The sequence below is a fragment of the Nuphar pumila genome, chromosome 5 (genome assembly GCF_984573655.1).
Source record: "Nuphar pumila chromosome 5, dmNupPumi1.hap1.1, whole genome shotgun sequence".
Classification (NCBI taxonomy): domain Eukaryota; kingdom Viridiplantae; phylum Streptophyta; class Magnoliopsida; order Nymphaeales; family Nymphaeaceae; genus Nuphar; species Nuphar pumila.
This window is the reverse complement of record NC_143253.1, coordinates 11,194,840-11,315,971: the sequence shown is the minus strand read 5'-3', so window position 1 is coordinate 11,315,971 and position 121,132 is coordinate 11,194,840. Positions and strand designations below refer to the sequence as shown.

The 121,132-nt window shown below is 41.3% G+C and overlaps 2 protein-coding genes, 2 long non-coding RNA genes and 1 other non-coding gene across 5 annotated transcripts; 3 read left to right on the top strand and 2 right to left on the bottom strand.

Annotated features, from left to right (window-relative positions):
* The first annotated feature begins 10,430 nt into the window (after positions 1-10,430).
* Positions 10,431-44,995, top strand: LOC149836779 (nudix hydrolase 11-like). The gene is made up of 4 exons (XM_090007117.1): positions 10,431-10,980; positions 11,063-11,205; positions 43,720-43,839; positions 44,719-44,995. The coding sequence occupies exons 1-4, from the start codon at positions 10,455-10,457 to the stop codon at positions 44,887-44,889; spliced, it is 960 nt and encodes a 319-aa protein (XP_089863243.1). The 5' UTR covers positions 10,431-10,454; the 3' UTR covers positions 44,890-44,995.
* A 4,030-nt stretch (positions 44,996-49,025) lies between these two features.
* On the bottom strand, positions 49,026-50,239 carry LOC149836778 (uncharacterized). Its single transcript, XR_016432058.1, has 2 exons — positions 50,083-50,239; positions 49,026-49,260 (listed from the first exon to the last, which is right to left on the bottom strand). It is a non-coding gene; the product is annotated as an uncharacterized LOC149836778 (long non-coding RNA).
* Positions 50,240-64,999: 14,760 nt separating this feature from the next.
* On the bottom strand, positions 65,000-65,073 carry TRNAI-UAU (transfer RNA isoleucine (anticodon UAU)). Its single transcript has one exon. It is a non-coding gene; the product is annotated as a tRNA-Ile (tRNA).
* A 14,592-nt stretch (positions 65,074-79,665) lies between these two features.
* On the top strand, positions 79,666-80,944 carry LOC149836776 (uncharacterized). The gene is made up of 2 exons (XR_016432057.1): positions 79,666-79,872; positions 80,699-80,944. It is a non-coding gene; the product is annotated as an uncharacterized LOC149836776 (long non-coding RNA).
* An 18,154-nt stretch (positions 80,945-99,098) lies between these two features.
* Positions 99,099-101,532, top strand: LOC149836775 (protein TIFY 5A-like). The gene is made up of 3 exons (XM_090007115.1): positions 99,099-99,467; positions 99,876-99,960; positions 100,312-101,532. The coding sequence occupies exons 1-3, from the start codon at positions 99,394-99,396 to the stop codon at positions 100,498-100,500; spliced, it is 348 nt and encodes a 115-aa protein (XP_089863241.1). The 5' UTR covers positions 99,099-99,393; the 3' UTR covers positions 100,501-101,532.
* Positions 101,533-121,132: the final 19,600 nt, after the last annotated feature.

Sequence of the window (121,132 nt, the reverse complement as noted above, 5' to 3'; positions counted from 1 at the left end):
CAAGATATCTGGGAATATAATCTATACTGTGAGGTATTTTCTTTACAATAATTCTATCCAATTTATACAAAAAGGCCCTAATAGATGGGGGAATTGCTGACTCTTGAAATTCCCCACTCAAAAATTTATGAATTTTTAGAGATGAGATCTAATCTGCCAGATTTTAGGATTACCTTTGTTCCACCCTCAATGTGTCTTGATGCTTCATCCCACCCACACTACTCTTTTGCTTCCAGATTGTTCTCCACTGAATAGCAGCCGGCTGCTAGGAGCTTGCCAGAGTTGTCTCTTAGACTAAATCCCATATGCCACACTGGGTGAAAAATAACCTGTATACTGATCTGCTTCCAGGCTGGCTCCGGCGGGGACCAGTAGCATAACCTCCTCCAAGCATTTGCTTCTTTTGATTCCGAGTTCCTCCGTACAAGGAGACTTTGCTCCCTCACTGCCATCATGTTTACTCGTTGATATAGCTCAATAGATTTCCTGCTTTGCCCAAAAAATCTGTCATTTCTAGTTTTCCAGATTCTCCAAATAACAATATGGGAGGCTCTTTCCCAGCCCCATCTTACCAAATTTTCTGGAAATTTTGTGTTAAACCATTCATCATCGTCTGCAATCAGATTGCCTTTCGACTTCCAGTTTATGCCAAACAGTTGCGATGTTCTTCTCCACAGCCACCCAACTGCCTTACACCAAGAGAAGAGGTGATTGTGATCTTCAGCAGCAGCTTCACACAACTCACATCTGCTGGGGAGTTGGTGACCCGATCTGTGTAGCCGTTCTTGAGTCATGAGACGCCCCTTGAGTGCCTATCGGAAGGTTAACGCTGCTCGTGGGAAGGCTTTTTTTGACCCACACATAATCAAAGATCTTATTTTTCTGCCTAGGCACTTTGATCTTCTCCCAAGCTGACTTCATAGTGAACTCACCTTTAGACAACCAGGTAAGTCGGTCCAGCGTAGGAGGGCTCCATCTTTGTCTCTCCACTGTAATTTTGATAGATTCTGGTAGCTGAAGGATTGATTCCATGTAGCGGCATTGGGGAGAGGTTCTTGAGTCGAGCTGTGATCCCACCGTCAGGTGTCTTGGCGAATGATAGAGTACCTGTTTCGTGTTTTCAAGAAGAAGGTTTACAGGTGAACCCTGTTGACACCACAGGTTGAACCAAAACTCCACCCTGTCCCCGCTTCCAATTTCCCATTTTACATGTTCTAAGATAGCAACTGCTCCTTTCTTAACGCTCTTCCAACCGTAGGATTCTTTTCTGAGTTTTAAGGGAACCCACAGCGGCTCAGTTCTGATATATTTCGCTATGATCAAACTAGTCCAAGTAGAGTGAGCTTCATTTGCAGCTCTCCAGGCTAACTTGGCGAGGCAAGCCAAGTTGGTTTCTCTCACGGATCTAATGTCAAGACCCCCCTCAGCCTTCGGTTTTGCATAGTCTCCCAGCTGACCAGATGTGTCCGCTTTGAATCATTGGCCTGGTGTGTGTGTTGCGGAACACAACACACGATATTAACGTGATTAGGTGAGCAATCGCCTACGTTCACGATACTCAACACGAGTTTTCCACTATTTAAGAATATTACACAGCTATCAACTTTGCTTAGTGGATTCTCTAGATTCTTCTTTGTTACGTTTGATAATATTACTATCTCGATCTTCCTCACTTCTAACCATATTAGCTCTTCCTTTTGTATTATCGATAATCTTGGTCTTCTTCATATTAGCTTTACATTTGTGATTGTCAATAATCTTGGTCTTCATCATATTGGCCTCACATTTGGCCTTATCATAACCGCTAACCGTATTAGCTCCTCCTTTTGTATTATTGAGATTATTGCTAATCTTGATATTATCGATAATCTTGGTCTCCATCATATTAGCTCCATATTTGTGATTGTTGATAATCTTGGTCTCACATGTGGCCTTATCATAACCGCCTGTTAGAGTCCCATTGTCGACATTACCGTGATCTCCATGATCTCTATTATTAATAGTCCCCCTCAAATTGGTCGCGGGCGGAGCAGAGAGACCCAGTTTGACTCGGAGATCAAGGAAGTGAGTGTGTGATAATGACTTAGTAAAAATGTCGACAAATTGTTTGGATGATGGCACATAATGAGTGATGAGAGTTTCCATGGCAACTTTTTTATGAACAAAATGATAGTCGATTTCAACATGCTTCATGCGAGAATGAAATGTGGGCTTGATGGTAGTCTGAAGTGCTGAAATATTGTCACAAAAGAGGATAGGGGGTTGATGAACGAAGACTCCCAAATCGCGTAGAAGAAACATGAGCCATATAAGTTCAACAGTGGTTGATGTCATCGAGTGGTATTCTGCTTCTGAATTGGATCGGGTAACAGTAGGTTGTTTTTTGGCACTCTAGAAAATGCAATTGTTCTTAATAAATATGCAAAAGTCGGAGGTAAAATGCCGAGTAATGGGACATCCAACCCAATCGGCATATGAGAAATCATATAATGACAAGGATGTATTGGAGATCAACCAGATCTCGTGATCAATAGTGCCGTGAACAAAATGAAGAATGCGCTTAACCATCTGAAAATGAGCATTGGTCGAGTTCTGAATGAACTGACTGACAAAGTTAACACTGAAAGATAGATCATGATGAGTCATAGTGAGGTATTGGAGGCTGCTAACCAGACTTCAGTAAAAAGTAGCATCCCGAAAAGGCAAGTCACCATCCATAGTGCTAGGAGGATGGGTCACCATGGGCGTAGAGATAGGCTTGACGCCAACCATTTTAGCCTTGTTAAGAATCTCATAGGTATAGCGCTTTTGATTCAAGAATAAGCCCTCGAAGGACCTATTGACTTCAATGTCCAAAAAACAGTGCAAAAATTTGAGATTTTTCATTGCAAACACTTGAGTGACAGTGTGGATGAACTGACTAAGAAACCGATGATCATTACAAGTTAGAATAATATCATCAACGTAGAGTAGAACAATAATTATCATGGATCTATTTTTGCAAGTAAATAAGGATGGGTCAACAATACTGGAGAAGAAACTAAGAGAGAGAATAAATGTGTCGAACCGATTGTACCACGTTCGAGGAGCCTGCTTGAGCCCATACAGGGCTTTCTTCAGTTTACAAAAAAGGTCCAGTCGACGAGGGTTTTGAAATCCTGAAGTTTGTTCAAGGAACACAGTTTAATTCAAACAATCATGTAAAAAGGCATTCTTGACATCCAATTGGTGAATATCTCAGTTATAAGCCAAGGCAAGGGTGAGAACAATACGTATGGTGGCAAGCTTGATCACTGGAGAGAAGGTTTTCAGGAAGTCAATACCCAGGATTTGATCAAATCTCTTAACAACAAGATGAGCTTTTAGCCATTCGCCGAAGTCGTCACTTTTGAGTTTGGTTTTATAAACCCATTTACACTGAATGATATGCATGTCAAGATCCTTGGACACAAGATCCTAAGTGTCATTGATATGAAAATCATACATTTCCTCATGCATAGCATTATGCCACCCTTTATGAGCAAGAGAAACCTTGAGACTCTTTGGTTCTAGAGGCACATAGAGAGCAATAAAGTATTTGGAATTGGGCTTTAGTATGTCGTCCTGTATACGAGTGACCATATAATGGATTCGAGAATAAAGAATGACAGAGGTGCCTTCAACACTGTCCCTAATGGCAATCGATTGTCTAACGCCAACAGAAAAAGGTTCACAAGACTGAGAACTTTCAGAAGCAACACTGACCAAGTCGTTTTGAGTAGGTTCACATTGTACGACCGTTTTATTATGTGTTGACTCACACATAACGTTTCTTGGATCCCATGGGTCATTAGACTCAACCAAGTTGGAGTTAGTATGAGCAGACCATTCTTTTAGACTTATGAGCTCACTTCTGTGTTGGTTTGCAGAGAAGAGGAGTCCTAATTTTTGGCATGGGAAGATATTTTCATAAAAAAACATGTCTTGATGTATAAACACACTCAGTGGGAGGGAAAAGGCAACGATAGCCTTTGTGATGATAACTATAACCAGAAAAACACATGGTAATGTTTTCAAATCAAATTTGTTGGTAGTATAGTCTCAGAGATATGGAAAACATCGACATCTAAAAATTCTCAAGTTTATATAGTCTGATTTTTTTCTAAACACCTTCTCATAAGGAGTCTTCATAGATAAGGTGGACGTAGGTAATCATTTGATGATTCATGTTGTCGTTAAGAAATCTTTCACCCATAATCGAGTTAGAATTTGAGCATGAAAAAGCATGGTCAACCCCAGTTTGATGATAGACCAATGCTTTTGTTCAGCCATACCGTTTTGTTCTGAAGTTTTTGGACAACTTTTATAGTGGACAATCCTATTCATCTTTAAGTAAGTCCCGAGTTCAATACTCCTGAACTCGTCCCCTTTATCGGTTTGAAAAATCATTATTTATTTTTCAAACTAAATTTGAAGATATTTATAAAATTCAATAAATTTGTAGCATAATTCATATTTATGTCTTAAAAGAAATATCTAAGAAAATGAGAATATTCATCAATAAAGACGACATAAAATCTGAAACTTTGATTAGAAATAACAGGAGTAGGTCCCCATAAGTTACAATGAACCTTTTTCAAATAACTTCGTGAAATGGTCATCAACAGAAAGAAAAGAAAGTCTACTTATTTACCCATTTGGCAGTTTGCACATATAGCACTTTTAACAGACTTTGATGTTATTGAAATAGATTTATTTTTTTCAAGAAAGTCAACAACCTGTGCATGCACATGCCAAGTCGTTGATGCCAAACTTTTAAATTGGAGTTTCTAAATCGTGAAGAAAAGAAAACTTGTTTTTTGTCATCAACCTTGTACCTTGGGTTATCGAATCTATACAGGTCTCCTACTTTACTCCTTGTCGTCACTTGCCTGCCGGTCCTCTTGTCCTTAATCACAAAACTATCATATGAAAATTCAAATAAATAGGGCATATAAGTTAGCTTAGAGACACCATATTCTTTTTAATATATCATGAATAACCAAGACGTTGTTCAGGTGAAGAGAATGGTCACCATTTTCAATTTTCGTGGACTCAACATGTGTAATATTTAATCTGACACCATTTTTTACCTTAATTTTTTCTGAGCCATAATACTTTGAAAGTTTCAAAATTGCTTGGATTGACAATAATGTACGAGGTGGCTTCCATGTCAGGGAACCAATCTTGATTTTGGCTATCAGTAAGTTTCATTGTCACAAGAGCTTACAGAACGTCTTCAACTTGATGGACATGATTAAAACGATGTCAATAGTTGATGGCACTATGATTCATCTTGCCACATATTTGACATAAGACCTCTTTTTCTTTTCCTTGATTGCTTTTGACATTTGGTTGATTAAAACCAAATTTGATTTTATTTTGATTGAATTGACTGCTGCCCTATCCAGCTTGGATAAAGTTATGTCTCTTTAAGTTAAGTGTTGCTTTGTGTTAACTCAATTTTTCTGATTGATAATTTTTTGCCCAAAAAAGACAAAGTGCTCATTTACACCTTCTTCATGTACGGTGCACATGGTTTCACACCCTTGAATCAAGCCAACTACATCATTGTACGATGGAATGGGCGGCTTTAGCATAGTTGTAATGAATGCATCGTGTTCATGACCAAGCCCATTGAGGAGCAAAAATACCATAGTTTCATCTTTCACAGGCTTGCCAATGGTTGCGAGTTTATCACTGATTTTTTTGAACCCATTGACATATTCATTTATCGAGAGACTTCTTTTCCGATATGGCTGCAATTTTTGAGTCAATAGAAATTCATGTTTCTTGGAGACGTGAACAAAAGCCTTGATAAGAGTATTTCATACCTCACTAGGTGTTTGGAAGTCAACGACGAGGCCCAACACTTCCTTGAATAGATTGCTTGTGATCCATCCTCGCAGTAGCCTATTAGATTTTTTTCAAGCAATAAACTCTAGATTTGAGACACCATCTATGGTTTGAGCTGAGATAGGAGTTTCGTGATCTACACAACCAATCATGTATTGGCTTTCAATAAGACCAAGCAACTGTGTTTTTCACAACAGAAAATTGAATTTAATTGTGACGAAATTCATCACATTCAGGTTAAAGGGGTATGAGAATTTGATGGAGCATTCGATGAATGTTGACGCCATTGAGAAGGACACTACAATCACTCAGGATGCAGTAGGCTCTGATACCATAAAAAAATACAACACACGATATTAACGTGGTTCGGTGAGCAATCAGCTATGACCACGATACTCCACTCAACAACACATATATGGAGTTTTCCACTATTTAAGAATATTACACTGCTATTGACATTGCTTAGTCGATTATCTAGATTCTTCTTTGTTACATTTGATAAGATTACTATCTTGATCTCCCTCACTTCTAACCATATCAGCTCTTCCTTTTGTATTATCGATAATTTTGATACTATCGATAATCTTGGTCTCCATCATATTAGCTTCACATTTGTGTTTGTTGATAATCTTGGTCTCTGCCATATTAGCCTCACATTTGGCCTTATTATAACCGTTAAGCGTATTAGCTTCTCCTTTTGTATTATTGAGATCATCGATAATCTTGGTCTCCATCCTATTTGCTCCACCTTTGTGATTGTTGATAATCTTGGTCTCACATTTGGCCTTATCATAACCGGCTGTTAGAGTCCTATTATTGTGCCCAATATTATAGTGTTCTCCATGGTCATCGTAACCTTTTGTTAGACTCCCATTGTTGACATTATCATGCCCGTCGACATTATCGTGCCCATCATGATCTCTAACATCCTCTGCCTCATGCTTTCTATTGTTTGGGAGCAATGGTTTTGCTAAAACAGTATACTTTGGCCAACCCAACACCGCATTTCAACACCGTTCACCAGATGATCTTTTTGGCAACTTCATCTTTAATGCCATATTTGGTAACACATGAAAATCAGGCATATAGAGATTTTAGTTATGCAGTCTGAAATAAGAAACGTCAAAGTTATGGTCAATCATGCTGCGTAGTGACAATATGAGTTACAAGGCAGTTTTAGCATCTTCATACTAGAAGCCAAAGAAAACACAGGGCACAAAATTCTTCATGGCATAGGGGTGCAAATGGATTGCATTGGGTTGAACCTCAATCTGAATCTGACATAATATTGTAGGTTTTGGATCTTAAGGTAAGATCCGAATTTAAATCCAAATCAAGTTGGGACTTTTTTTTTTTATATTTACACGGAGAAACTGCTCTCAGTATCAGAGACCTAGCCACTCTTGTTCTACATCTCATACTTACAATCATTGTCCTGGCAGCGTAAAACTTTGTGGACTTACCTATTGCCCCCAGGGAGTTGCCACGCTTCCGCTTGCACAATGGGTGATGCTTGGGACTTGCATGATTGTATTTTTCTGATTGAGATTTGGATCCATATCAATCTTCCCGATCTGACTAGTTTGGACCCACAGTCTATGCATGCACGGGGCACTGAAATAAGGATTTACATGTCAGGCAAGTGTCAATGGGTCGGATATGGCTGAAACCCAGGTAGGTCTAAACCTGGATCTGACTTTGAGCTGGCGGTGCGGAGTCTGATCAGGCTTGCCATACAAAAAACATACCCGCGTCCTATAAGATTAATTACATGAATCAAAGCTGGTTCATACCCGGTAAAATATTATTTTTTATCTTTTTTACATTAAAATCATGGGTCTTAACTAGAACTCAGGTCAGACTTGGGTCTGACATGAAATTTTATAAACTATACCTAGCTCCATATACCATTCAGACCCTTTGGGTCAGATACCTCCTTCTATATCACCAAACCCTATATATGTTCACTTCCCAGTCAAACCTGACCCATTGACACCCTCAATAAGCAATTTATGAAAACAAGCTTTGAAAAGAGAAATTTCTATGTTCCCACATCTACAAGAAGCTTGGTTGGCTTTCTCGAAACTCAGTATCGGATCTCCCGTTTGCAACCCGTCTCAATCATGGGCGTAGAAATTGGTTTGCAATCACTCATATGAGCACGTTCTAGAAGATCGTTAGCATACTTTGTCTGACACAAAAACAAACCGTCAGGGGGTATGATCAACTTCGATGCCCAAAAAATAATGAAGACGATCCATGTCTTTAATAGCAAAAGTTTGAGCAAGCTGCTTTGTGAACTCAGTTAAGAGTATAGGATTACTCCCCATGAGGACCATGCCATCTACATAAACAAGAAGGATAATGGTGCTTTCTGGAGCATGATAGACGGACATTGATGAATCAGCAGTACTACAAAAAAAACATAATTTAATAGAAAAATACTAAGTTTGTCGAACCACGCACGTGAGGCTTGCTTGAGGCCGTAAAGAGCTCGATTAAGCTTGCAGACATGTTGAGGAAATTTGACATCCTCATACCAAATATGGTTGATCGAAAACAATCGAATCATGAGAAGACTAGCTTAGACCTCCATGTGTGTGGCAAGCGTCATTTGTAGTAATAGTGGCACCTTGTATTTCTTTTTCATAAGGTGAGTCAAAAAAAGCTTCAAGATCTGAAAAAGTACTAAATTCCCCGAGAGATTAGATTCATGTTTGTAAAGGCATGCGGGCTCTTGATAAGGTAGGTTTCCTTCATCAAAAACCACGTGTCTAGACATATACATACGGCTAGTAGGAGGATATAAGCACCTATATCCCTTATATTGAATGTTGTAGCCCAAAAATACACATGTGGTAGTGACATGGGATCAAATTTAGTACTTCCATATGGGCATAAGTAAGGAAAACACCTGCTGCCAAAAACTCTGAATGAAGATTAATAATCAGGATGCTTGCTAAAGAGTTTAAAAAAGGGGGATTCTATATCAAGAGAGGATGAGGCCAATCGATTTATCAAAAAAATGGCTGTGGTGAAAGCTTCTACCCAAAAATGTTTGGGAATTTTGGAATAGAAAAGCATTTTGAGACCTAATTCCATCACATTTCGATGTTTTCTCTTTGCAGTCCCATTTTGCTTAGGTGCTTTTGGATACAAGGTTTGCCGTTTTATGCCAAAATCATTAAGGTAATTAATAAATTTTTTGCTGCTATATTCTTCTCCACCGTTCAATTGGAAAATCTTAATTTTCTTGTCAAATTGTCGTTACACATGCCGATGAAAGTGAACAAAAACATTAAAGAAATCAGATTTTTTAACGGATATATCCAAGTAAACTTGGTACAATCATCTATAAACAAAACATAAAATCTGAATCCTCCTTTGGAATAAATTGGAGCCGGCCCCCACAAATCTGAGTGAATCTTCGTAAAAGGTTCATTACAACTTTCACTTTCATTCAAAAAAGGCATTCTAGACGACTTTCCCATTTGGCAGCTAGAGCAAATAGGATTCTTATTTGGCAAAGAACTAACTTGAATTAAATTCTTTTTATTCAAGAAACAAACCACATCATACTGAGCATATCCAAGACGGTGGTGCCATCTCTCTAGATCAACTTGCCAAAATCTGTTGGAAAAATATGCAGCATGTTTTCCCCAAGAATGTATAAACCACCGTGCTTAGCTTCGGTCGCCACTACCTGTCCCGTTTGCTTGTCCTTAATAACACAGTCAGAGGATGATAATTGCATGGTACATGGAAAGTCCGAAATCAGTTGGCTAACTGAAACAAGGTTTTTTTTATTTTAGGGACGCATAAAACATTTTTTAGAAGAATTGGTAGAATCTTTAGTTTGCAAGAAAATATCTCCAATGTGAGAAATGGATAATTTTTCACCATTTCCAATGGGGATTTTATCACAACCTGAGTAGGGCCACAAGTTAGATAACTTACCTGAATCTGAAGTCATATGTGTGGAAGCCCCAGTGTCGACAAACCTTCCCTTATGAACATCAGTGTGACAAATATCGCGAGATTTACGAAAATCTCACAAGAAATTTCCTGAAAGTTTAAAACGGCAATTTCTCGTGAGATTTTCAAAATATCGCAAGATTTATGAAAAAAACATAAATACCATGATTTAAATGCAATATTTACATTTTAAACGGCTATTTATTGCAAAAAAAATCATGTATTTTTATTTTAAATAATTTGTATTAATATTTTCTTATAAAAAATCATTTTTATAAATTTTAATTTATTTTTTTATTGTCAAGATTTTGCCCGAAAAAAACATGAGATTTATGGAATTTTTTCAATTTCTCACGAGTTTTTGAAAAACGAGAAATTGCCGATAAAAACGTTTGTCACTATGATGAACATAGACAACATAAAAAAACCGGCTTGATCTTCGGATCACAAAGCTCAAGGAGAACGACTCATTAGGTGGCAACTTGGGTGATCGCAAACACGTGTCCCGCTCCATTTCCACAAGGGGAGTCCCCTCGCATGTTTCAATTGTCAAAGTAGTATTTTCCTAGGAGATGGCTTACCAATCAGCAATCCACTATCCCTTGATGTTGAAGAAGAAGAAAGGAAAGTTTTCCCTGCCCCTTCTTGTCCCTATAACGAAGGTTTCTGAATTCCTCCCACCGTCTTCTTCATGCTGTTGCATCACTTGGCCTATGAGATCATCATCATCACTTTCAATCATGAAGGCTTTCACGGCCGCTGCCTATACCGCTTACCTCACAGATCTGTACCTGAGCAAAAATGGGCTAAGACAACTGGTTCAGCGGCTATGCCTCTGCAGATCAATAACGATACCCACCCCATTAAATGAAAATAAAGGTCAAACGGCAGGTGGAAGAGAAAGAGGAGGAGGAGGTGGGGAGGGAATCTCAGTCAGGCCATTGAATTCACTGTTGCAATTGAGAGGAAGCTTTGCTGAATCTTCCTCCAAGAATAACACAAACAACAATATCTCTCTTCTCAAGAAGAGGGAAGACAGAGCAGCCGTTTTAGTGATTGTGTTTGAGGACGAACGCGGAGATCTTCGTGTCATCCTCACCAAGAGATCCTCTAACTTATCGTCCCATTCTGGTTAACATCTCTCTCTCTCTCTCTCATTACATTCGTGATGGTGAACCATAATACATAAGTTCTCTCTCTCTCTAAAACGCAGGGGAAGTGTCACTGCCAGGTGGTAAAGCAGAGGAGGAGGATGCGGATGATGCAGAAACGGCTCTGAGAGAAGCAAAGGAAGAGATTGGGTTGGACCCATCCTTGGTGAAGGTCGTTGCTGTCCTCGAACCATTTCTATCCAAGGTTTCTTTCTAGCTAACTTTTCTTGCTTGGATTTTTACTATTACTCTCCTTTGTATAATTTTTAACAGGGAATTTGTCAGGTCCCCCCCCCTGCATTTTTCAAACTTTTAGAATTTCTCTTTTTTGAAAAGCAGGATGCTAATATGAATGGGAACAAAGCTCATTTTTATGGTTTGTATCATTATCATAATGAATCTTTTCCATTTTTCCTGATTTTCTCCTATAGTTTAGAAAATGGTATTTATTCACCACTATTCATAATTAATTCATGAAACCTGCATTCTTGAATTTAGCTTACTTTGCTGGCTTTTTTTTAATGTCTTGGGATTAGGGATGACAGTGGACTTGGGCGGTGGCAGGAGACAAGCTAGGTCTCCACCCCTGCTTCCTCTTAAAATCATGCCTTCGAGCTCCTCTTTCATCCTCGCACGGGTTTTGATTTTAACATTCATCCCGCCTCTATCCCTATTTCATGTCCTCCATTCCGGATCCAAATGGAGAGATGTGGGGCTGGGCCCTGTTTTCCCTTGATCCATTGTCATCCCTAAAGTAGGATTGGGGATGGAGCGGGTTGGGAATTGTGATGGGGCTGGGCAGGGAAAGCGCAAGTCCATCCCTGCTTCCATCCCCGCACAGGTTTTGATTTTAACCTCCCTCCCTATTTCATATCCTCCATCCCCAGTCCAAACGGATTGGGTTGGACCCATCCTTGGTGAAGGTCGTTGCTGTCCTCGAACCATTTCTATCCAAGGTTTCTTTCTAGCTAACTTTTCTTGCTTGGATTTTTACTATTACTCTCCTTTGTATAATTTTTAACAGGGAATTTGTCAGGTCCCCCCCCTGCATTTTTCAAACTTTTAGAATTTCTCTTTTTTGAAAAGCAGGATGCTAATATGAATGGGAACAAAGCTCATTTTTATGGTTTGTATCATTATCATAATGAATCTTTTCCATTTTTCCTGATTTTCTCCTATAGTTTAGAAAATGGTATTTATTCACCACTATTCATAATTAATTCATGAAACCTGCATTCTTGAATTTAGCTTACTTTGCTGGCTTTTTTTTAATGTCTTGGGATTAGGGATGACAGTGGACTTGGGCGGTGGCAGGAGACAAGCTAGGTCTCCACCCCTGCTTCCTCTTAAAATCCTGCCTTCGAGCTCCTCTTTCATCCTCGCACGGGTTTTGATTTTAACATTCATCCCGCCTCTATCCCTATTTCATGTCCTCCATTCCGGATCCAAATGGAGAGATGTGGGGCTGGGCCTTGTTTTCCCTTGATCCATTGTCATCCCTAAAGTAGGATTGGGGATGGAGCGGGTTGGGAATTGTGATGGGGCTGGGCAGGGAAAGCGCAAGTCCATCCCTGCTTCCATCCCCGCACAGGTTTTGATTTTAACCTCCCTCCCTATTTCATATCCTCCATCCCCAGTCCAAACGGATTGGGTTGGACCCATCCTTGGTGAAGGTCGTTGCTGTCCTCGAACCATTTCTATCCAAGGTTTCTTTCTAGCTAACTTTTCTTGCTTGGATTTTTACTATTACTCTCCTTTGTATAATTTTTAACAGGGAATTTGTCAGGTCCCCCCCCCCCCTGCATTTTTCAAACTTTTAGAATTTCTCTTTTTTGAAAAGCAGGATGCTAATATGAATGGGAACAAAGCTCATTTTTATGGTTTGTATCATTATCATAATGAATCTTTTCCATTTTTCCTGATTTTCTCCTATAGTTTAGAAAATGGTATTTATTCACCACTATTCATAATTAATTCATGAAACCTGCATTCTTGAATTTAGCTTACTTTGCTGGCTTTTTTTTAATGTCTTGGGATTAGGGATGACAGTGGACTTGGGCGGTGGCAGGAGACAAGCTAGGTCTCCACCCCTGCTTCCTCTTAAAATCATGCCTTCGAGCTCCTCTTTCATCCTCGCACGGGTTTTGATTTTAACATTCATCCCGCCTCTATCCCTATTTCATGTCCTCCATTCCGGATCCAAATGGAGAGATGTGGGGCTGGGCCCTGTTTTCCCTTGATCCATTGTCATCCCTAAAGTAGGATTGGGGATGGAGCGGGTTGGGAATTGTGATGGGGCTGGGCAGGGAAAGCGCAAGTCCATCCCTGCTTCCATCCCCGCACAGGTTTTGATTTTAACCTCCCTCCCTATTTCATATCCTCCATCCCCAGTCCAAACGGATTGGGTTGGACCCATCCTTGCTGAAGGTCGTTGCTGTCCTCGAACCATTTCTATCCAAGGTTTCTTTCTAGCTAACTTTTCTTGCTTGGATTTTTACTATTACTCTCCTTTGTATAATTTTTAACAGGGAATTTGTCAGGTCCCCCCCCTGCATTTTTCAAACTTTTAGAATTTCTCTTTTTTGAAAAGCAGGATGCTAATATGAATGGGAACAAAGCTCATTTTTATGGTTTGTATCATTATCATAATGAATCTTTTCCATTTTTCCTGATTTTCTCCTATAGTTTAGAAAATGGTATTTATTCACCACTATTCATAATTAATTCATGAAACCTGCATTCTTGAATTTAGCTTACTTTGCTGGCTTTTTTTTAATGTCTTGGGATTAGGGATGACAGTGGACTTGGGCGGTGGCAGGAGACAAGCTAGGTCTCCACCCCTGCTTCCTCTTAAAATCCTGCCTTCGAGCTCCTCTTTCATCCTCGCACGGGTTTTGATTTTAACATTCATCCCGCCTCTATCCCTATTTCATGTCCTCCATTCCGGATCCAAATGGAGAGATGTGGGGCTGGGCCTTGTTTTCCCTTGATCCATTGTCATCCCTAAAGTAGGATTGGGGATGGAGCGGGTTGGGAATTGTGATGGGGCTGGGCAGGGAAAGCGCAAGTCCATCCTTGCTTCCATCCCCGCACAGGTTTTGATTTTAACCTCCCTCCCTATTTCATATCCTCCATCCCCAGTCCAAACGGATTGGGTTGGACCCATCCTTGGTGAAGGTCGTTGCTGTCCTCGAACCATTTCTATCCAAGGTTTCTTTCTAGCTAACTTTTCTTGCTTGGATTTTTACTATTACTCTCCTTTGTATAATTTTTAACAGGGAATTTGTCAGGTCCCCCCCCCCCCTGCATTTTTCAAACTTTTAGAATTTCTCTTTTTTGAAAAGCAGGATGCTAATATGAATGGGAACAAAGCTCATTTTTATGGTTTGTATCATTATCATAATGAATCTTTTCCATTTTTCCTGATTTTCTCCTATAGTTTAGAAAATGGTATTTATTCACCACTATTCATAATTAATTCATGAAACCTGCATTCTTGAATTTAGCTTACTTTGCTGGCTTTTTTTTAATGTCTTGGGATTAGGGATGACAGTGGACTTGGGCGGTGGCAGGAGACAAGCTAGGTCTCCACCCCTGCTTCCTCTTAAAATCCTGCCTTCGAGCTCCTCTTTCATCCTCGCACGGGTTTTGATTTTAACATTCATCCCGCCTCTATCCCTATTTCATGTCCTCCATTCCGGATCCAAATGGAGAGATGTGGGGCTGGGCCCTGTTTTCCCTTGATCCATTGTCATCCCTAAAGTAGGATTGGGGATGGAGCGGGTTGGGAATTGTGATGGGGCTGGGCAGGGAAAGCGCAAGTCCATCCCTGCTTCCATCCCCGCACAGGTTTTGATTTTAACCTCCCTCCCTATTTCATATCCTCCATCCCCAGTCCAAACGGATTGGGTTGGACCCATCCTTGGTGAAGGTCGTTGCTGTCCTCGAACCATTTCTATCCAAGGTTTCTTTCTAGCTAACTTTTCTTGCTTGGATTTTTACTATTACTCTCCTTTGTATAATTTTTAACAGGGAATTTGTCAGGTCCCCCCCCTGCATTTTTCAAACTTTTAGAATTTCTCTTTTTTGAAAAGCAGGATGCTAATATGAATGGGAACAAAGCTCATTTTTATGGTTTGTATCATTATCATAATGAATCTTTTCCATTTTTCCTGATTTTCTCCTATAGTTTAGAAAATGGTATTTATTCACCACTATTCATAATTAATTCATGAAACCTGCATTCTTGAATTTAGCTTACTTTGCTGGCTTTTTTTTAATGTCTTGGGATTAGGGATGACAGTGGACTTGGGCGGTGGCAGGAGACAAGCTAGGTCTCCACCCCTGCTTCCTCTTAAAATCCTGCCTTCGAGCTCCTCTTTCATCCTCGCACGGGTTTTGATTTTAACATTCATCCCGCCTCTATCCCTATTTCATGTCCTCCATTCCGGATCCAAATGGAGAGATGTGGGGCTGGGCCTTGTTTTCCCTTGATCCATTGTCATCCCTAAAGTAGGATTGGGGATGGAGCGGGTTGGGAATTGTGATGGGGCTGGGCAGGGAAAGCGCAAGTCCATCCCTGCTTCCATCCCCGCACAGGTTTTGATTTTAACCTCCCTCCCTATTTCATATCCTCCATCCCCAGTCCAAACGGATTGGGTTGGACCCATCCTTGGTGAAGGTCGTTGCTGTCCTCGAACCATTTCTATCCAAGGTTTCTTCTAGCTAACTTTTCTTGCTTGGATTTTTACTATTACTCTCCTTTGTATAATTTTTAACAGGGAATTTGTCAGGTCCCCCCCCCCCTGCATTTTTCAAACTTTTAGAATTTCTCTTTTTTGAAAAGCAGGATGCTAATATGAATGGGAACAAAGCTCATTTTTATGGTTTGTATCATTATCATAATGAATCTTTTCCATTTTTCCTGATTTTCTCCTATAGTTTAGAAAATGGTATTTATTCACCACTATTCATAATTAATTCATGAAACCTGCATTCTTGAATTTAGCTTACTTTGCTGGCTTTTTTTTAATGTCTTGGGATTAGGGATGACAGTGGACTTGGGCGGTGGCAGGAGACAAGCTAGGTCTCCACCCCTGCTTCCTCTTAAAATCCTGCCTTCGAGCTCCTCTTTCATCCTCGCACGGGTTTTGATTTTAACATTCATCCCGCCTCTATCCCTATTTCATGTCCTCCATTCCGGATCCAAATGGAGAGATGTGGGGCTGGGCCCTGTTTTCCCTTGATCCATTGTCATCCCTAAAGTAGGATTGGGGATGGAGCGGGTTGGGAATTGTGATGGGGCTGGGCAGGGAAAGCGCAAGTCCATCCCTGCTTCCATCCCCGCACAGGTTTTGATTTTAACCTCCCTCCCTATTTCATATCCTCCATCCCCAGTCCAAACGGATTGGGTTGGACCCATCCTTGGTGAAGGTCGTTGCTGTCCTCGAACCATTTCTATCCAAGGTTTCTTTCTAGCTAACTTTTCTTGCTTGGATTTTTACTATTACTCTCCTTTGTATAATTTTTAACAGGGAATTTGTCAGGTCCCCCCCCTGCATTTTTCAAACTTTTAGAATTTCTCTTTTTTGAAAAGCAGGATGCTAATATGAATGGGAACAAAGCTCATTTTTATGGTTTGTATCATTATCATAATGAATCTTTTCCATTTTTCCTGATTTTCTCCTATAGTTTAGAAAATGGTATTTATTCACCACTATTCATAATTAATTCATGAAACCTGCATTCTTGAATTTAGCTTACTTTGCTGGCTTTTTTTTAATGTCTTGGGATTAGGGATGACAGTGGACTTGGGCGGTGGCAGGAGACAAGCTAGGTCTCCACCCCTGCTTCCTCTTAAAATCCTGCCTTCGAGCTCCTCTTTCATCCTCGCACGGGTTTTGATTTTAACATTCATCCCGCCTCTATCCCTATTTCATGTCCTCCATTCCGGATCCAAATGGAGAGATGTGGGGCTGGGCCTTGTTTTCCCTTGATCCATTGTCATCCCTAAAGTAGGATTGGGGATGGAGCGGGTTGGGAATTGTGATGGGGCTGGGCAGGGAAAGCGCAAGTCCATCCCTGCTTCCATCCCCGCACAGGTTTTGATTTTAACCTCCCTCCCTATTTCATATCCTCCATCCCCAGTCCAAACGGATTGGGTTGGACCCATCCTTGGTGAAGGTCGTTGCTGTCCTCGAACCATTTCTATCCAAGGTTTCTTTCTAGCTAACTTTTCTTGCTTGGATTTTTACTATTACTCTCCTTTGTATAATTTTTAACAGGGAATTTGTCAGGTCCCCCCCCCCTGCATTTTTCAAACTTTTAGAATTTCTCTTTTTTGAAAAGCAGGATGCTAATATGAATGGGAACAAAGCTCATTTTTATGGTTTGTATCATTATCATAATGAATCTTTTCCATTTTTCCTGATTTTCTCCTATAGTTTAGAAAATGGTATTTATTCACCACTATTCATAATTAATTCATGAAACCTGCATTCTTGAATTTAGCTTACTTTGCTGGCTTTTTTTTAATGTCTTGGGATTAGGGATGACAGTGGACTTGGGCGGTGGCAGGAGACAAGCTAGGTCTCCACCCCTGCTTCCTCTTAAAATCCTGCCTTCGAGCTCCTCTTTCATCCTCGCACGGGTTTTGATTTTAACATTCATCCCGCCTCTATCCCTATTTCATGTCCTCCATTCCGGATCCAAATGGAGAGATGTGGGGCTGGGCCCTGTTTTCCCTTGATCCATTGTCATCCCTAAAGTAGGATTGGGGATGGAGCGGGTTGGGAATTGTGATGGGGCTGGGCAGGGAAAGCGCAAGTCCATCCCTGCTTCCATCCCCGCACAGGTTTTGATTTTAACCTCCCTCCCTATTTCATATCCTCCATCCCCAGTCCAAACGGATTGGGTTGGACCCATCCTTGGTGAAGGTCGTTGCTGTCCTCGAACCATTTCTATCCAAGGTTTCTTTCTAGCTAACTTTTCTTGCTTGGATTTTTACTATTACTCTCCTTTGTATAATTTTTAACGGGGAATTTGTCAGGTCCCCCCCCCCCCCCTGCATTTTTCAAACTTTTAGAATTTCTCTTTTTTGAAAAGCAGGATGCTAATATGAATGGGAACAAAGCTCATTTTTATGGTTTGTATCATTATCATAATGAATCTTTTCCATTTTTCCTGATTTTCTCCTATAGTTTAGAAAATGGTATTTATTCACCACTATTCATAATTAATTCATGAAACCTGCATTCTTGAATTTAGCTTACTTTGCTGGCTTTTTTTTAATGTCTTGGGATTAGGGATGACAGTGGACTTGGGCGGTGGCAGGAGACAAGCTAGGTCTCCACCCCTGCTTCCTCTTAAAATCATGCCTTCGAGCTCCTCTTTCATCCTCGCACGGGTTTTGATTTTAACATTCATCCCGCCTCTATCCCTATTTCATGTCCTCCATTCCGGATCCAAATGGAGAGATGTGGGGCTGGGCCCTGTTTTCCCTTGATCCATTGTCATCCCTAAAGTAGGATTGGGGATGGAGCGGGTTGGGAATTGTGATGGGGCTGGGCAGGGAAAGCGCAAGTCCATCCCTGCTTCCATCCCCGCACAGGTTTTGATTTTAACCTCCCTCCCTATTTCATATCCTCCATCCCCAGTCCAAACGGATTGGGTTGGACCCATCCTTGGTGAAGGTCGTTGCTGTCCTCGAACCATTTCTATCCAAGGTTTCTTTCTAGCTAACTTTTCTTGCTTGGATTTTTACTATTACTCTCCTTTGTATAATTTTTAACAGGGAATTTGTCAGGTCCCCCCCCTGCATTTTTCAAACTTTTAGAATTTCTCTTTTTTGAAAAGCAGGATGCTAATATGAATGGGAACAAAGCTCATTTTTATGGTTTGTATCATTATCATAATGAATCTTTTCCATTTTTCCTGATTTTCTCCTATAGTTTAGAAAATGGTATTTATTCACCACTATTCATAATTAATTCATGAAACCTGCATTCTTGAATTTAGCTTACTTTGCTGGCTTTTTTTTAATGTCTTGGGATTAGGGATGACAGTGGACTTGGGCGGTGGCAGGAGACAAGCTAGGTCTCCACCCCTGCTTCCTCTTAAAATCCTGCCTTCGAGCTCCTCTTTCATCCTCGCACGGGTTTTGATTTTAACATTCATCCCGCCTCTATCCCTATTTCATGTCCTCCATTCCGGATCCAAATGGAGAGATGTGGGGCTGGGCCTTGTTTTCCCTTGATCCATTGTCATCCCTAAAGTAGGATTGGGGATGGAGCGGGTTGGGAATTGTGATGGGGCTGGGCAGGGAAAGCGCAAGTCCATCCCTGCTTCCATCCCCGCACAGGTTTTGATTTTAACCTCCCTCCCTATTTCATATCCTCCATCCCCAGTCCAAACGGATTGGGTTGGACCCATCCTTGGTGAAGGTCGTTGCTGTCCTCGAACCATTTCTATCCAAGGTTTCTTTCTAGCTAACTTTTCTTGCTTGGATTTTTACTATTACTCTCCTTTGTATAATTTTTAACAGGGAATTTGTCAGGTCCCCCCCCCCCCTGCATTTTTCAAACTTTTAGAATTTCTCTTTTTTGAAAAGCAGGATGCTAATATGAATGGGAACAAAGCTCATTTTTATGGTTTGTATCATTATCATAATGAATCTTTTCCATTTTTCCTGATTTTCTCCTATAGTTTAGAAAATGGTATTTATTCACCACTATTCATAATTAATTCATGAAACCTGCATTCTTGAATTTAGCTTACTTTGCTGGCTTTTTTTTAATGTCTTGGGATTAGGGATGACAGTGGACTTGGGCGGTGGCAGGAGACAAGCAAGGTCTCCACCCCTGCTTCCTCTTAAAATCATGCCTTCGAGCTCCTCTTTCATCCTCGCACGGGTTTTGATTTTAACATTCATCCCGCCTCTATCCCTATTTCATTTCCTCCATTCCGGATCCAAATGGAGAGATGTGGGGCTGGGCCCTGTTTTCCCTTGATCCATTGTCATCCCTAAAGTAGGATTGGGGATGGAGCGGGTTGGGAATTGTGATGGGGCTGGGCAGGGAAAGCGCAAGTCCATCCCTGCTTCCATCCCCGCACAGGTTTTGATTTTAACCTCCCTCCCTATTTCATATCCTCCATCCCCAGTCCAAACGGATTGGGTTGGACCCATCCTTGGTGAAGGTCGTTGTTGTCCTCGAACCATTTCTATCCAAGGTTTCTTTCTAGCTAACTTTTCTTGCTTGGATTTTTACTATTACTCTCCTTTGTATAATTTTTAACAGGGAATTTGTCAGGTCCCCCCCCTGCATTTTTCAAACTTTTAGAATTTCTCTTTTTTGAAAAGCAGGATGCTAATATGAATGGGAACAAAGCTCATTTTTATGGTTTGTATCATTATCATAATGAATCTTTTCCATTTTTCCTGATTTTCTCCTATAGTTTAGAAAATGATATTTATTCACCACTATTCATAATTAATTCATGAAACCTGCATTCTTGAATTTAGCTTACTTTGCTGGCTTTTTTTTAATGTCTTGGGATTAGGGATGACAGTGGACTTGGGCGGTGGCAGGAGACAAGCTAGGTCTCCACCCCTGCTTCCTCTTAAAATCCTGCCTTCGAGCTCTTCTTTCATCCTCGCACGGGTTTTGATTTTAACATTCATCCCGCCTCTATCCCTATTTCATGTCCTCCATTCCGGATCCAAATGGAGAGATGTGGGGCTGGGCCTTGTTTTCCCTTGATCCATTGTCATCCCTAAAGTAGGATTGGGGATGGAGCGGGTTGGGAATTGTGATGGGGCTGGGCAGGGAAAGCGCAAGTCCATCCCTGCTTCCATCCCCGCACAGGTTTTGATTTTAACCTCCCTCCCTATTTCATATCCTCCATCCCCAGTCCAAACGGATTGGGTTGGACCCATCCTTGGTGAAGGTCGTTGCTGTCCTCGAACCATTTCTATCCAAGGTTTCTTTCTAGCTAACTTTTCTTGCTTGGATTTTTACTATTACTCTCCTTTGTATAATTTTTAACAGGGAATTTGTCAGGTCCCCCCCCCCCCTGCATTTTTCAAACTTTTAGAATTTCTCTTTTTTGAAAAGCAGGATGCTAATATGAATGGGAACAAAGCTCATTTTTATGGTTTGTATCATTATCATAATGAATCTTTTCCATTTTTCCTGATTTTCTCCTATAGTTTAGAAAATGGTATTTATTCACCACTATTCATAATTAATTCATGAAACCTGCATTCTTGAATTTAGCTTACTTTGCTGGCTTTTTTTTAATGTCTTGGGATTAGGGATGACAGTGGACTTGGGCGGTGGCAGGAGACAAGCTAGGTCTCCACCCCTGCTTCCTCTTAAAATCCTGCCTTCGAGCTCCTCTTTCATCCTCGCACGGGTTTTGATTTTAACATTCATCCCGCCTCTATCCCTATTTCATGTCCTCCATTCCGGATCCAAATGGAGAGATGTGGGGCTGGGCCCTGTTTTCCCTTGATCCATTGTCATCCCTAAAGTAGGATTGGGGATGGAGCGGGTTGGGAATTGTGATGGGGCTGGGCAGGGAAAGCGCAAGTCCATCCCTGCTTCCATCCCCGCACAGGTTTTGATTTTAACCTCCCTCCCTATTTCATATCCTCCATCCCCAGTCCAAACGGATTGGGTTGGACCCATCCTTGGTGAAGGTCGTTGCTGTCCTCGAACCATTTCTATCCAAGGTTTCTTTCTAGCTAACTTTTCTTGCTTGGATTTTTACTATTACTCTCCTTTGTATAATTTTTAACAGGGAATTTGTCAGGTCCCCCCCCCCCCCTGCATTTTTCAAACTTTTAGAATTTCTCTTTTTTGAAAAGCAGGATGCTAATATGAATGGGAACAAAGCTCATTTTTATGGTTTGTATCATTATCATAATGAATCTTTTCCATTTTTCCTGATTTTCTCCTATAGTTTAGAAAATGGTATTTATTCACCACTATTCATAATTAATTCATGAAACCTGCATTCTTGAATTTAGCTTACTTTGCTGGTTTTTTTTTAATGTCTTGGGATTAGGGATGACAGTGGACTTGGGCGGTGGCAGGAGACAAGCTAGGTCTCCACCCCTGCTTCCTCTTAAAATCATGCCTTCGAGCTCCTCTTTCATCCTCGCACGGGTTTTGATTTTAACATTCATCCCGCCTCTATCCCTATTTCATGTCCTCCATTCCGGATCCAAATGGAGAGATGTGGGGCTGGGCCCTGTTTTCCCTTGATCCATTGTCATCCCTAAAGTAGGATTGGGGATGGAGCGGGTTGGGAATTGTGATGGGGCTGGGCAGGGAAAGCGCAAGTCCATCCCTGCTTTCATCCCCGCACAGGTTTTGATTTTAACCTCCCTCCCTATTTCATATCCTCCATCCCCAGTCCAAACGGATTGGGTTGGACCCATCCTTGGTGAAGGTCGTTGCTGTCCTCGAACCATTTCTATCCAAGGTTTCTTTCTAGCTAACTTTTCTTGCTTGGATTTTTACTATTACTCTCCTTTGTATAATTTTTAACAGGGAATTTGTCAGGTCCCCCCCCTGCATTTTTCAAACTTTTAGAATTTCTCTTTTTTGAAAAGCAGGATGCTAATATGAATGGGAACAAAGCTCATTTTTATGGTTTGTATCATTATCATAATGAATCTTTTCCATTTTTCCTGATTTTCTCCTATAGTTTAGAAAATGGTATTTATTCACCACTATTCATAATTAATTCATGAAACCTGCATTCTTGAATTTAGCTTACTTTGCTGGCTTTTTTTTAATGTCTTGGGATTAGGGATGACAGTGGACTTGGGCGGTGGCAGGAGACAAGCTAGGTCTCCACCCCTGCTTCCTCTTAAAATCATGCCTTCGAGCTCCTCTTTCATCCTCGCACGGGTTTTGATTTTAACATTCATCCCGCCTCTATCCCTATTTCATGTCCTCCATTCCGGATCCAAATGGAGAGATGTGGGGCTGGGCCCTGTTTTCCCTTGATCCATTGTCATCCCTAAAGTAGGATTGGGGATGGAGCGGGTTAGGAATTGTGATGGGGCTGGGCAGGGAAAGCGCAAGTCCATCCCTGCTTCCATCCCCGCACAGGTTTTGATTTTAACCTCCCTCCCTATTTCATATCCTCCATCCCCAGTCCAAACGGATTGGGTTGGACCCATCCTTGGTGAAGGTCGTTGCTGTCCTCGAACCATTTCTATCCAAGGTTTCTTTCTAGCTAACTTTTCTTGCTTGGATTTTTACTATTACTCTCCTTTGTATAATTTTTAACAGGGAATTTGTCAGGTCCCCCCCCCCCCTGCATTTTTCAAACTTTTAGAATTTCTCTTTTTTGAAAAGCAGGATGCTAATATGAATGGGAACAAAGCTCATTTTTATGGTTTGTATCATTATCATAATGAATCTTTTCCATTTTTCCTGATTTTCTCCTATAGTTTAGAAAATGGTATTTATTCACCACTATTCATAATTAATTCATGAAACCTGCATTCTTGAATTTAGCTTACTTTGCTGGCTTTTTTTTAATGTCTTGGGATTAGGGATGACAGTGGACTTGGGCGGTGGCAGGAGACAAGCTAGGTCTCCACCCCTGCTTCCTCTTAAAATCCTGCCTTCGAGCTCCTCTTTCATCCTCGCACGGGTTTTGATTTTAACATTCATCCCGCCTCTATCCCTATTTCATGTCCTCCATTCCGGATCCAAATGGAGAGATGTGGGGCTGGGCCTTGTTTTCCCTTGATCCATTGTCATCCCTAAAGTAGGATTGGGGATGGAGCGGGTTGGGAATTGTGATGGGGCTGGGCAGGGAAAGCGCAAGTCCATCCCTGCTTCCATCCCCGCACAGGTTTTGATTTTAACCTCCCTCCCTATTTCATATCCTCCATCCCCAGTCCAAACGGATTGGGTTGGACCCATCCTTGGTGAAGGTCGTTGCTGTCCTCGAACCATTTCTATCCAAGGTTTCTTTCTAGCTAACTTTTCTTGCTTGGATTTTTACTATTACTCTCCTTTGTATAATTTTTAACAGGGAATTTGTCAGGTCCCCCCCCCCCCCCTGCATTTTTCAAACTTTTAGAATTTCTCTTTTTTGAAAAGCAGGATGCTAATATGAATGGGAACAAAGCTCATTTTTATGGTTTGTATCATTATCATAATGAATCTTTTCCATTTTTCCTGATTTTCTCCTATAGTTTAGAAAATGGTATTTATTCACCACTATTCATAATTAATTCATGAAACCTGCATTCTTGAATTTAGCTTACTTTGCTGGCTTTTTTTTAATGTCTTGGGATTAGGGATGACAGTGGACTTGGGCGGTGGCAGGAGACAAGCTAGGTCTCCACCCCTGCTTCCTCTTAAAATCCTGCCTTCGAGCTCCTCTTTCATCCTCGCACGGGTTTTGATTTTAACATTCATCCCGCCTCTATCCCTATTTCATGTCCTCCATTCCGGATCCAAATGGAGAGATGTGGGGCTGGGCCCTGTTTTCCCTTGATCCATTGTCATCCCTAAAGTAGGATTGGGGATGGAGCGGGTTGGGAATTGTGATGGGGCTGGGCAGGGAAAGCGCAAGTCCATCCCTGCTTCCATCCCCGCACAGGTTTTGATTTTAACCTCCCTCCCTATTTCATATCCTCCATCCCCAGTCCAAACGGATTGGGTTGGACCCATCCTTGGTGAAGGTCGTTGCTGTCCTCGAACCATTTCTATCCAAGGTTTCTTTCTAGCTAACTTTTCTTGCTTGGATTTTTACTATTACTCTCCTTTGTATAATTTTTAACAGGGAATTTGTCAGGTCCCCCCCCTGCATTTTTCAAACTTTTAGAATTTCTCTTTTTTGAAAAGCAGGATGCTAATATGAATGGGAACAAAGCTCATTTTTATGGTTTGTATCATTATCATAATGAATCTTTTCCATTTTTCCTGATTTTCTCCTATAGTTTAGAAAATGGTATTTATTCACCACTATTCATAATTAATTCATGAAACCTGCATTCTTGAATTTAGCTTACTTTGCTGGCTTTTTTTTAATGTCTTGGGATTAGGGATGACAGTGGACTTGGGCGGTGGCAGGAGACAAGCTAGGTCTCCACCCCTGCTTCCTCTTAAAATCCTGCCTTCGAGCTCCTCTTTCATCCTCGCACGGGTTTTGATTTTAACATTCATCCCGCCTCTATCCCTATTTCATGTCCTCCATTCCGGATCCAAATGGAGAGATGTGGGGCTGGGCCTTGTTTTCCCTTGATCCATTGTCATCCCTAAAGTAGGATTGGGGATGGAGCGGGTTGGGAATTGTGATGGGGCTGGGCAGGGAAAGCGCAAGTCCATCCCTGCTTCCATCCCCGCACAGGTTTTGATTTTAACCTCCCTCCCTATTTCATATCCTCCATCCCCAGTCCAAACGGATTGGGTTGGACCCATCCTTGGTGAAGGTCGTTGCTGTCCTCGAACCATTTCTATCCAAGGTTTCTTTCTAGCTAACTTTTCTTGCTTGGATTTTTACTATTACTCTCCTTTGTATAATTTTTAACAGGGAATTTGTCAGGTCCCCCCCCCCTGCATTTTTCAAACTTTTAGAATTTCTCTTTTTTGAAAAGCAGGATGCTAATATGAATGGGAACAAAGCTCATTTTTATGGTTTGTATCATTATCATAATGAATCTTTTCCATTTTTCCTGATTTTCTCCTATAGTTTAGAAAATGGTATTTATTCACCACTATTCATAATTAATTCATGAAACCTGCATTCTTGAATTTAGCTTACTTTGCTGGCTTTTTTTTAATGTCTTGGGATTAGGGATGACAGTGGACTTGGGCGGTGGCAGGAGACAAGCTAGGTCTCCACCCCTGCTTCCTCTTAAAATCCTGCCTTCGAGCTCCTCTTTCATCCTCGCACGGGTTTTGATTTTAACATTCATCCCGCCTCTATCCTTATTTCATGTCCTCCATTCCGGATCCAAATGGAGAGATGTGGGGCTGGGCCTTGTTTTCCCTTGATCCATTGTCATCCCTAAAGTAGGATTGGGGATGGAGCGGGTTGGGAATTGTGATGGGGCTGGGCAGGGAAAGCGCAAGTCCATCCCTGCTTCCATCCCCGCACAGGTTTTGATTTTAACCTCCCTCCCTATTTCATATCCTCCATCCCCAGTCCAAACGGATTGGGTTGGACCCATCCTTGGTGAAGGTCGTTGCTGTCCTCGAACCATTTCTATCCAAGGTTTCTTTCTAGCTAACTTTTCTTGCTTGGATTTTTACTATTACTCTCCTTTGTATAATTTTTAACAGGGAATTTGTCAGGTCCCCCCCCCCCCTGCATTTTTCAAACTTTTAGAATTTCTCTTTTTTGAAAAGCAGGATGCTAATATGAATGGGAACAAAGCTCATTTTTATGGTTTGTATCATTATCATAATGAATCTTTTCCATTTTTCCTGATTTTCTCCTATAGTTTAGAAAATGGTATTTATTCACCACTATTCATAATTAATTCATGAAACCTGCATTCTTGAATTTAGCTTACTTTGCTGGCTTTTTTTTAATGTCTTGGGATTAGGGATGACAGTGGACTTGGGCGGTGGCAGGAGACAAGCTAGGTCTCCACCCCTGCTTCCTCTTAAAATCCTGCCTTCGAGCTCCTCTTTCATCCTCGCACGGGTTTTGATTTTAACATTCATCCCGCCTCTATCCCTATTTCATGTCCTCCATTCCGGATCCAAATGGAGAGATGTGGGGCTGGGCCCTGTTTTCCCTTGATCCATTGTCATCCCTAAAGTAGGATTGGGGATGGAGCGGGTTGGGAATTGTGATGGGGCTGGGCAGGGAAAGCGCAAGTCCATCCCTGCTTCCATCCCCGCACAGGTTTTGATTTTAACCTCCCTCCCTATTTCATATCCTCCATCCCCAGTCCAAACGGATTGAGGTGGAACCGTTTCCCCGGGTCCACAGCCATCCCTACTTGGGATAAACTGGTGGCTTGGTCCCGGGTGCTAGACCAGCCGGCTTAAGCATGTCGACTTATATCATGATGCAAGTCGGGCTCGGAACTGTTGGATCATATTTCGGATCACACAGTTTCACAATCGTCATCATGATATAAAACACGAAATAAATCAAGAAATAGATCAGTGTAATTAACATGATTAACAAGCGACCGAAACAGTAACAGGGAGCAAGCATGGCATTTACCGCATCAGACCAAAATCCAGACGGCAGCATAACAAACATATGCACAGAACATAAAGCAAACAACAGGAACATGTTTAGTTTATGTATCAGGCTAAGGCGTACGAAAGTACTCCCCTTAGAGAAGATTCGCCCCCACATACTGTGCATATCAGGGTTCGGCGTCCTTCCCCCAGGATACAATAGCCACGACGAACCGAACGGTGCACTCCGACGGATCGTCCTTCGAAAACAGCCTCTTCGAACCACAGTTGCAGAACAACCCCTTTCGGGATAACTCACAGGAAAAAGAGAGAGAGAGAAGGGAAATCGCAGAATGCTTCTTCAGAAATCGTCTGTCTCAGTCCTCCCGTAACCCCACCCCTGACCATGCTTTTATAACCCACGAACGGTTATGAAACGTGGAAGGAGCCCGTTACGGAATCCGAGGGGACGTGATCCGTTAACGGTCTTCGAAAGATCGAGACCCGTTACGGAATCCGAAGCGTCATAACGGGCACGGAATACGAGGAGTCGTGACCCGTTATCCATTCCCATAACCCGTTACAGAATCCAAATCCAAAGAAACTTTGGGTAAAAAGATACTTGTCTTGATTGGATATGGCCCTAAAGGGCCAATTACCCGAACCCGAACCCGAATCCGAGCCCGAGCCCGAGCCCGGCCTGGCTCGGCTCGGCACGGCACGGCACGGCACGGCACGGAACGGCACGGCGAGCGGGCGCGCGCGCGCGCGCGTGTGTGTGTGTGTGGTGGTCATCCCACTCCCTTGTTCTCAGGAACAAGTGTATGAGTTCTCAAGTGGCTTATAAAGCCCTCAGAAATCTCAAGCACAAGCAATGTGGGACTATTCCACCTCATCAAGACCACCTCTTTCAAAACAGCCCAGTTTCTCCTTTGAATTCTCTCTACCGTCCTTCTTACACCTAACATTCCCCCACAAATTCAAAAAATGAAATGGGAGGAAACCAAGATGCAAGATGTGACAATCTGCAACAGGACATATCATGCTTTCAGCAATGGTACCTTCCGGTTTGAACCACTACCTTAGTTGACTAACTTTACCCCCACAGGAACGAAGTGAACTGAAGTCTTGAACTTGAACCTTTGGTGTAGGAGTGTCCATTAGCAACAACATGATAAAGGTTCTGGTTGTAATCTTTAGGGGCGGCGCGTTAATGGCCATGCGCCTGAATCCTGTTTCATGAGTGACTTCAGGAATAACCCAATTCCTTGAACTGCGGCCACACAGTCACACTCACATAGGTGGGCTTCTCCAAAGATGCACTGCTAACATCTCGCCTAGAAGGCTTTGAACCCATTCAGAGTTTTAACTCTTCCTTAACTTGCAGCTACAGCACCTTTCCAGAGTAAACAGGGGAACAAACACAGTTACAAAGTATCATATTTAATAAGGTGCTATCCAGTTCACCCTACAGCTTGTTATTACCACATTGAACCTACTTTGTGGGATCTCCACTCAGATAGGTTGGGTTGCTACTGTAGATGAACTACTGATGGGTTTCAGTCCCATCCCCTCTCTGGATTTTAGGACTAAAGACTTATCTAGTCCTTTCGTTAATGGATCAGCTGTGTTCTCTCTGGATCCAACATAGTCCACAACAACCACTAACTGAGACACCAGTTCCCTTACAGATTTTATTCTGACTTGGATGTGTCTCCTCTGCTTTTGGTTATATTTTGTGCTTTTAATCTTTGCAATTGTGGCCATATTGTCACAATGCACAGATATCGCAGGAATTGGCTTGCACATTAAAGGAAGTTCTTCAAGAAGTCCCTTTAACCATTCAGCTTCCAATCCAGTGACATCTAAAGCACAGAGTTCAGCCTCAAAAGTAGACCGAGACAAGATGGTCTGCTTTACTGATCTCCAGGCGACTGCGCCGCCACCCAAGGTAAATACATACCCTGTCACGCCATAACTGCCAGAGTTCATGGCTATCCAGCTTGCATCACTATATCCCTCAAGAACTGCAGGGAATCTCTTGTAATGCAAACTCAAGGAAATAGTTCCTTTCAGGTATCTAAGTACCCTGTCCAATGCCTTCCAATGAGTGCGATTTGGACAACTTGTGTATCTACTTAATTTTGTCACGGAGAACGAAATATCCGGTCTCGTGCAATTTGCAAGATACATCAAACTTCCAATAATCTGGGAATACCTCAATTGAGACCCAGGAACACCAGTCGTATTCTTATGAAGAGGAATAAAAGGGTCATATGGAGTTGCTACAGATCTCCCTTGGTTATATCCAAATTTCACAAGTACTTTCTCGACAAAGTGAGATTGTGAAATGGTTAACCCTTCAGCTGAACGAGTCAGCTTTAAGCCTAAGATCACGCTTGCAACACCCATATCCTTCATATCAAACTTACTACTAAGAAACGACTTTGTCTCATTAACAATTCCCATATTGGAACCAAACAGTAGAATATCATCTACATACAGGCATAAAATAATACAACCATCACTTTTAACTTTACAATAAACACACTTATCAGATTCATTGACAACAAAGCCAAATGATAATATAATATTATCAAACTTCTCATGCCATTGTTTAGGGGCTTGTTTTAGTCCATATAATGACTTAACAAGTCTACAAACTTTATCTTCATTACCAGGAGCCACATAACCCTCAGGTTGATCCATATAGATCTCTTCTTCAAGATCGCCATGCAAGAAAGCGGTCTTCACGTCCATTTGATGGACCGAGAGATCATAAATGGAAGCCAGTGCTATAAGCACTCTAATAGTGGTCATCCGGGTAACCGGAGAATAGGTATCGAAATAGTCTATTCCCTCCTTTTGTTTGAACCCCTTGGCAACCAGTCTCGCCTTGTACTTGTCAATGGATCCATCTGGTTTTAACTTCTTCTTAAAGATCCATTTGCACCCAATTGTGGAACTACCACGAGGGAGGTCAACCAGTTCCCAAGTACCATTAGAGATAATGAAATCCATTTCACTCTTGATGGCATCTTTCCAATGCTTTGCTTCAGGTGAAGCCATTGCATCTCGGAAAGTGGGAGGATCATCTTCGATAAGTAAGTGATAAAGTCACTTCCCAAATCCTTGGTAATCCTTGGTCTCTTGCTCCTTCTAGGTTCAACCACTTCCTCAGACTCATCGGGTCTAGGATGGGAACAAGATGGTTCTACCCCCACATCTGTCATCCTTTCCACATGTTCGGGAATGGAACCAGAAGTTGAAGGTATATCTACAGAAGATAGATTCTGAGGTACACCAACTTTCATGGGAAATACATCCTCAAAGAATGTAGCTTCTCGAAGCTCTACAATAGAGTTAACATTTATGCCAGATATCTCAGACTTAATTACTAAGAACTTGTAGGCATAGCTGTTCTCTACATAACCCAAAAAGACAGCATCTACTGTTTTAGGACCCAGCTTCTTCCTATTGTGCTCTGGGACAAGTACCTTTACAAGACACCCCCACACTTTAAGGTATTTTAAGCTACCTTTCCTATTTCTCCAGAGTTCGAAAGGGCTACTATCCTTATGCTTCTGAGGTACTCTATTCAGAATATGGCAAGCCGTATTCAGAGCATCCCCCCACATATAGGTAGGTAATCCAGAACTCCCAAGTAGAGTATTTATCATGTCAGTTAGGGTTCTATTCTTTCTTTCTGCAATCCCATTGGATTGAGGAGAATATGGAGCAGTAAACTCATGAACTATTCCAACAGATTTGCAATTTTCATCGAGTTTATTAGAGATATATTCTCCTCCTCTATCAGACCTCAATCTTTTAAGTTTTCTACCAGTTTGTGTTTCTGCTTCATTCTTAAAGTTAAGAAACTTATCAAAAGCTTCATCTTTTGATTTTAGCAGATACACGTAACAGTATTTAGTGCAATCATCTATAAAAGTGATAAAATACTTTTTATGATTTCTAGTTAACACTCCATTAAACTCACAGATATCTGTATGCACCAGATCCAATATTTCAGAATCTCTAACAATCGTATGGAATGGTTTCCTACATTGTTTTGCTTGCACACAAATTTCACATTTTTTAGTTTTATCAATGGAATGCTCAGGAATCATTTTCAAGTTCATCATGCGTTTCACAGAATTGAAATTCACATGACCTAATCTGTTATGCCATAAGTCAGATGATTTTATGTTATAAGCAACATTAGACAATGAATCAAAAGAAACATCATTTTCTAATTTATCACTGCCAACATGTTCAACACGAAGTTTGAATAAACCATCATCTAAATACCCCTTGCCAATAAAAGTTCCAGAATGTAAAATAACAACTTTATTACATTTAAAGTTAAATTCATAACCCTCTCTAACAAGACATGAACCACTTAGAATGTTCCTTCTAACTACAGGCACATGATGCACTTTGTGTAAAGATAGAACTCGTCCTGAAGGAAACTTCAGATCCACGCGTCCAATCCCTAACACCTTTGCAGCCGTTGAATTGCCCATAGTCACGGATCTGCCTGCAGCAGCCTGGTATGAGACAAAGACAGACTTATCAGCACAGACGTGCACATTAGCCCCAGTGTCAACCAGCCACTCAGTTGGCTCATAAACGTGATAGATTTGTGGGTTAACAGAAACATACCCAGTACTGGTCCCAACGACCTCAGTCACCATGTTGACTTGAGGCGTTCCTTCTGTGGTCCCATGAGCTTTGGCTTTCTTGGAAGGACATTTCTTAGCCCAGTGCCCAACCTGCCCACAGTTCCAGCAAGGTTTGTTCTTTGCCTTTTTCTGGATTTTGGCCTTAGGTTTAAACTGGTTTTTCATTGCAGATTTCGATTTTTGTCCTTTGCCCTTAAAAGCTCCCGTCATCATGTTCACCTTAGGCGGTTCAGTTGGCATTACGATCTGTTTCTGGCTCCTATGCTCCTCTTCAATGGCAATGGCTACCATAAGATCATCTAGAGAAATTTTTCCTCTACGGTGCTTGAGAGACATACCGAAGTCTACCCAAGACTTAGGAAATTTCTCTACGATGGTCATAACCTGAAACTTCTCAGGAAGTTTCATTTCAGCCTCAGCCAAACTATGGAGCAGTAGCAGAAACTCGTGTGCCTGCTCAGTGACCGACTTGCCTTCTACCATTTGATATTTCAGAAACTTGGCAACGGAGTACTTTTCAAGACCTTGGTCTTCGGTATTGTACTTCTTGTCAAGTTGATCCCACAAACCCTTAGCGGTGGTAGACGAAGAACAGTACACATCAAACAATGTGTTGGACAGAGCCAACAGTATGCAACCACGGCATATACTGTCCTTTTCTTTCCACTCTACAGCCGCAGTGACTGCAGCAGGGTCAGGGTTCGTATCAGACACCGAAGGGCAGTCGATTTCCAGAACATTCAACAGCCCTATCGTAGTGAACCAGATCTTCATGCGTTGCTGCCAACGCTTGAAGTTCTGCCCGACAAACTTTTCCGGCATACCGGACATGTCCACTTTTGGTACAAAAGCGGAAGAAGTCGACATGCTTAGAATCTTCTCTAAGACTGTTGGATCATATTTCGGATCACACAGTTTCACAATCGTCATCATGATATAAAACACGAAATAAATCAAGAAATAGATCAGTGTAATTAACATGATTAACAGGCGACCGAAACAGTAACAGGGAGCAAGCATGGCATTTACCGCATCAGACCAAAATCCAGACGGCAGCATAACAAACATATGCACAGAACATAAAGCAAACAACAGGAACATGTTTAGTTGATGTATCAGGCTAAGGCGTACGAAAGTACACCCCTTAGAGAAGATTCGCCCCCACATACTGTGCAGATCAGGGTCCGGCGTCCATCCCCCAGGATACAATAGCCACGACGAACCGAATGGTGCACTCCGACGGATCGTCCTTCGAAAACAGCCTCTTCGAACCACAGTTGCAGAACAACCCCTTTCGGGATAACTCACAGGAAAAAGAGAGAGAGAAGGGAAATCGCAGAATGCTTCTTCAGAAATCGGCTGTCTCAGTCCTCCCGTAACCCCACCCCTGACCACGCTTTTATAACCCACGAACGGTTATGAAACGTGGAAGGAGCCCGTTACGGAATCTGAGGGGACGTGATCCGTTAACAGTCTTCGAAAGATCGAGACCCGTTACGGAATCCGAAGCGTCATAACGGGCACGGAATACGAGGAGTCGTGACCCGTTATCCATTCCCATAACCCGTTACCGAATCCAAATCCAAAGAAACTTTGGGTAAAAAGATACTTGTCTTGATTGGATATGGCCCTAAAGGGCCAATTACCCGAACCCGAATCCGAGCCAGAGCCCGGCCCGGCACGGCACGGCGGGCGGGCGCGCGCGCGCGCACGCGTGTGTGTGTGTGGTGGTCATCCCACTCCCTTGTTCTCAGGAACAAGTGTATGAGTTCTCAAGTGGCTTATAAAGCCCTCAGAAATCTCAAGCACAAGCAATGTGGGACTATTCCACCTCATCAAGACCACCTCTTTCAAAACAGCCCAGTTTCTCCTTTGAATTCTCTCTACCGTCCTTACTGTTGGATCATATTTTGGATCACACAGTTTCACAATCGTCATCATGATATAAAACACGAAATAAATCAAGAAATAGATCAGTGTAATTAACATGATTAACAGGCGACCGAAACAGTAACAGGGAGCAAGCATGGCATTTACCGCATCAGACCAAAATCCAGACGGCAGCATAACAAACATATGCACAGAACATAAAGCAAACAACAGGAACATGTTTAGTTTATGTATCAGGCTAAGGCGTACGAAAGTACTCCCCTTAGAGAAGATTCGCCCCCACATACTGTGCAGATCAGGGTCCGGCGTCCTTCCCCAAGGATACAATAGCCACGACGAACCGAACGGTGCACTCCGACGGATCGTCCTTCGAAAACAGCCTCTTTGAACCACAGTTGCAGAACAACCCCTTTCGGGATAACTCACAGGAAAAAGAGAGAGAGAATGGAAATCGCAGAATGCTTCTTCAGAAATCGTCTATCTCAGTCCTCCCGTAACCCCACCCCTGACCACGCTTTTATAACCCACGAACGGTTATGAAACGTGGAAGGAGCCCGTTACGGAATCCGAGGGGACGTGATCCGTGGGGACGTGATCCGTTAACGGTCTTCGAAAGATCGAGACCCGTTACGGAATCCGAAGTGTCATAACGGGCACGGAATACGAGGAGTCGTGACCCGTTATCCATTCCCATAACCCGTTACCGAATCCAAATCCAAAGAAACTTTGGGTAAAAAGATACTTGTCTTGATTGGATATGGCCCTAAAGGGCCAATTACCCGAACCCGAATCCGAGCCCGCCCCGGCTCGGCTCGGCACGGCACGGCACGGCACGGCGGGCGGGCGCGCGCGCGCGCGTGTGTGTGTGTGTGTGGTGGTCATCCCACTCCCTTGTTCTCAGGAACAAGTGTATGAGTTCTCAAGTGGCTTATAAAGCCCTCAGAAATCTCAAGCACAAGCAATGTGGGACTATTCCACCTCATCAAGACCACCTCTTTCAAAACAGCCCAGTTTCTCCTTTGAATTCTCTCTACCGTCCTTCTTACACCTAACATTCTCCCACAAATTCAAAAAATGAAATGGGAGGAAACCAAGATGCAAGATGTGACAATCTGCAACAGGACATATCATGCTTTCAGCAATGGTACCTTCCGGTTTGAACCACTACCTTAGTTGACTAACTTTACCCCCACAGGAACGAAGTGAACTGAAGTCTTGAACTTGAACCTTTGGTGTAGGAGTGTCCATTAGCAACAACATGATAAAGGTTCTGGTTGTAATCTTTAGGGGCGGCGCGTTAATGGCCATGCGCCCGAATCCTGTTTCATGAGTGACTTCAGGAATAACCCAATTCCTTGAACTGCGGCCACACAGTCACACTCACATAGGTGGGCTTCTCCAAAGATGCACTGCTAACATCTCGCCTAGAAGGCTTTGAACCCATTCAGAGTTTTAACTCTTCCTTAACTTGCAGCTACAGCACCTTTCCAGAGTAAACAGGGGAACAAACACAGATACAAAGTATCATATTTAATAAGGTGCTATCCAGTTCACCCTACAGCTTGTTATTACCACATTGAACCTACTTTGTGGGATCTCCACTCAGATAGGTTGGGTTGCTACTGTAGATGAACTACTGATGGGTTTCAGTCCCATCCCCTCTCTGGATTTTAGGACTAAAGACTTATCTAGTCCTTTCGTTAATGGATCAGCTGTGTTCTCTCTGGATCCAACATAGTCCACAGCAACCACTAACTGAGACACCAGTTCCCTTACAGATTTTATTCTGACTTGGATGTGTCTCCTCTGCTTTTGGTTATATTTTGTGCTTTTAATCTTTGCAATTGTGGCCATATTGTCACAATGCACAGATATCGCAGGAATTGGCTTGCACATTAAAGGAAGTTCTTCAAGAAGTCCCTTTAACCATTCAGCTTCCAATCCAGTGACATCTAAAGCACAGAGTTCAGCCTCAAAAGTAGACCGAGACAAAATGGTCTGCTTTACTGATCTCCAGGCGACTGCGCCGCCACCCAAGGTAAATACATACCCTGTCACGCCATAACTGCCAGAGTTCATGGCTATCCAGCTTGCATCACTATATCCCTCAAGAACTGCAGGGAATCTCTTGTAATGCAAACTCAAGGAAATAGTTCCTTTCAGGTATCTAAGTACCCTGTCCAATGCCTTCCAATGAGTGCGATTTGGACAACTTGTGTATCTACTTAATTTTGTCACGGAGAACGAAATATCCGGTCTCGTGCAATTTGCAAGATACATCAAACTTCCAATAATCTGGGAATACCTCAATTGAGACCCAGGAACACCAGTCGTATTCTTATGAAGAGGAATAGAAGGGTCATATGGAGTTGCTACAGATCTCCCTTGGTTATATCCAAATTTCACAAGTACTTTCTCGACAAAGTGAGATTGTGAAATGGTTAACCCTTCAGCTGAACGAGTCAGCTTTAAGCCTAAGATCACGCTTGCAACACCCATATCCTTCATATCAAACTTACTACTAAGAAACGACTTTGTCTCATTAACAATTCCCATATTGGAACCAAACAGTAGAATATCATCTACATACAGGCATAAAATAATACAACCATCACTTTTAACTTTACAATAAACACACTTATCAGATTCATTGACAACAAAGCCAAATGATAATATAATATTATCAAACTTCTCATGCCATTGTTTAGGGGCTTGTTTTAGTCCATATAATGACTTAACAAGTCTACAAACTTTATCTTCATTACCAGGAGCCACATAACCCTCAGGTTGATCCATATAGATCTCTTCTTCAAGATCGCCATGCAAGAAAGCGGTCTTCACGTCCATTTGATGGACCGAGAGATCATAAATGGAAGCCAGTGCTATAAGCACTTTAATAGTGGTCATCCGGGTAACCGGAGAATAGGTATCAAAATAGTCTATTCCCTCCTTTTGTTTGAACCCCTTGGCAACCAGTCTCGCCTTGTACTTGTCAATGGATCCATCTGGTTTTAACTTCTTCTTAAAGATCCATTTGCACCCAATTGTGGAACTACCACGAGGGAGGTCAACCAGTTCCCAAGTACCATTAGAGATAATGGAATCCATTTCACTCTTGATGGCATCTTTCCAATGCTTTGCTTCAGGTGAAGCCATTGCATCTCGGAAAGTGGGAGGATCATCTTCGATAAGGTAAGTGATAAAGTCACTTCCCAAATCCTTGGTAATCCTTGGTCTTTTGCTCCTTCTAGGTTCAACCACTTCCTCAGACTCATCGGGTCTAGGATGGGAACAAGATGGTTCTACCCCCACATCTGTCATCCTTTCCACATGTTCGGGAATGGAACCAGAAGTTGAAGGTATATCTACAGAAGATAGATTCTGAGGTACACCAACTTTCATGGGAAATACATCCTCAAAGAATGTAGCTTCTCGAAGCTCTACAATAGAGTTAACATTTATGCCAGATATCTCAGACTTAATTACTAAGAACTTGTAGGCATAGCTGTTCTCTACATAACCCAAAAAGACAGCATCTACTGTTTTAGGACCCAGCTTCTTCCTATTGTGCTCTGGGACAAGTACCTTTACAAGACACCCCCACACTTTAAGGTATTTTAAGCTACCTTTCCTATTTCTCCAGAGTTCGAAAGGGCTACTATCCTTATGCTTCTGAGGTACTCTATTCAGAATATGGCAAGCCGTATTCAGAGCATCCCCCCACATATAGGTAGGTAATCCAGAACTCCCAAGTAGAGTATTTATCATGTCAGTTAGGGTTCTATTCTTTCTTTCTGCAATCCCATTGGATTGAGGAGAATATGGAGCAGTAAACTCATGAACTATTCCAACAGATTTGCAATTTTCATCGAGTTTATTAGAGATATATTCTCCTCCTCTATCAGACCTCAATCTTTTAAGTTTTCTACCAGTTTGTGTTTCTGCTTCATTCTTAAAGTTAAGAAACCTATCAAAAGCTTCATCTTTTGATTTTAGCAGATACACGTAACAGTATTTAGTGCAATCATCTATAAAAGTGATAAAATACTTTTTATGATTTCTAGTTAACACTCCATTAAACTCACAGATATCTGTATGCACCAGATCCAATATTTCAGAATCTCTAACAATCGTATGGAATGGTTTCCTACATTGTTTTGCTTGCACACAAATTTCACATTTTTTAGTTTTATCAATGGAATGCTCAGGAATCATTTTCAAGTTCATCATGTGTTTCACAGAATTGAAATTCACATGACCTAATATGTTATGCCATAAGTCAGATGATTCTATGTTATAAGCAACATTAGACAATGAATCAAAAGAAACATCATTTTCTAATTTATCACTGCCAACATGTTCAACACGAAGTTTGAATAAACCATCATCTAAATACCCCTTGCCAATAAAAGTTCCAGAATGTAAAATAACAACTTTATTACATTTAAAGTTAAATTCATAACCCTCTCTAACAAGACATGAACCACTTAGAATGTTCCTTCTAACTACAGGCACATGATGCACTTTGTGTAAAGATAGAACTCGTCCTGAAAGAAACTTCAGATCCACGCGTCCAATCCCTAACACCTTTGCAGCCGTTGAATTGCCCATAGTCACGGATCTGCCTGCAGCAGCCTGGTATGAGACAAAGACAGACTTATCAGCACAGACGTGCACATTAGCCCCAGTGTCAACCAGCCACTCAGTTGGCTCATAAACGTGATAGATTTGTGGGTTAACAGAAACATACCCAGTACTGGTCCCAACGACCTCAGTCACCATGTTGACTTGAGGCGTTCCTTCTGTGGTCCCATGAACTTTGGCTTTCTTGGAAGGACATTCCTTAGCCCAGTGCCCAACCTGCCCACAGTTCCAGCAAGGTTTGTTCTTTGCCTTTTTCTGGATTTTGGCCTTAGGTTTAAACTGTTTTTTCATTGCAGATTTCGATTTTTGTCCTTTGCCCTTAAAAGCTCCCGTCATCATGTTCACCTTAGGCGGTTCAGTTGGCATTACGATCTGTTTCTGGCTCCTATGCTCCTCTTCAATGGCAATGGCTACCATAAGATCATCTAGAAAAATTTTTCCTCTACGGTGCTTGAGAGACATACCGAAGTCTACCCAAGACTTAGGAAATTTCTCTACGATGGTCATAACCTAAAACTTCTCAGGAAGTTTCATTTCAGCCTCAGCCAAACTATGGAGCAGTAGCAGAAACTCGTGTGCCTGCTCAGTGACCGACTTGTCTTCTACCATCTGATATTTCAGAAACTTGGCAACGGAGTACTTTTCAAGACCTTGGTCTTCGGTATTGTACTTCTTGTCAAGTTGATCCCACAAACCCTTAGCGGTGGTAGACGAAGAACAGTACACATCAAACAATGTGTTGGACAAAGCCAACAGTATGCAACCACGGCATATACTGTCCTTTTCTTTCCACTCTACAGCCGCAGTGACTGCAGCAGGGTCAGGGTTCGTATCAGACACCGAAGGGCAGTCGATTTCCAGAACATTCAACAGCCCTATCGTAGTGAACCAGATCTTCATGCGTTGCTGCCAACGCTTGAAGTTCTGCCCGACAAACTTTTCCGGCATACCGGACATGTCCACTTTTGGTACAAAAGCGGAAGAAGTCGACATGCTTAGAATCTTCTCTAAGACTGTTGGATCATATTTCGGATCACACAGTTTCACAATCGTCATCATGATATAAAACACGAAATAAATCAAGAAATAGATCAGTGTAATTAACATGATTAACAGGCGACCGAAACAGTAACAGGGAGCAAGCATGGCATTTACCGCATCAGACCAAAATCCAGACGGCAGCATAACAAACATATGCACAGAACATAAAGCAAACAACAGGAACATGTTTAGTTGATGTATCAGGCTAAGGCGTACAAAAGTACACCCCTTAGAGAAGATTCGCCCCCACATACTGTGCAGATCAGGGTCCGGCGTCCATCCCCCAGGATACAATAGCCACGACGAACCGAACGGTGCACTCCGACGGATCGTCCTTCGAAAACAGCCTCTTCGAACCACAGTTGCAGAACAACCCCTTTCAGGATAACTCACAGGAAAAAGAGAGAGAGAAGGGAAATCGCAGAATGCTTCTTCAGAAATCGTCTGTCTCAGTCCTCCCGTAACCCCACCCCTGACCACGCTTTTATAACCCATGAACGGTTATGAAACGTGGAAGGAGCCCGTTACGGAATCCGAGGGGACGTGATCCGTTAACGGTCTTCGAAAGATCGAGACCCGTTACGGAATCCGAAGCGTCATAACGGGCACAGAATACGAGGAGTCGTGACCCGTTATCCATTCCCATAACCCGTTACCGAATCCAAATCCAAAGAAACTTTGGGTAAAAAGATACTTGTCTTGATTGGATATGGCCCTAAAGGGCCAATTACCCGAACCCGAATCCGAGCCCGGCCCGGCTCGGCACGGCACGGCACGGCACGGCGGGCGGGCACGCGCGCGTGTGTGTGTGTGTGTGTGGTGGTCATCCCACTCCCTTGTTCTCAGGAACAAGTGTATGAGTTCTCAAGTGGCTTATAAAGCCCTCAGAAATCTCAAGCACAAGCAATGTGGGACTATTCCACCTCATCAAGACCACCTCTTTCAAAACAGCCCAGTTTCTCCTTTGAATTCTCTCTACCGTCCTTACTGTTGGATCATATTTTGGATCACACAGTTTCACAATCGTCATCATGATATAAAACACGAAATAAATCAAGAAATAGATCAGTGTAATTAACATGATTAACAGGCGACCGAAACAGTAACAGGGAGCAAGCATGGCATTTACCGCATCAGACCAAAATCCAGACGGCAGTATAACAAACATATGCACAGAACATAAAGCAAACAACAGGAACCTGTTTAGTTTATGTATCAGGCTAAGGCGTACGAAAGTACTCCCCTTAGAGAAGATTCGCCCCCACATACTCTGCAGATCAGGGTCCGGCGTCCTTCCCCCAGGATACAATAGCCACGACGAACCGAACGGTGCACTCCGACGGATCATCCTTCGAAAACAGCCTCTTCGAACCACAGTTGCAGAACAACCCCTTTCGGGATAACTCACAGGAAAAAGAGAGAGAGAAGGGAAATCGCAGAATGCTTCTTCAGAAATCGTCTGTCTCAGTCCTCCCGTAACCCCACCCCTGACCACGCTTTTATAACCCACGAACGGTTATGAAACGTGGAAGGAGCCCGTTATGGAATCCGAGGGGACGTGATCCGTTAGCGGTCTTCGAAAGATCGAGACCCGTTACGGAATCCGAAGCGTCATAACGGGCACGGAATACGAGGAGTCGTGACCCGTTATCCATTCCCATAACCCGTTACCGAATCCAAATCCAAAGAAACTTTGGGTAAAAAGATACTTGTCTTGATTGGATATGGCCCTAAAGGGCCAATTACCCGAACCCGAATCCGAGCCCGGCCCGGCTCGGCTCGGCACGGCACGGCACGGCGGGCGGGCGTGCGCGCGCGCGCGTGTGTGTGTGTGGTGGTCATCCCACTCCCTTGTTCTCAGGAACAAGTGTATGAGTTCTCAAGTGGCTTATAAAGCCCTCAGAAATCTCAAGCACAAGCAATGTGGGACTATTCCACCTCATCAAGACCACCTCTTTCAAAACAGCCCAGTTTCTCCTTTGAATTCTCTCTACCGTCCTTACTGTTGGATCATATTTTGGATCACACAGTTTCACAATCGTCATCATGATATAAAACACGAAATAAATCAAGAAATAGATCAGTGTAATTAACATGATTAACAGGCGACCGAAACAGTAACAGGGAGCAAGCATGGCATTTACCGCATCAGACCAAAATCCAGACGGCAGCATAACAAACATATGCACAGAACATAAAGCAAACAACAGGAACATGTTTAGTTTATGTATCAGGCTAAGGCGTACGAAAGTACTCCCCTTAGAGAAGATTCACCCCCACATACTGTGCAGATCAGGGTCCGGCGTCCTTCCCCCAGGATACAATAGCCACGACGAACCGAACAGTGCACTCCGACGGATCGTCCTTCGAAAACAGACTCTTTGAACCACAGTTGCAGAACAACCCCTTTCGGGATAACTCACAGGAAAAAGAGAGAGAGAAGGGAAATCGCAGAATGCTTCTTCAGAAATCGTCTGTCTCAGTCCTCCCGTAACCCCACCCCTGACCACGCTTTTATAACCCACGAACGGTTATGAAACGTGGAAGGAGCCCGTTACGGAATCCGAGGGGACGTGATCCGTTAACAGTCTTCGAAAGATCGAGACCCGTTACGGAATCCGAAGCGTCATAACGGGCACGGAATACGAGGAGTCGTGACCCGTTATCCATTCCCATAACCCATAACTGAATCCAAATCCAAAGAAACTTTGGGTAAAAAGATACTTGTCTTGATTGGATATGGCCCTAAAGGGCCAATTACCCGAACCCGAACCCGAATCCGAGCCCGGCCCGGCCCGGCTCGGCACGGCGGGCGGGCGCGCGCGCGCGCGTGTGTGTGTGTGGTGGTCATCCCACTCCCTTGTTCTCAGGAACAAGTGTAAGAGTTCTCAAGTGGCTTATAAAGCCCTCAGAAATCTCAAGCACAAGCAATGTGGGACTATTCCACCTCATCAAGACCACCTCTTTCAAAACAGCCCAGTTTCTCCTTTGAATTCTCTCTACCGTCCTTCTTACACCTAACAGCTTGGTCCCGGGTGCTAGACCAGCCGGCTTAAGCATTGAAGAGTGAAGCCTTGATCTCAAAGTGGTGGTGGGCTATTGGGCACAAAGGACACCTGGCACTGTACTTTCACATGAAGTATGCGCTGCATTGCTCACTGGCCGAATGGTCCTCAAGCTGGGGGTGCCGGCCACTTTCTAGTTTGTGGCATCGAGTATGGCCCAGGTTCGTGGCTGGGCTGGTACCATTGACCACCGAAGGGCCTGGGTGCATGTGGTCTCACACTATTAGTGGGATAATGCTGACAAACATGGGGATACGAGACGCACATGCTTACATACGTGGTGCTCTTTGGAACCCCCCGAACATGAGATGTAGCTAACTGCCCTGTTGGGGGGGGGCATATAACCTGCTTCGGGAATTCACGGTGGCTTCAATTTGTTTGACGGGTAGGAGTGAACCCTCTTCTGGGCGAGTGCATCTGGTGTATGCTGCCTTTGTGATGCGGATGCAGAAACGTCCCTTCACCTGCTTTGGTTTTGTAGCTACTTTCTGCAGGCACTTTTCTCAGCAACATGGCATGAGCAGCTGAGATTAACAGTGCTTAGAGAATCATTTGCTAGGGACCTGCTGATTAACAGAGACTTTCCTCCTACGGCGAGCAGGTGGTACTTCGTCTAGAGGTGTTGGTTGATGACTGCTTGGTGTGTAGTGTGGCGCGAGCCTAATGCTGAGCCGAGTCTCCACACTGGGCACTATTGTTTTGACTGATGTTTTTTAGTTGGTTACCTTGAAATGGTCCTGATCTGATCTGCTTTCAGGGAACGCGGTGTAGCTGTCGGTGATTGGGGCCTAGTACCTTTTGCAAGATACTCTGCCAATCTCTGAATCTGCTCATAGACTCCGCCATTACATTGCATTTTTTTTTATGATGATGAGAAACCTCGCCGAGAACCGGGTCACTTAATTAATTGGCCTGACTCCTGTGAGGTAAACCCCAAGTGGGGTCGCGGACACCCAACTTCTGCTAAGCCCACCAGTTAAAGGCACCCGCTCATCCTGTGGGAGTCGATTATGGGAAGAAGGGGTCTACATTGCATTTGTATTATGTGTAATTCTTCATTTAATTTTTGGACGATTATGGTGACATCCCGTGGTTAGGATGTGGTAAAAATAAAAATCATCGAAAAAAGGCACATTTTTTAATTAAAAAATAGAAAGAAGTGAATTGAAAATGATAATGTGAAGCTTACCTTGATATGATTGCTCATTCGGTTGACATGCAGCATATGCTTACTGTGGTTCCAGTGATTGGTGTGCTCTCTAGTGTGGATTCCTTCAAACTCTCTGCAAACAAAACAGAAGTGGATGCCATATTCGATGTGCCCCTTGAAATGTTTCTCAAGGTCCTTTATATCCTTCTCTCCATTTTTTTTATGTATTTACACGGAGAAACCACCCTTAGGACTAGGGATGGCAGTGGACCGGGGGAAAGCGGAGACCCACCCCGCCTCGCCCCCTTTTGGACCGGGGATGAAGGGCGTGAAACGGAGATGAAGGTTAAAATCTATCCTCGTGCGAGGATGGAGGCAGGGATGGACTTATGCTTTCCCCCGCCCCACCCCATCCCATCCCATCCCCGTCTCAATCCCCGCCTTGCCCCATCCCCAATCCTTCTAAGGGATGACACTAGACCGAGGGGAAATGGGGCCCCGCCCCACCTCGCCCCCGTTTGGACTGGGGATGGAGAACATGAAATGGGGATGGAGGCAGGGGTGGAGGTTAAAATCCATCCCCGTGCGGAGATGGAGGTTCGGATTTTGAGACGGCACAAGGGTGGAGACCTTGTCCTCCACCCGGTCCATTGCCATCCCTACTTAGGACCTAGTCACACTGGCTCCGTCTGCCGTACTTGCGGTTATTGTTCAGCAGCATAAAACTTTGTGGGCTTACCCCCTTCTCCGAGAAGTCGCCACACTTCGGCTTGGCGCAAGGGGTGATACCCATGAGATTTGAACCTAGATTGCCTGCCTAGCGGTCTTCTTTTCAATAATGGAAAAAACTACAGGCTAGAGGTGCCACGTTGACTGTGGTCCTGTTTTGGTGTTCGTGGTGTCAAACTCCTTGCCATCATTTGTTTTTGTAGTATTTGTATGAAATGTATAGAAACATCACGTTGGAATGTTATAAATCAAATAAATAGTAACAAGAATGCTTCTTTTCAAAATAAAGAGATTGTTTCGTTTGATATGTTATCATGACCGATAGATTTTCTGTTTGTGTAGGATGAAAAGAGGAGGTGGGAGGAGAAGGAATGGATGGGAACAAAGATTATGGTTCATTATTTTGATTTTCAAAGTGAGCAGGGTGAGTTCATGGTATGGGGATTAACGGCTAGGATCTTAATTCAAGTTGCATCATTTGTTTTCAAACGGCAGCCCAACTTTAAGCAATAGATATCTGACTGTCAAAGAAAATAGCTTGGCCTGAGTCACTAGAAGATCAACTCATTTAAGTATGGAAATGGTTGTTTTATCAATACATACAAGTTTATGTTGTTCACTTTTAGTTTGTTTCATTCCATGTAAAGGAAAGGCTTTTAGAATAGTCACTGATTTTTAGAAAATACTCTCAGCTCGGCCCTCTCCTGAGGAAGTTTTTCTGGGGAAGTATGAAAGGATTTATACATAAAAAGTGATAAGTGGTAAAAAAATTGGAGTCAACTTGTACCAGCATGACACTTTCCCACCATAATGATTTGCTGTTTGTTTTATTCATGGTGAGAAGGATTACATCAAGATTGTCAGCATTTTCCCATGAAAGTTGCATGAAACAAACAAAGTGCACGTGCACACATACACACACAAACAAAGTTGCATGAAAGAGAGAGAGAAGAGAAAGAGAGAGAGACGAAAAGCGATCAACATTACTTAAAAGTGAAACTCAACCAAGCATTGAGTCCCACAAGCACAAATACAACAACACTACATGAAAACACCATTTACACAAACAGAAAAACCCAAACACAAAACAGAAAACTCATCAAGGACCACAGACATCTAGATGAGGATCAGTTGGAGGCAAAGGTAGGTCTTTGAGATATATGCGTAAGATAGCATACACATCAGCCAAGACCCTATGAGTCAAACAATTAAGGTTGAACGGGACATCCCGAAAAGTAGCATTGTTTATGGCCATCCATATGAACCACCATATTGTAAATAACTAGACTCTCCAAATAGTCCTCCACTTTAATTATAGTAGGGCCGAGGATAAGATCTAACTCAAAGCAACCCTCCCGCACAACAATTGATGGATCCCTCCAAGTTTTAGAAAACAATTCCCGAAACACTTTACATGACCAAAAAAGATGTGTGGTTTCTTCAGCCTGTCGACAAAGCACACACCAACTGGGAAACTGAAACCTTATCATCTTGATATTGTTATGGGTTTGTATCCGGTCATGAAGAATCAACCAAGCCAATACCTTGGTCCTCGGAGGTGGTCCCTTCGCCCATAAAGCATGTTTGGGGATCCAACTCGGACTTGTAGGTAAAAGAGAACGGTAGACCTTGTGGACTTGGAAAACTCCCGCAATTGAGACTGCCCATTGAAGCCAAGATCCGTCTACCCCCACGTCCAAATCTTTGTCAAGAAACAAACGCAATGCCCTAAACCACATTTTCCTCAAATGCGATGTGTGTGGTCCACGAGCCCCCCGACGAACAGCAAGTGAATCGATTAGACCATATTTCAGTCGAAGGAAGTTTGCACATGCATCCTATGAATTATGAGCCAACCAACACTGCTTCACAGCCAATGCTACACTCTTTTTACGCAAAGTAAAAATTCCTAAGTCAGCCATAGTCTTTGGCATAATGATGGAGTCCCATCCCACCAAGTGCTTTTTATAAGGTCCATTTACACCTTGCCACAAAAAAATTGACAGGACGCGCTTAAGTTGTTGCTCAACGTTGACTGGCATGACACAAACCGACATAAAGAATTTCGAAATCACTGACAAAACTTGCCTAATCAAAGTAATTTTGCTTGCAAGAGACAAATATCTGGCACGCCAAGATTGAAGCTTAAGACCCACCTCGTCAACAACCGATGCCCATGATGTTTTAGAGGTTGCCTTGACTTGTAGGGGTAGCCCCAAGTACTTAATCTGTGTTTTGTTCTGGAATCTAGCTACTGCCATTGATTGAAATTCTGGAATCTTGATAAAAAATTGGTTGGTTTTATTTGGAAATTGGATTAAACCAGATTCTACAATCTGTGTTTTGTTCAAAATCCAGATTTGTAAGAACTTGCTCCTGACGTTGGCCCTTTTCCTAATCAACCATTGTAAGAAATCAATCGGACGATATCGTCCATTGTAGACAGCATTGTCATGACCATTTCCTGACCAGTGGGTATTTCAAGAATGACCCGATCTATTTTTAATTTTCATTAACTTTTCTACTCATTTTCAGGATATTCATATCCCAAAAAGTGGTTGAAAATAAAAGTTAAAATGGGTTTTGTCCTCCACGTGCCCAAAAAATTAAATTTCTGTAAACTTGGTTGACCAAAAACTTGATTTTAGTTAAAACATAATCTTCTAAAGACATGTTTTGCTATATATGCCATCCAAACGAGGCCTATGAAGTTGAATCAACTACTGGTGTTCGCATTGAAGGGGAATCGATACCCTTCCTTTTATCTATATTTGGTAGATACCCTAGGTTTTGGAGAAGTGAATGCTTTAAAAGTTGAAAGAAAAATAATATTGCCAGTCTTATATTGGTGGCACGCGCATGCATTATATGCATACAAAATAGTGTGATGCCATGGCCATTGTTTACAAAATTGGAAAACCTGACTTGTTTATTACAATGACCTGTAATAGTGGATGGACTGAGATATCTAATAAACTGCTTGGTTGTCAACGATCGTATGAGCAATCAGATTTATGTGCATGGATTTTTTATTTTAAGTTTAAAAAGTGGATGGAACTTGTGATAAAGCAAAAGTTGTTTGAAACTGTCATTGCATACGCATTGGTTGTGGAGTTTCAAAAGAGAGGATTGCCTCATATTCACGGTGGTGAGGATAAACCTCAATCAAATTAAGATTTTAACAAGATTGTATGTGCAAAGATACCTGACATTTCAAAACAACTGTATTTGTATAAATATGTTATACTGTACATGATTCATGGTCCGTGTGGTGCCTTAAATCCCCAATGTCCTTGCATGGATCATGTGCTTGGAAAGCAGTTGTGTAAATATGGATATCCCAAAGTCTTTTCTGAGTGGACTTCACAAGCGTGCGATAGGTACCCTATCTATAGGTGCAGAGATGATGGTAAGCATGTATTGGTGTCCTGCATTGTTTTGGACAATAGGTGGGTCGTACCTTGCAATCCGTAGTTGCTGCAGTCTAATTGTCATATGAATATTGAGATTTGTAACACATTAAATGATGTTAAATATTTATACAAGTACATATATATACAACGACCATGATCAGGCTGACATTGAGATATCATCTAAAAGAGAGAAGGCGTGTATGAATGAAGAAAAAAACTTTCAAGATGCACACTGGATCTCACCTCCAGAAGCCTGCGGTAGTATACCAGCCCCTAATTTACCTGCCTAACCAGCAAAGAATCACATATATGAGTCATTTAGGTTAAGGTGGGTTGTAGAAGATGAGTCAAACCAGACATTTTTTTTATGTGAATAAAGAAAACCCTAGTGTCGTTCGTTGTTTATATCGAGACTTCTCACCACATTACATATGGGTGAAGACTGCAAAGTTGTGGCAGAAGCAAAAGCAAAATTTTGTCATCGGTCGAATTTACACTGTTTTCCTACAAGCGAGTGAACTTTTTCACTTGAAGATTTTGTTGAATGAAGTTATCACATTCCCTAGTCATGAGGATTTGCTGACTGTTAATGGGCATGTCTGTAGAAACTTCAAGGAAAGTTGCTTAAAAAAGAGGGTTCTTGGAGGAAGATGAAAGTATTAAGCATTTCTTTATAGAAGCAATGTATAGTTTTCCTTTTGGATTAAGAGAACTCTTTTGTATTGTCACGGGCCTATTTCCTTCAATGGGCCAGCGCCGCGCAACGGTCCTTCACACCGCTGCAAGCCTACTTGTCAGCTCGCTTGCCGATCGCGGAAGCTTGTAATCACACTACAACAAAGCAGTAGATTAGCGACGACCACCTTCCGTCGCTAATCCGTCGCTAACCATGTTAGCGACGGATTAGCGACAACGCGGCGACAGTATGCTTACGTCGCGAATATTTCGACGCTAACTGGCGACGGAATAATTCCGTCGCCAAGTCCGTCGCTAATTGCGACGGAATAACGAGCGCTATATTCCGTCGCCAATCCACCGGTACTAAACGGCGACCACGGCGTGGCGACGGATTTAATTCCGTCGCTAAGTCGTCGCTAGATTAATATGAATAGCGACGGAATCATCCGTCGCTAATCCGTCGCAAAAACGAAAAAAAATCAAAAAAAATTTATTTAAAAATTAATTACGGAGAACTGTACAATTTATATTTCCTGTACAATTTATATTTCCTGTAAATAAAAAACAAACCACACAAAAAAATTCATATAACAAGTATCTATAATAATTAATCGTTCCACCTTAAAACTAAGAAGTTTAATTATTTACAATTCAACAATTACAATTAGGAAAAATAAAAAAAATAGAACTTCTTCAACACAGTCCTCTAATCATCGCCAAGATTTTGTGCGTCTTCTTGTTCATTGTCTTTATCTGTCCCTTCAGCTCCACTACCCTGATTATCGCTAGCAGCCTACACAAGAAAAGAACAGTCAGTATTGATAAACAAAATATAATGAAATAAATTACACACTATATGTGATTCTATCATGTGCTCATGTGTGATCTAAGGCAATAAAAAAACTCTATATGTGATTCTATCATGCTCATATGTGTGCTAAGGCAGTCAAAAAATTGAATATGTGATTATAGCATGTTCATATGTGTTCTAAGGCATATAAAAAAACTCTATATGTGATTCTACCATGCTCAGATGTGCTTTAAGGCAGGCAAAAAACTATATATGTGATTCGATCATGCTCGTATGTGTGCTAAGGCAGTAAAAAAATTGAATATGTGAATATAGCATGCTCATATGTGCTCTAAGGCAGGCAAAGCCAAAAATTTTATATGTGATTCTATCATAAATGATATATAACATGTTCATATGTGTTCTAAGGCAGTTAAAAAACTCTATATGTTATTATAGCATGTTCATATGTGTGCTAAGGCAGTCAAAAAACATAATATGTGATTATAATATGCTCATATGTGTTCTTAGGCAGTAAAAAAACTGAATATGTGATTATAGCATGCTTATGTGTTCTAATGCAATCAAAAAAACTTTATATGTGATTCTATCATGCTCATATGTGCTTTAAGACAGACAAAAAATTAAATATATATATATGTGATTCTATCATGCTCATATGTGTGCTAAGGCAGTAAAAAAATTGAATATGTGACTATAGCATGTTCATATGTGTTCTAAGGCATCTAGAAAAACTCTATATGTGATTCTACCATGCTCAAATGTGCTTTAAGATAGTCAAAAAAACTATATATGTGATTATACCTGAGAGGGACCTGGAATCGAAGATCCCCTATCCTGAACAGCGGCCTTGATCTCATTTCGGAGAAAGGGGGCGACGGTGTATTGGAAGTAGTTATTCAGTGATTCATTAATGATCTCGCGTATATCATCACCGGAAAGAATAGTCGGCTGCTTGGAGCTTATGTCGGCGCAAGAAGTTGGTGAGCCGTAACTGGAAGAACCAATAACTGGTGAAGTGTTCATATTACTCCCAAACCCGAACACGCGACCTTTTTTGGGTTCACCTGCTGCAGTCACCCATGCTGTAGGATCAAATGATGGATGCTGAGTAGCGTCTTCACCATATCGCTCTACCATTTGTTGCTCATATGCCTCCTACAAAATAATGTTTAAAGTATTCATTAATAATTAATGATAACATTATGATGACTTGCATATATATTGCAATGATTATTAATAGAATTAATACATACCGTTGTCGTTCTCGCCTTCTCTGATACGAAGACTCCCGTGGTCTTCCGTTTATGTGTTTCTACAAACACATCCTTATATGGTACACTGCCTCCTTTTTCTGCTTCCTGCGAAGTTAAATGACAAAAGATTTAGTACACAAATTTGCAACTATACTTATAAAATTAATATTATATATTGATGAGTTACCATTTTCTTTAGGTGGCTCCCAAATGTCTTAGATCCACCTGTGTGTAGATGGGCTTCGGGCATCTTCGATCGATTTTGTGAAGCCTTCGCAGAGCGATTTTTAAATGCATCTCCCGCCCACATATCGCACATTTCATCCCAGTAATCTCTCCTGATAGTAATAGGACCATGGCCCTTCCACAGTAATGGATCATCTACTACGCCAGATGCTTTTTTTGCTGCAGTCTTCATAGTGTGCAGCATGTCTGCAAATCGATTGGCAGCCACCTTCTGCCACACCTTCCTTGCATCATTTTCTTCCACCGTAGTTGCAAAGCGATTCGAAGCCTACAAATATTTTCAGAAAGTTAGTAGACATTGCTTAAATAAATTAAATATGAAACACATTAACTATGAGGAACAACTGTATACCATAAATAAGGACCACAATCTGTCTAATACCTCCTTTGGATACTCTTTCCATTGAGCAACTGGTCCTGGTAGATGTTGAAGAAGTGAATTCCTAATCTCCCGTACTACTTCTTGTGGCTCAAACCTCGTGCTGCACATGAATTGTTACACAGTAAATATCAATATAAAATATTTAAAAGATATACAATAATTGAAAACAAAATACTTACGGTCGATTATCGATATACACTATTCGAATGAGTCTTCTTGTGCCAGCCTGTGAAGACCCTGTTTCCTGTGTTGGCTGTTGACTTGTGCGATCAACTGGTGTAGGTGGGTCGTGTACAGACGCAACATCATCTGTAAAAAAATACACACCAAGTTCTCAGAATGTGCATTTGAACTAATCAAGCATCTAATTAGTTATATGATATACCTATCACAGGAGCCCGTGAAGATGAAGGTTGAGCCTGGCTACTACTGGATGAGCGACCACTATAACCTCCACGAACCATATTCTAACAAATAACATATGTCATACAATACATTCAAATAATTCACATCAAGTATTACAATGCATTCAAGTCATTCACATCAAGCATTGCAATGCATTCAAATAATTCAAATCATTGACATCAAGTATTGCACTAATTCAAATCATTCGTTAATTGCATAAATTATAATACATTCAGATAATTGAAATCATTCACATCAAGTATTACAATGCATTCGAATCATTCGTATCAAGTATTACAATACATTGAAATAAAATTTTTAATCATTCACACCAAGTATTGCAATACAACTCACGTCAAGTATTACAATGCATTTAAATAGAGGTTTGTAGTATAAGATTTTGCTCACTAGCTTGAGAATTCTTCCTCGTCACTAGTTTGACTTTCTTCTTCTTCTTCTTCTTCTTCTTCTTCTTCTTCATCATTGTTTGCCCATCCACTTGGTACATCATTTGGATCACATTCCTCTATGAATGTTTCATCAGTCAATGGAGATATGACATGCATATCATGCGCAACATCGTGACCATAAGCGAAGTCACAGACATCATCTGATTGATAGTAATCACTGTCTTCAGCTAACTCATCTTCTTATAACTGATCATACTCGGGGTATAGTTTGGATTTCACCTTGCAAACTGCCCACCATTCATTTCTATCTGACTTTTTTATACTCGGATATGAAGTATAATAAACTTGTTGAGCTTGCGAGGCTAATATGAATGGTTCATATGTTCCAAACCTGGATTTATGATTCACCTCCACAATGCCTGAAGCTTTGTCGAGTCTTGTTGCAGTTGGATCAAACCAATGACACTTGAATACCGTAACCCTGTTATTCATGCCTAAGTAAGTCAACTCCATTATTTCCTCTATAACACCGTAGTAATCATGTTCATTTTCACCGTAGCTGCTACCCTTGACACACACGCCACTATTTATCATTGATTTGTTTATACCGTAGTCTTTTGTATGGAATTGATAACCATTTACGATATACCCGTTGTAGCATTGCACAACTTTGGTCGGACCATTTTCTAAATCACATATTCCTTGATCTTTAACATCACCATGGCGAACCTACGCACAGACATAAACAATTATTGTGATCACGATCAATTAAGTAACTTAGTGTTGTTTATAAGTACAAAATTTATGTTAGCTTCTTTACCAACTGTTTCAACCACTCCACAAACTTAGTTTCACGTTCTTTTTGTACTTCTGCATTAGTGAGATGTGAAACTTTGCTTTGCAACTCCAGATCAAATCGTCTGCAAACCACAAATACTTATATTACCGAGCCATGTATCCACATATAGAACATAAAAGGATTTATAATTGAGTTGCATATACATATACTTACTCGATGTATGGGTCGATCGCTGAACAATTAAAAAGAATATAGATGTGTGCTGCATCTTGCTCTCGATCTGTCAATAGCCTTGATCGGCAACTACCAAATGCATGCCCAAGTCGTTGAAATATCGACAGCTTGTCAGCTACAGTTACTTGTTCTCCATCATCGTTACGGGGCGGGCATGTGTAACGTGTTGAAATATGAGGTTCGAAGTACATAGATGAGAAATTTGAAATCTCTTCTAAAGTGTACGCCTCACAAATAGAGCCTTCTACTCTTGCTTTATTACGAACCTTTTTTTTTAGGTCGAACATGCATCTGACAAGAATATACATTTCAAATTTTAAATATCTGTCATTAAAGAGACAAATATAAAAAAACATATACCTTTCAAATGGGTACATCCATCGATATTGCACAGGGCCACCAACCCTTAGTTCATATGGCAAATGTATGATCAAATGTTCCATAACATCGAAAAATGCTGGCGTAAATATCTTTTCTAACAGACAAACAGTGGTGATGACAGAGTCCTCGAGATTCTTTACATCTGATACAATGACCTCCGATGCGCACAATGTTCTGAAAAATCCGCTCAACTCAGACAATACCCCCCATATAGGTTTGTCTAACATATCATGGAATGCTAGGGGTATCAATCGTTGCATAAAGATATGACAATCATGGCTCTTCAACCCATATAACTGTCCATCGTCAATCTTCACAGCCCGAGCAATGTTAGAGACATATCCATCTGGAAATCTCAGTTGTCTCAACCATTGACATACATGTTTTATTTGATCAGGTCCGAGCACGTACTTCGCCTTTGGTTTCAGTACTTTGCCATTATACTCTTTGAGTTCCAATTCTGGTCTTTTACATATTAATTTTAAATCCATACGGGCCTTCGGATTATCCTTCGTTTTTCTTTTAATATTCATTACTGTATTGAACACATTATCAAACACATTTTTCTCTACATGCATCACATCCAAATTATGTCGTATCAATAGGGTCGGCCAATACGGTAGTTCCCAAAAAATAGATTTTTTCGTCCAATTGTGTTCCTTCCCAAATCCACGGAAGGGTGTAGAACTGCGGGCATCTGTTAATACATCTGGAAAGTATTGCAATCTTCTTAAAATCTCTATGCCAGACAATCTTGAGGATGGACCTTCCATTTCAGTTGTGTCTGCTGTAAATGCATTCTTTTGACGTCGGAACGGATGATCGCTGGGTAGAAATCGACGATGGCAATCAAACCAGCAAGGCTTCCTTCCATGCCTCAATCTAAAAGCTTTGGAATCCTCCATGCAGTACGGACAAGCCAACCTCCCATGTGTGCTCCAACCAGATAACATACCATATGCAGGGAAGTCTCTGATTGTCCATAGAACAGCGGCCTTCATGTTGAAATTTTGTTTTTTGTGGGCATCATACGTGGTAACACCGTCATCCCACAGTACTTTTAATTCATCAATCAATGGCCTTAGATATACATCAAGATTTTGGCCAGGTGAGGTCGGACCAGGGATCAACAGAGACAAGAAAAGATTTGGACGTTTCATACACAAGCTTGGTGGAAGGTTGTATGGAGTTACAAATACTGGCCAGCATGAGTATGAAGTTGATCTACCCCCAAATGGATTAAATCCATCTGTACATAGACCGAGTCTAACATTTCGCACTTCCATTGCGAAGTTCTGATGAGTACGATCAAAGTGCTTCCAAGCTTCAGCGTCAACAGGATGCGTGATCTTGTTTTCATCGTGTCGAACTTTATTTGCATGCCATCTCATGTGTTTAGCTGTCTTTGAAGACATATACAATCGCTGCAATCTAGGAGTGATAGGAAAGTAGCGGAGCGACTTGTATGAAACTTCCTTTGATCTCGTGCTACCATTGCCTCTTGTCTTTGGCTTGAACCGAGGATGCCCACATGACGGGCATGATATGTCGTTTTCCTGCTCCTTGAAATACAACATGCAGTGATTTGGACAAGCATCAATCTTTTTGTAACCCATACCTAGAGCGTTGACCATAACTTTCGCACGATAGAAATTTTGTGGCAATTTCTCATCTTTAGGCAACATACTCTTCACAATCATGCATAAACGGTCAAAACATGATTGACTCAAATTATACTCGGACTTCAAATTCATTAGTTGAAGAACTGCAGACAAGATAGTGTGACTCTCACAACCGTTCCAAAGTGGCTCATCAGCATCTTTAAGTAAATCATAAAATCTACTAGCTGCATCGTTTGGTGATTCTTCATCTACGACAGTTCTTACATCACTAGAACTCATAGCAGAACCCAGTTCTGTTCCTGCAGCATCAAATATCAAATTCGTATATGGATTATCGTGCACCACATTCACCCGTGCATCAAAATCGTTTCTAAATTCTTCTCCATGAAATGCCCAGTTCTGATAATCACTCACAAAACCCTTCCTGTATAGGTGATGTCTAACGCCATGAGGTTCTACAAATCGATTATTCTTACAAATCTTGCAGGGACACCTAATCCGACCTGTGGGATCTACCGTACTGACACTCGCCGTTGCAAATTCAATAAAACTATCGACACCATCCATATATTCATGCGATAACTCATTGTCCACTATCCTACGGTACATCCATTCACGGTTTGCAGTCATTCTGTCGTATGATGTTACGAATAGTATCCTAACGAATTAAGAAAAAAACAATCAGAATGCGACGATGAAGAAAATATCAAATTTATCATGCAATATACTATGTCAAACAATAACAAGAATTTTGATGCATGCATTGATAACTTAATATTTTCATGTGCAAACTATTAATGACATGATACAATCATTTGAAGCATGCTTTTATTATAAAATTTCACATGGAAGTCAAAATCAAATTGAAAGTAACTACATGCAAGCATGGATACAATTACATCAAACATTGCAATATATCATAATCATTCATATCAAATAAATGGCAAACATGTACCTGCAGCAAACACACTTCAATATCTCACTAACTACTACCATGCTTAGCATGGACTCCGTACTCCAAAAATAAGAACACTTCCATATTTCTACATTAAAATCATGCTCAGCATGATCTCCGAACTCCAACAAAGCAGTCCTAGATATCAACAACTAAGTGAGTGTGTGAACAATAAAGTGCTGCATTCAATAAATTAAATAACATGTGATACGTTTGCATCACTTACTCACCACGGGTATTTACCCGATTTGCATTGTTTTTGTCATTTACTTACCACAGGTGGCCGAGCACGAGTTGGTTCCGTTGAAAAATCTGCACAAAAACAAAACAAATTAAGTAACAAACTAACTAATCATGAAACAAGATGAAACACTAACTAAAAAAATTAAAACAAATTAAAACAACTCTAACTAATTGAAAGAAGAGAAAAGAAAAATAGTATATATGTTAAGCCAAATCTAACTAGAAGATGCTAATTTAACAAACCAGCTATAACATGTTGAACCAGTCGACTAACATAAAGTCATAGACAATTTCTAATCTGAACTACTTAGCAAAGGAATAGTAAATCAATCAATTAGTTTACTAGAAAAGATGTGAACTCCGTTTAACCACCACTATCATAAAGAATTCAAATAGCCCTAATCTAACTAACTGATTGTGAGAACATTAAATACCAATCTATCTAAGAAAAATATAATTATAAAAGACTAATAGATTGAAATACTCTAACTAACCCGATTTCAAGAAAACAAATTGAAGTAAAACTAACTACCAGTAGACATTAACAAACTAACAAATTGAACAACATGGACAACTTGTATATATACATTACAAAAAAATTTCAACTTAAAATCCATATGGACAACATATATGCAAACTACACTTAAAACCATATGGACATCTTATATACACATATTACAATTTTTTTTTCAAGCTAATCACATGGACAACATAGGGATCACATAATAACTTTTTTTTTTTTTAAAAGAGATCACATGGGCAGCATAGGTATCCATAACAAAAATTCTTTTCAAAACAGATCACATAGGCAACGTAGGTATCTCATAACAAATTTTTTTTCTAAAAACAAACACATAGGCAACATAGTATTCCTACTAAAGATTTTTTTTTCAAACTGATTTACATAGGCAGCATATGCATTAAAAAACAGATTTTTTTGAAACCAATTCACATAGACAGCATAATATATCTCATAACAGATTGTTTTTTTCAAAAGCAATACACATCGGCAGCATGTTATTCCTACTACAGATTTTATTTTTCAAACGATTCATATAGGCAGCATAGGCATTCAAAAACAGAATTTTTTTTTGACAAGTCACTTAGGCAGCATAACGCAGGGGGTCGACCCCCCCTGCCGGAAAGCACGGCAGGGGGTTAAACCCCCTGCCTTTCCGGCAGAGAAGGGGGTTAAACCCCCTGCCGGAAAGGCAGTTCCGGCATGGGGGGTTGACCCCCTGCTGTGCCTTTACGGCAGGGGGGTCGACCCCCCATGCGTTTTCGGCAGGGGGTCGACCCCCCATGCCTTTTCGGCAGGGGGTCGACCCCCCATGCCTTTCCGGCAGGGGGTCGACCCCCCCTGCCGGAAAGCACGGCAGGGGGTTAAACCCCCTGCGTTTCCGGCAGGGAAGGGGCGTACCCCCTGCGTTTAGAAGAAGAAGAAGAAGAAGAAGAAGAAGAAGAAGAAGAAGAAGAAGAAGAAGAAGAAGAAGAATATTACCTGCGCTTTGCCGGACGGTGGCGGGAGGTTGACGGGGAGCGGCAGCTGGCGAGCGCCGGCTGGCGAGCGGTGGACGGGGAGCGGCGGCTGGCGAGCGGCGGTGGCCGGACGGTGGCGAGAGCCGACGGGCGGCGGGAGGGAGCAATACAGCGAAACAGGGAAAAGAGAAAGAGGGATGGGATTAGGGATTTACGCGACATTTAGCGACGGCTTAGCGACGGAAAAATTCCGTCGCTAAGCCGTCGCGAAACCCAAATACCAAAAAAGCGACGGAATATATTCTGTCGCTACTCCGTCGCTAATTAGCGACGGATTAGCGACGACAGAGTTCCCTCTCTAAATCCGTCGCTAAAATGGTGTTCTTGTAATTAAAAGTAGCGACAAAAACATGCAGTCGCTAATCCGTCGCTAAGTAGCGACAGATTAGCGATAAAAGTCGTTTCCTCGCTAATCCGTCGCAAATTAGCGACAGATTCTATCTCTAGCTAATCTGTCGCTAAGTAGCGACGGGAAAAATCCGTCGCTAATTTCCGTCGCTAATTAACAATTTTCTTGTAGTGTCAGAGTGCAAGAGAGAATAAAGGGAGAGGAATTGCAATCACAAGAAACAATCACAACGAGGGTGAACAAAAGAAAGCTCAACGCATTTACTTCATTCACAATTTTGCCCGCAAGCGATTACAGTTCAAGTATACGAGCTGTCCCTTCGAGGTATTGATTCACCTGAACCGGACAACTTACATCAGACTCAACAAAAGAAAAACAGACTCTAAGCGCAACTGTACACTGTAAGTCGCAAGGGAATATGCTCCCCCCATCAAATCATGTGCCATCCTCGGCGCCATCTATTTTGTAGTAAGCCCTAACTTCAGTCGGGTAGCGGCTGTTCATTCGAAATGCAGGCTCCCACGTTGGTTCCACTATTTCCTCCCACTGTACCAAGTATTTCTTTGCTTGCCCCAAGTAGTTGACCTTGTGGCGAAGGATCTGACTGAGGTGCTTCTCGACCCGTTATGCTGCCGGGGCCCTTTGCATGATGGGAGCACGTTGTGACACACTGTGTTCCGGGTCTCTATCATCTGGATGGAACTGCTTGAGGTTGCACACGTGGAACACCGGGTGCACCTTGAAGTCTGGGGGCAATTCCAGCTTGTATGCCAGCTTGCCCACCTTCTTTGTGATGGTGAAGGGTCTCTCATACTTTCTCAGTAGTCTGCGGTGCCGCCCGCGGAAGATGCCTGTGCGATCAGGATATAATTTCACCAACACTTGGTCCCCAACTTGGAACCCTACGGGTCGACAGTGTTTGTCCGCCCACTTCTTCATTCTCTTTGCCGCTTTGTGTAAGAATGTCTTCGCTAACTCATTTTGCTCGTGTCAGTCGCGAACAAACTGATTGGTGACAGATGACCTTCTCTTTTCTTGTGCAGCAAGAGTGTGCGGGGTCAGTGGCTGCTGCCCCATGACTATCTCAAACAGACTGTGGCCGAAAGACTCGCTCTTCTGCAGATTATAACAAAACTGTGTCACATCAAGGAGCTTCACCCAATTTTTTTGATTGGCACTAACAAAGTGCCTAAGGTACTGCTCCAGTATCCCGTTGATGCTCTCTGTCTGCCCATTTATTTGCGGATGGAAGCTTGTTGAAAATAGCAAATCAGAGCTAAGTAGCTGAAATACTTCACGTCAGAACTTACCCGTGAAGCGAGCATCGCGATCACTCACAATGCTCTTTGGTATGCCCCAGTGCTTCACCACATGCTTTACGAACAACTCTACAGTCTTCTCTGCAGGGCACTCCTTGGAAGCTGGGATGAAGGTGGCATACTTTGAGAAACGATCCACCACGACCAAAATAGAACTGATGCCCTCTACCTTTGGCAGAGTAACAATAAAGTCCATAGAGATGCTATCCCAAGGACGTTCTGGAATTGGTAGAGGCTCAAGGAGACCGGCAACCTTTTGGTTTGTCCCATTATCTTGCTGGCAGATGAGACATGTTTGCATATACCCCTCAACATCGTTCCTCATCTGCGGCCAATAGTAGCCGCGCTCAAGGAGTGCTAAGGTCTGCTCCTAACCAGGATGGCTGGCCCATAGTGTATCATGGCACTTCTTCAGCAATTCTCGGCGGAGGCTTACCCACCGCGGCACAAAGATGCGTCCCCCTTTGGTGATGAGGAGTCCATCTTGTAGCCAAAATCGCCGAGTCTTCTCTGTATGCGCTAAGGAAACAAGGTGTTGTACTATCAGGTACTACTGCGTACCTTCGGGGATGCGGCTCAGCAATGCGCCCTCCAAATGCACTTCGGAAGGCCCCACACGCACAACTGCCAATTCAGCATTGCGGCTCTGGGCGTCCGCCACAACATTGGTCTTTCCAACCTTATACTCCAAGGCAAAGTCCAACTCAGTCAAAAACATCTGCCATCGAGCTTGCTTAGGCGTCAACTTCTTCTGCGTTTGAAAATAGCTCGTGGCCACATTGTTCATCTTGATGACGAACTCAGCACCCAAAAGGTAGTGTCGCCAGGTCCTGAGGCAATACACAATGACGATCATCTCACGTTCATGCACTGTGTAACGCCTTTCTGCATCTTTCAGCTTACGACTCTCATATGCGATCAGATGGCCATCTTGCATAATAACTCTGCCAATGGCAAAGTCTGAGGCATCTGTGTGGACTTCAAATGGTCTCGAATGATCAGGCAGTCGCAGCACTGGTTTCCTCACTAAAGCTTTTTTCAAGCCATCAAAGGCATCTTGGCACGCTCCTGTCCAGAGTTATACCCGATTCTTCTTTAACAAATATGTGAGGGGCGCAACAATGAGAGAATAACCTTCGATGAAACGTCGATAATAGTTTGCCAACCCGAGGAATGACCACAATTCTGGCACTTTGCTTGGCGGAACCCATTCCTGGATGATCCTTATCTTCTGCCCATCCATACGCAGCACGCCACGCCCCACAACATGGCCAAGGAAGCTAATCTCCTCCTGCCCGAAGAAGCACTTATCTCATTTGACACAGAGGTCATTCTTCTTCAGCACCTGAAACACTATTTGCAAGTGTCCGACATGTTCCTCCATGTTGTTGCTGTAAATCATGATATCATCCAAGTAGACTACCACAATCTTGTCTAAGTAAGGGTAGAAGATTTGGTTCATTAAAGTCGTAAACGTGGCTGGAGCATTTGTCAGCCCGAATGACATTATTAGAAATTCGTAAGCACCATAGCGGGTGACACAAGTTGTTTTCGGCTCATCACTTTCAGCAATCCTCACTTGCTAGTAACCCGATCGCAGATCTAGCTTGAAAAAGATATGGGCACTACCTAGCTGATCGAACAAGTCTGCTATCAATGACAATGGATACTTGTTCTTCACCGTGACCTTGTTCAAAGCACGGTAATCCACACATAACCGTTTAGAGCCATCATGTTTCATCTGAAAAAGGACTGGGCACCAAATGAATCTTTTAATGGACGAACAATGCCTGCGTCCAACATCTCGTCTAGCTGTCTGCGCAACTCCTTCAGCTCAGCTGGCCCCATACAGTATGGAACCATTGCGAGAGGCTTCGCTCCCGGGGTTAACTCAATCTTGTGGTCGACCTCACATCTTGGTGGAAGACGCTTTGGCAATTTCGGAGGCATCAACCCCCGAAACTCCTCCAATAGTGGGGCTAGAGTCGGCGGCACTGCTGCTTTTACCTTCCCTTCTTCTGCGCGCACTGCCACTAAGAATGTCTGCTCCTCATGCTTGACACCCTTCTTCAGTTGCATTATTGATAACACTGAAGACTTGCCTTTCTGCGTAAGACACTACACTGTGTGGGACAGGTCTGACCCCATGATCGTCAACATGTTAAACTTTGGCAGCATCATAACATTCTGGCTTCGCAGAAACTCCATACCCAGAATCACCTTGAAATCGTCTAGGAGAACCACAGAAAAGTTGGCTTTGCCGACCCAACTCCCCACTTGAGTAGCCACATTTCTTGCTTCATCAAGGATGGACTTGGCCTCAGAGTTTACTGTTTTGATAGTCCTCTACTTTGGCCTAGTTTTCAAGCCCAACCACTTTGCCTCTTCCCGCAAGACAAAGTTGTGTGTGGCCCCGGAGTCTATCATTGCTGAAGTAGACTTTCCATTCATAATGACTTCTACGTACATAAGTTTCTTACTGACCTGCATGTTCTTAGCTGCGCAACTTCTAGCCGCGTTAATCGATCGCATGGCCCCCATCCTTAGTTGCATGGTCTCAGTGTCACTGCATTCAGTATCGTTGCATTCTTTCTGTGCAGCATTGGCTTGCCCGTCGTCCTTTACAAAGCGCTTTGGGCACTGTCTGGCGATATGTCTATCGCCACAGAACCAACATGTCACAATCACACCCTTGTTGTTGTTGTTATGCTTTGTGAAGTTCAGTTTCTTTTCGAATTGATGGCGTGTCGATGCCTCACCTTTATCGTTGCGCTGCTCATCCTTCTTGCCTCTGTGGTCAGACTTCTTCCCAACTTTGGTTGATGGGGTGAAAGGCTTGCGCTGAGTGTCAACTAAGCGCTCGGCCGCCACATATGCATCTTCCAAAATACGGGGGTTGCTCCTTTCCACTTCAGACTGTGCCCAGGGTTGAAGTCCCACAATGAACCAGTTGAGCATGTCGTCTTCTGACATGTTAGGTATCTCCAACATAAGTTTCTGAAACGTTCTGACATAGTCTTGCAACGAACCAGTGTGTTTGAGCTCACGAACCATTCGGTATGCCTGTCTCTGCGCATTTCTTGTCATGAAGTAGTTGCACAACTCTATTTTGAAGTCATCAAAGGTGTCTATCACACATTGACCCCTCTTCATGTCATTGCGCTTCCGCCTCCACCAAGCGATAACATCTTCATCAACTAAGGCCACTGCACCCTTAATCCTCAGATCTTCAAGGGTCACATTTTTTATATCCAAGTAGTCTTCTACTTGGAACAAGAAGTTCTCAATGGCCTTGCTGTCACGAGAACCATTGAATTTTGCGGGTCTTGGCACATCAATCCTTTATGGCCTCTCACCATTTTCGCCATTTAGAGTCACCGTCCGCTGCAACGTATGGTTCTTCAACTGAAGCTCCCCTACTTCAGTCTGCAAGTCGGTCATTGTAGTCGTCAACGAAGTGACCTGCCCCATTAGTAAGTTTACCTGCTCTTGCAGGCTCGCCACCACATCATTCAATCCATTGAATGATTCACATGCGCGTGAAATTGCTTCCTCATGCGAAGTCACCTCTTCCACCAGCTTGTTAACAGTTGCAGCCAACTCTTCATGGCCCCGAAGTGAACCCATCTCATCAGCTTTGGCAACTGCCTTGCCTTTGATGTTGCGCAAGTTTTGATAAGGCGCCACGATGTCTTGCTCACAAATCGCAATCTGTCGGCGTGTCTGTCGACACCGACTCCAGAGTCCCTTCTCCAGCACGAGAACGAGCTCTGGTACCACTTGTCACAGGCCTATTTCCTTCAATGGGCCAGCGCGGCGCGACGGTCCTTCCCACCGCCGCAAGCCTACTTGTTAGCTCGCTTGCCGATCACGGAAGCTTGTAATCAGAGTTCAAGAGAGCAAGAGAGAATAGAGGGAGATAAATTACAATCACAAGAAGCAATCACAACGAGGGTGAACAAAAGAAAGTTCAACGCATTCACTTCATTCATAATTTTGCCCGCAAGCGATTACAGTTCAAGTATACGAGCTGCCCCTTCGGGGTATTGATTCACCTGAACCAGGCAGCTTACATCAGACTCAACAAAAGCAAAACAGACTCTAAGCGCAATTGTACACTGTAAGTCGCAAGGGAACATGTATAATACTACTTTTTAATGAGCTAGGAGATCCCAATGTTTTGTTTGTTAAGTTCTGCCCAGCCATGTTAGACTGCAAATACAAGAAAGTTGGTAACGAAGCGTGTCTTTGTGACTTTGTTTTGCTAGCTATAAAAGATAGGTTGCATTCAAAGAATAAAATGTTGCATGACTATGGTTTGCCTGAGTCATGGAACATAAACATAAATGAAATGTTCAGTAATAAACTGCTGCAAGAACTTAACGTAGTTACACCAGAGGAGGACTTAGAATATCAAAAAATTGAATGAAGACCAATATCGTGCGTTCAGCAAAATAATCAGCGGTGGTGCGCAGGGAGGCAAAGATCTTCTTTGTTGATGGACTCGGAGGAACGGGGAAGACGTTCTTATATAAAGCATTATTGGCATATGTTCGGTGAGTGCTCAACAGTGTTTCATTAGCTACTGCATAGTCGGGCATAGCAGCCACGTTATTACCAAGCGATCGCATTGTGCATTCACGATTTAAGATTTCTTGGAACTCTCCAACACTTGGCTTTGTAATATAACAAAACAGAGCCATCTTGCAGGATTGATAAACGACTTTGATTATATGGGATGAAGCTCCAATGACTGACAGGCTCGCATTCGAGACTGTTGATCATATTCTAAAAGATTTGACTTCAATTGATGAAAGCTTAAGTGGAAAAGGTAGTTGTATTTGGGGGTGCCTTTAGCCAAATACTACCATTGATCCCCAAAGGGGTCAACAGCTTCTATAGTAGCTTCCTGTTTAATCATGTCAAAGTTATGGAAAATCATGATTTTGTTGAGTGAAAGTAAATATGTGTGCGTTCAAGGATGTATCCTACAATGATTTTGTGCTCAAAATTGGAGATGGTATACAACCGCGTACGTACAATGAAGATTGGATTGAGGTCCCGAAAAGCTTATGAGTTGCTACTACTACTGAACTTGTCAGAATAAGAATTATTATTGCCCCCTGCTACAATTGCTACATCACTTGAAGATTGTGATATACCTTCATCAGCCGAATACAAATTACACTGAAAAGAAGAGAGCATTCTACTTGGACCCACGTGAAAAACATATACATCATTATCTGGAGCATTTTAGTTCATTGAAAGTTACTAATCAAACTGGGGGTGGGTCATTTCTAGATATTCACTAAACCAGCTGTTTAATTTTAGATGTACTAGGCAAGACATTCTGAAGCAACCCAGAGGATAAAAAAACTGATTTTTTTCCGTGTTTTTTCAATAATCTGTACTAGACCAGACGCACTAATCCCATTGGAACCAAGAAAGAAACACCCAATGATCACCAACATGCCAACAAGATTTACAAAAATGTAGAAACGAGTAGATCACTAAAAAGGAACAACCAAGACCAAAAAAACGCAAACCTCCGAATGAAAATATTTAAAAGTTTAAGAGTGAATGGTCCCGGCGGGGCTCGAACCCGCGACCTTCGGCTCATAAGACCAACGCTCTAACCAACTGAGCTACGGGACCTGTGACGAAAATGAAATGCTGAACAGCATAAATATGAGATTTATTTTCTTTTCAAATCTAGCTTGGATCTAGTGCGGGTCTAGCTGGATCTTGATGGGATTTGGATCTGGGTCTGCATATTCAATTCAGAGCTGGGTCATAAATGCACTTTTTACCTCCTCCTACTTATATCTACGATTGAGCTATCTTTTTAGTAGATCTAGCATCACCATGTTCAGAATATAACCCAGCATGTAACGTTTCTTAATTAGTATCGAGTTGGTAATGGTATGGATCTGAACGCAAGCTATTTTAGTGTACGTGGATATGGCTGCAGAAAACAAAACATTGTCCATGGCCCATGTCTAGGGCTGCAAAAGAATTTGATATACGATCCAGATCCAACACGGTATTTCTGGATCCAGGTCGCTACATGAAGATCCGAACATGGATTCAGATGAGATTCGGATTTTTCTAAATCAATTTTATTTTGGGTTGTATTCAGCTCAATATTTCAAGTCAGGTCTAATTTATATATATCTTGATTAAATCCAAAGCGAATTTCATTTTTTACATGTAAAAAGCATATTTTTTGTTTTTTTCTGCATCCAGTACTATGACATGGATTCCGGATCCAGAATCACCCTTACCATATTGGATTTGATCTGGATCTAGATTCAACGTTACCATATTGGATCTGATATGGATTCAGATCCATATTTTTAACTACAATGCACATTTTGGATTCAGATCTAACAAGATCTGGCCGGTATCTGATTCATTTGTGGCCTTGCACATGTATGACATGTAGGGATGCAAATGGGCTGGATCCAGGATGGAGGTTTTGCAAACTTTTGGCTGTTCTTGGTATGTGCAAAATCTGACTCTCCCGTATATTTAGCTGTTCCGGATCCAAACCGTTTGCATCCCTACCGATATGTTCCTGTCCATGCAGATTTGACCAGCCAAATAGTGACCAATAAGGATCTTCATATAAGGATGGAGTGACCCAAACCAATCCCAACAGAGATCCAGTTCTGGCTATGTTGCCAAACAGAGGACAACATCGGAGAGAACGTCCTAGGTCGGCCTTGAGCATATGCTTTGGATTTTAATATCTGAAGTTGTCAAATTTAAATATACTGCAACCAAGTTTCATTTTCAAAAGCATTAAAAATGGTGGCACCTAAAACTAGGGGTGTTCGGTATGACCCGATCCTGACCCGTACCGGATCCTATTCGGGTCGGATCCATGAGGTCTGATTATTAAATGGGTCAGGCATGGTTTATGAAATTTTATACCAATACCCATGTCCGACTCGAGTTCCGATTAAGATCCGCAAATTTTCAACGTAAAATATTACAACTTTTTTTACAAAATGGCGTTATACATCGCTATTTTGTCATTATCACTGTTTCCTAAAATCTCGTTTGCATTGATAAGTACATAACCTGACTAAATGGTGATCAATTATCCACTGACGATATCTTTTTAACTTAATTAAGTATAATACGATTTATTAGACATAATCGCAAAATGATGTGTTTTTTCAGTTTATTCATACATCAAATATTACTAGGGCAAGACCACCGAGGTGGTATCCCATGCTGTAATAAGCGGGGTCCTGTGTCAAGCTGAAGGCCCAGGATCGAATCCCTCTGCCACATGGGGCGGTTGTCGTTCGGGTAGGATAACTTTTTTAAATGAAAAGTCTTCGTCTGTTTGTGTTGTATGAAAAAAAAAACGGAGTGAAAAAATATGAGAAAAATGATAGAGATAGGGTCAATCAGCCCCCTCTTATAGTTTTCTCATGAACTTGATCATGATCGATTCGTATAATTGGCGAGCCGAGCCAGAACACAAGGTGTTTGGTTCGGCTCTGCTCAGGTGAGATCGTACAGTTAAAAATACATTTTATGTGTAATATATAAATCTGCACCCTCATTATGACTCCTTATATCTTCATTTTCTCCGTTTAGATACATTGCATTATCTCCGTTACTAATCTTTTGGGCACCTTCTTCGATTTGATAGAATTTCGTTCGCCCAAGCGTTTTTATTTGAGAATCCTGCTGCCCAAAAAACTAGAACAAGCCGGTTAGGAAGGACTTTATTTTGGAAGGTTTTTCCTCTTCCTTGGCTTCCTTCCCCTCTTTCTATGGTTTTAAATAAAAAGAAATATATATATATATAGATATATATGAACTATTAAGTATAATATATAAATATATATACTATAAAAATATATATCCCATCTATAAATGGCATGAAAAATATAAAATGAACCAGCTCGTGTTCGGCTTGTCTTGTTAAGGGACGAGCCAAACACTAGCTCACTCAGCTAAAGTGCATGAGTTGAATCACTTGCTCAGTCTATTGGTAAATGAGCCTAGCCAGATCATGCCGTGTTCGGCTCGTTTGCTTTGTTTAACAGGCTTACTACTCCCAACTGCAGCTGCAAATCAAATGCAAGTGTAATTTTACAAAAAAAAAATTCGAAAGGCAAGCTGGGGTTAGGCTGACCCCTACCAGTTATTCAACTATATCATTGGGTTTTGAACCTGCAACGTCCCACCACAAGGAGAGGTGTACTGACAGCTCCTACCAACCACGCCGAGCACCCCTGGGGTTAGGTAGACCCTTACCAGTTATACAACTGTACCATTGGGTTTTAACCTAAAAGTTAGTTTGCTTAAAAAATTGGTTCAAGGAATTTTCTAAAAGCTTCAAAAGCATGAAACTATGAACTTTCATTTTTTCACGAAACTTTGTAGGAAACTTACTTTCAAATAATGGGAAGTTTGATCTTGAATTGTCATGCTTTTAGTATATTTTTTTTTAGTAATTTTGCTTTTATTATAAACCTACGCGTACCATACAAATTTATTTAGGTGCATTCAGTTTTATCACTTTTTTTTTTTTTGAAAGGCAAGCTAGGGTTAGTCAGACCCCTACAACGATAAGATTGGGATTTGAACTTGCAAGGTCCCAACACAAGGTGACGTGCACTAGCTGCTCCTGCCCACTTTGATCAGTTATATGTCACTATGAATGTATGAAACATTTCCTCCCTTTCTTCCTATAGCTTCATCAAACTGAGAGAGATAGAGAGATGCCCTCACATAGCATCCCTTTCCCTTTTTTTCATCAAGACACCCTACAAAAGAGTTGAAGAGCCATGCTTTCTGCTATACTCTCTCTGTTAGGTGTTTATAAAATTATGGTCACGTAGTTCGAAGAAGGCGTTTGAGAAAAAACGTTAGCACATATTGAAAAAAAATAGAATTAGATTTTTCTTAGATACAAAATACAAATACACAAGACCTATTTATATACAAACATCGTGTATATCTCAATCACGAAAATAGTTGGAGATAACATTATCGTTATCACATTGTTTATCCTTATCTCAATCATAATAAAAATTATCGTGATTGAGATAATCTAGTTCTAACATGCTCGCCCTCAAGTTAAAGAGTGGAGATTGATGACGCACAACTTGCTCTTGAGTTGAAGTGATCTCGTCCCAATGGCTTGGTAAACATATATGTGCACTATAAGTTTGTCAAAACAAATTGAGTTATGATTGAATCACTTTGAATTTTTTCTCTTATAACATGACAATCCATCTCTATGTGTTTATACAATCCTGGCAACATAGGTTCACGTGTCATACATGACACATATAAATGTTTAAAAACAACAAAATATTAACATCCTGTAATAAATTGTAGAATTGAATTTGAAAGTAAGAAAAAACACACTTTCATAATTATTAGTCATTTATAATGATAGTATTTAGGAACACAAAATATCATCTTTTTTACAAGTTAGGCCCGGTTCGGATGACAGGGGGGCAAAACCAAGTGTTTAGCAAACTCTTAAGCCCCTGTTGGATGCAGGGCAAAATCACCTGTTTGGGTTACACCCAAAACAATGGTGGTGCTAAACCAGGTTTTATCCCAAAAACCTAGTTTGTTGGGTGACACAAAACCGGTTTGGGTTAAACCTAAGTTTGTGTAAAACTGGGTTTTCAACTCATTTTGCAAAACCACTCCCCTCCACTTTTTTCAACCCAGTTTATCGTGGGAAGTGGTTGCAACGGCCACACCACCCTTCACTCTCCATCGTTTTGGCCCCCCCCTCCCATACCTTTCAATATTCCGGCCATTTTCGGTCATGGGCAGACTGTCGGCCATTTTCCAGCCACTGTCCGGCGGAAAAATCTCTACATTTTTTTTCTTTTTTAAAACCAATGCCATCAGGCCATTTGTCGGCCAGTCATTTTCCAGCCAGCAACTGGCCAAGAAATGAACGGGATGGTGTTGCCGACACTGGGCACCACTATCCCAGTCATTTCCCAACTAGTTGCTGGCCGGTGTTTTTTTGTTTTCAATTTTTGGTCGGCTGGCTATTTTCCTGCCACCCACCAGTCAGAAATTGGCCGGGCTAGTGCCGTCCTCTGGGCCACACTAGCTCAGGCATTTTCCGCCCCATGGGTGTCCGGAAAATGGCTAGCTCAAGTTCCTTTTTTAAGGGTTTTTTTTTTCGGGCCATAGCCAGCCACCGGCCGGGAAGTAGCCCCTTTCTAGGCGACACAGGCCAGGCCGCTCCCTGGCCAGTGGCTGCCTAGAAAATGATCGACCCTATTTTTTTTTTTTCTTTTTTTCAGTTTTTGGTAACCATCTACAGGCCAAAAAGTAGCCGGACTGACACCGACCAGGACCAGGCAATATCTTAACTGGGTTTTCACCCAGAACCTGGTTTTGGGTGTCACCCATACGGGGGCCTTAGATGGTAAAAAATGCTTTCCTATTATAAGTTATTTTGAATCTCTAATGAAGAGAAGAGGCCTGCTTTATTTGGTCCATCAAGAGACTCATTAGGCTTAAGAAGACTTGGATGGAGATGATAGGAAAAGATATGAATGCTTTCAACCTCAATGATAACATGGCATGGGATAGAAATGATTGGAAGAGAAGGATTTATGTGGAAGACCCAATTTTTTTTTTGGTTCATATCGCCGACCCCAATTGTTTTGGGATGAAGGCGTAGTTGTTGTTGTATCCTTTATTTTACCTCGTAAAATTAATGATAGTAACTACTCTAGTCTTATTTTTCATAGCGGCCTTCTCTCTCTCTGGCATGTTTGATGGTGCCTAAAAAAAGTTACCCACCCACCTTAACATTTCTCGAGATGGAGACCTCACCTATCTCGAAAAATGCCAAGATGGGTGACTGTCAATGGTACTGCATCATGCAGCACCGACTGCATATAATCTGAACACTTTTTTTTTTTTTTTCATTTTCGGTGGGCCTCGCCCATGTTTCAAAAAGTGCCAAGAAAATGTTGGAAGAGGGTGGAGGAGCTGGGCAGATCCACTGATCCGACCGAGTCCTTTACTTTGTAAAGCATTCGAGCCACATAGCGATTTTCTATATTTTATATTTTACACATAAAATTGTTGCATGCATTGAGATTTTCTGTTTTTTATTTACACATAAAATCCCTGCACGCAATGTTCTGTGTAGCCTGAGTACTTTGTAAATTGCTTGGCACTACAAAATAAAGAGGTAAGGGATATGAATCTCCTAACCATTCTTCAGCAGGAACAGGATTTTCTCCCTTGTGCAGCATCAAACACACTCTAAGCCTAAATTTCTTGCTTAGCACATCCAACGCTGTAATTACACAGTCGGGACAGCGATCTTAAGTATACTAGGCTTAGCCAGTGCAACTAGGTCTCTGATTCTGATGGTGGTTTCCCCCATCCTTTATGGAAAAAAATATCCTCATCCACTCCCATCTCCCAAATCTGAGCTACCAAACAGTTGAGGCAGGAGACTCAGTGAGATTCGTATCTACCCTTCTATCTCCATCTCAAAACTAGCTCCTATTAAAGACAACGACATTCATACAGAGCATCTTTTGGTGTGAGTGATTGCTTTTTTTAATTGAGAACGAAGGAATTGATGTGTACAACTTTGAGGAGAAAGTTAAAAACATGAGGGGTGTTTTTATCCCTTCCAGTCTTACACACATTCAACGAGATGAGAGAGAATCGTTTACGGTGGTTTGGACATATTCGACGAAGGCCTAATGATACTCCAGTTAGAAGGATGAAGAAATGAAAAAATATCCAGTTAGAAGGATGGAGAAATGAAAAAATATCTTAGTTAAAAGAGGTCGGGGTAAGCCTAGGAAGACATGGATGAAGGTGATAAAAAATGATATGAATGCTTTGAACCTCACCGAGGACATGGCATTGGATAGAAATGAATGGAGGAGAAGGATTCATGTGGAAGACCCATAATGATTTTCTTTGTTGGTTCATATCGCCGACCCCAATTGTTTTGGGATGAAGGCGTAGTAGTAGTTGTTGTTGTAGTCTTACACACACATTTCTACATGAATAATGAAACAAACAACACGACCATTTTTAGGATTTTTTCTTCCAATTCAATATGTACAAAAAAACTTATCGCTGATATGGAATATAAAATTGTCACTAACAAGTCCTTAACAATTTTTCATTTGTATTCTTCTAAGAATCTTAATAAAACTATAAATAATTCAGCCACCATGCACAACATTTTTGCTAAAATTGGTTTTTTAAGATATACTTTTTCAAGTATTTATTTGTGATATATAGAAAGTTTCATTACAAATTTTTGACTTAATAAAGTAACTAAAGTTTGGGGTCAAATGAGATAGTTGGATGGTAAAGAATGTATTAGCATAACTATGGAACCACGGGTGCAAACCCCACGGTTGCCTATTAAAAAATATTACTAATGTTTTTACTTTTTTTTTGGTGGAATTCCTCTCTGCATTTTCTATGCTTTGAGTAATTCTCAAATGACCCAACGGGTGTTCTGCCTGGTTGTGGTGGGACGTTGCAAGTTCAAATCAAACACCGATTTCATTTTTGAAATAGGATGAGTTTCATTATACGTTCAATCCTAGCCATCCAATCAATGTATGATGAAACCCATCCTATTTCAAATGATGGGATCCTTTCCCAGTGGTACGTTAAATAACTGGTGGGGTTCGGACTTACCCAGCTTGCGTTTTAAAAAAAAAAAAAGCAACTCTCAAATGACGACCAAAGTTAGAGTTGTGGTTCTATCGAACATCTTTTATTTATTTATTTTTTTACTAGGAGAAACTGGTCCAGGCACAAAGACCTAACCATGCTGACTCAGCCTGCCATACTACGGTCTCTATCCATGTTGGCGTAAAACTCTAAGAGCTTACCCCTCGACACTAGAGAGTCGCCAAATTTCAGCTTATGCATAGGATTTGAATCTAAACTGCCTCTCAGACAGTCCACTACATGGCTTCCCTTAGTGGAAACATTGGATCTGCTTTCTCAAAGTTGTAGTCCTGACTCATATGTTCACTCATTTTTTTTAAATGTTTGTTAGGCTTAGATCTCCAAAATGATTGATTTCAAATCAGGGCGGAACCAAAAATCTAAACTAGGGTGGGCACAAATACATACTAATAAAAAAATTTAATTATTAATAAATTATACTAACAATATACTTTTAAAAATAAATAAATAATTATTTTAAAGCTTACAGGTTACAAAAACATTTGAATGGTCAAGCTATATAGCTATATGAAAGACAAACAAATTACAAAAAACCTAGAAGTCAAGCATAAAATCATAATAATTGTTAATTAAAAAGAAAATAATAAACAACCTTTAAAACCTTAATTAGACATTCATGTCATTTGAAAAACATAAATAAAAAACCTAAATCCTAACAAAATTTCTATTGATAACACTACAAGAAAAATGTTAATTAGCGACAAAAATTTGCGACAGATTTTTTTTGTCGCAAATTAGCGACGGATTAACTAGAGAAAACTTTCTTCATGAATCCCTTGCTAAGTAGCGACGGATTAGCGATGAAAGTTTTCTCTAGCTAATCTGTCGCTAATTTGCGACGGATTTTTCCGTCGCAAATTAGCGACAGATTAGCTAAAGAAAACTTTCATCGCTAATCCGTCGCTAAGTAACGACAGATTAGCGATGAAAGTTTTATCTAGCTAATCCGTAGCTAATTAGGGATGGATTAACGACAACAATTGTTTTGTCGCTAATTCTCAATACAAGAAAAACATTTTAGCGAGGGATTTAGCGAGAGAATTTTTTTGTCGTTAATCCATCGCTAATTAGAGACAGATTAGCGACGGAAAAATTCACTCGCTAAATCCCTCGCTATTTTCGATTTAAACCGAGCGCGAAATTTTCCCTCTCTTCCCGTTCAAAATTTAAATCGATCGCGCTCGATTTAAACCGACTTCTTCGGAGGACGACGATGTCGAAGAGCGCGTTGGAGAGTGGAGGACGGCGATGTCGGAGGACGGTCGACGATCGCTGGAGGACGTCGGCGCCGGTTCACGGAGGACAGCGACGCTGGTTCACGGAGGATGACGGCGACGCCGGTTCACAGAAGATGATGGTGCCGGTTCATGGAGGACGGCGACGCCGGAGAGCACTGGTTCACGGAGGACGGCGACGCCGGAGGACGGTCGGCGATCGCTGGAGGACGTCGGCGCCAGTTCACGGAGGACGACGACGCCGGTTCACGGAGGACGGCGACGCTGGTTCACGGAAGATGACGACGACGCTGGTTCACGAAAGATGATGGCGTTGGTTCATGGAGGACAGTTCACAGAGGACGACGACGCTGGTTCACGGAGGACGACGACGTCGGTTCACAGAGGACGGCGATGCCGGAGAGCACTGGTTCACGGAGGACGATACAAGTCCGGCGACAAAGCAGAGCGATCATTCTGTGCAATGCCTGTCAGATGCGGTATAAGTCCGACTTATTGCTGCTGGAATACCGCCCGACAGGGATCATTTTTTTTATTTTTTTTTTAAATGTAGCGATGGATTAGCGACGAATAATGTCCGTCGCTAATCTGTCGTAAATTACCCACGAAATTAACGACAGATAAGTTTTTCCGCTAATTAGCGAGCAAAAATTCGAGATAGCCTCTATCCATCACTAATCCGTCGCTAAACAGTTTAGCGACGGATTAACGATGGATATAAGTCGTCGCTAATCCACGATTTTCTTGTAGTGTAAAAAAATTGCTAATGTTTTAACAAAACTCAAGCATTTATTATTCATGGGTTCATACCTAATGCTAATTGGAAAAAAACAAAAAAAAACCTTAAAATCGTAACTAACATTTATTCTATTTTAAAAGAACCAAATCAAAATCACAAATCCTAACAAACATCATTCATGGATCTGTTAATTGAAAACAAACCCTAAAATTCTAATTAAAATTAAGTATGCATTCATAGAACCATGTTTAATGTTGATTGAAAAAAAAAACTCAAAAATAAGTAGCTCATTAAATATTCATAAAATTTCAAAAACCAAAATAAAAAATTTAAATCCTAACAAAAGTAAAAAAAAATTAAGTATTTAATAACCAAAATCAAGAATTCATTAATGAAATCATCCTTAATGATAATTGAAAAGACAAAAAAAAACCTAAATCTCTAATTAAATATTCATGTCATTTTGAAAAAATCTAAATAAATATCTTAAATCTTAAAAATCATTAATTTATGCTAATTAAAAAAAAACAAAACAAACCTCCTAATATTTTAACCACATAAGCATTCAATATTCATTATTAATAGAGTCATCCCTAAAGCTAATTGACAAGAAAACACAAAAAACATTAAAACCCTAATTAAGATGGTCACATCAGTGGGCATGGACTCACACCTGAGTCATGAGGGGGAATCCGGGTGTGGAGAGGGGCATGTGTTTTTACACATGGGTTGGGCCCTAGGGTGGGCACTATCCAACCCGGGCTCAACCTAGGGTGAGCACTGCACAACCCTGGCCCGAACCCCTGTTATGGATTCTTGAGTCAGGGTGGGCGCACCCTGGGTCCTATGTGGCTCCACCCCTGCTTCAAACACATCAAATATATGGGGAAATTGATGATGTAATGTCTCCCAAAATTTTAACCTGGGTTAAGGAAATAAACCCATGAGGTAACTACCATTAAATGTGCATATTGAAATGATCCATTTATCGTTACAAATGTATATTGCCTACTTTAATTATGGATTTATATTTGCTGCAATCAATTTTGCCCACAATCTGGTTGGGATCTCACCATGCAAGTTGTTTTGACTCAATCTGACCTCATATATGCATTCAGCTTAGTGGATTTTATCAAAATTAATCATTTTTAAATGGTCTAATTTATAGTAAAAAAGATATGGTGATTAACTTTTGCATAGCCAAAACACTTTTATACTGGTCAGAATTCAGCAGTACAAAAAATATCTGTATGGTTAGATTTATTCCAAAAGAGTGAAAAGAATAGGTTTTGCTAAGTCGGTAGCAAATATTCACTACAATTGATTGTAATATATATATATATATATATATATATATATATATATATAGAGAGAGAGAGAGAGAGAGGCAGGTGCTTAATGAAGTATGTTTAATGATAAGTGCTTAATGGGTTTTTCAGGGTTTTTTTTTTTGTTTTCATTTTGACCGTACAGATGTGATCTATGTACTTTATTTTATAGGGATCTCTTGAAGTGTTTGATTCAGACACAGAGGTGGGTTTTTATAAGGTTTGAAAAATTAAAGGTCCAAAATTTTCAAAAGTTTTTGAGGCTCCAAATGTCATTTTTTAGTAAAAAACACACGACCAGGTGTGAATTCCTCATAAATCATCGATCATGCCCCACACATTTATGGGGTCGGAACTGCCAAAAAAAACCTAAAGAACAGAAAACCACATTTAGCACGTATCATTTATCATAGCACCTACACTACAAGAAAATTGTTAATTAGCGACGGAAATTAGCGACGGATTTTTCCCGTCGCTACTTAGCGACAGATTAGCTAGAGATAGAATCTGTCGCTAATTTGCGACGGATTAGCGAGGAAACTACTTTTATCGCTAATCTGTCGCTACTTAGCGACGGATTAGCGACTGCATGTTTTTGTCGCTACTTTTGATTACAAGAACACCATTTTAGCGACGGATTTAGAGAGGGAACTCTGTCGTCGCTACTCCGTCGCTAATTAGCGACGGAGTAGCGACAGAATATATTCCGTCGCTTTTTTGGTATTTGGGTTTCGCGACGGAATTTTTCCGTCGCTAAGCCGTCGCTAAATGTCGCGTAAATCCCTAATCCCATCCCTCTTTCTCTTTTCCCTGTTTCGCTGTACTGCACCCTCCCGCCGCCCGTCGGCCCTCGCCACCGTCCGGCCACCGCCGCTCGCCAGCCGCCGCTCCCCGTCCACCGCTCGCCAGCCGGCGCTCGCCAGCTGCCGCTCCCCGTCAACCTCCCGCCACCGTCCGGCGAAGCGCAGGTTCTTCTTCTTCTTCTTCTTCTTCTTCTTCTTCTTCTTCTAAACGCAGGGGGTACGCCCCTTCCCTGCCGGAAACGGAGGGGGTTTAACCCCCTAACGTGCTTTCCGGCAGGGGGGGTCGACCCCCTGCGTTTCCGGCAAGGGGGGTCGACCCCCTGTCGGAAAGGCATGGGGGGTCGACCCCCTGCCGGAAACGCATGGGGGGTCGACCCCCTGCCGGAAACGCATGGGGGGTCGACCCCCCTGCCGTAAAGGCACGGCAGGGGGTCAACCCCCCATGCCGGAACTGCCTTTCCGGCAGGGGGTTTAACCCCCTTCCCTGTTTTGAAAAGAATTTTTGTCGGCTGGGCCGGCTGGGCCGGCTATGGCCCTGTCATAGGCTCGCCTAGCACCCAGCCGACTGGGTGCTGGGCCTGGCGCACCTGCCAGCATGCTGGCAGTCAGCCGAGTGCTACTCGGCTGGCTGCCAGCCAGCCAACAGCCACCAACGTGAATAAAAAGATTTTTTTTTTTGAAATAAAGGGATCATACCCAGCCGATCACTCGGATGGGCCAACAACGAGGGTTCACGGCTTGACTTCGGCTGGTCTGTCAGCCGACACCCATACCACATCGATCGTGCCATGGATTTCTTTTTGAAAAAAAAAAATGAAAAACAAGGAAAAATATTAATATAACATAGTGGATTCGTAGATCCACTGATTCGCCATGGATTTCCATCAAAACATGCATGGAAATCCTACCTCTACCCGATTTCTCAAACGTTTCACATAAGAAAATGCCCGTACCTTGAGAGAAATACCCGATTTTTTTAGTTAGTGTTTCATCTTGTTTCATGATTAGTTAGTTTGTTACTTAATTTGTTTTGTTTTTGTGCAGATTTTTCAACGGAACCAACTCGTGCTCGGCCACCTGTGGTAAGTAAATGACAAAAACAATGCAAATCGGGTAAATACCCGTGGTGAGTAAGTGATGCAAACGTATCACATGTTATTTAATTTATTGAATGCAGCACTTTATTGTTCACACACTCACTTAGTTGTTGATATCTAGGACTGCTTTGTTGGAGTTCGGAGATCATGCTGAGCATGATTTTAATGTAGAAATATGGAAGTGTTCTTATTTTTGGAGTACGGAGTCCATGCTAAGCATGGTAGTAGTTAGTGAGATATTGAAGTGTGTTTGCTGCAGGTACATGTTTGCCATTTATTTGATATGAATGATTATGATGTATTGCAATGTTTGATGTAATTGTATTCATGCTTGCATGTAGTTACTTTCAATTTGATTTTGACTTCCATGTGAAATTTTATAATAAAAGCATGCTTCAAATGATTGTATCATGTCATTAATAGTTTGCACATGAAAATATTAAGTTATCAATGCATGCATCAAAATTCTTGTTATTGTTTGACATAGTATATTGCATGATAAATTTGATATTTTCTTCATCGTCGCATTCTGATTGTTTTTTTTTTAATTTGTTAGGATACTATTCGTAACATCATACGACAGAATGACTGCAAACCGTGAATGGATGTACCGTAGGATAGTGGACAATGAGTTATCGCATGAATATATGGATGGTGTCGATAGTTTTATTGAATTTGCAACGGCGAGTGTCAGTACGGTAGATCCCACAGGTCGGATTAGGTGTCCCTGCAAGATTTGTAAGAATAATCGATTTGTAGAACCTCATGGCGTTAGACATCACCTATACAGGAAGGGTTTTGTGAGTGATTATCAGAACTGGGCGTTTCATGGAGAAGAATTTAGAAACGATTATTTGAATGCATTGCAATGCTTGATGTGAATGACTTGAATGCATTGTAATACTTGATGTGAATTATTTGAATGTATTGTATGACATATGTTATTTGTTAGAATATGGTTCGTGGAGGTTATAGTGGTCGCTCATCCAGTAGTAGCCAGGCTCAACCTTCATCTTCACGGGGTCCTGTGATAGGTATATCATATAACTAATTAGATGCTTGATTAGTTCAAATGCACATTCTGAGAACTTGGTGTGTATTTTTTTACAGATGATGTTGCGCCTGTATACGACCCACCTACACCAGTTGATCGCACAAGTCAACAGCCAACACAGGAAACAGGGTCTTCACAGGCTGGCACAAGAAGACTCATTCGAATAGTGTATATCGATAATCGACCGTAAGTATTTTGTTTTCAATTATTGCATATCTTTTAAATATTTTATATTGATATTTACTGTGTAACAATTCATGTGCAGCACGAGGTTTGAGCCACAAGAAGTAGTACGGGAGATTAGGAATTCACTTCTTCAACATCTACCAGGACCAGTTGCTCAATGGAAAGAGTACCCAAAGGAGGTATTAGACAGATTGTGGTCCCCATTCATGGTATACAGTTGTTCCTCATAGTTAATGTGTTTCATATTTAATTTATTTAAGCAATGTCTACTAACTTTCTAAAAATATTTGTAGGCTTCGAATCGCTTTGCAACTACGGTGGAAGAAAATGATGCAAGGAAGGTGTGGCAGAAGGTGGCTGCCAATCGATTTGCAGACATGCTGCACACTATGAAGACTGCAGCAAAAAAAGCATCTGGCGTAGTAGATGATCCATTACTGTGGAAGGGCCATGGTCCTATTACTATCAGGAGAGATTACTGGGATGAAATGTGCGATATGTGGGCGGGAGATGCATTTAAAAATCGCTCTGCGAAGGCTTCACAAAATCGATCGAAGATGCCCGAAGCCCATCTACACACAGGTGGATCTAAGACATTTGGGAGCCACCTAAAGAAAATGGTAACTCATCAATATATAATATTAATTTTATAAGTATAGTTGCAAATTTGTGTACTAAATCTTTTGTCATTTAACTTCGCAGGAAGCAGAAAAAGGAGGCAGTGTACCATATAAGGATGTGTTTGTAGAAACACATAAACGGAAGACCACGGGAGTCTTCGTATCAGAGAAGGCGAGAACGACAACGGTATGTATTAATTCTATTAATAATCATTGCAATATATATGCAAGTCATCATAATGTTATCATTAATTATTAATGAATACTTTAAACATTATTTTGTAGGAGGCATATGAGCAACAAATGGTAGAGCGATATGGTGAAGACGCTACTCAGCATCCATCATTTGATCCTACAGCATGGGTGACTGCAGCAGGTGAACCCAAAAAAGGTCGCGTGTTCGGGTTTGGGAGTAATATGAACACTTCACCAGTTATTGGTTCTTCCAGTTACGGCTCACCAACTTCTTGCGCCGACATAAGCTCCAAGCAGCCGACTATTCTTTCCGGTGATGATGTACGCGAGATCATTAATGAATCACTGAATAACTACTTCCAATACACCGTCGCCCCCTTTCTCCGAAATGAGATCAAGGCCGCTGTTCAGGATAGGGGATCTTCGATTCCAGGTCCCTCTCAGGTATAATCACATATATAGTTTTTTTGACTATCTTAAAGCACATCTGAGCATGGTAGAATCACATATAGAGTTTTTCTAGATGCCTTAGAACACATATGAACATGCTATAATCACATATTCAATTTTTTTACTGCCTTAGCACACATATGAGCATGATAGAATCACATATATATATATATATTTAACTTTTTGTCTGTCTTAGAGCACATATGAGCATGATAGAATCACATATAAAGTTTTTTTGATTGCATTAGAACACATAAGCATGCTATAATCACATATTCAGTTTTTTTACTGCCTAAGAACACATATGAGCATATTATAATCACATATTATGTTTTTTGACTGCCTTAGCACACATATGAACATGCTATAATAACATATAGAGTTTTTTAACTGCCTTAGAACACATATGAACATGTTATATATCATTTATGATAGAATCACATATAAAATTTTTGGCTTTGCCTGCCTTAGAGCACATATGAGCATGCTATATTCACATATTCAATTTTTTTACTGCCTTAGCACACATACGAGCATGATCGAATCACATATATAGTTTTTTGCTTGCCTTAAAGCACATCTGAGCATGGTAGAATCACATATAGAGTTTTTTTATATGCCTTAGAACACATATGAACATGCTATAATCACATATTCAATTTTTTGACTGCCTTAGCACACATATGAGCATGATAGAATCACATATAGAGTTTTTTTATTGCCTTAGATCACACATGAGCACATGATAGAATCACATATAGTGTGTAATTTATTTCATTATATTTTGTTTATCAATACTGACTGTTCTTTTCTTGTGTAGGCTGCTAGCGATAATCAGGGTAGTGGAGCTGAAGGGACAGATAAAGACAATGAACAAGAAGACACACAAAATCTTGGCGATGATTAGAGGACTGTGTTGAAGAAGTTCTATTTTTTTTATTTTTCCTAATTGTAATTGTTGAATTGTAAATAATTAAACTTCTTAGTTTTAAGGTGGAACGATTAATTATTATAGATACTTGTTATATGAATTTTTTTGTGTGGTTTGTTTTTTATTTACAGGAAATATAAATTGTACAGGAAATATAAATTGTACAGTTCTCCGTAATTAATTTTTAAATAAAATTTTTTTTATTTTTTTTCGTTTTTGCGACGGATTAGCGACGGATGATTCCATCGCTATTCATATTAATCTAGCGACGGCTTAGCGACGGAATTAAATCCGTCGCCACGCCGTGGTCGCCGTTTAGTACCGGCGGATTGGCGACGGAATATAGCGCTCGTTATTCCGTCGCAATTAGCGACGGACTTGGCGACGGAATTATTCCGTCGCCAGTTAGCGTCGAAATATTCGCGACGTAAGCATACTGTCGCCGCGTTGTCGCTAATCCGTCGCTAACATGGTTAGCGACGGATTAGCGACGGATTAGCGACGAAAGGTGGTCGTCGCTAATCTACTGCTCTGTTGTAGTGCTACCCAACTCTCTCTCTCTCTCTCTCCTCTCTCTCTCTCTCTCTCTCTCTATATATATATATATATATATATATATATATATATATATATATATATATATATATATATATATATATATATATATAGACTGTTGTTTTTTCAAACCTTATAAAAACCCACCCATGTGTGAAATCCAACACTTTTAATCCCTATAAAATCAAGTCCATAGATCACATTTGTATGGTCAGAATTTAAAAATAAAATAAAATAACCCTGAAAAACTCATTTAGCAGGTATCATCTAGTATATTTCATTTACCACTTACCCATTACTATATATATATATATATATATATATCCTTAATTATAATCTCTCAACTTGTCCTAACTAATGAAAGCCTTACCTAGCTTTGGTAATCTTTGATACTCAACAGCATAACCGTTTAACAAAAAACCAATTAGTAGCACAAAGAAAATTGTGTACAGGCACTTTGCTTGGGGGTAATGTGACAATTTTAGCTTCACAATCAGCATTAACCTAATCTTCTAAAACTAAATGCAGTAGAGGAAGGAGGTATTTGCTTAAAAAAGTGGCAAAAGTTAGTATTACTTTTTGAGAAATGGAGAATGGAGGGGGACGTTTGAGAGAAAGTAAAAGGAAGCTTTGATTAGTTGTATGCCACAACAGCACGAGGGAACAACTACAAAGCGCCATATTACTTTCATTACATTACACCCAATTTCTAAAAGACTAAAACCTCTAGTGACAACCAACGATGGGGGCAGCCACTAGACCATAGATACCAATGTTGTCAGTATCGTTCTCAGGTGAATCGGCCGATACTGATACTCATTCTGAATGGGCCAAAAAATCATTTAAAAATATTGTGTGGCATTCATTACGTTGACACACGGTAAATCTATTAAATAATATTAAAAGATAATTTTAAGTATTTTTTACATTTATTAAAAAATAACTTATTCAGGCGTGAAGCGTATCAAGTTTCTGCTGATACGATACGTGTCTGACAATACAGGCCGATATCAATCCCCACCACACATCTCACTCGATGGAGATATGAGTGAGCCCCCACCATCACGGGTTTTCAAATGAGATGCATGGTGCCCAAATGAGACGTGCCATCGAGACTGAATATAAAATAACCAATGATCGGTGATGTATAACTTGCCCTGATATCTGTCTAGTGCTACGATAAATCAGCTGCAATCACATTGCACGCTTTAGTGGGCTGCTGCTGCTGCACTTGGCCTTCCCTTGTGCAATCACATCGCGCACTTTGAGTGTACCGCTGCACGTTGTCGTCCTTCATCTTTGGATGACAGACTGTCAGTTATTAGGGCTAAACAGTAGATGAAGGGCAACCAGGTTTCGTGGCACACTCAAAATGTGCAATGTGATTGCACCATATCTGCCTTTCCTAAAAAAAAAAAAGAGAGACTGGGGTGGGGGCATACGAGAACGCCGATTGACACGCATCTGCTGCTTTCCCAAAGGTCTCTCGCGTCCGAACCCTGCAACCCCAACATGACGATACGGCGATTCATTTCAAACGAATAATCAAAATCCGATTCGATTCCCTCACCACCATCGCATCCCAAACGGCTATTTTCTATGCTCTCTCTCTCTCTCACACACACACACACAGAGCTCTTCTACCAACCATGGAGAAAACCCTTCCCTCCTCCTCCTCCTCCTTCTTCTGCTTCTGGTTGTTGATGAACTTGTTGACGGTAGTGGTTGGGGGGTCGTCTGCGGGAGAGAAGTACAATGTGAATGTGGAGATGTGGTGCGTGGCGAAGAATAACGCGCCGGACACGGCGTTGCAAGGGGCGCTTGATTGGGTGTGCGGGTACGGGGGTGCAGACTGCACGGCCATACAGCCCGGGGGACCCTGCTACCTCCCCACTGACCTCCAGTCCCACGCCTCCTTCGCCTTCAACGACTACTTCCTCAAGAGCGGCTTCTCCCCTCAGAGCTGCGACTTCTCTGGTTCCGCCTCCCTCACCTCCCTCAACCCAAGTATTGTACCGTTTTCCACTTTTTTTGTGATCTTCTATTCTTTTAGAACTGTTGAATGAGAAATCATGACTTTCGGTTTGCCTGATTTATTCTTAATTTTGTGTTTTCTTCTTTTGTTGAATCTGAATCTCTGCAGGCCATGGTAGTTGCTTGTTGCCATCAAGGTGAGTCCTCTCTCTCTCTCTCTCTCTCTCTCTCTCTCTCTCTCTCTCTCTCTCTCTCTTTATGTGGGATTCTGTCACTTCTGTGATTCTGTGAAGGGTTTTACTGTTTCTGTGTTGTTCATGGTTTTCGTCAGTTCACTCTTGACTGAAATCCCAGGTCCCTGACTGAGAATAGTCTTTCGTTTCAGTTCCCACGGTATGATGATCCAAACCGTCACTAAACGGGTGTTTCCCAACTTTCCTCTTTCTTATCTTTTTGCATATTCTTTGCTGTTAATGAACTAAACCCAGCTTGCCTATCAAAAATAGAGAAAGAAAAGGGTTCGATCTGAAGAAGGCACCGAGATGATCGTCGATTTCTGAAATCTGAACCATGTTCAACACTCACAGGTGTCGCCCGTCTCACACAGATGTAAAAGTTGCATATGTGTTGTTTCTAAACCAGGGTTAACAGAAGAAGTTGGAAAACATGTTTCCTGAGAAACGGTTTCCAAAACGAAAAACACCACGTTTCTGAAACGTACAGAAACCATGTTTCCCACCTTAAGGGAAACATGGGAAACACGTTTCCCACATTTGAGAAATGCTTTTTCCATACATTTTCCACATGTTTTTCCATGCGTTTTCTTTTTATGGGGTACATGTTTCTCATGTTTTGGCAATTTTGATTTTTTTGTGAAACGTTTCCCGTTCGTTTTTTCAATAAGATTGAAGTTTCCCGTTTCACGTGCACCTTGTTTCAAAGTGTGACCACAATTTCAGGACGCAGTTTTGCGCGTGGGTCCACGGTTAACTCACCGGTCTTACTTTCTCTTAACCAGTGTCATAAGCCAAGGAATGATAAGAGTCAATGGGTCAATATTCTTGATCAAGATCTCTGAATGTTTGAGAAACTTTTCTGTTAGATCCACATGTTTTAGTGGCATCTAATTGATTTGATTTGGACAAGAATGATGATAATGGGGCAACCGAGTTGGCTTGGTTTTCGTACCTCTTTTGTGAAAGTTATCTCGGTTGCCATCAAGTTGATCGGACGTCACAAGTTCGAAACCCACGGGTGGCAAGTGTCCCTTACCAACTGGAGGCCAGCCAAACAGAGATAGGTGAGGGTGGTTTTTCCATTAGATTATCAAAAAAAAAAAAAAGTTATCTCGGTTGCAGCGCAGCTTTCTTTGATTTTTGTGACTTTCAACCGTCATGAACCAAGATTTCAATCTGAATTTAAGATTGGAGATCAAGTCAAAGTCAAAGTTAAAACCAAAACCGACTCACGTTGATGGGATGGGTTTGGGTTCCGTCTATGTCAGGTTGAGAAAATGAAAGCCCAAATCGACTCATATAATTCGTGGAGTTTTTAAAATATATACAGAACATATATAGTGGTTCTCAGCCATGATACCATGCAGTAGTATACTCATTTGTTTTATCGATCTAGATCTAACCATAGTTTGAAAACTCACTGGGTCAACCCGATGTCTCAGCCCGGATCGTTCAGGGTTCAAATCCAGTATAACTCGCTTGTGCCCATGACTCAGCCGAGCCAGCCAAGTTTGCCCATGACTCAGCCGAGCCAGCCAAGTTTGCCCATGACTCAGCCGAACCTTGCATCTATATACATATATGATATATTTTATATGTAATTACATATATTATATGAAATATAATATAAATATATGATTATACATGCATGTTCAAAATGTATCAAATTCAATGAGCTCTTTTGAGTATTATTCTGGGATTCAGTTCACAATTTTCAGGACGAAAAGGCAATAGGAAGTATATGAAAAAATGAATTAAAGTTTAGATTACTAAAATGCAATCCATATTAATTCTAAGTTTATCAACATATTTAAATGTTTAATTGAATATGTATTATTTACTGATTAGAAACTTCCAGATGGATCAGGTACTAAGCGGGTCCGGGTATAGGTCGGTTCAGGTATATAGTCAGTTCGGGTTTGGGTACATAATCAGGTTAGGTTTGGTTTTAAAATATGGAAAACCATTCGGGTCAGAGTACATAATCCGTTTGGGTTCGGGTCTACATTTACAGCATCTAAGACCCGACCCGTTTTCACTATTAACACTTCATGAAGATGTGGATGGTTTAAAAATGACATAAAACATCATATCTGAGTTAACTTTTAACACATGAGAATAAGATATATATAACATACCAAACTTTCCTAAAAAAAAAACATACCAAACATGATCCAAAGGTTAGTTTTTGTCTTTGGAGATCAAACCTAGTGTGTGCCACTGTAACTAAGTTACGGTTGTTCAGTCCAATAATAGAACTAATATAGATATAGCTAAAAATGCATATAGATTACTTGGGTCAAGCTGGGACAGGTAATATATCAAACAAAACCATAGTTCAAACCCTACCAACATATTACTTGGGTCAGGTTTGGATTGACCTGAGCATCATTCCATGCCCATACCCGATTATTCTGCTTCAAGTCAGGCCATTTTCTTGATACAGACCCAACCCGTTGACAGCTCTGAAGGGGGCATGATCAATGGGGCCATACCAAATATGACTAGATGGATTTGGTTGTTGGTTCATTCAGATACTTGACCCAAATCTGTAGTAAGGTCACAGTTAACCATCCTAACTTTGTTGTCATATAATGGTTTTGCAGTTTCTCTGTTGGGAGTAGTGGGGGCCAGAAGGGTTCAGGAGGAAGGAGTATTACTGGGGTCACGGGTTCTCACGATTCATACTCAAGTGGGGGATCTGCAATTGGAGCAAGGGCAGCTGCTGCTGCTGCTGCTGCTGCTGCTGCAGCGATGACATTGGTGCTTCTGATCACCCTCTCTTCTTCATAAACTTCCTTTTCCATCTCTCGCATCCTGGTTGAGTGTATAGTCGGTTGTGGCTCTCTAAGTGATTACAGTGTGACAGTATGCTGTTCTTCTGTTTTCATTTTATGTCCTTTTTTTTTGTTCAAAAATTGGAGTCATGTATTGCAGGTCATGATCCAATCTTCTTTTAATCCATCTCTTTTTGAAGGGTGAAAGTTTGCTACAATCATTTGTATGTACAAACAACTTGACAAACTGTCTTTTTTTTTCGACTATTTTTTTTGCTTTTTTGGTCCAAACGACCCGATGGATGTTATCTACATGTTTTTAGCAAAAACTGGTACACAGGTTTTTGGGGTGATGTACAAATTAATGGTTGTAAATGTACTGGTTTTTTTTAAATTAAAAGGCATTTTTGTCAAAAAAACATGATTTAAGAGTTGATCCCACTAAATCGAATGCATTGAATATACATTCATGAGGTTAGATTGACTCAAAATAACTTGCATCAAAGATATTTGATCTTGATTGTACCTACAATCGACGGGATTATTAAATGTGTACCCCCTTTTTTAAACTAACCCTCCCCTGTCCCATTGATGATCCAAGTCATAGTTTGAGGAAGGGCTAATTGGCCACACCACCGAATCAGTTGAACCATACTTGGTTTTAGTATTACCATATATACATCAAATCTGAATTCATATGTTACGAACCCTTTTTTGCTCTGGGTCCTACCCAGGAAATCAGCTATAGTTGGATCTGTTCTGCCTGAGGATCCATTAGAAGAGCCACCCCAGCTTGAGTCCAACTCTAAGCGGGACTCTATGAGATTTATCAGATTCTGTTGGATTTAACAGAGTCCAACTCAGACTAGAGTCCTACCCAGGCTGGAAATATGTCAGGAGTCCTCTCTAGACTCACATCTAGGGTGAGAGTGTTCCTGTGTAGCTTATCTGTCATCTCATTTTTATATTATATAAATAGGCCTATATAGTTTAGTTTTTCTTCGCTGAGATTTATTGAGTTCAACTTCTGAGTTTCATTTTGGTTCTTGTGTGATTACTCTTTATTCTGCTCCCTCACTTGAATGTCTACCTCCGCTATTGTCGGCCAGTCGGGATCGATATTCTCCCATCCAGTCGATGCCCTAGCCACCTGCCTCCGTTCAGGTGAGAAGCCTCTCTTTTCCTGCTGGTTTTTTCCTATTTGTGTCCTTGCCCCGAACACGCATTTCCCCCCTTCTTGTTATCATGTGACTGTGTCCCTAGCTTGAGACACGATCCTGCTGCATGCCCCAGCATAAGCCAGTCCGAGCGCACCTTTGTGGTGCGTCTTTCCTGTGTGCCTCTCTCAACCCTTGTTTCTACTCAGTTAGCAGTGTGTCCCCTGATGCAGGATACATTGCATGACCAGCAGCAGCAGCAGCACCAGCACCCAGGCCATTGTTGCCCCTGCAGCCCTGCTAGTTCGAGTGTTTCCCCTCACATGCGCATCCTCTGCTTTCGCGCCTGGCTCAGTTCCCTACGACTGGATCTATAGAGTTGAATCCCTTAGAGAATCAGACTCTAACAATTGCCCACTCCCTTCTCGATTTTTGTGTAATGATTTCTGTAGTTCTACATCTTTCTCAGATTTTGTGCCATGTTTGGGTACCCATGCAAGTTCTTTGATTCTCGAACATCTAAATTAAATTTTGAATCATTAGAATCCGACATCTAATAACCATGTTATGATCCGACTTTCAGAAGTCGGACCAAAATTTTGCATGTTCTTAGGAATGATCAGTATAGGCCTGTATCATAGTTTGGTCTTCAAAATTTGTGTTTCTATAGTTAAACAATGTTAAAAATTCTTAAAAAAAAATTACTCTAGTTAGTCCCATCTTTCTTAGACTGAACTCAATTTAAAGATGATGAAAATTAATTTTAGATATGTAGATATCATGTTTTTACTAGACCCTGTCAGAAATCGCACTCGATCCTAACTGGTTTTTGACTGACTACTTTCAAAAATTTCCTAAGTCAGGTCTCATAGCCAAAAATCTTAAAAATTTAATTGTAATAGCAAACACCTGTTAGCTTTCAGACCCAATTTATAGATCTCAAAAATTCATCAGGACCGTTGAGATCTGGTCAAATCTTTGGAACTTGTCAAAGCCTGAATCCCAAGCTGAACTTGTAATGTCTTGACCAGTCTCAAAAATTAATTATTTTTGACCTTCTAAAACCTCTAAAAAATCTCATAAAGAGATTGCATCCCTCCCCCACTACTTCATACGACTTGAACAAGTTTCTGTCGTTTGCCACATGAACAGTGCTTCCAGTATCCAGGTATCAGTCCTTATTTGCAACCACCATAAAGGTTTCAAAGATTACAGCAACAAGCCTCTCTTCTGACTCATTTGGCTTAGGACCAGTCCTCTTCCGTTCTCTGCATTCTCTAGCAAAATGGTCAAACTTTCCACAAACATAACAACTAATTTTCTTTTTATCAGTTGGCTTTTTCCCTTTCACGAAATTCTTTTTGATTTTCTGGGTTTTCATGATTTTGCCACCCTTGTTACTAACAAAATTCACTTTAGGATAACCTTCTTTAGTACTCGGATTCTTTTTGTCACGAAGACGAGTCTTCTCCTCAATTCGGATGTCCTTAAGAAGACTATCTAAAGTGATTTTCTCATTTTTATGTTTTAGGTGATTCCTATATTCTTTCCAGGAATCTGGTAGTTTCCCAATGATGACAACAACTTGGAAGTCATCATCAAGATACATACCTTCTCCTTTGATCTTATAGGCCAGAATTTGCATATCATGAATTTGATCAAGTATCAGCTTATCATCAATAATAGAAAAATTAATATACTGATCTACGATAAACCTTTTGTTACCAACATCTTCTGTATTGTACTTGATCTCGAGAGCATTCCACAACTCTCCAGTCGACTCCAATGGTGAATACAGGTCAAAGAGAGAATCGGCTAAAGTGTTCATGATATGCCATTTGCATCGGTAGTTGTCAGTATGTCACTTCTCTCGCTCTTTCTTCTGTTCTTTTATCTCAACTTCTCCAGCAACGATAGTGGGACAGAGTTTTTTAAGGACATAGTCGATATGCAACTCAGACAGCAAGAAAGAGACCTTTGATTGCCACCGCTTGAAGTTTGACCCATCAAATCGATCGAGTTTTTTAAGGTCACGGCTAAGCAGATTGATGGAGTTGGATGTCGAACCAGAGACCATATTGAAGTTCTAAAATTGTGATTCCAACCTTGTGAAAAATGGATTTCAGAAAAGTGATTTCAAGCCTAGAGGCACGTTCTTAAGATCGTTATCTTTAGAACTTCAATCGCCCCACTCCGGGAATTCCGAAGATGCGAAAAAGGGTTTTGTTACGACTGAGTTCTCAGGATACAACTAGGCTTGAACCTTAAGAGAGTCACCGCTTCTCAAGAACAGATGACATCTTCCACACATGAACTCTGCAAGCCAAACTAAGAAGAAAGAAAGGAGAAAACTGGAGAGTCAGAAATTCTGATAATTCAAAAGATGGAAAAGGAAGAGATTTATAGACTTGTGAGAAAGGCCAAAACATTTTGAGATAAATGAGATTAATGGTCATAATCCAGACGGTTTAAAAATAAGACAAAAAGGTCCTTGAACAATCACCCACCTTTGACTGTCAATCAAAGGCCTTCAAAACCGTCCAACAGTCACAATGCAACATAAACTCAATATAAATGCTATTAAAACCTTTCAAACGGCCAAATATCTCAAAACCGAAAATCCAAAATGGACATTTGCACCTTGCACCGCTACGAAGTGCAAAGTGCGCCATCAAAATGCCACATTGTGCCTCAAGCGCCCTTGTGCACGTACGCGCCCATGTGTGTGTTCAGGATATGCCCTTTGCATCGGTAGTTGTCAGTATGCCATTTCTCTCGCTCTTTCTTCTGTTCTTTTGTCTCAACTTCTCCAGCAATGATAGTGGGACAGAGCTTTTTGAGGAAATAGTCGATATGCAACTCGGACAGCAAGAAAGAGACCTTTGATTGCCACCGCTTGAAGTTTGACCCATCAAATCGATCGACTTTTTCAAGGTCATGGCTAAGCAGATTGATGGAGTTGGATGTCGAACCAGAGACCATATTGAAGTTCTAAAATTGTGATTCCAACCTTGTGAAAAATGGATTTCAGAAAAGTGATTTCAAGCCTAGAGGCACGTTCTTAAGATCGTTATCTTTAGAACTTCAATCGCCCCACTCCGGGAATTCCGAAGATGCGAAAAAGGGTTTTGTTACGACTGAGTTCTCAGGATACAACTAGGCTTGAACCTTAAGAGAGTCACCGCTTCTCAAGAACAGATGACCTCTTCCACACATGAACTCTGCAAGCCAAACTGAGAAAAAACGAGAAAAGTGGAGAGTCAGAAATTCTGATAATTCAAAAGACAGAAAATGAAGAGATTTATAGACTTGTGAGAAAGGCCAAAACGTTTTGAGATAAATGAGATTAATGGCCATAATCCAGACGGTTTGAAAATAGGACGAAAAGGTCCTTGAACGGTCACCCACCTTTGACTGTCAATCAAAGGCCTTCAAAACCGTCCAACAGTCACAATGCAACATAAACTCAATATAAATGCTATTAAAACCTTTCAAACGGCCAAATATCTCAAAACCGAAAATCCAAAACGGATATTTGTATCTTGCACCGCTGCGAAGTGCAAAGTGCGCCATCAAAATGCCACATTGCGCCTCAAGCGCCCTTGCGCACACACGCGCGTGTGTGTGTGCGCGAATGGCGCGTTCGTTGTTGCACGATGCGCAACAACGTTCGCAATCCACCTAAATACTCAAGGCTTACCAAAGTAAAGAATAGATAACAAACTCTCTATTTAAACCTCTTGAAAAACTTCTCTCTTAGATATGGGACTAAACTTTTTCAAAACACTTTTGGTAGTAAACAAAATCATCAAGATTTAATATTTTAAAACTTTCCTAACAATATGGTCATAGGAAGCATGTTTGTCATGAGAGTGGATTAGGTCAAAGGTTAGTTATTTTGATGCTAGGTTTTTTCTGTTTATTGAGTAGTCCAAGGAAACCAAACACCTTGGTGGCCTCCGGTTGGTAAAACCCTTAAGGTCTCCCCTGCCCACCGTGGAGTACACCCAGCTTCGCCCTTTGGCAAGGGATGCCAATGGGTTTTGAACTTGTGACATCCTGTCAACTTGGTGACATTGACATCGCCTTTACCAGATGAGTGAAACCCTCACAGGCTATTTTGATGATTGTTGAACACTAATGAAGCTAAAACAAAAGGTACTCGGTGCATTCTAAAATATTTTGATGCTAGTTGAGCACACTGTGGCTTGGGCTACCTACATGCTATCTTAGCTAGGTGCTCACATTAAGCTAGGTACCTGCCTTAGAATGGACCGAGTTTGAGCCCGATTTAAAAGCGCCCAGCCTAGGTTTGACCTGATGTGACAACAGACCAATGAGGGCTGGCCCAATCCGATGAACTCATCGCATTGTCTTTTACGAGAGCAGGAGTAGCCAACCAAAGGGGGTGGTCAGCACACGTATCCTTGTGGTTTCAAAACCCAGTGTGGTATGTTGAATAATAACTGGTTGGGGTCTGCCTAACCCCACCTTGCCTTTCACAAAAAAAAAAAAGAACAGGAGTGGCCAATTTGCCAGCTTGTATACGTTATTTCACAAAATAAAACCTGAAGTGCTTTTTTCTGATTGAACTGATAAAAATAAAATCTGAAGTTGGTGCAACAAACTATGATCTCATGTGGATCTGTCAGTTTGATAAAAATGAAAAAACTGCAGCTATTCATAAAAAAAAGACCGGGAGATTTTCAAAAAGGTATTGGTACGTTGACTCTGAAAAAAACATACAGATCAAGACAAGACACTGTATTTCAGCCATGTATGGTTAAGGAGGAGCTAGGGTACTAACAGGGGTTTGGCTTAGATGGGACCTAGGCCGTTTGGTAGGTGGTCTAGGTTCAGCTGGTGTCACTCCTTGTGCAAGCCAAAACATAGCAACTCCCTAGGGACAAGAAACATGGTATCACCCCTTGCGTAAGTACATACAGGAAGCAAAGCCAGCGCAGCTAGGTTAAAGAAAAACGGAACACAAAAACGAAGCACATGATATACGTGGTTGGGTCAGACTGACCTACCTCCACAAGCAAACAAGGTGATCAGTTCAGTATTGAATCAATAGGCTCGTGCGTACATCCTTTACCAAGAGGGCCAAAATATATCAAAGGTAGGCCAAGCCAAAAAAGAAAAGACAAAATTATTGCTGGATCTATTTTTAAAAGGATCTCAACACACGTTTTTTTTATTTTTTTATTTGAATTTTGAAGGCTTATCCAACGTGGTAGCCTTTTTCTCTCTTCTCTTTCTTTAGATTCAAATTTTCGAATAGGCTAGTTTACTGTTTTGCTTGGCCTTTGATTTGCTCAATGTGAAGACTTTCTTTAATCTGTCTAATGCGTTGTTGGCCTTCCATAGTTGACTATAGCTGTTTGGGATTTCCTTTTGCTTGAAGGTTTACATTGTCCTGCCTTGAATAATTGATCAGCTTTGTCTTCTTTCTTTTCTTTATCCAAGGCTGGTTGGCTTGCCTTGGATTGAGCTACGTTGAAGAGACGGCCAGCCTTGGATGGTTGACTTGCCAATCTTATTTGAAGTTGTCTTTCCTTTGGCAGTTGGTTTTGAATAGCAGTTTCCGTACCAGTCACCATATTCAGCTGCCTTTGAATATTTGCCTTACTGGATACTTACTCGTTCGGTTGGCCTTAGATAGCTGCCATACTGACTCTTGATTTTGTTGGCTTAGCTTGCTTGAATCTGGATCCTCTGGTCTTGTATTTATAGTAATTCTGTCACTCTCCCTAAACGATGCAGTCTATCGAGGCCAAGTTTGTTGAACTGCGCTTTGGACAAAGGTTTAGCGAAAATGTCTGCAAATTGCTGTTTAGAAGAAACAAATTTAGTAGTTAAGGCTTCTTGGGTGACTTTCTTTCTAAAGTAATGATAATCAATTTGGATATGCTTAGAAGACATGTGAAGAGCATTGATGTTGTCACAATGAAGTATAGGCACATTGAATAGAGGTATTCCAATATCTCTGAGAATGAATGATATCCAAGTGATTTTGGCTGTTGTGGACGTCATAGATCTATATTCCGCCTCAGCACTGAACCGAGCCACAATGCTGTAGTATATCATCTTTTGTCTACGCACCCTGTGACTCTGTAGAGATCAAGAGTACTTTGTTTCAATTGTTAGGTGTACTAAAGAGCACTTAAAAGACTTCTATACTGAATGGGATAGTGAATTTTTTTTATGGAGGTTTTCCTAAATGCAAACATTATTAGCGATAAGGATCGGGATATTATCGATAATGCACATGCAGCTGTTATGGATAATACACATACAACTGAAACAGCCGATAAAGCAGCAAATGGTGTTACGTGCGATAAAGCAGCAACAGCCAATAAAGCATTAAATGGTGTTACGTGAACGATTAATCACATGTGAGCTGAGCTGTTATGTATTAAGATCATTTGTGAAATCCATAACGTCTCCAATGAGATCAGATAAAACGTTTGTTGCATTTTGTTGCTTGTTATTTTTTACTGTTATCACAAAATATAAAAACAAATGTTCACGTATATAATGTGTAAATGTCATTTGAACGTAATAGAGAGAAATACAATTATCATTTTGAGAAAACTCAACCCCATTCATTTTGTTATGGTATCAGAGCTTCGATAGAGACAGTGTCTGCTATCATTCTTGTAATCTGAGATGGCCTCTTCTTCTTCACCTCCAGTCTATGCACCATTTCAGCCACTTTATCCTTATACATCGATGCTAAACATGGGAAATTTTGTCTCCCTCAAGCTAAGTCAATACCTTTTGTGGAAGACCCAAATTCTGGGATTGATGGAAAGCCAGGATCTCCTTGGTTTCATCAATGGCAAAACTCCTATGCCATAGCCTATCATTAGCATCCCCACACCTGATTTTCCTGAAAAAATATCAGAGAATTCAACGTTCAGGGCATGGAAGAAGTCTGATTGGATCTTAAGGAGCTGCATCACCAAAACTCCATCTGAAGAGGTTCTTGGCCTAATCGTAGGTCAAGAAACTGTTGCTCAAGTCTAGGCCACATTGGAGGAATCCTTCGCTCTTGACTCTTATGAGAGAGAGTGATACCTAATCCAACAACTACAAATGTATAGAAGGCGAAATTCATTTGTCACAGAATATATTAGAGGTTTTCAGAACATCTGTGATGAGTTGGAGGCTATTGGAATTAGTGACCCAACAAAAGTTTTCAATCTCCTAAATAGACTCGGATCATGTTACAAGTCATCCATCACTGCTATGTTGAAGCTGCCCACTCTATCGTATAGGGAAATCATCCCTCTACTTCAAAGTCATGAAACCATGAGGAACTTTTATGTTGCAGTCGAGCATCCAGAGGATGCAAACAGCAGCGTTGCCTTCTTTGGGCAGCGACAAGAAAGAGGAGGACCCAACAAAATGTTCTCTTCGAGGGAAAGAGAATTTGCTCAATTCGGTCAACAAGCCTCCTACCAAGGAGCCGGTTCCCACAAAAATAATAATTCAAATTTGGCAAGACCTCATCAACAGGCCAACCAAACCAATAACAATTTGTCCCATGGAGCATACAAAGGATCTCAAAAAGAAAAGAGTGTTATCTGCCAAATTTGTTTCAAGCCCAATCATATTGCGCTCAAATGCTGGCACCGATCCAACCAAACCTACTAAGCAAAAGACGTTCCTCAAGCTTTGGCAGCCATGGGCATCTCTGACAATTAGGATGACCATGCATGGTTCCCTAATACTAGTGTGTCTTCTCACATGACATTGAATCCAGGTAAACTTTAAAATCTTGTTGAATATAAAGGACCGGAGAAAATCATGGTAAAAAATGATGACAAATTGGCAATATCTGTTATTGGTTCAACAAATATTAAGCTAGACAAAAATAGATTACACTTAAAAATGTGTTAGTAGTCCTAGAAATAAAAAAGAAATTTAATTTCAATTAGTTAGTCGATGAAAAAACAACCACTAATTGTTGAATTCTCTATTGATGGTTTTTTTATAAAGGACAGGAACACAAAATCAGTGATCACAAAAGGGCATAGGAGCGGGGACTTATACATATTAGAGCCAAGATCACAAAAAGCATTTTTCTCCACTCATTTTTGGGTTGTCAGTGATGATTGTTGGCACCAAAGTCTCAGTCACTCTCACATGAACGTCATCAATTTTTTGAAAATAAATAAATTAATAACTAGTAGTTCCAGTCTTTCCAATAAGTGTAAAAGCATTTGCACTAGTTGCGCCATGGCCAAGGCGTGTAGACTCCCATTCATAGTATTTGATTCTACCATTAAACATGCTTTTGATAAGATTCATTGTGATTTGTGGGGCCCTACACCCATAAGATCAAACCAAGGCTTTTAATACTATGCTATTTTGATAGATGATCATTCTAGATTTTTCTGGATTTATCCACTTAAAAAAATCAGATTTTGTGGATTGCTTTGATGATTTTAGAAAGATGGTTAAGACACAATTTAAGAAAGAGATCATTTTTTTTCAATCTGATGGCGGTGGGGAATTCGTTAACAATAGAATGACAAAGATTTTCTAAGAGAATGGGATACACCATAGTATCTTGTGTCCTAGTACACCAGAACAAAATGGCCAGGCAAAGCGCCAACATAGAAACATCACTGAGTTGGGTCTCTCAATGATGTTTCGAGTAAATGTACCCCAAAGGTATTGGGTCAAAGCTTTCAAAATTGTTGTTTGGATGATAAATAGAATTTCTAGCCAACGTTTAAAAATGAAATCAGCATTTAAGAAGTTCAACGGTAAGATATCGGATTATGGATATGTAAGAATTTTTTTTTTGCAGATGTTTCTCATACCTATGAGATTACTCCTCAAATAAGCTCAATCCATGATCCCTTGTCGTGTGTTTTCATTGGCTATAGTCAATAATATAAGGGTTATCGATGCTTACATGTTCCTTCCAGACACGTTTACATATCATGACATGTGATATTTGACGAGAGTGCCATGCCATTCCAGGATCCCAAGTCAGCATTCATTCAACATTTACCATCGCATAAATTGATTCAATTTTTGTCTTGGCTTCTAGGTACTCCATATCCACCATCCACTAATGTGTCACGACACGTTGTCCTGAAACAACCAATATAAGACACTATCAAACAAGACCATCCTATATCATGTACGATTTCCCTAATGCTAAAACTGAAACTATTTCACCAGAATGTGAAGTACTGGTCGACCAGTAGCAACCTAAACCTGGTACTGATCATGTTGTCACTAGCCCGCCACCTACATTTGTCCGTACTACTCATACCATGACTATGTACCCGCTCATAGGCAAGTATGTTCAAATCTAACCACAAATATTTCATGTTGGCCACACTTATTGTTCCCTTTGAACCTAAGTCTGTCAAGGCAACACTCAAGCATCCTGGATGGTTTGAAGCAATGACGGAGGAGATGAGCACTCTCCACCAAACGAGACTTGGGAGCTAGCTCCTTCATGGCCATACATGAACATTGTTGGTTGTAAATGGGTGTTTAAAATAAAGACTCATGTTGATAGTTCTCTTGAGCGGCTCAAAGCACGACTCGTTGCAAAATGCTACAATCAAGTTGCCGGCATTGATTTCTTGGAAACATTCTCACCAGTGGTTAAGCCGACAACCATTCGAGTTGTCTTGTCAATAGTTGTTGCTTATGGATGGACAATCCATCAACTCAACGTTTAAAATGCTTTCTTGCATGGTTTCCTAGTTGATCTTGTGTACATGAGACAACCGCTCAGATTTGAAGATCCCACAAAGTCTAATCACTTATGCAAACTCAAGCATGCATTGTATGGGCTGAAGCAATCATTGTGCACTTGGTTCGATGGGTTCAGTGAATACCTTTTTTTGTTTGAGATTTTATTGTAGTATTGTTGATTCCTCCTTATTTATTTGTCATCATTCAAAAGGGACCATTTTACTTCTCATTTCGTTGACGACATCATCGTCACTAGTGATCATCCCACTTTTTTATCTGACTTTCAATGGTTAATTTTTGAGTTTGCTATGAAGGAGATCACCATCATTTTCTCGGTATACAAGTTCAACAGTTTGCAAGCGGTATTTCTCTGAATCAATCCTAATATGCTCTCGACATACTTGATCGGGCAAACATGATTGATTGCAAGCGCATTTCAGCATCCATGGTTGGTAAGCCCTATACTTCCATGGATGACACGTTGTTCTCTAATCCTGATTACTATCAAAGTTTGGTCGGGAGCCTCCAATATCTCACCTTCACTCTTCTCGATATTGCCTACGGTGTCAACCATGTTTGCCAATACATGCATGCCCCCGATGAACCACCATTTCCAACTGGTCAAACGCATTCTTCGGTATGTCAATGGTTTTCTAAGTTTTAGGATTCGTATCCTGTCTAAAAACCTTATTGTTTTGTATGGCTTTTCTGATGCAAATTGAGCAGGATGCGCTATCACGCGCCGGTCTACCTCTAGATTTTGTATTTATTTAGGTGACAATTTCATCTCATAGAGCTCGAAGAAACAACCCACCATTGCCCGCTCCAGTACTGAAATAGAATATTGTGTGCTCGCTTTCACCACTACTGAATTAACATGAATCTCGTTCGTTTTGCACGACATTGGGTTATTTCTTTCAGACCCACCTACTCTGTTTTGCGATAGTCTCTCGGCTCTTCATCTTACTATCAATCCTGTGTTTCATAATCGCTCTAAGCATATAGAGCTTGATTATCATTTTTTCGAAAAAGTGGTTCTTCTTTAGTTAATTACGTGATTAGTTCCTTTTGCATCTCAAGTGGCTGATATTTTCAGCAAATCTCTCACTCGGCCATCATTTGTGGCTTTGCGACCCGAACTTGGTTTGTGGGATTCCCCCAACCTAGTTTGAGGAAGCGTTTTAGCGATAATTAAGGATGGGGATATTATCGATAACACACATGCATATGTTATCGATAATACACATACAACCGATCAAGCAGCAAATGGTGTTACGTGAGATAAAGCAGCAGCAGCCGATAAAGCAGCAAATGGTGTTACTTAGCAACAGCCGATAAAGCAGCAAATGGTTTTACTTGAAGATAACGATTAATCACATATGAGCTGATCGAGTTGTTACGTATTAAGATCATATGTGAAATCCGTAACGTCTCCAATGAGATCAGATAAAATGTTAACGTTTTGTTGCTTGTTATTTTTTTACTGTTATCAGAAAATGTAAAAACAAGTGTACGCGTATATAATAACGTGTAAACGTTTGGACTGAATAGAGAGAAATACGATTATCGTATTGTTAGTAGCACGTTGCACACAACACACAGCTTGTTTACTAGCAGAATTATTGATTTGAACAGACACAAAAAACACGTTTTTTCAGCGATAAAAAAAAATAAACACTTGTTGAAAGGTCTGGAGGACGGGAGCACGTTTTTGTTTTCCAGACATTAAAAAAAAAAAAACACTTGTTGAAAGGTCTGGAGGATGGGAGCACGTTTTTGTTTTCCACCGAAAAAAGCACTTGTTGAAAAGAAGTAAATGACGGAGCGATGAGTAAAAAAAAGATCTGATGCCGACCGCTGAACCTTCATCTTGAAGATAAGACCTTCAAGATGAAGGGCACACTAAAAACGTGCCATCACATGGCAATTGATCCTGCCGTGGGACCCACATATTGACAACTGTACGAACGCGTAAAGCCTGTCATTGCCAATCGCTTCTCACGGGCTTCTTCTTCGTTTATTTATGCATCTCTAGTCGATGTCGCTCTGCATAATGTTGTCAATTTATTTTGTTGGTTTAAGTATTTGTTAATTCAACCAAGTGGCTGACTGATACTGGAAGAAGAAGAAGAAGAAGAAGAAGAATTGAGATCATGGAGAGAAGCTGCTTGCCATCTTGTTCCGCACTTCCATCTCCGATCACGGTTCCGGGATGCCGATCCAGCAGGTTGGGCCTGTTCCTTTCTTTTTCTTTCAGTAGTCTCATTTCATAAAGGGTTTTTCCGTTTTGTTAGGAGTCATCTTCTCTTTCGATTACAAGAAATTCTTTTTTCTTTTACCTCTCCCATCCTCTACTAAGTGAACGTCAGATATTTCTTCAGCAGTTTCCCCTCCACATTCACACACACACACACACACACACACAGAAAGAAGCCACGCTCTTCCTTTCCAACAGATCTCCTCTGTTTATTCCTGAAACGTCATTTTAGCTATGGCCTTGTCAAATCATGATCTTCATCACCATCATCTGCAATCCGACTTAATCGTTCGTATTTATCGACTTTGACCTTCTAGTTCTGATCATATTAGATCGCGACTAATTTACTTGTGGTTTCCTTAATGGTGGTGAATGAAGGGATATGGCGGTGGGAGGAGGCCTACAGAAACTCACCATCTTCTACGGTGGAAAAGTCTGCGTCTGCGACGTGACAGAAGAACAGGTCAGTCATACACGCCTTTTGGTTAGCTGTGCAAATGAGATTCATTCTCTCGTTTGCATGACAATTTGAATGCAACCAAACATACTTTGAATTCAACCTAGCGCCTGATTGAATCCCTTAACGGTGATTCAGGTAATTCGTATTGGGGTGTTTGGTACGTCTGCCAAGCCCCTGTCATTTTGTTTTCGATGCTTGTCACCGAGAGGTGGTTTTTGATGGAGAGGGTTTTTCTGATGTACCGCATGCAGATTAGGAAGAAATATTCGAAAGTACGGAAAAGATGCTGATGGTGGCCTTTTTTTGTTTTTTGTTTTTTGTTTTTTTACTTTCGTCTTCTCAAAAAATTCATAGGCTAGAGCAATCCTGTGCTTTGCAAAGCAAGAACATGAGCCAAGCAGTGAGAGAGAAAGATCTACCGACAAGAAGAAGCACCATCCCCTTGCTTGTCATCAAGGCCTGTCCATGAAGCGTCGTTCACTCCAACGGTTTCTCCAGAAGAGGAAGACCAGAACCGTGGAGGCATCACCTTACCATCAATAACCGTAGCCTCACATAAGAAGATAAACATGGAAACGGGAAGGACATCCCATTACTCTCAAAAGTGATGTTACTCATTTGTACATATGAGAGCAGTTCCACTTTATCAGTTTCATCTTCCGTTCATGTTAGAAGATTCAAGCAACATGTATCACGGCTCCACTTCAGCATTACCTTGATTCAGCTCAGCGTATAAATCCTATCAGCATGGTGATCCAATTTGCTAGTGGGACAGTTGATGAAAGAATTCATGAGCAGAGATGTCACTTATTTAGGCGACTGTTTCGTGCAGAATGCAGTACTTTTTTGTCAAGAGCATCTTGCAAGACACCTATCAAGCAGTTTCTTATAGATTTCTCGGCGAATGAGTTAGCTGGTTCTGATTTCTGCAGCTACTTAATGGCGATTCGTTAGGATCCATTTCAGTACACTGAGATTTGAGGCTGTTATGTTTGCTTTCACAGATCTAGTTTTTTTATCTGGATGTAGTCTGGTCGCTCTGTCCATCGTTTCTGCAGTACAATGGCTGCTCTGCTCGGGATCTGATCAGCTACAGAGAATGGATAGCAGAGTTCATTCTCGCAACATGATCTAAGGCTGTAACAATTGGTGGCCATAATGGAAAAAACAGAGTTTGCAACAGGCTCTGTTTCTGTTGCTGTTCATAGGTTTTACTTTTCATCGGCAGATTTTGCTAGGTGCAATTTTATTGTGGAAATTGTTTTTGGTCCCCTTGCCTCTATCATTGAAATGATCATGTTGCAGTTTTCCTGTAAGGGAAAGTTTCTACTAGCATTTTGGTTCCTTCCGCAACTCTGTTTTCTGAGCTTTGGGTGCATCGGATGTTGTGGGAATATCAGCAGAAAGGTTGCCGAGCATAAGGTTCAGTTTCGGTAGTTGGCATGTTTTCTGAGTTTTTGGTGTTTTTTGTCATTGTTTTATCTCTGTTTCATGTCCTCTCGTTACCCTGTGAAAGACGCTAATGTTAAACTTTTCTTATTATGAATGAATTTTTCTAGCCTTTCAAAAAAACAATCTCTAGCTGGAAAAAAGTTATTTTAAGCCATAAAATTGGAAAAAAAACTGGAAAGTATATAATATCATCCAACAAATCTCTTTCGCCCATGTGCTACAGGACAATGAAAAGCAATACAATGTTTCCTGCAAAGTTATCTAGACCCTGGTTCTGATTTAACAAACAGAACCAACACTGTCCACAATACAAACAATCCCAAATAAGGTTGTATGACACTGTAGAGAGATTACATAGACATCAAAAAAGATAAACAGAGAGAGATCAGTCTGCAGGTGTGCAACTACATCCTCAATGCTCATCAATTGCTTTGGTTCCCCATAGACCTGCCCACCCTCAAGGTCGTTCTATCGGTAATATGTCGGATTGCTGATAACAACCCCTGACAACAATCCTTGAGATTGTCGACAGGGTCTCATCATTAAGCGATAAGACGAGAGGGGGGGGGGGAAGCTGAGGGTTGAGCCTATAAATAGGGCTCTCCCTTGGCCATTTGCTCCCATCTTCAAAACATCTCAAAAAGTCTCATTAGCTCCTTGAAGAGCTATGAGTAAGAGCTTTTGGAGAAAGCTCTTCTTCTCTCCTCTTTTCTTCTAAATCTTGTGCTTGAGTGTCCGGTTCGTGTTGGAGGAATTTCGGTATCGTCATCCTTCCTCGTTTCAGGAAGCAGCCCTTAGGTGATTTTCTCATTTTCCTTAGTCTAAGTAGTTTTCCTAGGTAGCTTGGCTCCTTAGGAAGTCTACTTTTGACTTAGCTTGGTCCAAACTTGGGGAATGGTTAGTGCTAAGCACTCTGCCACTTTCTAACCTAGTTTTACTTTTTACCACTCTTCACAGAGGATATTTTCACGCTCTCGTGGAGTAATACTAAAAACCCTAGGTGACTTGCACTAACTGCTCCTGCGCGGAGCGCCCCCCCCCCCCCCCCCCCCGGTTGGTATACAGCCTATCCCAATAGAAGATGGTGGGTGATCAGGTGCACTCACTCAGTGTGCAATCACATTGCACCTGATCTCCATTCCTCGGTAGCTCTTGAAACCTTTCCAAAAAAAAAACTTGCTATAGCATCTCAGTCTATAACTTTGCAAAGTTAATAAGGCACCACATGCTGCCCCAAGGGGGATTGGCTTAGTGGGGGTAGGGCTTTGGCTTCAAGACGGGCAGTCAAGGTTTGATTTTCATGGGCATTGCCTTTCTACGCAAGAGAATGCCTAGCATAGGCCCTGGGGGCAGGAGTCCTACCGTCAGAGTTTTATGCTGCCGGCTCGATGACCATAGGTATGGCAGGCTGAGCCAGCACGACCAGGTCTTCGTGCCGGGTGCGGTTTCTTCGGGTTATAAATCCAAAAAAATACGGCATTATGCTGAATCAGGTGCAATCACATTGTAGATTTTTTATGTGTTGTTGCACATGAACACCTTCCATATTTTCTAAACAGTATCAGATGTGGGGCCCAATAACAGATGGTGGATGTTCAAGTGCAACAACACATTTTAAATATACAATGTGATTTGTTCCCTTATTATTTACATTGTAAAGTTGTGTCTAGAGTATGTTTTGCTTTTGTTGAGTCTGATGTAAGCTGCCTGATTCAGGTTAATTAATACCCCGAAGGGGCAACCCGTATAATTGTAAGAGGCGTATGGGCTAAATTATGAATGAATTAAATGTGTTGAGCTTTCTTTTGTTCACCCTCATTGTGATTGCTTCTTGTGATTGCAATTTTTCTCTCTTTATTCTTTTGTTTTCTTGCACTCTGATTACAAGCTTTCGCGACTGGTAAGTGAGCGATAAAAAGGCTTACGGTGGTAAGGATCGTCGCGTCGCGCTGGCCTATTGAAGGAAATAAGCCCATGACAGGTGGTACCAGAGCCCGTTATCGTGCTGGAGAAGGGACTCCAGAGTCGGTGTCGACAGACGTGCCGACATGCTACGATTTGTGAGCAAGACATCGGGGTGCCCTATCAAAACTTACGTAACACCAAAGGCAAAAGAGTTGCCAAAGCTGAGGGGATGGATTCACCTCGGAGCCAAGAGCAAATGACCGCAATTATCAACAAGCTAGTGAAAGATGTGACTTCGCACGAAAAAGTGATTTCACGTGCAGTTGAATCATTCGATGGACTGAATGATGTAGTGGCGAGCCTGCAAGAGCAGGTGATCTTACTGATGGGACAAGTCACTTCGTTGATGACAATAGTGGCCGACTTGTAGACTTAAGTAGGGGAGCTTCAGTTGAAAAACTACACATTGAAGGAGACAGTGACCCTAAATGGAGGAAATGTTGAGAGGTCATCAAGGATTGATGTGCCAAGACCAGCAAAGTTCAATGGTTCTCGCAACAACAAAGCCATTGAAAACTTCTCGTTCCAGGATATTCAGAACATGACGGCTAAAGATCTCAAGATTAAGGTTGCAGCAACTCTACTGGATGGAGATGTCAGCGCTTGGTGGAGGCAGAAATGCAGTGACATGGAGAGGGGTCAATGCATGATAAACACCTTTGACGACTTCAAAATAGAACTGTGCAACTACTTCATACATAGGAATCTGCAAAGACATGCTTATAGGATGGTGTCGAATCTTAAACATACTGGTCCATTGCAAGACTATGTCAGAACGTTTCAGAAGCTTATGCTTGAGGTGCCTAACATGCCAAATGAGGATAAGCTCAACTGGTTCATTGTGGAATTTCAGCCATGGGCAGAGTCCAAAGTGGAAAGGAGCAACCCCAGTATTTTGAAAGATGCATACGTGACGGCCGAGTGCTTAGCTGACATTCAGCGCAAGCCCTTCACCCCATCAACCAAGGTCGGGAAGAAGTCTGACCATAGAGGCAAGAAGGATGAGTGACGCAACAACAAAGGTGAGGCATCGACATCCCACCAAATTGATAAGAAATATAACTTCAAGAAGTATAGCAACAACAACAAGGAAGCAGTTGTTACTTGTTGGTTCTATGGCGATAGACATATCATCAGACAGTGTCCGAAGTGCCTTGTAAAGAATGATAGGCAAGCCAATGCAGTGTAGGTAGAATGCAGTGATACTATGACCATGCAACCAAGGATGGGGGCCATGCGATCGATTAATGCAACTAGAAGTTGCGCAGCTGAAAACATGCAGGTCAGTAAGGAACTCATGTATCTGAAAATCATTACGAATGGAAAGTCTACTTCAATAATGGTAGACTTCGGGGCCACACATAATTTCGTCTCACGGGAAGAGGCGGAGCGGTTAGGCATAAAGCCTAGGCCAAAGCAGAGGACCATCAAGACAGTGAGCTCTGAGGCCAAGCCCATCCTTGGTGAAGCAAGAGATGTGGCTATCCAAATTGGGAGTTGGGATGGCAAAACCAAATTCTCTGTGGTGCCCCTGGACGATTTTAAGATGCTTTTGGGTATGGAGTTTCTGTGCAGCCAAAATGTGATGCTACTGCCAAAGTTTAACTCGTTGACGATTATAGGGTTAAACTTGTCACACACAGTTCAGTGCCTTACTTAGAAAGGCAAGACTTCAGTGTTATCGGCAATACAATTGAAGAAGGGTGTCAAGCGTGGGGAGCAGACATTCTTAGTTGACGTGTGCACAGAAAAAGGAAAGGTGCAAGCAGCAGTGCTGCCAACCCTAGCCCCACTGTTGGCGGAGTTTCAGAGGGTGATGCCTCAAGAATTTCTGAAGCGTCTACCACTAAGATGTGAGGTCAACCATAAGATTGAGTTGACCTCGAGAGTGAAGCCTTCTGCAATGGTTTCATACCATATGGGGCCAGCTGAGCTGAAGGAGCTGCGCAGGCAGCTGGACGAGATGTTGGATGCAGGCATCGTTCGTCTATCAAAAGCACCATTTGGCACCTCAGTCCTATTTCAGATGAAACATGATGGCTCTAAGCAGTTGTGTGTGAACTACCGTGTACTAAACAAGGTCATGGTAAAGAACAAGTATCTATTGCCACTAATAGCAGACTTGTTTGATTAGTTTGGTAGTACTCGAGTCTTTTCAAAGCTAGACTTGAGATCGGGTTACTGGCAGGTGAGGATTGCAGATGGTGATGAGCCAAAGACAACTTATATCACCTGCTATGGTGCTTACGAATTCTTAGTAATGACATTCGGGTTGACGAATTCTCCAGCCACGTTCACGACCCTAATGAATTAGATTTTCTACCATTACTTAGACAAGTTCGTGGTAGTCTACTAGGATGACATTGTGATCTATAGCAGCAATATGAAGAAACATGTCGGGCACTTACGAACAATGTTTCAGGTGCTAAAGGTAAATGACCTTTGTGTTAAATGAGAGAAGTGTCTCTTCGGTCAGGAGAAGATCAGTTTCCTCAGTCATGTTGTGGGTCATGGTGTGTTGCGCACACTACAAGAATCCTGTGGATTAGCGATGACCTAAATTCGTTGTTAATATGTCGCTAATCCGTCGCTAAACAGCTTAGCGATAGATTAGCGTCAGATTAGAGATGGATAACTTCCTTCACAAATTTTTTGACGCTAATTAGCGACGGAATATATCTGTCACCCATTCTGTCACTATGTAGCGATGGAATATATTTGTCGCCAGTTCCGTCGCTAAGTTGCGACGGAGTAACGAATGCAACATCCATCACAAGGCCGTCGTTATTGTGCAATGACTTCGATTTTGCGATGAATTTATAGTCGTCGATGATCCGTCGCTACATTCAACGTTAATAGTAATTAGCGACGGATATATCGATCGCTAATCCATCGCAAACAAGGGAAAAAGTTAAAAAATATATATTTGAAAATTAAATATCGAGAAAAAAATTCTCATGATACAATTTATATTTCCTGTGCAATTTATATTTCCTGTGAATAAAAAACAAAGTACATATCAAACTACATACAAAAGAAAACTAAAACAATTAATCGATTCACCGTAAAATTTGCAAGTTCTAATTATTTACAATTCAACATTTATATTTTTGAAACAAAAAGAAGGTAGAACAAATTCAACACATGAATCTAATCATCGCCAAGATTTTGTGTGTCCTCTTGTTCATTGTCTTGATCTGTTCCTTCAGCTCCACTACACTGATTATCGCTAGCAACCTACACAAGAAAAGAAAGGTCAGTATTGATAAACAAAATATATTAAAATAAATTATACTCTATATATGATTCTATCTTCATATGTGTTCTAAGGCAGTAAAAAAACTGTATATGTGATTCTATCATGCTCATATGTGTTTTAAGGCAGTAAAAAAACTGTATATGTGATTCTATCAAGCTCATATGTGTTCTTAAGGCAGTAAAAAAAACTTATATGTGATTCAATCATACTCACATGTGCTCTAAGGCAGTCAAAAAAATGTATATGTGATTCTACCATGCTCATATGTGTTCTAAGGTAGTAAAAAAACTTTATATGTGATTCAATCATGGTCATATGTGTTCTAAGGCAGTAAAAAAACTGTATATGTGATTCTATCATGTTCATATGTGTTCTAAGGCAGTAAAAAAACTATATATGTGATTCTATCATGCTCATATGTGTTCAAAGGCAGTAAAAATATTATACTGAAATATTATATAAAAGGTCTGTATTGATAAACAAAATATACTGAAATAAATTATATTCAATGCACCTAAGTTAAGGCAATCAAAGTTATATAAAATCTAATGACATGCAATATATCACATGAAACTTTCATACCTGAGAGGCACCTGCAATCGAAGTTCCCCTATTCTGCAAAAAACTGTTGAACTCATCTCGGATAACGTCGGCAATTGTTTCATGGAAGTAGTCACGCATTGTGTCCTTAACGATCTGGCGTACATCATCACCGGAAAAAATAGGATGCTTGGAGCTGATGTTGATGGGAGAAGTTTGTGAGCCGTGACTGTAGGAAGCAACAACTGGTGAGATGTTCATATTACTCCCAAACCCGAACACACGACCCTTTTTTGGTTCACCTGCTGTAGTCACCCATGCTGCAGGATCAAATGATGGATGTTGAGTAGAGTCATCACCATATCGCTCTACCATTTGTTGCTCATATGCCTCCTACAAAATAATGGTTACAGTATCATTAATAATTAAGAATTACAATGTTTCTAATAACTTGTATATTACAACAATTATTAATACAATAAATGCATACCATTGTCGTTCTCGCCTTCTCTGATATAAACTCTCCCGTAGTCTTACGTTTATGTGTTTCAACAAACACATCCTTGTATGGCACAATGCCTCCTTTTTCTGCTTCCTGAAAAGTGAAATGATAAAAGATTTAGTTAACAGGTTTGCAACAATACTTATAAAATTGACAATATATATATTGATGAGTTACCATTTTCTTCAGATGGCTCCCAAAAGTCCTAGATCCACCTGTGTGTAGATGGGTTTCGGGCATTTTCGCTCGATTTTGTGTAGCCTTTGCTGAGTGGTTTCGAAATGCATCTCCCGCCCACTTGTCACACATTCACTCTCATTAATCTCTCCTGATAGTAATAGGGTCATGGCCCTTCCACTGTAGTGGATCATCTATTCCGCCAGATGTTTTTTTTGCTGCAGTCTTCATATTGTGCAGCATGTCTGCAATTCGATTTGCAGTCACCTTCTGCCACACTTTCCTTACATCATGTTCCTCCATCGTAGTCGCAAAGCGATTCAAAGCCTATATATATTTTCAAAAAGTTAGTAGACATGATTATAACAAAAAATTAAATATGAAATACATTAACTATGACAAACAACTTATACCATGAATGAGGACCACAATCTGTCTATCACCTCTTTTGGATACTCTTTTTATTGAGCGACCGGTCCTAGTAGATGTTGCAAAAGTGAATTCCTAATATCGCGTACTACTTCTTGTGGCTCAAATCTCGTGTTGCACATGAATTGGTACATAGTAAATATCAATATACAATATTTATAAGATATGCAATAAGTGAAAACAAAATACTTACGGTCGATTATCGATATACACTATTCAAATGAGTCTTCTTGTGCTAGACTGAGAAGACTCTGCATCCTGTGTTGGCTCCTGACTTGTATGATCAACTGGTGTAGGTGGGTCATGTACAGGCGAAACATCATCTGTAAAAAAATATGTTAGAAATTCTCAGAATGTGCATTTCAACTAATCAGGCATCCAATTAGTTAAATGATATACCTATCAAAGGAGCCCGTGAAGATGAAGGTTGAGCCTGACTACTACTGGATGAACGACCACTGTAAGCTCCACGAACCATATTCTAACAAATAAAAAATGTCATGCAATACATTCAAATTGTTTCAAATCATTTACATAAATGCAATACATTTTAATATATTCAAATAATTCAAATCAAGTATTGCAATACATTCAAATCATTCACATCAAGTATTGCAATACATTCAAATCATTCAAATCATTGAAATACATGCAAATCATTCGCATCATTGCAATACATTCAAATCATTCACATCAAGTATTGCAATACATTCAAATAATTCATATCAAGTATTATAATACATTCAAATAATTCAAATCATTCACATCAAGTATTGCAATACATTCAAATAGAGGTTCGTATTACAAGATTTTGCTCACTAGCTTGAGAATTCTTCCTCATCACTTGTTTGACTTTCATCTTCTTCTTCTTCTTCTTCTTCTTCTTCTTCTTCTTCTTCTTCTTCTTTATTTGCTCATCCACTTGATATATCATTTGAATCACATTCTTCTATGAATGTTTCATCGACCAATGGAGATATGACATGCATATCATGTGCAACATCGTGACCATAAGAAAAGTCATAGATATCATTTGATTGATAGTAATCACTCTCTTCAGTTAACTTGTCTTCCTGTAACTGGTCATACTCAGGGTATAGTTTGGACTAACCTTGCAAACTGCCCACCATTCATTTCTATCTGACTTTTTTGTACTCAGATATGAAGTATAATAAACTTGTTGAGCTTGCAAGGTTAATATGAATGGTTCATATGTTCCAAACCTTGATTTATGATTCACCTCCACAATGCCTGAGGCTTTGTCGACTCTTGTTGCAGTTGGATCAAACCAATGACACTTGAATAAAGTTACCCTATTATTTATGCCTAAGTAAGTCAACTTCATTATTTCCTCTATAACACTGTAGTAATCATGTTCATTTTCACCGTAGCTGCTACCCTTGACACACATGCCACTATTCATCATTGATTTATTTATACCGTAATCTTTTGTATGAAACGATAACCATTTACGATGTACCCATTGTAATATTGCACAACTTTGGTTGGACCATTTTGTAAATCACATATTCATTGATCTTTAACATCACTATGGCGGACCTACACACAAACATAAACAATGATTATGATCACGACCAAGTAAGTAACTTAGTGTTGTTTACAAGTACACAATTTATGTGAACGTCCTTACCAACTCTTTCAACCACTCCACAAACTTAATTTCATATTCTTTTTGTACTTCTGCATCAGTGAGATGTGAAACTTCTCTTCGCAACTCCAGATCAAATTATCTGCAAACCATAAATACTTATATTACCAAACTGTGTATGCACGTATAAAACATAAAAGGATTTAGAATTATGTTGCATCTATATATACTCACTTGATGTATGGGTTGATCGCTGAGCAATTAAAAAAAATATAGATGTGTGTTGCGTCTTGCTCTCGATCTGTCAAGAGTCTTGATCAGCAACTACCAAATGCATGCCCAAGTGGTTGGAATATCGACAGTTTGTCAGCTACAATTACTTGTTCTCCATCATCGTTACGAGGCGGGCATGCGTCATGTGTTGTAATGTGAGGTTCAAAGTATATAGATGAGAAATTTGAAATCTCTTCTAAAGTGTATGCCTCACAAATAGAGCCTTCTACTCTTGCTTTATTACGAAGCTTTTTTTTGAGGTCAAACATGCATCTGTCAAAAATATACATTTCAAAATTGAAATAACTGTTATTAAAGAGACCAATATAAGAAAACATATACCTTTCAAATGAGTACATCCATCGATATTGCACAGGACCACCAACCCTTAGTTCATATGGCAAATGTATGATCAAATGTTCCATAACATCAAAAAATGCTGGCGGAAAAATCTTTTCTAGCAGACAAACAGTAGTGATGACAGAGTCCTCGAGATTCTTTACATCATATACTATAACTTCCGATGCGCACAATGTTCTAAAAAATCCACTCAACTCAGACAATACCCCCCATATAGGTTTGTCTAACATATCATGGAATGCTAGGGGTATCAATCGTTGCATAAAGATATGACAATCATGGCTCTTCAACCCATATAACTGTCCATCGTCAATCTTCATAGCCCGAGCAATGTTAGAGACATATCCATCTGGAAATCTCAACTGTCTCAACCATTGACATACCTGCTTTATTTGATCAAGTCCAAGAATGTACTTTGCCTTTGGTTTCAGTACTTTGCCATTATACTCTTTGAGTTTCAGTTCTGGTCTTTTACATATTACTTTTAAATCCATACGGGCCTTCGGATTATCCTTTATTTTCCCTTTAACATTCATTACTGTATTGAACACATTATCAAACATATTTTTCTCCACATGCATCACATCCAAATTATGTTGTATCATATGTCGTATCAATAGGGTCGGCCAATATGATAGTTTCCAAAAAATAGATTTCTTTGTCTAATTATAATCCTTCTCAAATCCAAGGAAGGGCGTCGGACTACGGGCATCTATTAATACATCTGGAAAGTATCGCAATCTTCTTAAAATCTCTATGTCAGACAATCTTGTGGGTGGACCTTCTATTTCAGTTGTGTCTGCTCGAAACACATTCCTTTGTCGTCGAAACGGATGGTCGCTGGGTAGAAATTTATGATGACACTCAAACCAACAAGGCTTCCTTCTATGCGTCAATCTAAAAGTTTTTGTATCCTCCATGCAGTACGGACATGCCAACCTCCCATGCGTGCTCCAACCAGATAACATATCATATGCAGGGAAGTCATTGATTTTCCATAAAACATCGGCCTTCATATTGAAATTTTATTTTTTGTGGGCATCATACGTAGTAACACTGTCATCCCACAGTACTTTTAGTTCATTAATCAATGGCCTTAAATATACATCAAGATTTTGGTCAGGTGAGGTCGGACCAAGGATCAATAGAGAAAAGAAAAGATTTGGACGCTTCATACACAAGCTTGGTGGAAGGTTGTATGGAGTTACAAATACTGGCTAGCATGAGTATGGAGTTTATCTACCCTTAAATAGATTAAATCCATCTATACATAGACCGAGTCTAACATTTCTCACTTTCATTGCAAAGTTCTGATGAGTACGATCAAAGTGTTTCCAAGCTTCCACGTCAACAGGATGCGTGATCTTGTCTTCATCATGTCAAACTTTATTTGCATGCCATCTCATGTGTTTAGCTATCCTTGAAGACATATACAATCATTGCAATCTAAGAGTGATAGGAAAGTAGCGGAGCGACTTATATAAAACTTCTTTTGATCTCGTGCTACCATTGCCTCTTATCTTTGGCTTGAACCGAGGATGCCCACATGACGGGCATGATATGTTGTTTTCCTGATCCTTAAAATACAACATGCAGTGGTTTGGATAAGCATCTATCTTTTTATACCTCATACCTACAGCGTTGACCATAACCTTCACACGATAGAAATTTTGTGGCAATTTCTTATCTTTGGGCAACATACTCTTCACAATCATGCACAAATGAGCAAAACATGATTGACTCAAATTATACTCAGACTTCAAATTCATTAGTTGAAGAACTAGAGACAAAATAGTGTGACTCTCGCAACTGTTCCAAAGTGGCTCATCAGCATCTTTAAGTAAATCATAAAATCTACTAGCTGCATCGTTTGGTGATTCTTCATCTACTACAGTTCTTACATCATTAGAACCCATAGCAGAACCCAGTTCTATTCATGCGGCATCAAATATCAAATTCATATATGGATTATCATGCACCACATTCACCCATGCATCAAAATTGTTTCTAAATTCTTCACCATGAAATGTCCAATTCTGATAATCGCTCACAAAACCCTTCCTGTATAGGTGATGTCTAACGTCATGAGGTTCTACAAATCGATTGTTCTTACAAATCTTGCAGGGACACCTAATCCGACCTGTAGGATCCACTGTACTGGCACTTGCCGTTGCAAATTCAATAAAACTTTCAACACCATTCATATATTCATGCGATAACTCATTGTCAACTATCCTACGGTACATTCATTCACAGTTTGCAGTCATTTTGTCGTATGATGTTACGAATAGTATCCTAACCAGTTAAAAGAGAATCATCAGAATGTTATGATGAAGAAAATATCAAATTTATCATGCAATATATGATGTCATACAATCATAAGAATTATGATGCGTGCATTGAGAACTTAATATTTTCATGTGCAAACTATTCATAACACGATACATTTATTTGAAGCATACTTTCATTATACAATTTCATATGTAAGTCATAATCAAATTGAAAGTAACTATATACAAGTATGGATACAATCACATCAAACATTGCAATACATTGAAAACATTCATATCAAAAAAATGTCAAACATGTACTTGCAGCAAACACACTCCAATATCCCGCTAACTACTACCATGCCTAGCATGGAATCCGTACTCCAAAAATAAGAACACTTCTATTCTCATAAATTAAAATCATGCTCAACATGATCTCCAAACTCCAACAAAGCAGTCCTAGATATCAACAACTAAGTGAGTGTATGAACAGTAAACTGTTGCATCCAATAAATTAAACAACATGTGATGCGCTTGCATCACTTACTCACCACAGGTATTTACCCAATTTGCATTATTTTTTTCACTTACTTACCACGAGTGGTGGGGCACAAGCGGGATCTGTTGAGAAATCTGCAAAAGACATTGTATTAAAATGAAGTCACCCTCTGCTGAAAGAAAAAAAATTAGAATAAATATCGAAGTCGAGCGGGATTCCAGCGAGGCGGAACGCCTCCCAGGCATTGACCACCTCTCCGTTCGGCCTGATCGCCCTCGAGTTCGGCCGACCAGTCAGTAGGCCAGCGATGTATGACAGCAACACGAGGTCTCCGGAGGCAGTGATCGTCCCCCAGAGCGGTAGGCAAGGGGTGATGTCGTGGTTCAGGAACCCGGCGATCGTCGGGCGCCACCCGACCCGTCGCCCCCCTACCGAAAAAAAAATGAGGCAGGAGGGGTGACCTCTGCCAAAAAAAAATGAGGCAGGGTCACCCCCTCCCCCCTGTCGGAAAAGCAGGGGGGGTGACCCCCTGCCCGAATAAAAAAATGAGGCAGGGGGGCGACCCCTGCTGGAAAAAACAAATGAGGCAGGGGTCGCCCCCCCCCCTGCCAGAAAAAAAAGAGGCACGGGGGCGACCCCCTGCCCGAATAAAAAAACGAGGCAAAGGGCGACCCCCTGTCGGAAAAAAAAATAAGGAAGAAAGTCGCCCCCCCTGCCGGAAAAAAAAGTGGCAGGGGCGACCCCTTGCCGGAAAAGCAGGGGGCGACCCCCTGCCCGAATAAAACAACGAGGCAGAGGGGTCGCCCCCTGTCGGAAAACACAAAATGCGACAGGGGGGCGACCTCCTGCCAGAAAATTAGAAGGGTGACCCCCTGCCCGAATAAAACAACGAGGCAGGGGGGTCGCTCCCAGGGCAGAGGGGGGCGACCCCCTGCCAGAAAAAATAAAAGGGGCAGGCGCCTCTTTTATCGAAAAAAAAGTAAAGAGGAATTTACCTGGGAGACATCGGGTGGCGAGAGGGGGGCGACGGGCCGGGGGGCGACGGGCCGAGCGGTGGATCGGGGAGCGACGGGCGGCGAGCCGGGGAGTGCGTCGGGCGGTGGAGGAGTGCGTCGAGCAGCGGAGGAGTGTGTCGGGCGGGCAGGAGAGATGAAACTGGAAAGAGGAAAAAGGGCTCTGATTAGAGATTTATGCGAATATTAGCGACGGGTTTGGTGACGGCCGAATTTCGTCGCAACGCCATCGTAAATTTAGATGACCAGTTAGCGATAAAATATTTCTGTCACAACCATCGTCACTACGTAGCGACGGGAAAACGTCTGTCGCCAAAGCCGTCGCGTGTTATGCGACAAAAACCTACTGTCGCTATCTAGCGACGGAAGTGTTTCCATCGCTAGTTTCGTAAATATTATAAATATTAGCGGCGGATTAGTTTCTCTCGTTGATCTGTCGCAACTTTACGATAGAAAAAATTTGTTGCAAATGTCTGTCGCTAATTGGCAATTTTCTTGTAGTGGCATGGATGGGCAAAAGATAAGAGTCATCCAGAAATGGGTTTTGCCATGCAAAGTGCTAGAGTTGCGGTCATTTCTTGGTTTGGCGAATTACTATCGGCGATTCATCAAAGGTTACTCCCTCATTGTTGCACCTTTCACTGACCTATTAAAGAAGAATCGGGTATGACTCTAGACAGGAGTATGCCAAGATGACTTTGATGGATTGAAGAAAGCCTTAGTGAGGGAGCCAATGTTGCGACTATCTGATCACTTGAGACCCTTTGTGGTCCACACAGACGCCTCAGACTTTGCCATCGATGGAGTTATTATGCAGGACGGCCATGCAATTGCATATAAGAGTCGTAAGCTAAAGGATGCAGAGAGGCATTACATGTTGTATGAACGTGAGATGACAACCATTGTGTAATGTCTCAGGACCGGGCGGCACTATCTTTTGGGTGCCCAGTTCATTGTCAAGACGGACAATGTTGTCATGAGCTATTTTCAGACACAGAAGAAGTTGACACCAAAGCAAGCTCGGTGGTAGATGTTTTTGAATGAGTTTGACTTTGCCTTAGAGTATAAGGTTGGGAAGATCAATATAGTTGTTGACGCCTTAAGCCGCAAGGCTGAACTGGCTGTTGCGCGTGCAGAACCTTCTGAAGTGCATTTGGAGGGTGCTTTGTTGAGCCGCATCTACGAAGGTACGCAGCAGGATCCAACAACGCAGCACCTTGTTTCTTTGGCGCAGGCAGAGAAGACTCGATGATTTTGGCTACAGGATGGCCTCCTCGTGACAAAAGGAGGGCACATCTTCGTGCCACGGTGGGGAAGCCTCCATCAAGAATTGTTTAAGGAGTGTTATGATACATTATGGGTCGACCATCTTGGTCAGGAGCAGACCTTAGCACTCTTTGAGCACGGCTATTATTGGCCGCAGATGAGAGATGATCTCGAGGGGTATGTGCAAACGTGCCTCGTTTGCCAACAAGACAAGGGGACCAACAAGAAGACAGTCAGTCTCCTTGAGCCTCTACCGATTCCAGAACGTCATTGAGAAAGCATCTCCATGGACTTCATTGTTAGTCCACCGAAGGTAGATGACACCAACTTCATCCTAGTGGTGGTTGATCGTTTATCAAAGTATGTCACCTTCATCTCAGCTTCTAAGGAGTGCCCTGCAGAGAAGACTGCAGAGTTGTTTATAAAGCATGTGGTGAAACACTGGGGCATACCAAAGAGCATTGTGAGTGATAGCGATGCCCGCTTTATGGGCAAGTTTTGGCATAAAGTATTTCGGCTACTTGGCTCTCATTTGCTATTTTTAATAAGCTTCCATTCACAGACCAATGGGCAAACAGAGTGCATCAACGGGATACTTGAGCATTACCTTGGGCACTTTGTTACTGCCAATCAGAAAAATTGGGCAAAACTCCTTGACATGGCACAATTTTGTAACAATCTATAGAAGAGCGAGTCTTCAGGCCACAACCCATTTGAAATAGCCACAACCCGTTTGAAATAGCCATAGGGGAAGCAGCGCTGACCCTACACACTCTTACCATGCAAGAAAAGAGAAGGTTATCATTCACCTATCAGTTTGTTCAAGACTGACACAAGTAGAATGAGTTGGCAAAGGCATTCCTACATAAGGCGGCAAAGAGAATGAAGAAGTGGGCAGACAAACATTGTCGACCCGTTGGGTTCCAAGTTGGGGATCAAGTGTTGGTGAAGCTTTATCCTGGTCGCACAAGCATCTTCCACAGGCAGCACCGCAGACTAATCAGAAAGTATGAAGGACCATTCACCATCACAAACAAGGTGGGCAAACTGACGTACAAGCTAGAGTTGCCCCCAGATTTCAAGGTGTGCCTGGTGTTCCATGTGTGCAACCTCAAACAGTTTCATGCAGATGACAGAGATCCAGAATGTAGCGTGCCACAACGCGCTCCCATCATACAGAGGGTCCCGACAACACAACAGACCGATAAATACCTCAGTCAGATCCTTCGCCACAAGGTCAACTACTTGGGTGAAGCAAAGTAATACCTAGTGCAGTGAGAGGAAACAATAAAACCTACGTAAAAGCCAACTTTTCGGATAAACAGCCGCTACCCGGCTGAAGTCAAGGCTCACCAAGAAGTAGATGGCACCGAGGACGGTGCATGATTTGAAGGGGGGAGTATGTTCCCTTGTGACTTACATTATAAACTTGCCTCTAGAGTCTGTTTTGCTTTCGTTGAGTCTGATGTAAGCTGCCTGATTCAGGTTAATCAATACCCCGAAGGGGCAGCCCGTATACATGAACTGTAAGAGGCCTACGGGCTAAATTGTGAATAAATTAAATGTGTTGAGCTTTCTTTTGTTCACCCTCATTGTGATTGATTCTTGTGATTGCAATTCTTCTCACTCTATTCTCTCTTGCTCTCTTGCACTCTGATTACAAGCTTCTGCGACTGGCAAGCGATCGATAAAAAGGCTTGCGGCGGTAATGAATGATCGTCGCACCGTGTTGGCCTATTGAAGGAAATAGGCCTGTGACATGATTACACCTGATCTTTTGTCTCGAGTGATTGTCGAATCTGTATTAGGCATCTCATCTTTGTTTGTCTCTTAAAACGAGGGCAAGAGACCCGTAGTATATTTTAAATTTAACATTTTCATTCAGGCAGAGGTAGCGCATGAAAAATGCAAAAGACTCAAACTTTTTTTTTATATTTACATAGAGAAACTACCCTCAAGAACAGAGACCTAGCCATGTCGGTTTTGCCTATGACCAATGTTTGGACAACGTAAAACTGTGGGCTTACACCTTACCCCCAGGGAGTCGCCAAAAGACTCGAACATACAAAGGAGAAAATTCAATGAGACAAAATTAAGGTATGTCATGCTGGCATCAAACATAAAGCTGATGTTTGGAAGTTTTGAAGAGCAATTTCCAAAACATGGTTAGTGTTATCACCAGTTTATGAGAAGTCCAAGGCACCTTCAAGTTTCTATTATATTTAAAGCATAAAATAAATTATTTTAAGACAAAACCCCATAAAAATAGAGAACCATCTCTCTCTCTCTCTCTCTCTCTCTCTCTCTCTCTCTCTCTCGTGCACAGTAGGAGAGGAGAGGTTGAAGTTGTCGGAGAGGGAAGCCAATCCACAGATCACAGCCAAGATCATCACTGAGAACATCGTAAGAGTGTTCGCTCTATACAAGGAGTGCTCTCTCTCTCTCTCTCTCTCTCTCTCTCTCTCTCTCTCTATATATATATATATATATATATATATATATATATATATATATATATATATATATATATATATATATATATATATACCCATGAATATGCATTATGGTTCACAACCACCATGCTAAAACTTAGGAAAGTTGATCCCCCAAAACATCCAAAATGCAGAAAACCTGAGATCAGAATGTTGAAAAAAAAAAGTAAGAAGAAAAAAGGCGGCATACGAGAGGCTACGCTGAAGCTTCGGCTTGTATCCGAGCTACTTCAATCGGGAGTCATTCTTGGAGAGAGAGACGCCACCCTCTCCCTCTCCCAAAAGCCACCTTATTCCCTCATATGTTGTTGACTCTCTCTCTCTCTCTTCCTCTCCCTTCCTCTCTTCTTATTGTCCCTCTTTTCCTCTCCCATTCGTGCCTCTCTCTATTTTCCTCTCCCTTTCATGACTCTCTCCCTATTTTCCTCTCCCTTTCATGACTCTCTCCCTATTTTCCTCTCCTGTGTGAAACCCTCTTTTCCTCTCTTTTGTGCCTCGAACCCCTTTCCTTTTCACCATCGCCCAACCCCTTCGTTTGTGTTGTCTTCCATTGAAGTGGCAAAGGTGTGGGAGTCATCTTCTTCCCTTTCACTGTGAAGGCAGCCCGTGATGAGAAGATCGAGCACCACCTCCATTCATCTTCTTCCATTAGAGTCTCAGTTACCGCCCTAGGTCGACCACCGGCTGCAACCGTCCACCACGCCTTCGGTAGCCAGTTCTTTTGGAGATTTGGGGGTTTCATGACTGCTTAAGAGGGCCATTGATAGCAGATCCTCAGCTCTTTGGAGATTTGGGGGTTGCATCGCCCTCGCTCACATGTCGTGCTCCAGCCCTAGGTCGACCACCGGATGTAACCATCCACCGTGCCTCCGATAGTCAGGTGCTCTCTCTCGATACGATGGAAACCTACCCACAACCTAAAACCCACTAGAAAATTGCTCCATCCATGACCTAAAACCCACAAGAAATTCGTTGGAATACAATTCGGCATTGTGACACCCTCCGGTGGCGTCCAGCCTCGTTCTGCCATTCAACATCCCAAATCATATTATCGTCTCTCTCTCTCCCCTCTCTCTCTCATGAGTCGCTCATCGCGCATTTTTTGGGGTCTTGCATTTGATCACTCTTTGGGAGTAAATCAATGGGCCCTCCATATCGTTCGGGATGCTTTTAATGACTGGGGCGCAACATTCGTCTTTCAACGATAGGGTTTTGATGTTGACCTGCCATTCAGACTCAAGTATTGATTATTTTCTAATCTCTTAGAGGTTTTCGATTCATGCCTAGACGTGGGTTCTCTACATATCTTGGACGTCAGGAAATTTATTCGTGCCGTTAGGAGGGAGTCTCTCGAAGCCTGTTCTGCCATGGCGCTGCTTGACCTGCCTTTCTTTTTTCGAAAGCTTCCGCGTTGGGTCGCTGATCGGGGCTGGAAGCAGGTCCCGTCTCCATGGAAAATCTCCTTCTATGCCCTTCACACAAGATCTCAGTTGCATTGCGCTAGACCGGAGGATTGGTGGTGCGCAACATGTTTCTCTCTGAATTTTCAGAAACGCTTTGATTGTCATAGGTGTGGTTGCTCTTTCCTTGCTCGTCGTCATCCTTTTTTGAAGCGAAGGCGATCAAAGGTTTCTCATCACCATTCAATCGAGAAGCCTCTTGACTTCCACGATTCTTCTGTGTTGGGGAGCCACTTCGCCCGTCAAAGTTCAAAGCAGCCTCTGTAGCGTACTTCTTTCTCGCCATGGGTGCAGATTGGAGATCTTTGGGAGCCAAAGATTTATTTTCAAGCCATCAAGATTGGGACTATTTGGTCCGATCCGGCTATCGCATGCTCTACCCAGACAATTCACCAGAAAATCCTTTTCGACACCGGTTTCAGCTAAATCGTCACCATCTCCGGTGTACGATGGCAAACCCCTCATGTCTGTTCGACTCCTGGTATCCCGCTTTCAACAGCCATCGAACGTGTTGCTGGGGGGGGCAAGAAATCTGCTGCAACTAATTTTGATTATTATCCTACTGGTGATCAGTCCATCATTATTCCACATGCTCATGCCCATCATGGTTTCTCTGTCAGTGACTCTAAGTTTTACACGACTAGCACCCCTTCCCGTGGTGGATTGGCGGTGCGGTTGGACAGTCATGCAAAAGATGAGAAAAGGTCATTTTTGCCCTCATCCTTCATTATTTTTTCAATCAGGCATTTTTATTATATGGTGGTTCACATTATGATGTTTAATGCTCACTCTACTGAGGCTCACAGATGCATGATTATTGGCTTATCGGTTCATTTTCCTTTCTCGTATGTCGTCTTTGAGGCCACTACTACCGCCCCTGTCGTCACTGATTTCGCGTGTAGTTCTTGGGGAGGTGTGGCTCTCCCTTCCCCTCCACCCCTTCCTCGGCAGTGCCTCCCTCTGTCGCCTTTGGGTGTTGAGGTTGAAGAGGCAGCCCAGATGCTTGATATATATCTCTCCTCATCGCAACTGCTTCATATAACTATCGATATGGTGTCCACCATTTCGACGGTCTCTACTACCGTATGTGGCTCCCTAGGACCTTCACTTGGTGTTGTCTTCAGTCTGAGGGGTGATTCTTCGAGGGATACTGAGCCGGCGGGGGTTGTTCGACATTATCACGTTAGCAATGGTAGTAGAAGTAGGAGGCGCAACCCCTTTAATATTACGTCTTTCGATAGCAGGTCTTCATGAAGATCGACGAGGCCACACACCCCCAAAATTTTCTCTGATTGTGTGAAATGAAGACTCTTTGTTGGAATATCAGGGGATTGAATTGCCCCGCCAAGCGTATGTTTCTAACTAATTGGGTTAGACAAGAGAAGCCTGACCTGATTGCTATTTGTGAAACCAAAATGAATGACGTTTCTTGTTCTGTTGCCTCTGGTATATGGAAGGGTACTGACTATTTTTTAAGCCTGCGATCAGCCATGCTGGTGGTATCCTTATTTTGAGGAAGCAGTCTTTACAAATTTTTCAGCTGGACATGGGTCTTTTTTCATTGTTTGTTGCCTTCAGTTTGCAAGATAGTAGCAGAAGAGCCGTGGTC

Excerpts from the sequence above, each read along its gene's own strand:
- LOC149836779 (XM_090007117.1), top strand. The coding sequence starts at position 10,455 with ATGTTGAAGAAGAAGAAAGGAAAGTTTTCCCTGCCCCTTCTTGTCCCT. Across the intron at positions 10,981-11,062 it reads TAACTTATCGTCCCATTCTG|GGGAAGTGTCACTGCCAGGT; the intron begins GTTAACATCTCT and ends TCTAAAACGCAG. Across the intron at positions 11,206-43,719 it reads TCGAACCATTTCTATCCAAG|CATATGCTTACTGTGGTTCC; the intron begins GTTTCTTTCTAG and ends GTTGACATGCAG.
- LOC149836775 (XM_090007115.1), top strand. The coding sequence starts at position 99,394 with ATGGAGAGAAGCTGCTTGCCATCTTGTTCCGCACTTCCATCTCCGATC. Across the intron at positions 99,468-99,875 it reads CCGGGATGCCGATCCAGCAG|GGATATGGCGGTGGGAGGAG; the intron begins GTTGGGCCTGTT and ends TGGTGAATGAAG. Across the intron at positions 99,961-100,311 it reads GCGACGTGACAGAAGAACAG|GCTAGAGCAATCCTGTGCTT; the intron begins GTCAGTCATACA and ends AAAAATTCATAG.